Consider the following 144,179-nt stretch of genomic DNA (forward strand, 5'->3'; position numbering starts at 1 on the left):
AGTTAGAGTAGTCGAGACGGGAAGTAATAAATGCATGGACAACTGAATGGAGATGACGCCTTTTTAAAATGGGCTTAACTTTAGAGAGACGCCTCAGGTGGTAATAACAGGTCTTAACTACCTGGTTGACATGAATGTCCATTTTTAGTTTAGCATCCATCACAACCCCTAAGTTTGTGACACGGTTTTTCAACCCACTTGTGATAAATGGAAGGGTCAGTTGGGGACTTTGAGAAGTACCAGGGCTGAAAATGATGGCCTCTGTCTTAGCGTCGTTCAGCAAAAGAAAGTTTTCTGACAGCCAGCTCTTCACATCATTGCAGCATTCAACAAGGGGCAGTAAGGAGTCATTAGGCTTCACAGAGGCATATAATTGGCAATCGTCTGCATAAAAATGGTAATCAATGTGGTGTTTTTTAAAAATGTCACCCAGGGGCAAAATATATAAATTAAATAAAAGGGGTCCAAGAATAGAGCCCTGAGGAACACCACAAGTCAAAGCTGCAGAGGGGGAGGCAGCACTACCCATCATAACATTAAAGGTGCGGTCACAGAAGTAGGACCTAAACCAGTCTAAGGCAGTCCCCTGGATGCCGACCAGCTGGTTCAGCCGAGTTAGCAGAATAGCGTGATCAACCGTATCAAAAGCAGCCGACAGATCCAACAAAACCAGCAATACATTAGAACCAGAGTCAAGGGTTAATAAAATGTCATTAAAAACACGAAGATGAGCTGACTCCGTGCTATGGAGGGATCGGAAGCCTGACTGGAAGGGATCCATTAAACCATGATCCTCTAGATGAGACATAATTTGGTTAAAAACAGCACGCTCTAACAGTTTTGATAAAAATGGAAGCTTGGAGATCGGGCGAAAATTACTCATAACAGAGGTGTCAAGGCCAGGCTTCTTCAGAACGGGTTGAACTACTGCATGTTTAAAAGCACGGGGTACAACACCAGTGGATAAGCTGTTGTTAATAATGCTCAGCATAAGGGGGCCAGTGACAGAATATGTCTCTTTAAGGAGGTGTGGAGGGACAGGGTCAACCGGAGAACCTGACGGCTTCAAGGCAGACAGGAGGTTCTCAAGAGAGGACAAAGAAAGCAAGTCAAAGTTATCCAGAGACCGATGCAGAATGGGTTCAGGACAACTAGAGACATAGGGAGAACTAATCTGAGCCCGGATACTAGCAATTTTTCCAAGAAAAAATTTCAAAAATTGAGTGCATTGAGCATCCGAGGTAGTAAGAGAGTGGTGGTCACTGGCTGAAAGAACAGCATTGAGGGTCTGATACAGGACACGCTGGTTGCCAAAGGATGCAGTAATAATATTTGAAAAGAATTTATTACGGGCATCTTTAAATACTTTCTGGTAATGAGCCCAGGTATCTATCATTATTTGGTATGAAATCTGAAGCTTATCCTTTTTCCATCTACGCTCGGCTCTTCTGCACTCACGCCTGACAGATCTGGTAGTTCCACTGATCCAGGGATCCGACCGAACTTTAGAGCGTCTAGTTCTCATAGGGGCTATTTGATCCAGCACAGTAAGGCAGGAAGATTGAATAAAGTGCAACAAATCATCAGTGCTGGAAAACACCGGCAAAGTAGAAACAAGATCAGTGAATAAAGTACAGAATTCTGTTGCAGTAGATGGAGTAAAAGATCGGGCTCTGCAAGCAGGCATTAAATTAATTAAAGAGGCATTGGATCTATGAAGGCAAAACAAAACCGGGAAATGATCTGAAATATGGACAGCATCAACAAACAGGTCAGTGATCTTCAAGCCATGAGTGAGAACCAAGTCCAAAATATGAGAGCGTTCATGTGTTGGCATATTAACCAACTGGGCCAGGCCAAAAGAGTCAATAACATTTAAAAATTCTCCCACAAGAGGCTTCTCAGGGCAGCAAACATGAATATTAAAATCACCTAAGATAAGAACACGGTCATAGTGTGAACAGATATCAGATAAAATATCAGAAAACTGGGTTATAAAGTCTTTGCTGTATTTTGGAGGACGGTACAGCAAGGCACAGAGAACAGGAGGTGAAGAACACAGTTCAAAGGCAGTTAACTCAAAGCTGGTAAAATCAGGGAAGGTGATGGGTTTACAAGCAATAGTCTGTTTGAAGATGGTCAAAAGACCACCACCACGACCAGTTGTTCTTGGATTATTAAAATATGCGCAGTCAGCAGGTAAAGTTTCAGAAATAGTGGCTTAATCATCAGGAGCAATCCAAGATTCCGTTATGAGAAGGAAATCCAGGTTATTGTCAATAAAATAATCCTTAATAATGAATGATTTATTGCCAAGAGAGCGAGTGTTCATCAGGGCAAACCTGTACGGCGGTACTGGATCCAACCTGGGTGTATGAGAAGAGATGTGCTTCAGAACCCGAATGTTTGAGAAATCCACACCACGGTGGCACCAGCAGGGAGACGGAGCAGGATGAGACGAGGACGCAGCGCAGAGGCCAGAGGCAGAGCCGGGAGCGGAGAAGAGCCGCCGGTCCACAGACTCCAGGTAACACCTCACAGAGCGGCATCGAGCCGGCACACCCATTCGAGACTGCATGAACCCCGAGGAGCGTGCCAGCTCAGCTCGCACACGGACCAGAGAGCCAACACGCTTACCGCGCCGACGGCGCCGCTTCCTGAACCACAACGGACCGGGGATTCTCCACAGAGAGGCTGGAATAGTAGAGCACAGCATTTGCAGGGTCTCGCGATTATAGTGGTGGTAATCCTGGCCAGGGAGCCAAGGCGAACGAAGATCCAGGAGGTTGGCATGGTCATAAGTCAGGATAGCAGTCCCAACATTAACCACAAAACACAAGAACAGCGAAAAAATTAAAAAAACAGAGAACAGCAGACGGCTTGCCGGACACGCTGGCGCCATCTTGCGCCATGAAATGAAAACCTTTAGTGATCAACAGCTTTGACAATATGTTCATAACTTAATCTGTGAGTCAGACAGCTATGTTAATTTAGTACCAGTCAAAGACACAGAAAAATCACTTTGCTTATCCGTTCAGGAAAGATCAAGGACATTTAGCTGCAGAGCCCTGAAGCACTGGCTCTTGCAGAGAACCACAAACAAAGACCCGATTTAACAACTCCTGATTGCAAACCGACAGAAAAGGATTAGGCTGAAAAAGCTAATTCTTAAACCAATATGATTTCCTCAAATTAGAAACACCAGTGATGGTACAATGAAATTGCCATATGACCAGTCAGCTAACTTCAGAAATCATAATAGTGAGCAGAAATAGAAAAAATATGTAAATAATGACAGTAGATTACTTCTTTAACTATAATGTATTATTTTATTTTATTTTTTAAACCGTGTCCTGTCCGGCTGTGATGCAATCAGAATTGATGTCTGAATGCTGAAGACAAGCCTTGCAGTTTTATTCTTACAGGTTGAGCATTATAGCTTCTGCTATAATGCCACTCCTGATACCAAAACCCTTTTAGAAATATTTTTGGTTGTTTAAAATACCAACGGACATGGGGACAGGGGTAGAGAGAAGGAAGAGGTGGGGAGGGGGTTCACATTCATCCTGTGCCACCCTCATGGGGTGACGGTGGCACAGGAGTTAAGTGCTCGCCCCGTAATCGGAAGGTTGCAGGTTCGAGCCCCGCTCAGTCTGTCGCTGTCGTTGTGTCCTTCGGCAAGACACTTAATCCACATTGCCTGCTGGTGGTGGTCGGAGGGACCGGTGGCGCCAGTGTTCGGCAGCCTCGCCTCTGTCAGTGTGCCCCAGGGCAGCTGTGGCTACATTGTAGCTCAACAATGTAGTGTGTGTGAATGTGTGTGTGAATGGGTGAATTACTGATTGTGTTGTAAAGTGCCTTGAGGGGTTCCAGGACTCTAGAAGGTGCTATATCAAATACAGGCCATTTACCATTTATCCATTCATCCATTCATCCATCCATCCATTTTCAGCCGCTTTTCTAGGTCGGGTTGCAGGGGCAGTTGCCTTAGCAGGGAGGCTCAGTGGTCCATCTCCCCAGCCACTTGCACCAGCTCCTATGGGAAATCTTAAGGCGTTCCCTGGCCAGACATTGGACATAGTCTCTCCAGTGTGTTCTGAGTCTTTCTTTAGGTCTCCTCCCGGTTGGACATGCCTGGAAAACCTCACCAGGGAGGCGTCCAGGAGGCATCCTGACCAGATGCTCGAGCCACCTCAACTGGCTCCTCTCGATGTGGAGGAGCAGCGAGTCTACTCCGAGCCCCTCCCAGATGACCAAGCTTCTCGCTGTATCTCTAGGGGAGAGCCCAGCCACCCTGCAGAGAAAACTTGTACCCGTGATGTCATTTTTTCGGTCATTACCCAAAGCTCATGACAATAGGTGAGGGTAGGAATGTAGATCAACCAATAAATCGAGAGCTTTGCCTTCTGGCTCAGCTCTCTCTTCACCACGACAACTCCCGCAGTACTACAGATCCAGCACCAATCCGTCTGTCGACCTCACACTCTACCTAACCTGGAGAAGGCATTCTACCCTTTTCTGACTCAAGACCATGGTCTCGGATTTAGAGGAGCTGATACTCATCCCAGCTGCTTCACAATTGGCTGCGAACCACTGACAAAAGGCAGCCTTGGTGGAGTCCAACTCTCACTGGAAACGAGCTCGACTTACTGCTGGCAATGCGGACCAAGCTCTGACACCGGACATACAGGGACCTAACAGTGCAAAGGACGTGGTCAAATGCCTTCTCCAAATCCACAAAACACATGTAGATTGGTTGGGCAAACTCCCACTCACCCTCCAGGACCCTCTTATGGGTATAGAGCTGGTCCAGGGTTCCATGGCCAGGAAAAAACCACATTGCTCTTCCTGAATCAGAGGTCCGACAATCCGCCGGACCCTCCTCTCCAGAACCCTGGAATACACTTTACCTGGGAGGCTCAGAAGTGTGATCCCCCTGTATTGCGCGTGTGGAACACACTTTGCGGCCCCCTTTTGAAATAGAGGAACCACCAACCCGGTGCAGGAACCCCAGGGAGAAGCCCCAACCCCCCTCACTAGAGGCGCTGAGGATAACCCCAGGGGTCTTAACTAGCAGCTTCCAGAGGCCAGGGAGATAACAACAAGTCCCCAGGCCCACCGCCCTTGAGATGGCTGGGCTCAGGGCACAAGCGGCTCGGGACCCAAGAGCAACCAACCCCGCCAGGGAGCCGACAGAGCCCAGGGATCTAGACCCCACCAGGCAGCCACCGGGAGCCATCCGATAGATAAAAAAAAACTTCCCACCCCGGACACAGGAGCTGCGGATATGCAGGCAGAATGAGGCACAACTCACCGGCAGAAAAAGTGGCAGGGGGAGGGTAGGCGAAGATGTTGTAGCACCAAAAGATGTTCCAGGAGAGGGAAAGAGTCCAAGACCCCACCTGACATTAACAATCACACACAAACACAGCCACAGCCACACCAGTCAACCAATTTCAGTAATCACAGGCAGAAATCATAATAGTGGGAAGAAATAGAAAAAAGGTGTAGATAATTACTCTAGATTACTTTTTTGACTATAACGTTTTGATGAAGCTATGTTTATTCACAGAGGTGAAACAACATCATGCTGTAGTTCTTTCTTAAAACACAGAACAGTTTTGTTACCTGTTTTCCTGCTACGTTTCGTTTGCGGCTGCAAACTTCCTCAGGCTGACGCTGATGGTGGCGTCACTTCTTTCTCCGTTTATCTGCAGGCAGCAGAGGACATTGTCGCCCTCTGCTGCCCACTCTCCCCTCTCCGACGATGCAGTCCCATGCACGGTCCAGCGTGTAAACTCCGTCGTCCCTGTTCATGGTCCCACATCCTCGTCTCCGTATCTCAATTGCTTCTTTTATCCATCTTTAGTATTTTTGTTGTTCGCCGTTTATGATCCTTGTGTTGTCCCTGTCCATTACATGGTTTTCTCTTATGCAGTGATCTGTTACGGCTGACTTCTTTATTATGCTTTCTGCTTCTTCTTTTGCTGCTCTTGTGTGTTTTCCACTTGCCTCTTTCTCACACTCCTTTCTATGTTCTATTGTTCGTGTGTTGAGTTGCCGTCCGGTTTGTCCTATGTATGTTTTATTGCAGAGTTTGAATGGGATTTCGTAAACGACTCCACATTTAAGTCCAGCTGATATTTTGTCTTTTGGGTGCACTAGTCTGTTTCTAACTGTTATGTTGTGTTTTTTCATCGTTGCTCTTATTTTTTCTGTTATGCCTTTGATGTATGGTAAAGTTATAACTGGTTTTGGTTCTTGTCTTTCTGGGTTTCTGGTTCTTTGCTTTGGTTGTTCTTTTCTTTCTGTTGTTGATTGTTGTTTTCCTTTGTTCCGCAGGTCTTTAAAGCATGTTGTATGTGTTTGTCCTCTTGTTTACAGTCTCTTTCTTCTGTTATTATGTTTGCTTGGTGATATAATGTTCTGATTACTGACATTTTGTGTATGGTAGGGTGTTCTGATGTCCATAATAGATATTGGTCTGTGTGTGTAGGTTTCCAGTAGTTATGGACAAAGAAAAATATAAACAACAGATGAACCAGATGCTAGAGGACAAAAATACATACAAAATACTTAAAAAAGACCCAACAGAAAACATTAAGAAAAACTTGAAAAAATTACTGAAGCCACTACAAGAAAAAGGCAAAATAACTGAAAAAAAAATGTACAAACACTGGATTCCTACAGCAAACATAACACCAAGAATATATGGAACGCCAAAAATACACAAACAAAACACTCCACTTAGACCAATAGTTGACAGCATAGGTACACCAACATACAACATGGCAAGAGATATCGGCAAAATCATCAGCCCGTTATTAGGAAACACAGATCAACACTGCAAAAATAGCATAGAACTGGCAAAATAACTAAAGGAGATTACAATAGAAGACAACGACATACTCATCTCACATGACGTCACATCCCTGTTCACAAACACACCAACCCAAAAAACCATAAACATAGTAGTTAACAGAATCAGACAGGACAAGACTTTACACAAAAGAACAAACCTCACAGCAGACGACATAACACAACTGGTAGGACTGGTAGCTAACTCCACTTACTTCACATACGACAACACAATATACAAACAACTGGAAGGCTTCGCCATGGGTAACCCGTTATCAGCCACCCTGTGCGAGTTTTTGATGGAAGCCCTGGAACAAAAAGCCATAGCCACTGCCCCCCCAAACTGCAAAATAAAACTATGGAAACACTACGTAGACGACATACTGGAAATCATACCAAAAGGACAAACAAAAACACTAACACAACACTTAAATAACAGTGACGACACAGGCAGCATAAAGTTCACTTATGAGTCAGAAACAGAAGGCAGCATAGCATTTATGGATATGAAAATAACCAGGCAGACTGACGGGACCCTGAACATAAACACATACAGGAAACCAACACTTACAGACCAATATCTATTATGGACATCAGAACACCCCACCATACACTGACTGTCTTCGCCCAGTGTCCGGCCTGTACCAGTATGTGGCCGCAGAGATCCTCAGACTCCGGTCCTCCCACGCTGGTCCTCCACCTCCTGGGCTGCTCCTACATCCCGACATCGTTCTCCCTCCTCGGCGGAGATACGTACACCGGGGGACCCGGAGAAGCTACAACATCAACGGAAATAAACCTCCATATTCCATCTGGTCTGCTACTCGTCGCCCTTCCAGGAGGCCTCCACGCTCCGTCAACCACTCTGCACTAGCTTACCCAGCTAGGACGGCTAACGCTCCGGCTGGCCAACAGCCCTCCGTCGCCAACTTCGGCCTCCTCAATACCCGCTCCCTGACGAACAAGGGCCACCATATTCTCGACCTCCTCTCCGATAATAACCTGGACTTTCTCTGCCTGGTTGAAACATGGCAACATCCCAATGACTTCTCCTCGCTCAACGACGCTACTCCTCAGGGCTATGTTTACACATCTAAATCCCGCGGCTCGCGGGGAGGCGGTCTCGCTGTAATTCATCGCGAGAGTTGGAAAGTCCTCTCCGTGCCTGTCCCTCCGCTCAGCTCTATGGAGTGCCTGGCGCTTCAGCTCCCTGGACCCACTCCCACCATCATTGCTGTTATTTACCGTCCCCCTAAACCGCATCCTGACTTTCTATCCCAGTTTGCTTCACTCCTAGCCCATTTATCCACTCTGTCATCCAAAATAATGCTGCTGGGTGACTTCAATATTCACATGGACAATAACACGCTCCCCATCACTAAGGACTTTTCTTCATGTCTCCACAGTCATGGATTTCACCAACACATCAATATTCCGACCCACAACAAAGGACACATCCTAGACTTAATCTGCTGCTCCGGTCTCACTCCTCTCAACTGCTTAGCTACTGATCTCCACATATCCGACCACTTCTTTCTTTCATTTTCTCTCCAACTACCTGTTAGCCGTGCTAAGACACCACGTCTCATTCATTTTAGGAAAATCAACAACATCAATCTAGACACTCTCTCTTCACACCTTTCAACTATTAACTTCACTGACAAACTCATCTCCCGATGAACTGACTAACCACTACAATTCCAGCCTACAAAACATCCTTGACACCTTGGCTCCATTAAAAACCCGTAATGTCTGTTTTTCCACTTCTGCCCCCTGGTTCACATCTAACCTCAGAACATTAAAAGCTGAAGGACGCCGGCTGGAGCGCCTCTACAAGAGAACTGGCCTCTCTATACACAAAGACCTGTACATCGCCCACCTAGCCCATTATAAGGATTCTATTTCTCACACCAAATCAGATTACTACTCCAATATCATTAACTATAACAACGGAAACTCCAAAACTCTTTTCTCAGTCCTCCGTAAAATTTTCAATTCTCCCTCTATACTACCCCCTCACTTCTACTCCACTGACACCTGTAATAGATTCCTTTCTTTTTTTAACCATAAAATCACCCAAATCCACCAGAGTCTTAACCCGGCTGACCCCCACACACTTCCCCCTGATGATCTCACGTTCTCTGAATCCTTCTGAGACTTCTCAGTTCCTGATGCCTCTTATATCTCGGATTTAATATGCAAATCCAAGCCCACCACCTGTCAGCTTGACCCACTCCCATCTTCCCTGGTTAAATCCTGTCTCTCATCCCTGTTACCCTTCATTTGCTCCATCATCCATGCCTCCCTCCAGACTGGAATCGTTCCCTCAGCCTTTAAAACTGCAGCCCTAACCCCGTTTCTCAAAAAGCCCGGCTCAGACCCAAACAATTTTAATAACCTTCGCCCCATCTCCAACTTACCATTTATCTCTAAGATACTTGAAAAAGTTGTTGCTAACCAACTACACTCTCATCTATCCAGCAACTCCCTCTACGAAGTCTTCCAGTCTGGTTTCCACCCCCACCACAGCACAGAAACGGCTCTGATCAAAATCACAAATGACCTCCTTCTTGCAGCAGACTCAGGCCAGATTTCCATTCTCATCCTACTCTATCTCAGTGCAGCATTTGACACCATCTCACACACAGTTCTACTCCATAGACTATCCACCATCGGCATTTCAAAAACTCCTCTAAATTGGCTCAAATCATATCTATCTAATCGCACTCAATTTGTCCAACTGCACACCTTCCACTCTAACCCCAAGCCAGTTACCTCTGGAGTTCCTCAGGGCTCAGTCTTAGGTCCCCTTCTTTTCATAATCTACTTACTCCCACTTGGCAATATCTTCAGGAAATTTAATATTCATTTTCACTGCTACGCCGATGACACCCAGCTCTACTTCTCTACCCAACCAAACCCCCCACTCCCTTCATCCTCCCTTCTCAGTTGCCTCACCGAAGTCAAATCCTGGTTTGCTTCTAACTTTCTACAGCTCAACAGTAATAAGACTGAGATCCTCCTCACTGGCACCAAGTCATCTCTATCCAAGACCAGTTCATTCTCACTCAGCTTCGACAACACCACACTTCTCCCCACCGCCAAAGCTAAGAGCTTGGGTGTCATCTTAGACAACACCTTATCTTTCATTCCTCATATTAACAACACAATAAAAACTGCTTATTTTCATCTTCGCAATATCAATCGGCTCCGCCCCTCCCTCAGTCAGCACTCCGCTGCTATTTTGGTCCACAGCCTGGTCACCAGTCGCATTGATTACTGTAATGCCCTCCTCTCTGGTCTCCCTTTAAAATCACTCAACAAGTTACAGTTAGTCCAAAATTCAGCTGCCCGGATAATCACAAAGTCCTCCACTTTTGATCACATCACCCCTGTCCTGCAACAACTTCACTGGCTCCCTGTCAAATACAGAATTGACTACAAGATACTTCTTCATGCCTTTAAATCCATCCATAATCTCGCTCCCCCATATCTTTCTAATCTCCTCCACATTGTCACTCCCACTCGCTCTCTCCGATCATCATCTTCACCTTCCCTGTCCATTCCTCGCACTCGACTTAGTACTATGGGAGCCAGAGCTTTCAGTCACTCAGCTCCAAAACTCTGGAACACTCTACCGCCCCACCTCCGCAATATAAACTCCATCTCAACCTTCAAGTCTCAACTCAAAACTCACATGTTCCGCCTGGCTTACTCACTGTAACTGTCCTCCATCCATCTACTCTTTTTAGTCTATTATCCATCGCACTGCTCCGACTCCACCTTTGGGAATTACTTTTAGCATTTATTTCTTGTTGTTTGTATTGCTTGCTTGTTATATTTTGTCCTGTACAGTGACCTTGAGAGCTTTGAAAGGCGCTTGAAATAAAATGTATTATTATTATTATTATTATTATTGCACAAAATGTCAGTAATCAGAACATTATATCACAGAGCAAATATGATAACAGAAGAAAGAGACCGTAAACAAGAGGACAAACACATACAACACGCTTTAAAGACCTGCGGATACCCGACATGGGCAATAAACAAAGGAAAACAACAATCAACAACAGAAAGAAAAGAACAACCTAAGCAAAGAACCAGAAACCCAGAAAGACAAGAACCAAAACCAGTGATAACCCTACCATACATCAGAGGCAGAAAAAATAAGAGCAACGATGAAAAAACACAACATAAACACACCAACAAAACCATACACAACAGTTAGAAACAGACTAGTACACCCAAAAGACAAAATATCAGCTGGACTTAAATGTGGAGTCGTTTACGAAATCCCATGCAAACTCTGCAATAAAACACACATAGGAGAAACCGGACGCCAACTCAACACACGAACAATAGAACATAGAAAGGAGTGTGAGAAAGAGGCAAGTGGAAAACACACAAGAGCAGCAAAAGAAGAAGCAGAAAGCACAATAAAGAAGTCAGCCGTAACAGATCACTGCATAAGAGAAAACCATGTAATGGACTGGGACAACACAAGGATCATAAACACAGAACAACAGAAATACAAAAGATGGATAAAAGAAGCTATAGAGATAAGGAGACGTGGATGTTGGACCATGAACAGGGACGATGGAGTTTACACGTTGGACCGCGCATGGGACTGCATCGTAGGAGAGGGGAGAGCGGGCAGCAGAGGGCGACAACGTCCTCTGCTGCCCGCAGGTAAACGGAGAAGGAAGTGACGCCACCATCAGCGTCAGCCTGAGGAAGTCTGCAGCCGCAAACGAAACGTAGCGACAAAACAGGTAACAAAACTGTTCTGTGTTTTAAGAAAGAACTACAGCATGGTTAGAAATACGACACAGCAAGAACACACCTAAGATGGTGAAACAACATATTTATCAGTTTGCAGGATAAATTTATGAGTCATATCAGTGAAGATAAAACTTGTTTAATGTTATGAAAATAAAACTCCAAAGTGCTCAAGCACCAAAAGGTAACTGGAGCCTGAAGACTACAAAAGACTTCAAAACCCCAAAGACTACAAACACTACAAAAGATGGTGCTGCAATCTCTGCCTCGGCAACACAACTCTATGCGTAAGTTGCGTTGTGAACACGGCCATCTGCTTGTTTTCTGTACATGTCGACCTTTAAAACCTCAATTTCACTCCGAGTGAGTTGCTCAGTTTTTAAGTCGCTTGGCCTGACAGTGGGCTCTAACTGTAGCTCATTTAATCCTACAAGGTAACTCTTTCACATCTATTTTATCTTTTTCCTGGTCAGATGCTACACATACATCTTGTACTGTTTCCTAGCAGTACTACACCCATTCCTCACCTCATCTCTCTCAAGTGTCAACTCACATCTCACAATGTTCTCACCACATTGCTACACACAACACACCACTGTACCAGCTTCCTGTTTAAAACGTTAATAATGGAGTGTCCTAAGGGCTCATTCCACACAATCAGTCTGTCAGCAACTACTTTTGTTTCAAACAAGGCTTTCTGTGTAAATTTTGTTTGTGGCTGCAAATTGGTTGAGAAAGGTCCCTAGTCGCAAAAATCTCCATCCAGTCCATCACTTGTTTACCTGGGAACTGGGCTTTACAGCACCATTGTTGCTGGTTTTAGATCCACAGGGTCCAGTCTGCCGCTGTTTGCAGACCGGTAGGACTCCCAATCCAGTCTGGTTCTTTTATCCCCAGTGGAGGGTTGTATGGAAAAACACTTTCAAATCTTATAGCTTTTACACAGAAAATAAGATGGAAAAAAGACTATGAATTGGTAGCTTTAAATTCAAATTGATTTTTAAAGAAAAAAAGGAAAATGTTACAAGAAACAGATATGGCCTCTTTGAATGCTAGTCAAAGATTAACTGAGATAATCTTATATAGTTGTGGATCAGTACATAGAAATGTGTCAACATTCATGTTTGTCATGAATCTTATCCTAAATGAACAAGATGTAAGAATCATGGGTGTTGCTGTATCTGGTGGACTAAGTGGACTCCTTTAAAATGCAGCTGAAAACTCACCTATTCAGGCTGGCTTTTGTGTGACCTTCATCACCCTCTCCTTGTTCTGCTCTCCCTACCTATTCCACCTTCCTCAGGATCCACGAATTCCCCTCTTTCCTATCCACTCTCTCTCTTTCTTTACATTTTTTATCACAATTGTCTATTTTTTTGCTCATTTTAAATATATTTTAATCATTTTCTAAATTATTTTTTGTATTTTTACATTTTTGTTTTTGTGAAGCACCTCGTGATTTTTATCTTGAGAGATGCTATAGATGAGATATTTTCTTCTTCTTCTTCTTCTTCTTCTAGTGTGATTGTGTGAAGCACAAACACACCGGACATTTCTACAGGACAGATAAATGTCATGTCCCAGATCAAATAAAATGGAGCAATTTGCTCATGATGGTCAAAGGACCTGCTGAAAGGTGCAGAAGTCTCAATTGACAGTTACAGGAATCATTTGATTGCAGTAATTGCGTCAAAAGGTTGTGAAACTGAATATTATGTTAGGAGTACCACCATTTTTGTCCAGGCCTGTCTCATGAGTTTATTTTTTTAATAAGTCAGTTGAAGCATGGTTAAAAAGCAATGTCTGAATTTCATTGGTTACATCTTATAGAATTGTATTTATTTTTAATTTTTTGAGATTTAAGTTATTTCTATGACCCCTTCCATTGACGAAAGGGTACTGTAGTGAACCTGATTAGGCTCTTTTAATTATGTAGAGTAATGGTTTATGCTCTTTTATGAAAGAGGAACCATCCTGCATATTTTATAGTTTTAAGAAGACTCAAAGGTTGTTTTCATCGATAAACTGTCGATAATATCCGTGGGTCTGTGTTTCAGTTCAATGAAGAGACAAGTTGAAAGTTAAAAGATTTAATTCTTCAAATTAAACTAATGATTTTGAAATGACAAGCATATGAAACAACAATCAACATTGGCAACTTTGTTGAACAATCTTTAACAGTTGATATTGTAAGCTTGCTCAAATAGACCTGTTGTGGGATGTGCTGAAGGTTGAGTGTGATGTGATGTGATTATGGATGCGTGTGTGTGAAATGTAGTGAAAATTGAGAATAAGGTGAGATGAATGCGTGTGTGCATCTGATTTTGCTTCAGGAAAAAACAGGTGTCTGAGTGAAAAGTGATGGTTTGAATAAACTTAGGTCTTATTGGAAAAGATGCATCAAACGTTATCTATGTGTACTGCCTCACCGAAGTCGGACACTCTTTTAGATCCGGGATGCCAGAGGATGGTGATGTTTCATCCAGGTGACACCAGCGGCTGGCAGAGGAGACGTAGATGTCCGCGACCCGGTCCAGAGATGCCCGCGGTACACGTTGATGGAAAACGTTTGCAGATGCGTTTTCTTAAGCTTAGTTCACTCAGAAATCAAAAGACTAGGCGAGTCTGCGTTAGCGGTTGTAATTCAGCTATCCTGTCTGGCTTAACAGGAATAGCGTGAGAGGAGGGGGGGGGGGGGGGAGGAGCCGGTGGGCTCCGTTCCCCCGTTAGCGGTTGTTCACACGTCCTCTTTCTCCCGTTGTCAAACACGAACTGAATCATAAGACTGAAACTTACCAAAAGCCTTTCTCTTCTCAAAGCAAAACTTGTGCGTCAGAGCAAATGTGTTTTGGAGTTTACTGTGAGACAGTGTGTGTGTGAGTGTTTGAGTGTGTGAAGGTCACCACTAAAACATCTTCAAACATTATTTAATTAAGTATGGATTCATTATAGTTATGATTACCCAAAGCATAATAATCATTCATTTGATTAAAACACATTTATAATGAGCAAAGTGATAATACTGATCATTTAACAACTTAAAATAAAGGGAAGGAAGTTTGTTATGTTATGACTACTTTTCCATGAGAACACATCTTCTGGCGCTGCAGGTGTTCAGATGTTATGGTTTCTCCCAGACTCGCTGGCGTTCAGGTCTTAATCTGTGGGTGAAAGTTCTCAGCGACCCAGCTCTTGACCCAGCCGAGTCAAATGACCTTTGGCACAGAAAACCCATATTTCCTCACTTTACAGTACCAACAATTTAGTCCACGTCTGTAGCAAACACATTGTTTTGCTGTTGTTTGGATAAAGTCATCTGACATTGATGGTTGAGTTTAGTATGAATTAAGTTTAGATGTACTGATGTTATGATTACTTCATTGAAGATTGACCATTTACATTAGTTAAAATTACTTGGCATGTAATAATAATAATAATAATAATAATAATAATAATAATAATAATAATAACAATAATAATAATGACCACTTATTAAGTAAGATTTACTAATATTAATAACTTGTTCATCAAAGCTCACTGCTATGATCTACTTAAAAGGTATGGAACAGAACAGATCTTATGTTTATGTTTATGTGCTTAGCAGACGCTTTTACCCAAAGCGACTTACATCCACAGTAGAGGTTACTGAAATGTGTGTGTGTCAAAGTTAGGTTATCACTCAGGCTGTCCCAGGCACCATCATGGAAACAAGAAAGGAGTTAGTTTAGATACCTTAGAATGGAAGCAGAAGGTTGAAGAGAGAACTGTGTGATCAAAGCAAATTAGAAGTGAATATACGTGTGTGTGTGTGTGTGTGTGTGTGTGTGTGTGTGTGTGTGTGTGTGTGTGTGTGTGTGTGTCTGTAAAGTTGTTTCAGAAACTTCAGGTACTTCTGAGCTCATGATAATAAAGATCTGAGACTGAGAACTCCCTAGGTCATATTTCTCCCTCCAGCCCATGCCAAATCAAAAAAAGAATCTGAGGTGCAACAAGAGTGATGACAGTGTGTTAAATATTTTAAAAAAGGTAAGCTAAATAATTAAAAAAACTGCCTGCTAAATAATTTGCACGAACAACTTACACAGTGTAAATAAATAAATATAAACAGTTTATAATAAAGTAGTTAAAGAAGTTAAAAAGTCATAGTTTTTATATCCAGGTTTTATGGTTTTCCTCCTGGTTTTTCTGCTCAGATTAAGGAGATTCCATGCAGCGCCTTGCTGTAAAATTTGTTCACCAACCAACTGGTGTTATGTTTTCTCTCCAGCAAGACAGTAAACCCAAACATGAATCAGAGTTATTTAAAGTTAAAGAAAAGCAGCAAGTGTTGCAGCCCGCATGGCTTTCCGTCAGCAGTCACAAGATCTCCTCCCCCTCTCAAGATATTTGGGGAAAATGTGAAGACAGGAAAAAAAAGTCAAATAACATCACAAGACACAGGCTGGGATGCTCTGCAACAAAACTGGGATGTGTTTTTGATGTTCTTTTTTCATCTTATGAGGTCCCAGAAAGAATATGGCAGTTTTATTCAAAACAAATAATGTGGAAAGTTTTTAAGGAGCCAGAGTGATTACTGTAGAGGGAAATAGGCGGAGGAAAATGTAATAGTAATCAACTAGTGTTGGGATCGGGAGAGATTAATTAACTAAATGGGAAAGGAACACATTGTTACAGGAAAAGACTGACTGGAAAAAATAACTATACAGAGAACTAAAGATAAGAGAATTAAAAAAAACCTGAAAACTAGACACCAGAAAACACACTAAATCTTCTGCTTGGGGAATTAGACAGGGACCAAAGAGAGGGGATCTATGGGGGGGACTAGACTAACTTGGGTGGAATAACTAAGTATAAAGTGACCGGGGGAAACATGAGGGAAACCTGGAAGGGGCTGGGGACCACAAGGAGCACAGGACCTGAGGGGACACCTGGAGGGAGAACCTGGAGAGGGCTGCAGACAAGGAGACACATGAGGGCATCCTGGAGGGGGATAAAGAACACAAGGAGACACATGCGGGAGACGCAGAACGCAGACCATGACAAGAGTAAAGTGTTATTATCAGGAGAGGGGGAATGTTTAAGTGGTTAGCAGCAGTGTTCAAGTCGATGGCCCCCTCCAAGAGGCTACCACCAGCATTGCCAACTCAGCAACTTTGTTGCTGTTCCTAACGACTTTTTGACCCCCTCAACAAATTTTTTTCCAAAAAGCGCCTAGCGACAAACTTAGCGACATTTCTCAGGACCCTTTGTTACTTTCTGTAGAACTTTCTTGTAGACATTCCCTACAGATTAGCAACAAAGAAACCATTTGCACTCTGAACCGTTCTTCCAGGAGTAAGGAAAGAGAACAATAATCTGCACATGTGCACGAGAGTTGACCACTCATAAACCGTTTTTGTCTGGGAGAAGACAAAGGTACAGCTGTTGACCTGGAGACCGCTGACTTACGTCTACTGCTGCTGCAAGCTGACGCTTCTACTAGAGACGGCGCGGGCGTCAACCTGCCATCTCTGGTTCTGCAGCCATCAGACACTTTGGTTTTTCCTGCATTTGGCAAATAAAGTCAACGGGAGTTTCAACTACCATCCCGTTTACACACGCAGCTCTGTGGCTGATCTGAATTTCCTTCAGTGACACAGGGATGGTTATACCATGAGACACCCGCTCCCTTTTGCTCGGTGCGCCGTTATTATCATGATGGAGAGAATACACAACAGAGAAGTTGAGAAACTATGAGGTGTAAAAAAACCCCAGATTTTTAGGAAAAAGTCTGTGAGAATGAGGAGAGCAGGTCTGAGTTATATCCTACAACAGAACTGTTTGGATCACCACACCATATCTGTCTTAATGCCACTTTATTGATACTTTTGGAATTTATTTTAAATATCAAAGCAATTTGGGCCATTTTAATCATACTAATTAATGGCATTAACACATACAATAGTTTTTTATTTTATTTTCCTCCCTTTTAGTCCTAAAAAGACCAACATGTTTTTAAAATCGAAAGCCAATCTGGCATGATGACATCATAAATATGTAAATTAGCATTTGACATCATCTGGCGACATCTGGGTGACTTTCTGGGTCAACTTCAGCTACTTTCTATCTGGGGAGTTGGCAACTCTGGCTACCACAGCTCAGCAGAACACCTAACCCTTTCCTTTACTGCATGGTGGTGCAGTTAGCACAGTTTTTTTTTTTTCCGTGTCCTGTCTGGCTGTGAAGCAAACAGAATTGATGTCTGAATGCTGGTAACAAGCCTAACAGATTTACTCTCAGGTGGAGCATCAAAGCGTCTGCTTTTAATGTCACGCCTGATACTTAAAACTTTATTGTTATTGTTTTTGAATGCTTTGTAATTCCGACCAGACACGGAGATAGAGGTGAAAGAGAAAGGAAAAGACAACAGGTGTGCGCGTGTGTGTGTGTGTGGGGTGGGGGGGTGGGGTGGGGGGGTTCCCACAAAAATAAACAATAATGACCAAGAATCTGCTTCTAGACCTGCAGAAAGAGAGGAGATGAAAAAATAATAATAAAAATAAAATGGGACACACAACAATACAACAAGATTGTCATCACTGCGTCAACTTGATGAAGAAAAATATAATCAACATTGTTTAACTGAACAATCACAATAAATCACAGTGCATTAAGTGCCAACTGTAGCCTTAAGACCTGTGTTGAACGTGCCCAAGTCCATACTTATAAGAGCACCATGTGAGCACCTGTGCACACGCTTGTTTTTTGTAAGGTTTATCTAAAGGAACGCCCAATAGAGAGTGTGAGGGACCATAGATCTGCCCCCTAAAGATGTGCAGGAGACGGAGGGAGCTCCAAGTCCCAGAGATCCAGGAGCTGCCCTAGAGCACAGGAACCCCAAGGAGACTGCAACCAGAAAAGCCCCCGCCCCCCCCTCGAGAGGCACAGAGGATCGCCCCAGGGGGCCACAACCAGCAGCCGGCAGAGTCCCGGGAGATATTGGCGGCAAGCCCACAGGCCCGCCTGCAGCCTTCCACCCCCAAGCCGGCCGAGCCCAAAACCAAGGGGCAACCACCCCCGCTGGGGATCCAGCAGAGCCCAGGGACCCAGGGACCCAGACTCCACCAGGCAGCCACCGAGATTAGTCAGGCAGATGCCAAAAATCTTGAAATCTCTGACCCGGGAGCCACAACCCAGGCAGACCAAGGAATAAATACCCAGAATAAATTACTTATTTTCAATGATCCCAAATAAACCACCAGCTGAGTGGTTTAGATCTCTGGACTCCTCAATTACCAAATTCCTTTGGCAGGATAAACCTCCACGAATTTGCTTAAAAACGCTTCAGAAGACCAAAGACAGAGGAGGACTGGATCTACCCAACTTTTATTATTATTTCTTAGCCAACAAGCTGCAATATATACCAAGATGGTTGCAAGATAGCCCACTAGATGAGCCCTGGTTAGACATAGAACAGACACTTTGCAATACGATAGAGCTTTCAGACTTACCATTTATTAGCTCAAGCATAAGAAAACATGAAAGGTTCAAAAGTATTAGTATCAGCACCTCTCTGACAGCATGGTGGGAGTATCTAAAAATGACAGTCTTCACTAGTACCATGCAGACCAGGGGTGTCAAACTCAAACTCACACGGGGCCGAAATGAAACTCTGGGACGGAGTCGAGGGCCAAACTTAATAGTTTTTGAAAAAATGACGGCAAATTTGCACATTTTCTTTATCAACATATATGCAATTTTGAACCTTTAAATTTGGAAACAAACTTATGTCTGCATTAACACTGAATGTGGAATAACAAAATTACACACGAGCAAGTCAGTTTTAAATAAAAGGCATCGGTGGTATTCATTACTTGTGGTATAATCAGCATTTTATAAATCTATTCAGGATTTATTTTTTCTTGTTTATTCATTTTTCTTATTTTTTATTCTCCGTTTTTTCTCCTGTAATAAGTGTCATCGCTGCTGTGACATCTAGCTTTCCCCACTGAGGAACAATAAAGGGATTTTCTATTCATCTATCTGCAGCCTTTCCACTTCCTGTTTACTGTAGGTTAAATCTTTTCTCACGGGCCAACTACAAAATAAAAATATCATTTTATCTTAAATGAAAATGCAACATCTCACCTGTTAACTTTCATGTTTTGGAGCAGAAAAAGAGCATAAAACCAACATATTTAAAGCTCAGTTTGCTCCACTGGTTTACTGTGATGCTCACCTGTTCCAGCCAGATACCTGCATCATGGGGTTGATCTGAGCTGAGGAGGAGACTCCTGTTGTTTTGTTCATCTTCATCATAATAATGACAACATTAGATGACAACAGCTGCTCACATAGGTTTGTGCTGATGAACATGTCTGAGCAGCTTGACCACGTTGTTGTGTGTCGGGGAGGAAACACAATGACAGCAGCCACAGAGCCGTGCTGGTTTGAGGGTGTCGCTGTTTGCTGGAGTTATATCAGCTCTGTCTGGACGTGAGTTGGAAAACTTTCTCTTTCAGTCGTGAACACATTACTGAGCGGCTAGAATCTCCGTTTCTGGGCTTCAACATCAGAAAATAGCTGAGTGAACTCGGCGCTGAGTGAGAAGAGTGTAGTTTGTCCGAGACAGCGGAGCTGCTGACACCGGCAGCAGGCGCTGAAAAAACACAAAGGAGGGGGCGCGTTGGCTCCGCGCTGATGCCGCAAAGCATCATGGGAGTTGAAGTCTTTGTGGTAAAATCGGCCAGCGGGCCAGTTTTAATATATTTTAATATATTTTTGATATTTATCTCGCGGGCCACATAAAAATGCTCTTGACTCTGACATATGTGATGCAGACGCACACCTATCTGGAATAATCCTGATATTTTGCAAAATAATAAAATAGTGAATTTTCCGGACAGGAAAAATAAAGGAATCCTATACCTGGAACACATACATGAAGGACTGGACTTCATTCCATTTAATAGAATAGTCTCCCAATTTGGAATAGAAGAGAATAGCTTTTTAGAATACCACCAAATTAAATATGTAGTCAAACAAAAATTTAAGCTCAATAAAATAAAATTACAAACACCACCAAGGGTATTTGACTTCTATAATCTCAAACCCCCCAAACTACTGTCTAAAGTATATAAGACACTGTCCAAAATAGACGATAGAATAAAAATCCCTTTGAACATCTTAGGTGTGTTCTTGCTGTGTCTTTGTAAATCCATGCTTTCGTTCTTTTTTAAACATAGAAACAGTTTTGTTTACCTGTTTGTAGCTACGGTTTCGCCGACAGCTGCCGGCTTCTTCAGGCTGACGCTGATGGTGGCGCGTCACTTCCTTCTCCGTTTATCTGCGGGCAGCAGAGGACGTTGTCGCCCTCTACTGCCCGCTCTCCCCTCTCTGACGATGTAGTCCCATGCGTGGTCCAGCGTGTAAACTCCGTCGTCCCTGTTTATGGTCCCACATCCACGTCTCCTTATCTCTATTGCTTCCTTGATCCATCTTTTGTATTTTTGTTGTTCAGTGGTTATGATCCGTGTGCTGTCCCAGTCCATTATATGGTTTTCTCTTAAGCAATGATCTGTTACGGCTGACTTTTTTATTGTACTTTCTGCTTCTTCTTTTGCTGCTCTTGTGTGTTTACGATTTGCCTCTTCTCGCACTCCTTTCTGTGTTCTATTGTCCGTGTATTGAGTTGGCGTCCGGTTTCTCCTATGTATGTTTTATTGCATATTTTGCATGGGATTTCGTAGATGACTCCACATTTTTGTCCAGCTGATATTTTGTCTTTTGGGTGTACTAATCTGTTTCTAACTGTTGTGTATGGCTTTGTTGGTGTGTTTATGTTGTGTTTTTTCATTGTTGCTCTTATTTTTTCCGTTATGCCTCTGATGTATGGTAGGGTTATCACTGGATTTGGTTCTTGTCTTTCTGGGTTTCTGGTTCTTTTTTGGGGTTGTTCTTTGCTTTCTGTTTTTGTTTGTTGTTTTCCTTTGTTTATTGCCCATGTCGGGTATCTGCAGGTCTTTAAAGCGTGTTGTATGTGTTTGTCCTCTTGTTTACGGTCTCTCTCTTCTGTTATTATGTTTGCTCGGTGATATAATGTTCTGATTACTGACATTTTGTGTATGGTGGGGTGTTCTGATGTCCATAATAAATATTGGTCTGTGTGTGTTGGTTTCCTGTATGTGTTTATGTTTAGGGTCCCGTCGGTCTGCCTGGTGATTTTCATGTCCATAAATGCTATGCTGCCTTCTGTTTCTAACTCATAAGTGAATTTTATGTTGCCCGTGTCGTCAATATTGTTTAAGTGTTGTGTTAGTGTTTCTGTTTGACCTTTTGGTATGATTTCCAGTATGTCGTCTACGTAGCGTTTCCATAGTTTTATTTTGCAGTTTGGGGGGGCGGTGGCTATGGCTTTTTGTTCCAGGTCTTCCATGAAAAACTCGCACAGGGTGGCTGATAACGGGTTACCCATGGCGAAGCCTTCCAGTTGTTTGTATATTGTGTTGTCGTATGTGAAGTAAGTGGAGTTAGCTACCAGTCCTATCAGTTGTGCTATGTCATCTGCTGTGAGGTTTGTCCTTTTATGTAAAGTTTTGTCTTGTCTGATTCTGTTAACTACTATGTCTATGGTTTTTTGGGTTGGTGTTTTTGTGAACAGAGATGTGACGTCATGTGAGATGAGTATGTCGTTGTCTTCTATTGTAATTTCCTTTAGTTCTTTTGCCAATTCTATGCTATTTTTGCAGTGTTGGTCTGTATTTCCTAATAACGGGCTGATGATTCTGCTGATATATTTTGCCATGTTGTATGTTGGTGTACCTATGCTGTCAACTATTGGTCTAAGTGGGGTGTTTTGTTTATGTATTTTTGGTGTTCCATATATTCTTGGTGTTATGTTTGCTGTGGGAATCCAGTGTTTGTACATTTTTTCTGTTATTTTGCCTTTTTCGTGCAGTGGCTTCAGTAATCTTTTCATGTTTTTCTTAATGTTTTCTGTTGGATCTTTTTTAAGTATTTCATATGTATTTTTGTCTTCTAGCATCTGTTTCATCTGTTGTTTATATTTTTCTCTGTCCATAACTACTGTGGTTCTTCCTTTATCTGCCGGTAGAATAATTATCTGTTCATTTGTGGATAAAGCTGTCATGGCTGATTGTTCTTCTTTTGTAATATTGATGTGTTGAATTTGGCTGTTTTTTAATATCCCAACTACGTTATTTCGGAGTTCTGCTTTCTTTCCCTCATCTGTGATCTGTTGGCATGCTAGTTCTGTTGCTACAATAAATTCATCATATGGTATTTCTTTTGGTGTGACTGCAAAGTTTAAACCTTTCTTTAATATGCTCTCTTCTGCTTCTGTTAGTTTGTATTGTGAAATGTTACATACCCATGAGTTTGGTGTGGAGTTGCCTTGTATTTCTCCCCTCTTTTTCTTGTTTATGAGTCTATTTAACTTCTTTATGTGTCTTTCTTTCACTTTTATGAACTCTTGTTCCTGTTTTTCCATCGTGTCCTTTAATTAGTTCCTCCATTTGTTTATCAAGTTTGTAATTCCTTTTCAAGTCCAGGTGTCCTCTTTCCAGTTCGTCCTCCACACGCCTCTGTTTGGTTATGACGTTCCTTATCCTCTCCTTGAGCAGTGCTCTCTGTGCTCTTTCTATTATATTTTGTGCTGTCTTTGTCCGGATCGATGTTTTCAGCTGTAGGCTTGTGGGTGTGATGTTTTCGTCCCGGCATCTTAAACAGAAGCGAAGGTGGTTTCTTAGACGTGCGCGTTTCTGGTGTAATCGTTCCAAACGGCGGAAGTCCTTCGTTCCTTGTTGTCCGTATTTCTCTTTGAACATCTTAGGTGTGTTCTTGCTGTGTCTTTGTAAATCCATGCTTTCGTTCTTTTTTAAACACAGAAACAGTTTTGTTTACCTGTTTGTAGCTACGTATCCCCGTCGGAGAGGGGAGAGCGGGCAGTAGAGGGCGACAACGTCCTCTGCTGCCCGCAGATAAACGGAGAAGGAAGTGACGCGCCACCATCAGCGTCAGCCTGAAGAAGCCGGCAGCTGTCGGCGAAACCGTAGCTACAAAACAGGTAAACAAAACTGTTTCTGTGTTTAAAAAAGAACGAAAGCATGAATAAAAATCCCTATTGAAAAATGGGAGGTGGATCTATCAGTCAGCTTTGACCAGAACTTCTGGTCCCAAACTTGTTTAAAAACTTTTAAAATGATCAGACACTCCAATTTACAATTAATTCAGTACAAAATTCTACACAGAGTACACTATACAGGTCACTGGATGTTCAAGATGGGGTTTGTGTCGTCTGAAATCTGTACACACGGCACAAACAACATTCCTGACAATTACATTCACGCACTGTGGTCCTGTCCACCTGTCCAGAAATTTTGGGGTAGAGTATGTGAAGACCTGTCAAAGTGTCTGAAATGTCATATCCCAACCCATCTCTTTGTTTACTGGGAAACTTGGACGATGTCCTGATTGAAACATCTTTGGCTCACGTGGTTCTGACTGCCATATGCATTGCTAAGAATACTATCCTCTTGAATTGGAAAAATAGAGAAACTCTCTGCATCAACCAGTATAGAAATCTGTTGTTAGATCATATTACACTTGATATAGCCTCTGCTTCCACTTCAAATCAATCTCTCTGGGCTCCTTTGATCAGTTCCATCGCATAGCGAGGGTGGGGGACCATTGATATTGTTCTGCGGGACGATGTGGGTGAGGGGGTGGAGGGTCTGAGTTTAGAGTATCTGGACATTCCTTGGAGGTGGGTTCACTGGGGGTGTCTGGGACTGGGGGGCCGTTGTCCCCCTCTGGAGGTGCTTGGGTTGCTTTGGGGGGTGGACTACTGGCAGTTGTGAGTGGGGCCCCTTGGAGGTCTTGGCGGTGGCCATGGGTTACTGCCCGGCGGCTGCATTGCCCCTGGGCGGGTCTGGGTGCTCGGGGTGTTGGGGTGGCCAGCCCCTTGGGGGGATCTGGGCGGGGCCTTGGGGGTCGGGTCCTGAGATGTATGCTGCTGGGGAGAAGGGAGGAACATGCAGCAGTGCCTGACTCAGGTTCAGGGGCCTCGGGTAGACCTTGGCTCCTCTGCTGTCCCATCACAGGGGAGGGGGAAGTCCAGGAGGGGGAGGACCCAACCTTACCTGGATGTCTTATGTCTTTTATAGTCCGGAAGTTGTACAAATGCAGGGATGTGCGTAGATATTCTGCTGGGGTGGGGCTGGGTTGGTGCCCTCGGACTCCATGAGGCTCTGTGATGCTGCTGCTTTGGGCCCTGTCAGGATGGGCTGGGGTCTCCATGCTCTGGGAGGCATTTTGACAACAGAGGTTCCATAGGCGTCATTTTAACCGGGGACGCCGGGGACATGTCCCCGGCAAAATTCGTGATTGGCAGCTGTGTCCCCCCCTCTTTCAAAAAAGCCTGCTGATGAGGATTTTTGTTTTACCAGCTCAGATCTTATACCAGGGGTCGGTAACCTGTTCCCATCAAAGAGCCATTATTACCCATTTCCCACGGTAAAGAAAACACCGCAGCAGCCGCAGCGTTGCGGGCGGGGCCTACCCTCAGACAGCAGAGCGCTGCTCACAACAGGTGACAGCAGCCGGGGGCATCGCACCCGTGGGGGATTCAACACCCTCACTTTTCCAGCTGTTTTGCTCACCTCCACACCAGTCTGGTTTCTTTACGTCGCACTCACTCTGTTTGCCTCATCTCCTTCTTCACCTCCCTCTTCTGACACCCGATGTCGGGTTTCCAGGAGAGCAGGAGAGGGAGGGACAGAAGAGCTCGACTGAATTCATAATTTTACATCTTGACATTAGCTGTACAAAGTCTGAGTTTGATAAAGTGAAGAACAACAATTTGCAGAGGTTTATAACAGGCGCGGCGCCAGGTTTTCATTTTTGGGTGGGCCACGGTAATTCTGGACGGACCTTAATAAGCAGTGCCTTAAGTGAAGCAGGCAGGTCGCGCTGGAAAATTTAGTTTAAAAAGACGTCATAAATGTGTTCCCCCATCATTTTTATTTCTAAAATATGAAGTAAAAACTCACAATTTAATTTTCATTCATTTGTCATTCATATGTAGTCTACAACCGTGCATTAAGTGGACCAACTTCCAGTAAACGCAAAGCATCCAGTCCACCTCTCCAAATGCGTAAAATGTGCATCAGCCGCTAGTTAGGCGTGCCGCGCGCACCATCAGCTGATCAGCCCAGACAAAAGCAGAGCAAATAGAGACAGAATAGAGGATAATTGTGTCTGGATGTGGATGGAGATTACATTTTACAGCAGCCTGATCATCATTTAAATACGTAAACCATCACCTGTCTTCTAGTCCATGCTATCAGCATTATTTTAATTGGTGTGTGTGTGTGTGTGTGTGTGTGTGTGTGTGTGTGTGTGTGTGTGTGTGTTTTCCACTTCAAACACTGGTCTAACCAACTAGACCAGCGTGTCCAGTAACACATTAATGTTACAATTAAACTTGATTAACCCCAGAGCCGTGCGCACTGCACTGTACTGACTGTAAATGAGGGGGAAACTATTTAATCGGATCCTTTACTTTTCAACATGGTTTAATGTAAAGTTTCATTCAGTACAAACTTTAGTTACACCAATCTAACGAGACAGAGCCTAGATTTGTATTCTGAACAGTTTAAACATGTTTGAAACGGAGACGTGCGTGACGCGTCTAAAATTCGCACCTGCTCCGCTATTATGGAAATTAAACTAACAAGATGAATAACATGAAATTATTTTAGGCACAGACAACATCCCCCACACTTTTGAAAAGCTTGCAACGCGCCTGGTCGCTCATGTACGTCTTAATTATCTTTCATTAGACAATAATCAATAAAACGATTTATATAAAATGGATCCAGAAGTTGTAGCCCATCTCTGCCTTGAATTTTTGGTATTTTTCACCCTGTTGATGGTTTTACTGAGCAGGTGCCACTTTTGTCCTACGTTTCTTTTTAAAACATGTTTAGACTGTTCAGAATACAAATCCAGGCTCTGTCACGTTTGATTGTTGTAATTAAACTTTGTAGGTGGGGAAGGTCAGATAGCAGCTCAGAAGCGCCGATATGATTATGCACAAGCGTGACGCGTCAACCCGATCTCACAGTAAGACCGGGTTGGAACTGTTCAGGTTTACGCAGACAATCTTTACATTTAGAATTAGCTTACAGATGTAAAATTAATGCAGTAAAATATAAAGCTTTTTATTTAAATATCCATTCATTATTTCACAAGCACAGAGAGCCGCATCAGATGGATGGAAGAGCCGCATGCGGTTCCAGAGCCGACGACCCCTGTGCTAGCCTACTTTATTGTCCCCAGCAATTTTTAAACCCCACTCAAGTGTATGGTTATTGTCCCCAGCAATTCTGAAAACAAACTGACGCCCTTGAGAGGTTCCTATGGGGCCAGTGGGGGAGCTGGCTCCCTGGAGGGCTAAACCCAACCAGCCATTCCTCCCCATCCCCACACATTTTTCTCCTCCTGCTCCCTCACATCATCACACAAACATGCACATAGGACCTTGGGGGGTGGACAAGTCAGGGAGTGCTGGTATGGACCCCATTTCTGCATTCCTGTGTTAACCTGCCCCCCAATTTTATCTGCACCTTAAACACTTCCACCAACGACTTTCCATGCAAACACACACTTAGGGCCTTGGGAGTGAGCACATCCAACGGCATTTGACAGGGGGATTTCTCAGCCTCATCCCATGTGCCGGTGCCCACTTCCAATTTTAAACTGCACTTAGGTTTAAGTGGGGTAGTGTGGTGGCATCAGATGGCATAGGTCAGATGATGCCCGTACTGCCCGTTCACTAACACCATATTGGAGCAGGCGGAGGGAGACTAGGGGTCTTTGCACACCTCTGTTGTCACTTGGCTTCCTGGGGCTGGAGGCAAGGAGGGAGATCCGGCCGTCCGGTTGGGGTCTGGGGTGGTGGATTGCTGTGCTCAGCTTTGGACAGGGGAGCCTGCTCATCATCACCCCAGCAGAAAGGGTCGAATTCTTGGAACCGGTAATGGTTGTAGCGGGACCAGAGTGAATAGGGTGTGTATGGGGAGCAGGAGTGGGTGTCCGGCGTCCATTTTTGTAAGTCTTTGAATGTATGTGTATGTGTGTGAGCAAGAGGGAGGGAGTGTGTGAATGTGTTTGTGTATGACTGTATATGTCAGGTGGGGCCTTTGACTCTTCTCTTCTCCTGGGACTTCTTTTGATGATATAGATCTTTGTCTCCCCTCTTCCTGCCATACCTGGTGTGCAGTGCGGTGCCTTGGCAGTTAGCAGTGTTGCCTCGCAGCACGAAGGTCGCAGGTTTGAAACTCAGCTGCAACCTTTCTGTGTGGAGTTGCGTGTTCTCCACATGCATGCGTGGGTTTCCTCCTGGTACTCCGGTATCCCCCACAGATCACAACATGCCCTATAGGTTATAGATTTTAAGTCACTTTGGATAAAAACGTCTGCCAAATAAATAAACATAAAACATAACATACTATATATATATATATATATATATATATATATATATATATATATATATATATATATATATATATATATATATATAGTAAAAAGAATTTAACCAAACCCTGTGGTACTCCACAAGTAACTCTGGAGTATGAGGACGATTTGTCATGTAAGTTTACAAAATTAAATCTATCAGACAGGTAGGATTTAAACCAGCCTAGCGCTGTTCCTTTGATCCCTACAACATGTTCAAGTCTTTCTACAAGAACATTGTGATCAACTGTGTCAAAGCAGCACTGAGATCTAACAAGACTAGAACAGACACAACATTCTTATCTGAGGCTATGAGAATATAATTTGTAACTTTCACTAATGCAGTTTCAGTGCTGTGATACTCTCTAAAACTAGACTGAAATTCCTCAAACAGATAACATACCATACCATACCAACTTTATTTATAAAGCACATTTAAAAATGGCATGGCAGCCGACCAAAGTGCTGTACAGAATAAAAAGTAAAAACACAATATAAAACAATACACAGTCAACAATAAAATGCACAACAAGGCAGATAATCACAGTCAATAAAAAGACACATAATAAAATAATAAAAGTCAGGGATTTAAAAATGCCTGGTCGTAAAAGTGAGCCTTCAGCAGCGACTTGAACCGGCGGAGGGATGATGCCAGCCTCACTGAAAGAGGAAGAGCATTCCAGAGTGTCGGAGCAGCATAGACAAAAGCACGCTGCCCCCACATTTTGTATTTCATCGATGGAACACGAAGCAGCAGGCAATCAGCAGACCTCAACGCCCGGTTTGGCACATACCGAGTGACAAGATCCGACAGGTAATCCGGAGCCAGACCGTTCAGGGCCTTAAAAACAAAAGTCAGGATTTTAAACTTGACTCTAAAGTTTACGGGTAGCCAGTGGAGCTGCACCAGTACAGGTGTGATATGGTCTCTTCTAGGGGTGTTTGTTAAAAACCTGGATGCCACGTTCTGTACGACCTGAAGCCTGTTAAGAGCAGAGGCAGGTAAGCCAATTAAAATGGAATTTGCATAATCCAGTCGGGAGATGATAAAAGCATAAATTACAGATTCCAGGTGTGCTCGTTTCAGGATCGGTGTAAAGCAGACTAGTCTGCACAGCTGATAAAAACACGATCTGACCACTGCATTAATCTGAGGGCCCATGGAAAAGTGTGTATACAGTTTCACCCCCAGGTTGGTAACACACAGCTTGAGGTCAAAAGGGAGAGTGGCCAAATGAGAAGATACATGTGTGGTTTTGTTAGGGGTCATCAAGAGTGCCTCAGACTTAGAATCATTTAGCTTAAGGAAATTGTTGGCAAGCCAAACCCTCACTTCAGCCAAACATTGGTCCAGAAGAGAGAGGGAGCCTGGTTTGTTCAAAGCCAGGTAGCTCTGGCAATCATCTGCATAAATATGATAGCCCAGGCCATATTTCCTCAGGATGAAACCCAGGGGGAGGATGTAAATTGAAAACAGGAGAGGCCCAAGCACAGATCCCTGCAGGACTCCACATGGAAGTGGAAGGAATGTAGAGGAACTATTACCCAACTGAACCTTGAAAACTCTGTTTGACAGATATGAGCAGAACCACTGAAGTGAGGTACCCCTTAGCCGTACCCATGACTCAAGTCTATCCAGCAAAATACCGTGGTCAACGGAATCAAATGCTGCAGAAAGATCTAATAGTAAGAGCAAAACAGGCGACCCAGAGTCAGAAGCCACCAGGATGTCATTGGTCACGCGAAGAAGAGCTGATTCGGTACTGTGAAGTGGCCTAAACCCAGACTGTGCCAGAGCGTCGGTACTGACACCCGCCGTAAAACGGACATCTAACCAAATTGTGACGTTTACCCTCTTGCAATTTAACATTCCCCTCACCCCATCCTAACCTTAACCAGCTTGCTCATGCAAAGCTCTGATTGTTGACGCGCTCCAGACATCTGCGTCCTGAGCACGGCCACAGTAACATTATCTAATCAGGTGTCGCCACCTCAAAAACTAATTTAACACGCGATCGTTCATGTCGGCTCATTTCCTTTTATGTTTTCTGTCTTTTATTTGTGCCTGATGCGTTTCGCTGCTGTGGAGCGGGGCGCATCACCTTGTCCTCCGGTGACAAACTGATCACTGATGCGGCCGCCAAGCAGCGAGCACTCCGCTGTTTTTGCGGTCGGTAGATCTTTTAGAACTGCAATTCAAAGGTAACTCATAAGGTGAATATACAGTATATGAACCCAGGTAGCAGTTTTTCTTTAGGATTGAGAGGAGATGCAGGAAGATAATAAACAGGCAGGACAGAAAAATAGTCAAATAAAAACAAGTTAGTTTTTGTACCTGGTGGTTGCAACAAACAGACACCATTGAAGGTAATCAGAAGTGAGGAACAGAAAATGAAATAATTATTTTAATGTTTAGAGCAGCAGGAACTCCGAGAGGCTGCAGGCGCATCAGTGAGTTTGCGGCTGCTGCGCAGGGGGAGGGGGGAGAGGGCTGAAGCAGAAACTACCGTTGTTAAAAGAAATGTGTTTAACTTTGAAAATGTGGGCGCAATTTTAATTGTCAAAAACTCCAGCGAACCATTAGTTCATTTTGCTCAAATAGAAATAGAGGCCTGCCTCTAATTCTGGTCCTCCTTCCAATAAAGGCCTGGAGCTTGATGAGCTTGAGTCAAATACAGACCCGGGCCTGTATTAGAGGATTTACGGTATTGCCCTTTGCTATGTTCCTTTGAGATAATGAAGACAGTAAAGATGGAACAGTTGATTTGAAAAATGCAACAGCATTGTCAGATAGAGGTCAACTATAGTGAGAAATCAGTTATAAAAAATTCAAACGTTATCAAAAAGTGGTCCGAGAGGACTGGATTGTGTGGAAATATTGTTATTTCCTCACACTCTATGCCATTGGTCAGTACAAGGTCTAATGTATGTTGGCAGGAGTGGGAGGAGCTATATATTGTTTGGGTAAAACCAATTGAGTCTATGATATTACTAAAGGCTACATTAAGGCTATCATTTTCAATGTCCACATGAATATTAAAACCCCCCACTACAATGACCTCATCAGTATTTAGCACCAAATCAGATAAAAAAATCAGTAAAAAGTAAGGGCCTGGTGGATGATATAAAACTACAAACGAGTGGTTTTACAGTTTTGCAATCTGAATTAGGAAAACTAAGAATAAGATGTACAAAAGAACTGTAACTATTAATCGGTAAGAGATTGATTAATAGGTCTGAATGAAAAATGGTTGCTACTCCTGGACCCTGGGTTGTCATGGAGGACTAATAAAATTGGCCATGTTCCTAGAAAGAAGAGCTGCTCCATCCAAAGAGGGATGGATGCCGTCTCTTTGCATCAGAGCAGGTTTTCCCCAAAAAGTTTTCCAATTATCAATGTAGCCTACATTGTTTTCAAGGTCAAGGTCAAGAAATATTCTCCTGTTCTTCACGCTGCCATATGACCCGATGAGTTAACAAAAGCAGGAGGCTGAAGCTAACATGATAAAAATGAACACAATAAAATAAGATGGACCAGAAGGATGCTAAGGGAAAAACAAACACCACAAAAGCCTGAATTCAATTAAACTGAAAAACAAAAACCACTGAGCAACAAACTGGAAGGCTGGGGAATAAGTCTAAGAAAACTAAAAATAAGTCAACTACTTAGTACAGGAAAGTTGAGCGCTTGTGAAAGAAAACTCTTCTAAACGTCCATCTGCTGCATCTAAAGGATCTTCTGACATTCTTTAACTCCGCAGTCAGAGACGCAAGGGTTTCCTATTTCTCCAACCTGGTGTCCCAGAGCAAAGGGAACCCCAAGGTGCTGTTTAACACCATCAGCAGCATCGTCTCTCCTGCCTCTCCTACAGCCTCCATCCACTCTGTTGCAGACTGTGAGAACGTTCTGTCTTTCTTTGTGGACAAAGTCAATAAGGTTAGATCTAGCATCTCTCCTTCAGCCTTATCGCTGCCTCTCCCGACTCCAACCCGACCCATCATCCTAGATAGCTTTGCTCCTGTTTTTTGCCTGAGCTAACCAAACTAGTTAACTCTATGAAGACCTCTGCATGCCCCCTCAACATCCCTGCTTACTTTTTGAACGCTGTAATCCACCCGCTTCTTAAAAAGCAGAGTCTTGACCTCTCTCTCTATAGCAGCTTCAGACCCATCTCTAAACTTCCGTTCATCTCCAAGATCTTGGAAAAGGTTGTGGCTAAACAACTCACAGCTGCTTTGGATAAACATAACATCTATTATAGTTTCCAGTCGGGTTTTCGTAGAGCTCAATCCACTGAAACAACTCTTTTTAGGGTCTCTAATGACCTTCTGACTCACAGTGATGCAGGGGACTGTTATGTTCTGGTCCTGCTGGACCTGACTTTGACACTGTTGACCATCACCTGCTACTGGAGAGGCTGAGAGACTGGGCAGGCCTATCAGCAGGCCTCTGGAGTGGTTCTCCTCTTATCTGTCTGAGCGGTCCTTCTCTGTGGATGTCTCCAAGTTTAGGTCCTTTACCACATCCCACTCTCATGGTGTCCCACAAGGTTCTGTGCTGGGGCCTCTGCTCTTCCTCCTCTATCTGCTTCCTCTTCAGCACGTCCTGAGCTCATTCAAAGGAATCTCCTACCATCTTTATGCAGATGACATTCAACTGTACATCTCCTTTAAGCCCCATGAGATGTCTAAGCTGCAGCTGTTACACACCTGCTTAGACTCTATCAAAACCTGGATGGTGGGACCTTTCTATACAGCTGAATGAAGATTAAACTGAGACAAGCTGGTTCCCAAAGTCAGAGACTCTATTGGCCAGCTTTCTTCTCACACCAAACCCTCTGTCAGGAGTCTTGGTGTGACCTTTGATCCAGCCCTCACCCTGGATTCTCATGTCAGTTCTCTTGTTTACTCTTCCTTCTTCCATCTCAGAAGTCTAACTCTGTCCCGCTCTGAACTTGAGACTGTTATCCACACCTTCATCTCCTCACGCTTAGACTACTGCAACTCTCTTTTCACGTGTCTGAGCAGAACCTCCCTGAACCGTCTACAGGTGGTTCAGAATGCCTGTGCTCGGCTTCTGACCAAGTCCTCCAAACACTAGAGCTGAGGAAAATAATCAAATAATCGATGCATCGGGATGCGGACATAAACGATTCTGCATCGTAGAAGAGTACGCCATAATCGATTATAGTGGAATGTAGTTTTGTTTTTTTAACGGCGGCACAAGCGCTGCATCCAAATCTGTCAGAGTGAGTGTCCTCCACATTTACCAAGTGGTTCCGCCTTAATGTGGTACTGCAGGGCTGAGCGCTTGAGTTGTAACCTGATACCGAACTGGAACCGAATCAGCCCGACCCGTTCTGTTGGATTTGGGCCGTGAATTATGTCAATTGAGCGGGTTGTCATGCGGCGCGCTCCGCTCGCTCGCACAGCAACTGAGAGGGGGGGACTGCTCACGAGAGGATCGGAGGACGCCCCTCCAAACCGATGCTCCAAACATGCATTATTATTTTCATAATTTAATTATTATTTCTCCTGGAAGCGCTCAGTCAGACTGAGTGTTGTAATGTAGGGAGATCCGGTCTTGGGGAGGGGGCGGGGTGAGTGATGGCGGCTGCAGCATGATCATCTGTCTCTTTTATTTAGGGACACGGAGAAATTAAAAGGAGAGAGAAATAGAAGAAAGAAGTTCTTGTTCCACTTTATTCTTTTGTTTCATGATGATAAACTGATGTTAAATTCTATTTTAAAAAACTGGGAGGAAGCTTTGGTTCATTTTAAATTACAGGAGGTCTTGTCTCCTATGCTCCTCCAAAGACAGCATGGACATGAGGGTTACATGGTGAGGGTCACACAGGACAGGTTAGTGGAAAGGTTTGTAGTTAGCAGAAAGAATAAAACACACATCTTAAATATTATTGGAAGTGTAGAATTTGTTTTATGTTTTATTTTCTGCATCAAACAGAACTTGATTCATTCTCCAACATTTCAGAAACGAACCACTGGGTTCAAATAAAATAACAAACTAAGTCAAACATTTCATTTGGTGTTATTTCTGACACCCTTCAACTGCGGCATAAATATCTGACTCTAGAGCTGCTCAGAGACATTAAATACTCATATATGAACCCATTATTGTATCTGATTATTACATTATGTTGTGTCCTGTGGGTTTTCAGTACTTTTTTAGATTTTGTGAGTTTTTGCAAAGCGTGTTTTTCTCAGCCTGAGGCGTGGTGTTGAAAGAGGAAACAGATGTTTTGCTTTGTTAAATCTTCTTAAATGTTTAAAATGTTTTGTCCTAACCTGTTGTGAATGGAGAGCTTTTGAGGGCTGGCAGGTTGTATCAAAAGCAATTATCTGACATGTTCTATTTATCGATGAAAACAAATCAATATGAAATAATCGTGATGCATCGTGATGCATCGGGATATCGAATCGAATTGAATCGTTGACCCAATAATCGTAATCGAATCGAATCGGGAGACAAGTGAAGATTCACACCTCTACCAAACACACCCACATCACCCCGCTTCTCCTCCAGTTTCACTGGCTGTCAGTCAACTTCAGGGTTCATTTCAAGAAACTGGTTATGGTCTATAGGGCCTTACATGGACAAGCACCATCATACATTGGCGATCTTCTTAGTCCCTACACCCCCAGCAGGTCCCTGAGCTCCAGTGATCAAGGCCTACTGGTTGTAAGCCTACTGGTTGTGCAGCGCAACAGGCTAAAACACAAAGGTGACAGATCATCTGCTGCTGTGGCCCCCAGACTCTGGAACTCTCTCCAACTGAGCCTGAGATCAGTGGACTCAGTAGTCTCCTTTAAAAAGCAGCTGAAAACTCACCTGTTCAGGCATTTGAGTGACCTTCATCACCCTCTCCTTATTCTGTTCTTATTCTGCCTTTCCTGGAATCCATTTATTTCATTTTCTCTCCTGTCCCTTACATTTTATTCTTTTCCCCTTTTAAACATATTTTAATGATTTTTTAAATCTTTTCATCTTTTTTTTTTGTGAAGCACCTCGTGATTTTTTATCTTGAGAGGCCCTATATAAAAGATTTTTTTTTAATCAAGAACAGTTTTTGGAAAACCTCAAAGGTTTACTTGGGCTTTCTTGGATAATGAAGATTCAGTTCATAGATGAAGTTGAGGAGGATAGAGTGGTCTCTGAGAACACTTGTAAGCCCTCTGATGACTTCCTGGACAAGTGGGGGAGTAGAGGGAGGTGGAGTGTACAGTCGGTAAAGATGACTCTCTCTTGCCCTGCCTCCAACATGCCTCCATCTAAAAGGCTAGGTTATCCAGAGTTGTCTCTGTAGTTATGCTGCTATATGCTTACACTGCTGGAGAATACACTGACCATTTTCCACACTCGACTACTTTCTTTTACAATTTGCTCTTTAACTGTATTATTTCCTGCTATTTCAGCTGTAAATCTCAAAATAAATAATAAACCTAAAAGACTAAGGGCACAGGAGAACCAAAGAATAAATAACTATGACCTGAGGAGTACGGGAGACTAATTAACAAGTGGGGAAGGAAACACACACTAAAGGAAACTAATCAAATGAAAAGCTGAACCTAAAGAAAATATACAGAGGGGTGACTAGGGGAGACCTGAGAGAGACCGGGAGGGAGCTGGGGACAAAAAGGGGCACAGGATGCTTGGGTACACATGAGGGGGATCCTAGAGGGACACCCGGAGGGGTTGGGGAACACAAGGAGCACATGAGGGGTGTTGGGGTTATTAGGAGCTAATAATTGGTAAGTTTTACTTACTTTTTGGATTCTTCAGTAAATTCTGTAAATATGGGAATATTTACCGATGTATTAATTAATTAAGATACTCTTTAGGAATCTTCGGGGCACCACCCCATTAACCGGGGAAAAATTTAATCCAAAACTCTTATCAGTCTTTCTTGAAGTCGTGGAATCCGTCAGGAGCAAAGACTTTACACCGACACAACAAATCTACTGGAGACAAATCTGAATTTTATAACATTTTATTAAACAAGGAGATTAATAATGCAAAACAATTTTATATAATTGGAGATGTGTGTGTGTCAAATCAGACCATGTGTGTGTGTGTGTGTGTGTGTGTGTGAAAGGCGTATGAATGGAGTTCTTTGTTATCAGACCAGGTGTGCGCGTGCATGTGAGTGTGTGTGTGTGTGTCTGATAAGGCTGGAGGAATGAGCTGTGAGTGTGGGTGCAGGAATTAAATCTTAGTGGCTTTAAGATCACAGCAGAACTTAACTTCAACACTTCAAAAGTTTAGACTCTTAAACCCGCTTCACACAGCTCAAGGAAAAACCAGATCAATCATGAAGTCAGATGAAAATATCTCCCCAGTCTGCCAGCCTGGCCACAGCGTGACAAACTTAGATATTAACAATAACAAACAAACAAAACGGCTTACTTCAAGATAGTCTGTATGCGTATTTGGTACAGAAGATAGAGAAAAACCGTCTGATAATTTGAAGCAATCCGCGGTTTGATCACTTGTTTTGAACTATAAAGGAACGGGATAAGATAGAGAGAGAAAAGGAGAGGAGTTGGTTATCACCAGAACAGCGAGGCGTCACCCCCTGTTTAATCTGACAGTCCTCCGTTGCTTTAATCGGCAGCTCGGCGTCGCCCCTCCGACAGCCAGGTTCTGTGTTTGATCTGCTCCAGCAGCCAGCCTCCCGCTGGCTCACGTTGATCAGAGGAGCAGCAACAGCGTGTCCTTTTACAGCCAGTGAACTGGGCATAAGAACAGTTAAGTTTCGTTTTTCGCTGAAACTTATAGTTTTTGAGCTGGTTGTTGTGGTGACGTCATCACCTTGCTTCCCTATGCAAAGCATCATGGGAAATGAAGTGTCTCTTGGCACTGATGTTATTATCTGCTTTTTCAGAGCAATTTAAGCACAGTCTTTTTGGAGAAAATTACTGCAGCAATTTCTCACGAGGGCATACCCTCAAAAGGGGGGATGCAGACAAGGAGACACATGAGGAACACAAGGAGACACATAAGGGGACCTAGAGAGGAATGGAGAACACAAGGAGACACATGAGGGAGAAGCAGAAAGCAGACCATGACTAGGAGAAGAGATACACACACTTTGCACTTTTTATTACAATTTTACAGCCATAAGAAAAAAATAACAGGCGGCCCTGTTATTATTATGGTCATAAGAGGGTTATTAAGACGGCGATGCACAAACAGGAAGTGATTGGTAGTCATTCCACTCCAATCCAGTTGGTGGTGGTAATGCACCAAATTGTTGTTTGCCAAGTGCCGTAAGATAAGAAGAAGAAGAGGCGGGAGCGTTCGTAACAAACTCAAAGCGATAGTCAAAACATTAAACATGACATGGAGTTATCCCAGTGCAGTTACCATTCCTGTATATTTAAATTATGTTAAAAAAAACTTCCCTGTTATGCCAGTATCTGGTGTGGACAGCTGTGTACTAGAACACCTCTAGTTTATAAAACCAAAGTTTCATCCGAATCTGATGTGGAATTTCAAAATTAAATCTCTTTGAATCTGGTTATCTATCGTTCGTTCCTCTACTTTGAAAAAATGTTTTAAAAAAAGCGTCCCTGTTATGCCATTATCTAGTGTAGACAGATGAGTACTAGACCACCTCCCCTTCATAGAAAAAAAAAGGTTTCATCCAAATCTGATGTGGAATTTCAAAATTAAAGCTCTTTGAAAATGGTTAGAAATCATTCATTCCTGTACATTTAAATTATGTAAAAAAAACTTCCCTGTTATGCCAGTATCTGGTGTGGACAGCTGTGTACTAGAACACCTCTAGTTTATAAAACCAAAGTTTCATCCAAATCTGATGTGGAATTTCAAAATTAAAGCTCTTTGAATCTGGTTATCTATCATTCATTCCTCTACTTTGAAAAAAATGTTTAAAAAAACCTTCCCTGTTATGCCATCACCTGGTGTGGATGGATGAGTACTAGACCACCTCTAGTTTATAAAACCAAGGTTTCATCCAAATTTGATGTGGAATTTCAAAATTAAAGCTCTTTGAATATGGTTATAAATTGTTCATTCCTGTACATTTAAATGTTTAAAAAAACTCCCCTGTTATGCCAGTATATGGTGTGGACAGCTGTGTACTAGAACACCTCTAGTTTGTAAAACCAAAGTTTCATCCAAATTTGATGTGGAATTTCAAAATAAAACCTCTTTGAAAATGGTTATCAATCGTTTATACCTCTACTTTGAAAAAATGTTTAAAAAAAACTTCCCTGTTATGCCAGCAACTAGTGTAGATGGATACGTACCAGAACACCTCCCCTTCATAAAGACAAAGTTTCATCCAAATCTGATGTGGAATTTCAAAATTAAAGCTCTTTGAATCTGGTTATCTATCGTTCATTCCTCTACTTTGAAATTAAAAAAAAAAAAACTTCCCTGTTATGCCATCACCTGGTGTGGATGGATGAGTACTAGACCACCTCTAGTTTATAAAACCAAGGTTTCATCCAAATCTGATGTGGAATTTCAAAATTAAAGCTCTTTGAATATGGTTATAAATTGTTCATTCCTGTACATTTAAATGTTTAAAAAAACCTTCCCTGTTATGCCAGTATCTGGTGTGGACAGCTGTGTACTAGAACACCTCTAGTTTGTAAAACCAAAGTTTCATCCAAATTTGATGTGGAATTTCAAAATAAAACCTCTTTGAAAATGGTTATTAATCGTTCATACCTCTACTTTGAAAAAATGTTTAAAAAAAACTTCCCTGTTATGCCAGCAACTGGTGTGGATGGATGAGTACCAGAACACCTCCCCTTCATAAAGACAAAGTTTCATCCAAATATGATGTGGAATTTCAAAATAAAACCTCTTTGAAAATGGTTATAAATCATTGATACCTCTACTTAGAAAAATGTGTAAGAAAAACATTCATGTTACGCCAGTATCTGTTGCAGACAGTTAGTTAAGTTTTAGACCACCTTTTCTTCATATATAAAAAGTTTCATCCAGATCTCACGATTTTCCAAATTATTACTGAGTCCTCCAATTAACCAAAAAAAACCTTTATTGTAAACATTACAAGCTGATTCATCTGTTGTTTTCTACCTTCTCCTCACCCTCCTACCTGAGTCACCAGAGTGAATGCAACATCCCCGTTATTGCTTTTGGTGTAAATAAAATCACTTCTGAATTTGGATGAATGAAAGTTACTGTCAAGCTCCACACTAGTTTTACTCCAAAGGGACACTTTGGGACAACTCCTTCACTTTCCAACAATCTTTATTATTTCAGTTCAGTGATTATCAGGGTGATAACCTTCAAAGAACAGAGACAAGTGTTAAATATCACATAATTTATATAAAATATAATAAACAAAGAACTTTCTAAACTAAATCTTCCTACACTAAAGTGTAAGTAAATAAATTAAAACATGACTGAATCACTAAAATTCAATCAATAAATCAAGTTTTCATTAATTTAAAAGGGATATTATAGCATCAAGTGTCACAATGACAATGACAAAAAATGTCTACATGCTTGAAAACACATGTATTGAATCAAACTCAAACAACATGACTTTAGTGGTCAACCTAAACAATTTCATATCATAAACAAAACAATATTCACCAATCATTGGTGTCTTTAGAGTCAACTCATGAGTAAAGCTTGCTGTGCTGTTCCTGTTTGAGGACTGAGAGCCACCATCCTGCATAGGTGTTTTTTTTTATCAGAAATCAGTCGCCTTTTTTGTTGGTGCATTCTGGGAGATGTAATTCTCAGTGGTGGTGGACCAATTAGACCTCCATTTACTCAGCTTTAACCCAACACCTCCCACTTGAGCTCATGGTTTCCCAAACCCACTGAGGTCACACAAGTACTTTGTTTTGTTCTTCAACGGGAATTAGAATGACAAGGCGTCTAACATCTCTATGAAGGATAGTGGTTGGGATTTTTTTTTAAGCCTAATGGATTCTGCGACCACCTTCTTTCCAGCTGCCTTTCTGATGGGAACCAAATAGCTAGGAAAGGTCCTCACAAGCACGTCTCTTACAATGCCTTTCCTTTCAGTGTTGAAACTAACAACTCTGGCCAGCCTGTATTGTCCTCTCAGGGCATTTTGGTCAGCCAACCAGACCACGTCTCCAACAGTGACATTTCGCTCTTTGGTGTGCCATTTATTCCGTACAAAGAGGTTTGGTCCAGGCAATTGGCTCCACTTTTTCCAGAATGTACTGAACTCTGTTTGAATACTCTCGTCTTTTGTGTGGCTAGCCATCAAACTGGAAGTCTCCAGGGTCTCCCTTAAGGTTTGCACGCCCCAGAAGCAGAGACTTTGGGGTGATATATCCCACACAGTCTTCCCTGCTTTGAGTTTTGGCTTCTGTCCCATGTTTGGCAGCTAGGTCTTCAACTTCAGACTTGTTCAGTTGGTCAAGGAATTTGTACAGCTTTTCCAGAGCAGGCGTGGCTCCTACAAAGTTAGTGCCAGGATCTGACTAGAGCTTCCTGGGGTGCCCTCTCAGTGAAGTGAACCTTTGGTAGGCCAGCAGGAAACCTTCGGATGACTGGTCACTTACCACATCTGTGTGTAGGGCACGGGAGGCCATGCAGCAGAAGACAATTCCCCATACTTTGATTTTGGTTCCTTTCTTGACTTCATATGGGCCGAACAGGTCTATGGTAGTGAATTCAAAAGGGGCCTGTTCTCTCTGGAGGTAAGTTTGCCATTATTTGTTGACACAGCCTTGCTCTGTTCTTCCTGCAGCGCACACAACTGTCAACCACAGCCTTGCTCTGTTCTTCCTGCAGCGCACACAACTGTCAACCACTTTCTTGGCGATTCTCCGGCCTTTTATTATCCAAGCTGTCTTCCTCATCCGAAGAAGGATTCCTGCTACCCCCTCATGGTTAGCTTCATGGGATTATCGTGCCAGCAGAGTAGACACCCAGGATTCATATGGCAAAACAGGTACAGCAGTTTTCTCTTCATTGAACACCTGGATTCTACCTACACAAAGTAGGAGTCCAGTGTTCACTTCTTTGTATACTGCCAATCTGCTGAGAGTTGTATCTGGAAATGCCACACCCACTTGAGCTGAGAGAAAGATGTCATCACATGCATCCTGAAGTTCTTTGTTTCTCAATCCAGCCTGCTTAGGTGTTGTTGCAATCCATTTTTGCTGTTTTGGGTTTGAGGTCCGCTCTAGCCACTGCTCAGCAGCTCGACGGATCCAGGCAATAACTCTTCAGTTTGGTTAGACTACTGAATCGTGTTATTTCCACGAGTTGTTTAACCCAGCCAGTGGGAAACCTTTTTGGTAGAGTGGATTTTTCTTCTTTACAAATGTAGCAGTACGAAATACCTGCCTATTGGTCTAGAGCAGTACGTCCTCCGTACGTAGGAGGGCGCTGCTGCTATAAAAGGGGAGCTCCTCCGGCGAGGAAGTAGGTTCAGGAAACAGCTGGTCTCAGTATACCGCTACGTCTTGGTTTTGCCAGCCCGTGTCCTCAGGCTGCGTTTTTGGTGTGATTGGCTCTGCTCCAGCTGTGCTTGGGCATTTGTGTCAGTGTTGGGTGTGACGTCATCGCTCACCTTTGGTAGACGAAGCATTGGTAAACGGGATAGATTGAATCCCCGTTGCTGCTGGGCCGGGAGTTCCCTTCTGCTCAGGCGTCATCAGTAGGAGGACCGATTCCTCCGTGGTCCGGCCGGAGGTGCTGCTGTTTTGTTTCGCTTCCTTTACTTCGTTTTAAATTAGCTGGTTGGAGGAAGTTCCCCTGGCTCGTGGCTGGAGTCCAGGAGGAAGAACAGCTAATTCCTATTGTACAAATTTTATACAGTTTTTAATCTTGTTTTCTTTGTGCAGGCTGAGGCAGGAGGTGTGGAGTGTGGCCTCCGAGGTGGCGGTCCCGTGTGCGAGTGTGGTGGTGCTGGGTTCTCACGTTGGTATGAATGCTCACTGCCGGGGGTGAATTCTTTATATTTTCTCTATTATTTTTGCTGGTTGGGTCTTCTCTGCCCCGAGTCACCTGCCTCCATCACTAGCCTCCGTCCTGCTGGTAAGACTCTCTTGTCTGGTAAATACACTTTTGTTTGGTTAATGGTTTTTCGAAATAATTGCTCTCGAGTAGGTACAATTGCCATACTTGGCGTCAACAGGTCATAAACCACTCCTGTATTGCCACACAAAGATCTTTTTTCTGACCCATCTTGGCTTGAGCTCTTGTCAATGCAGTTGAAAATGCCTTTCTTCGCAGCTTATTTACACTCTCTCTGGCCTGCTACTTCTCCAGCTGATTGAATATGCCACTCGTCCACTGGCCACTTCAGGAACTCTGGTCCATTTTGCCATGTGGAATTCTCCTTCAAATCGTCAGGTCTCGTCAGGCCTCTGGTTAAGATATCAGCTATGTTTAGATCTCCACGGATCCACCACCAGTCTTGCACTGGCCCGGCCTTCTGTATTTCACCCACTCTATTTGCAAAGAAGGTTTGAAATCCACAATTGTCTCGTTGAATAGCTCCTAGGACTGTCTGACTGTCCAGTAAGTGGAACCACCTCTCAATCTTCACTCGAGCATACTTTTCCACGTACTTCCTGATCCTGGTTGCAAAGACTGCGCCACAGATTTCTGCCTTAACGGCATCTCCCTTTTGATTTAAGGGTGTCAGCTTGGCTTTGGCTTCCACAAACCTGACTACAATGCCTTGACTTGTCTCCCATCTTAAGTACATCACAGCTCCATAGGATGTATCTCTTCCATCAGAGAATGTGATACCCCAAGGTTTTCCTTTCCAGTCAGATGGTGTGAGGCTTCTGTGGAATTTTACTTGACTAAGCTGCACATATTTTTCAAAAAGCTGTATGGCTTCTTCTCCGAGACTGTTTGAGAGAGGTTGGTCCCAGGTTTCTTGGGTCAGCTTGCCACCCCCTCCTTCTTGGAATGCTTTACGAACAAGAATCGCTCCTTTCTGCTTGACTGGTACAACTAGGCCAATTGGGTCGTATAGTGCAGCAACTTGGCTTAAGAGCACTCTCCTAGTCAGCGGGTTAGGAGTTTTTGTTCTCACCTCCTCTTCAAGAAGATTTTTTCCAACTCGCATCTTCTTCTTCCTTTTAGAAAAGTTTACTGCAGTCAGCATGTAGACCTTGTCCTCATCTACTTGGTAGTCGATGCCAGGGACTTTGTTGATTCCCTCTCTCATCTGGTTTGGAAGAATTAAGGTTTTCCTTTGATCTGCTTCGGCTCCTTTCCTCCCACTTTGCCCTGACCAGACCCAGGGTTTAAGTAAGAAACCCCCACCTTTTAAAATCTCTTCAACTTTTGCTGGAATATTGTCAAGCCTGTGCAAATCATTGTGGGAGGTCAAGAGGTTATCCTCACAACTGTCCTCGTCAATAACTCTTCGTTCATCCTCCAAGTGAGCGAAGTTAGGTAGATTTGCGGTCTCCCTCATAGCCAACTGCGCAATGCAACCTGCAGGTTTGTCACCGTCTTTGACTCTGGTTATTGCGTATTCACAAATCTCCTCTGCAGGGCTGTCTCTCCACAGGAATCTGTGTAGAAGCATTTCTTGCTCCTCCAACCAGACAGAATTATACATTTTCTTTATATCTCTCAGAGCTGCATGTACTCCTCGTCTGAATCTTAGCAGGACAGCTCTTATGGGATTAAGGACATCTGGTCCCTTCAGGAGAAGATCGTTCATGCTCGCACCTTTGTATTTCTGGCTGCCATTCCATCCAATGTGGACTGGTGTTGTCACCGAATGAGGATTTGGCGCCACCAGGTGACTAACATACCACACTGGTCCTGTCCATTTGTCCAGGACTTTACTGGTGAGTTTCATAGATGCACCTCTTTCAACCATGTCATGGATCTGGGTTGCATAAGCGATTTTCCATTCTGGCTCTTTGCTCAGCTGCTTTTCCAACCTTAAGAAACAAGCCTGGACTGCCCTTTTGTTTTTGGCGGAGGGAGGTCGGGATCTTCAGTCCAAGGATACTTTGCATCCCAATGTGGTGATGGTGTGTGAGCATCTTTCTCCCTGTACGTGAGGCCTCCTTTAATGATCTCATACTCCCTCTCCTCAGCCAAGGTCATGTCTCTTCCTCCTGGTGGACAATTTCCGCATCGACAACCTCCACATGCGGCTCCGATGCTGTCCCAGTGCCACCAGTCAAGGAACTCATGGTTACTGGCAGATGTAAATCTGGACAGAGGTGCATCTTCCTGCAGTTGCCAAGCTGGCTTGGTTGCTGGAACTGTAATTTCCTGATATTTGACAGCAGCGGTTCGCATAGACCGAGCAAAGAGGGTTTTTGACTCATATGCTGCTGCCTCTACTTCTTCAAACAAATCAGGATGGGCTCAACCCACCTTTTTTCCCAATGGGCCTTCCCACAAAACAAGGTCTCCAACGATTTTAGCTCTTAGGGGTGCACGTCTTCCCTCTCGATGGCTTATGAAAAGCTCAACTTCGGCTGGTCTTTTCAGATCTTCGAGCTGGACGTCTGGGAAGAATCTTTTCAACTTTTCAGGCTGAATTGCTTGATAAACCTTTGCAATTTCATCCAAACCATAGCAGACTGGTTGATGTGCTCTTTCAGTCCCCTTTGGAGTCTCGACTCTGACTTTTAGGAGGTACCTCCTTGTGATAACTTCCATGGTCATTCCACCAACCCCATGTACAACCAGGGTTATTTATTCACTCCTGAGGCCCAATCTTTCAGCAGCTCTGTGAGTTAAGTAATTGGTGTCTGATGCTAGGTCAATGAGGGTGCCGATCTTCTGACCTGCACTGGCAGTCACCTGCATCAGCATCATGATCACCGGAAGTTCAACCAGCTCATTCCTCTTCAGTAATTCAGACTGGCCTGCAGCTTTGAGTGTAACTGGAGATTTGTTTGTGAATGCCTTTCTGCACTGATCTGCTAGTTCAGGGAAAAGTAGTGATAAAAATTCTTCCTGTTCTTCTGTGAACTTTCCTTTTCCTCCTCCGTCTTTTCCAACTGTGCCCCCTTGTCTTCTGGTTTCAGCTTTTGGGCACAGGAAATAATGGTGGTCTGGACCAGTTTCTCCCATTTTGCAGTACGTGTTCTTGCATAGGATATTGTCTTTGTAGTATCTGTCATCATCATGGTATCCTAAGCATTTATTGCATGCTCCCAGCTTCTTCAAAACAGACTTCTTTTCAGATAGTTTCAAAGCTTTAAATTTCTTGCAGAAGAAGATTTTGTTGCTGTGCCCATAATCACCACAGACACCACAACCCTTTTCAACTTCTTTTGCTGTAGTTCTGGCTGATGTAGACTTTCTTTCATGCCTTTTCTCTGGCTTGTCCACAATTCTCAGATGTTCAAGTCTTTCCAATATCTCTTCTTGGTTCTTGAGGAACTTCAAGAGCGTGTCAAAGTGAGTATCTGCTGTGACATTGTTTTTAGGGTTAACTAGAAATGTTAGCCGGTCTCTTTTTATGAAGTCAGGTAACTTGCTTTCAGTGGACTTAATGACTAACGGATTTTTTATGACTCCAACGTTCCTCAGCTCTGTCAGATCTGCCAGGGCTTTTTCTACAGATTGAATCAGGTCAATGACTCGCCTCGGCTGGTTCCCCTTCACCTGCGGCATTTTGTCTAATTCTTCAAGGATTTCAACTGTAATGGTAGACTTGTTGCCGTATATATTCTCCAGGACTCTGAACAGATCAGCTGCAGTTGTATACGTTGACAGTCTCAGCTTCTTCACAATGGTCTCACTCACACTCTCCAGGAGCTGAATCTTGAGTACTTCAGGTGAGCCAGTGGGCTCTCCCTGCCTTTGCAGGCTCTCCCAGTCTTTTTTCCACCTGTAGAACTCTCTCATATTTCCCTGGAAGACGGGAAGAGTAGTTGGTTTTATCTTCACAACAGGTGGTAATGGTTGGATAGGTTTGCTGTTCGTGTCTTGATCAGCTAGCCTCCTTTATATGGCAAATTCAGCTTTTCTCAGTTTTAGCCTGCTGTGGGCCGCTCTCAGTCCTTCCAGTCTCCCATTCACTGCATCTCTCGATGATTCAGGAATCCACCTCTCCCATGCAGACATAGCTGAGATGGCTGCACTAACCTTCTCATCTAATAACGTGAGCTGAACCTCATAGCCCTCCAAATTGTCACTTTTGACTTGCATATTTTCAGCTTCATCAACTACTTCCTCTGCTTCATGAATTGATGTTTTAAGTTCCTTTTCTACATATCTTCCCCACAGGTTAGTTTGTACAATGGCAGTAACCTTCTTCATTTTTTTCTCTGCATCGTTTATAGTCATTCTAATGTCGGTCTGTTGCTGCTCATCAAGTTCTGCTTCTTCATCTGCTGCCTTGACATCAGCCTCCAGTCCAAACCTATAGTCATCATTAGAGTCAAGAACTGACTTGAACCGGTCTGAAAGTTTTCCAAATTCCTCTTCTAATTCGGTCTTCAGCATGATGTCTGCTCCTCTTGAAATGAAGTTGGCTAGTCTGGTGAAGGTGCTTTTAGCACTGGTCCTCTCCTGCTTCAGCAGTTTGACCGTCTTCCCCAAGACCTCTTCTGCCATCTTTATTTCCTCTTGCGTCCACAGCTTTTCTGGTTTGAAGCCCTTTATCTTCTTTTCCAGGGTGCTCTGTGGTTATCAACTGTCAAGCTCCACACTAGTTTTACTCCAAAGGGACACTTTGGGACAACTCCTTCACTTTCCAACAATTTTTATTATGCCAGTTCAGTGAACATTAGGTTGATAACCTTCAAAGAACAGAGACAAGTGTTAAATATCACATAATTTATATAAAATACAATAAATAAAGAACTTTCTAAACTAAATCTTCCTACACTAAAGTGTAAGTGAATAAATTAAAACATGACGGAATCACTAAAATTCAATCAATAAATCAAGTTTTCAATCATTTAAAAGGGATATTAAAGCATCAAGTGTCACGTTATTGCTCCCCTGTGCCTTGAGTTTTTCCTTAATTGTGTCCACCTGCCTCTTGTTACTTGATTACCCATCCCAGTGTGTATATAAGCCTTGTGTGTTGCTTGTGGTTTTGTCGGTTCGTACTCGTTACATGTCAGTTTATGTTCATCTGTCTACCCTGTCGTGTCTGCACTCCTGACCATTAAAAAGGAACCAAATGTCTGCTGCTGTCTGGCCTGGGTTGATTTACCTGCCTGAAGGATCCGCTCTTCCTCCCTCACCTTCCCTCCACATCGTGACATCAAGTGTAACAATGACAATGACAAAAAATGTCTACATGCTTGAAAACACCTGCATTGAATCAAACTCAAACAACATGACTTTAGTGGTCAACCTAAACAACTTCATATCATAAACAAAACAATATTCACCAACCATTGGCGTCTTTAGAGTCAACTCATGTGTAGAGCTTGCTGTGCTGTTCCTGTTTGACTGAGAACTGAGAGCCACCATCCTGCATAGGTGTTTTTTTATATCAGCAATCAGTTGCCTTTTTGTTGGTGCATTCTGGGAGATGTAGTTCTCAGTGGTGGTGGACCAATTAGACCTCCATTTACTAAGCTTTAACCCAACAGTTACACCACTGATATTTGTTAGTACTGTATATTCCCAAAATGTTTTATTTTAATCAAAAACAAAAATTTGAAATACAAATAAAATAAATAGATCAGACACAATACATTGTAAGTGGAATATATATCACTTTGTTACTTTTCTACATTTTTTGTAGGAAACATTTTACCTAACTTTTTCATAAAGTATAAAAAATGTTTATATTAATGCTTTATGTCCTTTGATTAAATCAATAATACATATTGGATATTTTGTGTAGGATTTATGTTTCATGTAATTTAAAACTTTTTTTTGGATGTCAACTTCTATCAAACAATTTATGAACTCTTAGTAGTGAAACGTCTGTAATTAAATGTATCGAACTAAAACTTTATTAAATTATATTTTATTTTGATATTTTGTTATGTTAACTGTCATACATTTCTGGGAGAATGCTTTGCCCCCACATTACTGACTTTCACAATTTATCATCGTCGGATGAAAATACGTCATCAATAACATACATTTTAATGCATGTTGTTTGTATTTCATGTGTTGCAGATCAACACCTACCTCATGGTCAAAATAATATTGTCTAATCTTTTTTTGATTTATTATTAGGTATATGTTGTGCTGTGCATGCATTAGCCCACAAGCCATTGCTAGCTGTCACATTTTCATCTGCTTGCAAGCCACTACATATCTGCTCCTCTACCACAGCAACAATGTCCTTAATGAAAAGTATTTTGGATTTGTTCTGTACAGAGAAATGAAAATTACAAATTACAGAGCAATTTCATACAAAGTTTATAAAATATAAAAAGACTATCACATGTAGTCCACTTAAGAATGAAATCATACTCACCCCAAACAATCTGAATAAGTGAACTCTGTAAGAGACATACATTTAATTCGTCTATTAACTGATGTTAAAATGTATTTGAAACGTAATCTTTTTCATTGACATATACATTAACCTTGATTGTGTATATGTTTTCATAGAAACACATTGCAATCATATCAAACAGCATATTTAAACTAGCGTTAGGAGCAGAAATCGTTATTGTTAAAAAAATGTTTTAACTACTTACCCATGCTCTCGCCGTGGCATTGTGGTGCTTACCGGTAATTACAAATTGTATTTGGGGGGAGCGTTAGCCCACTAAGCATTTTTCGGAATAACTTATAACGTACAAAGAAGCAAATTCCAAAATCCGACATTTGAAGCTGCATAAGTGTGTTTTCTTCTAAATGGTTAAGAACTGAATTACATTCCTATATTGCTCGACCGAACAATGAGAAATGTTGGCCGGTGGAGTTTTTATGTTTATTTTTAACTGGTTCACCAAACAGGTAGATCGGCCCATATGACAGAATTGGTAGTGGGATAGACCAATTACAGCCTTTTTAAAAGAAGGAACCCCCCATTTTGGCCTCAGCTGTCAATTAACCACATAAACAAAAGAGATAGTAAGTGTTAAAAAAATACATGCTTAAAAACTTATGGAAAAAATCTCCAGGCAGATGCTACAAAAATATGTAAACCACAGTATTTGGCGTTCGCAATGTGCGACCTTCTTCCATCATGCAGATGTAAGGTGAAGTGTGGGTGGATGCAGGATGATAGATCCATAGATAACGGCACCATAGGCTTTCTATTGGAGCTGGTGTAACCGCAGGACGCCATCTTGGATGGGTCATTATTAAACGCTATTTTACAAAAAGGAATTTATAACTTTGAAAGAATTTCTAAGACCTTTAATTTAAAAATTCCACATCAGATTTGGATGAAACTTTGTTTATATAAACTTGAGGTTTTCTAGTACCCATCCAGCCACACCAGATGCTGGCATAACAGGGGAGTTTTTTGAAAACATTTTTTCAAAGTAGAGGTATGAACGATTTTTAACCATTTTCAAAGAGGTTTTATTTTGAAATTTCACATCAGATTTGGACGAAACTTTGTTTCTATGAAGGGGTGTTCTGGTACTCATCCATCCACACCAGATGCTGGCATAACAGGGACGCTTTTTTTAAACAATTTTTCAAAGTAGAGGTATGAACGATTTATAACCATTTTCAAAGAGGTATTATTTTGAAATTCCAAATTAGATTTAGATTTAACTTTTCTTTATAAGAACTAGAGGCATTCTAGTGCTCATCTGTCCACATCAGATGCTGGCGTAACAGTCGGATTAATATATATATATATATATATATATATATATATATATATATATATATATATATATATATATTTATTCAAAGTAGAGGAATGATTTATGCCATTTTTCAAAGAAGTATTTTTTTTATTCCACATCAGATATTGATGACACTTCCCCTGGTAGAACTTATGGTGTTTGATTCTTCACAGTTTCACACCAGAAGATTCTGGAAAAAGATTTTTTTTTCTATGTAATATGTATAGGTTTTTGGAAGCATAATATCTAAATAAAAATAAGCTGTTCTATGAAGTTTCACAGGAAAAATGAGAGGTCATCAAATTGTAATATAGTATCAAATGACTAAGGACTAATAGAGAAACGTGTTTAAAAAAGCATTGTCATAAGTCGACTTTTATGCATTTCCACCATTTGTAATATCTGTTAAAATGGCGATATAACTATGATGTGGTAACTTTGAATTCCATTTTTTAATTCTGTTTTCAAATAATCAGTCAGAAAATAGGTTTCTGATAAGGGCTTTCATTTTTAAAAACTGATTAAAATGATGATATAACTATAATATGGTAACATTTGATTCCATTTTTAAAGTTTGAAAAAATAATCAGTCAGAAAATATGTTTCTGAGATGGTCTTTTATTTTGAAAAACTTGTTAAAATGGCAAAATAAATACAATTTATGCGGCCTGCGGAGCATTTTTAAGTGGCCCGCGAGATAAATATCAAAAATATATAAAAACTTGCCCGCTGGCCGATTTTACCGCAAAGACTTCCACTCCCATGATGCTTTGCAGCGTCAGCGCGGAGCCGACGCGCCCCCTCCTTTGTGTTTTTTCCAGCATCTGCTGCCGGTGTCTGCAGCTCCGCTGTCTCGGACAAACTAAACACTCCTCTCACTCAGCGCCGAGTTCACTCAACTATTTTCTGACGTTGAAGCCCAGAAACTGAGATTTTAACCGCTCAGTAATGTGTTCATGACTGAAAGAGAAAGTTTTCCAACTAACTTCCATACAGAGCTGATATAACTTCAGCGAGCAGCGACACGCTCAAACCAGCATGACTCTGTCGTTGTGTTTCCTCCCCGACACACAACAACATGGTCAAGCTGCTCAGACATGTTCATCAGCACAAACCTATGTGAGCACCTGTTGTCATCTAATGTTGTCATTATTATGATGAAGAGGAACAAAACAACAGGAGTCTCCTCCTCAGCTCAGATCAACCCCATGATGCAGGTATCTGGCTGGAGCAGGTGAACATCACAGTAAACCAGTGGAGCAAACTGAGTTTTAAATATTTAGGTTTTATGTTCTTTTTCTGCTCCAAAACATGAAAGTTAACGGGTGAGATGTTGCATTTTCATTTAAGATAAAATGATATTTTTATTTTGTTGTTGGCCCGTGAGAAAAGATTTAACCTACAGTAAACAGGAAGTGGAAAGGCTGCAGATAGATGAATAGAATAGAAAATCCCTTTATTGTTCCTCAGTGGGGAAAGCTAGATGTCACAGCAGCAATGACACTTATTACAGGAGAAAAACAGGAGAATAAAAAATAAACAACAAGAAAACATAAATCCTGAATAGATTTTAAGAATGCTGATTATACCACAAGTAATGAATACCACTGATGCCTTTTATTTAAAACTGACTTGCTCGTGTGTAATTTGGTTATTCCATATTCAGTGTTAATGCAGAAATATGTTTGTTTCCAAATTTAAAGGTTCAAAATTGCATTTATGTTGATAAAGAAAATGTGCAAATTTGCCCTCACCTTTTCAAAAAATATTAAGTTTGGCCCTCGACTCCGTCCCAGAGTTTCATTTCGGCCCCGTGTGAGTTTGAGTTTGACACCCCTGCCGTAAGCAGTCAGAAAATACTTTTCTGAGATGGGCTTCTATTTTGAAAAACAGCGGCCCAAGCTTTTACCGTAAAGCTGTGAACGCATGCGCCTAGCAAAATCAAGTGCTCATTTTACCGTGAATCGGCGAGTGGAGGCTGGCTTTACCCCGGTATTCAACTCTCTCTTTTTTGTTGACTGGTTTTAATAGATAATCAGTAACCGGAGGGCTCACGTGTCGTTCTAGCAAACTTTCGCGTGAGCAGACGGCTGAAAAAAAGTTTGAAGAGCTCGAGAGCGCATTAGTGAGCACTTCTATACAAACCACACCGGAGCAACTTTTACCAGGACCTTAAGATGAACGACACGGATATAATCTGCGAAAACAACAAGACCTACAACTTTTCTCATCAGGCATGTGAAACCTCCACTTCTCCGCCCCACAGTCCCATGGACATCACCACTTTCATGCACATTCTGCCCACCATTTATGGCATCCTATGTTCGGTTGGAGTCATTGCCAACGGACTTGTGATTTACGCGGTGGCAGCGTGCAAGAAAAAGATGGTTTCTGACATCTACGTGCTGAACCTGGCGATAGCAGATATGCTGTTCCTGCTTGTAATGCCCTTCAACATCCACCAGCTGGTCAGAGACCGACAATGGGTGTTCGGAAATTTCATGTGCAAGTCAGTGGTGGTGGTGGATGTCAGCAACCAGTTCACCACGGTGGGGATCGTCACAGTGCTTTGCATTGATAGGTAAACTGCACTCATCTGCTCCCAGACACTTAACGAAAAGTAACAACAAAAAAAAAAAACGAATTTAAGAAAAGAACAATTACGTAAATGAAAGCCATTTGCTTTTTGAGTTGTAATCTGCATGATTTTTACAGAAATCTAGAGATCACTTAGCATTAAAAAGGCACAATGTTCCCTGTGTGCAGGGGGGCTGCCAGATATTTTGGGCCCCATGAAAAAATATCTAGCTGGGCTCCCTGGGGGCTCGTCCATAGCTGGAGCTGGGGTTCCACACTCCCAGATTCGAAGGGAGAAAAAAAAAGATATATACTTTGTATTAATGTTTCAGTTTTGCTTAATTATGTAGGTCTACATGCATTCTTACTTATTTACATATCATTTTCACCAGCTGTCTCTCAATAAACAGTGAATTTCCTTCAACAGAATTAGCAATATCACTGCTGGAAAAAGCAGGAAATGCACATGCTGAAAGGTGTTAATCTCCTTTTCCCTATCACTCCCTTAAAGGCAGGGTACATAAGTTTTAAATGTGAAATAACTTTAAAAACGTTTAATTTTGACCATCTGACCCACTTTTATTAAAAAAGGTAAATCATCTTTAATGTTTCAATTTTCTCCTAAGTCCCTTCCCTGCCCTGTAGAGCTCAGCCAATATTTTTGCAAGCCTAACGCGTTGACCAATAGCGCTGCATTACCACCAGGGGTAGCTGCCAATCATCGAGAACGAGCATTAGATCTAAGCGTGCACAACAGTGTCACTCGGCTTAGAGAGGACTGCAGAAACATGGAGCAACAAACCCCCAAATTACAAATTCCTCGACTGCCTTCCACATCTCAAAAAACATTTAAAAAGTTTAAAAGGTCTTTTTCAAAAGTGGCTGTAAGACGTTTAAGACAGTTGAGTCGAATTTACATTGGAGATTGTTTACACGATGGAGAGATTTTCGTGATCTACGCGGCATGAAAACGGATGAAGAGTTGGCAAAGTATCTTTTGGACAGGTAAGTTATTTATTGTTTTTCGGATAAAATGACTTAAAATCTTTCTTTCACTGAAAGAAGTAATAGAGCAATCAAGCTTTGTATGCTTGGTGTCCAATTGGCTAATGTAGCATTAGCTTGAATAATAAGTCGACATGAATCGATGTTAGTTGTTGAACTATTTATGCTATATTTGGAAGAAGTTTGAGTAACGAAAGGGGATTTTAGTTTTATTTGTATGGGAGCTAATGATTAGTGTGGAGTAGGGCTGCAACAAACGATTATTTGGATAATCGATTAATCGGATGGGGTCTCGACACGATTAATCGATTAATCGGATTACATGGGGAAATTTTTAAAAACTGCTAGGGAAACGTTATTTCTCTCCTTCCTTCACTTTATTTAACACAACATTATTAGAAAACAGTTCAATAGCAGAAAAACAACATGCCATCACCTAAATTGTCTTATAAGGTGTATAGACAGAGACCCTAAGCTACATCTATCTGTGACCTAAAATGCTTGGTCCAAGTTAAACAGCTTAAGGGCAATTCTCATCTGTTTTGTTTGATCTCATCTGTTGACATTTATTTTAAATGTAATTAAACATAGGCCGTGAATTAATCAAAATTGATCACTATTTCCAAAAATGACTGAAAAAATACCAAATAAAACAAAAGTAAATGAATGCCATCCTCCTTGCGATGATGCCCTGGGCAACTGCCATAAAGTCACATCAAGAAATGCTGCTGATCATTCCAATGATCCCAAATAGACTCACATTAGGCCACATGAAAGCAACTGAACCCAAAAATATATTAACCAGTATATAACTGCACTCTCACACAACACGCCTGCTGCAACAGTTAGGACTCCTCCCTCCCTTTTAAAAGCGTTTTTGCTTCTGAGGACATTGTGGTTGTAAAACCACATGCTAGTCTGGCCCCGGTGTGATCAACCAGTTTCTGCGGGAATGTGACGGCGGAACCAGGGCCAGATTAACACTTTGTTGTACCCTGGGCAACAATATTCAAGGGCTCCATCATCACGACCCAAGGATCACCATAATGTGGTCACATACAGAATATTTTACTGTAATATGCAGTAAATATACTCAATACTTGAATGCCTGACAACACGTAACCCGCCCAGAGTAACCTTTGACCCACCTCGTGTGGACTGACCAATGAGGAAAGGGTCTTAACTTGAGGCCCTCTCTTCATTGGTCATTCTGCATGAGACTGACTCTCAACTGACGTTCAGTCGTAGGCAGCGAAGCGTCTCTGTGCAGCGCAAAAGCCCGGGTGGACAGTTTGTTTAATGTAGGGTGACCATATTTCCATTTCCAAACAAGAGGACAGGGATCTGTGCCTATGACGTCACACTATGGCAACGCCACACAAACCATGTTGGGACCCATTTTTTGTAAGAACTAAATTAATATCAGATTCTGCCAATTAAAGGGCTCTAAAACAATTCATATGTAAATATTTTGCATATTTAATGCAAAATCTAATTTTTCTGCTTTAGTGCTGCAACAAGGTTTTATTAATAATAAATTATTATACCTTTTGTTTTACTACAGCATCGGTAAGCTTCCTGTGCACAGATTATTAAGGATGCTTGTTTCAGCTGTGAGATTAGACGATAGGATCAATGAAAAAATAAGTTGTCACACACTCCATGGAAACTTTCAGAGAATCCACAAATAGTGGCTTTCAAATGGTTTTGTTACTTTTTGCAAGTTTATAAAAGAAGCAGATGAGACAGCATGTCTGATAATTTAGTTTTTTATCTGATAATATTAGAACATGTCAGTAATGTCTGAGGGGCTTTTATAAACACTGTATAACTAACACTACTGGAGAGGGCATGAATTACACAGAGGCTTCTGGGGAGCCCAGTTATTGGGGGGGGGGGGGGGGGGGGCATTTTGCCTTGGCCCCCAAAATGTCTTGAAACGGCCCTGGGTGTGTGACTGAGTTTTGAAGGTGATCTGAATTGTATCAGATGTATAAATATTACATGTGTATAACTTATTGTTTTTTACTGGTAAAAACGTGTAGTGGAGATAAATCTACCTACATTTTACTTTTCAACACTTTGTTTTGTTTTCTTGTTTTTATTGAACTATTTTCCTGTCCTGTCTGTCTCTCATCTTCCTGCATCTCCTCTTAATTCTCCAGAAAAACTGCTGCCTGGATTCTTACCTTTTCACCTCATCAGTTACTTTTGAGCAGGTCAAAGGGATCTCCTGACCATAAAGCGGAGAGCGCGTTTTCGATGCTGCGTGAGGTGAAATCACCGCAGCACAGGTGATGAGCTCCGCAGTAGCGCGCTTCAGGCACAAATAAGACAGAAAATAGAGAACATGTGCGGACATGAACGATCGTGTACTAATTATAGTTTTTTGGTTGCGCCACTTTGAGAATGGACCGTGCACTGGAAGCAGCTGCCTGGATCGCTGTGCAACAATGCGGAACCGGTTCGCAGCAGCGCAAGTCTGCCGGCTCTCCCTCGCGCTGATCTGCCGCTACCGGCTCTCCCTCACGCTGATCTGCGGCTCTCCCTCGCGCTGATCTGCCGGCTCTCCCTTGCGCTGATCTGCCGGCTCTCCCTCGCGCTGATCTGCGGCTCTCCCTCCCGCTGATCTGCGGCTCTCCCTCGCGCTGATCTGCCGGCTCTCCCTCCCGCTGATCTGCGGCTCTCCCTCGCGCTGATCTGACTTGCTCTGGTCTGCGCGCAACGGCGGGCGGGAAGGGGGGGTGGGGGGGGGGGGCGCTTTTGGAAGAGTTGTGCGACACAACGAATCGATGACGCAATTCGTTGCCAACGCTTTTAGTAATCGATTTTCATCGAATTTATCGATTCGTTGTTGCAGCCCTAGTGTGGAGTTTAACTATAGGCCATATCAGTGTATTGTTTTAAGCTCTTGTATATGACTTCAGCGTTAGCGGGGTTCAGTTAGCATCTTGAACCAGGGTCCGAAATTAACACTCGCCAAATGCGAGCAAATTGCTCCATTTGGCGAGTACATTTTTGAGCTCTACCTGCCACCTGGCGCCTGGCGAGTAAATGTTTGCACCAAATTAGTTATGTTTATCAGTCATCTTCCATGGATTTCTGATACTCCTCCCGCCTGCATGCAACGTACGGAAACCTGAGCGCCGCATCCAATGTCATTTCCACCTATCCCATTCAATCAGTTTATCAAGTTAGCAGTTAGCTTCGTGTTAAAACTAGCGGTGAAATGTGGCGGTTTTTAACTGGAGTAAGCCAGCCTTCCAAAAGAAAACTCGTCGAACTGGAAGAAAAACCACCAGGACCAGTGGCAACCAGAAGATTTTGTGAAAAGTGGCGAACTGGAGATGGCGGAGTTGTGAGACAATGGCTACATTATGATGGCCACGTAGCGTTGCTGCCTTTCACAGACAATTGTCCCTCGGCATTCTTCAAATATCCAATAAATGCCCATACTTCCGACTTTGTCTTCTTTGAGGGATAATAAATGTCCCGAGTGCTGCCGTCTCCTCTGGCCATTATTTCAGCTTTAGCTTAAAGAAAGTTTTGGTCGTAAACAACAAAGGGCGCATGTGCCGCCGGCATACGGTGGCTGGTAAGGGTCATCGAGCCTACACCGCAGCCACGGTAATCCACTGAGATAATTTTTTTTTTAAACAAGACGGTTATTATTGTTGTCAACTTTTTTACTGGGGTTTACTGCTACAACGGTTACCGTGACAACCCTAGCCCTGACACACTTTCAGATATTCTCATGGTGCAGCTGTGTTCTCCTGAGTTCAAGGACTATGACCCAAATGAGGCTGTAATGCTTTGGCACAAAGACGGTGTCAGAAGCAGGAGGCCAGACTTCATGGACAGAGAAAACAAGGAGTCTGACTAGATTTCAATGAAAGAGTTCATAAAAACATCTCTAAAAATAAATAAATAAATAGTAAAAATGACAAAAGAGTTGTTTTTGTTATTAATTGAAGTTTTAATTATTTTGTCACTCTGTTTGGAATCAACATAATATAGAATAACATGCTTTAGGTAGATCTAAATCATTTAGAATTTTGGCCGGTAAAAAATATGCTTGGCCGGTAGATTTTCATCATCTACCAGCCAACTTGGCCGGTGAGTAAAAAATTTAATTTCGGACCCTGTCTTGAATGCTGTATTAGATGTTTACTCATTTTAATCAAACACGCAGCTCAGGAAAGTGTAATCAGCAGCTCATGTAGTACTTGTTGAAGTCTGAGGAGATGATTCAGCAGTTAGAATTAGGTGTGATTGATCAGGAACGTATCCAAAACCTTACGTTTCCATTAGCACTGAAAGACTTATTGTGCTGACCTGGGTGGGCTACATGTACAGATTACTGTCTGGTTTTGTGGTTATACCTACGTGAAAACTCCGTATTAAAATAAAAGGAATGATAATCAGCTCATGCAGAAATCTGTGAAGGCTGGGGAGAAACATTAGCTGTTGGAAAAAGACGTATCTGACCACAAACCTATCCAAAACACGGTCACACTGGCTGTCAGTTAGTCATTCAAAAGTTTCAAAGAAAGATGCCGCCACGGTGCTCGGCCTGCCATCTGCTCTCTCTACTTCTCCTGTTTTTCCTGTTTTTTAGTATTCTAGTGAATGGTGTCAACTCCATCCTGGTGTATGACAGACTCACCCTTTTAAAGCTTCCTTTACCTGTGGATCATGCAGTAACCAAAGCCACTGAACATCAGAAACTGTTTCATCCACTGCTATCAGGTATTCCTGCTTACCTGTGGAGGCTGCCACGCCCATCCTGGCTTCGGAAAAGACGCCGCGGTAAGCGCGGGGGCCGCTGTGTCCGGGTGCGAGCTGCCATGGCGATTTCCCGGGGGTCTATCCAGACCTTGCCGGCTGCCCTGCTCCATTCTCCCCTCGCTGATTCTCCGTCTGTGCCTTGGTTCATCTGTACAGAGGAGGCAGCTCCAGCGCGTCGCCCCTTTTACCCGCATCTATAGAGACGCGGAGTCAACCACGCAAACCTGCGCGCTTTCGCTGGACACTAGGGCTGCAACAACGAATCGATAAATTCGATGAAAATCGATTACTAAAAGCGTTGGCAACGAATTGCGTCATCGATTCGTTGTGTCGCACAACTCTTCCAAAAGCGCCCCGCCTTCCCGCCCGCCGTTGCGCGCAGACCAGAGCAAGTCTGATCAGCGCGAGGGAGAGCCGCAGATCAGCGCGAGGGAGAGCCGCAGATCAGCGCGAGGGGGAGCCGGCAGATCAGGGCAAGGGAGAGCCGGCAGATCAGCTCGAGGGAGAGCCGCAGATCAGCGTGAGGGAGAGCCGGTACCGGCAGATCAGCGCGAGGGAGAGCCGGCAGACTTGCGCTGCTGCGAACCGGTTCCACATTGTTGCACAGCGATCCAGGCAGCTGCTTCCAGCGCACGGTCCATTCTCAAAGTGGCGCAACCAAAAAACTATAATTAGCATACGATCGTTCATGTCCGCACATGTTCTCTATTTTCTGTCTTATTTGTGCCTGAAGCTCGCTACTGCGGAGCTCATCACCTGTGCTGTGGTGATGTCACCTCACTGACGCAGCATCGAAAACGCGCTCTGCGCTTTTCGGTCAGGAGATCCCTTTGATCTGCTCAAAAGTAACTGATGAGGTGAAAAGGTAAGAATCCAGGCAACAGATTTTCTGGAGAATTAAGAGGAGATGCAGGAAGATGAGAGACAGACAGGACAGGAAAATAGTTAAAAAAAACAAGAAAACAAAACAAAGTGTTGAAAAGTAAAATGTAGGTAGATTTATCTCCACTACACGTTTTTACCAGTAAAAAACAATAAGTTCTACACATGTCATATTTATACATCTGATACAATTCAGATCACCTTCAAAACTCAGTCACACACCCAGGGCCGTTTCAAGACATTTTGGGGGCCAAGGCAAAATGCCCCCCCCCCCCCCCCCCAAATAACTGGGCTCCCCAGAAGCCTCTGTGTAATTCATGCCCTCTCCAGTAGTGTTAGTTATATGGTGTTTATAAAAGCCCCTCAGACATTACTGACATGTTCTAATATTATCAGATGAAAAACTAAATTATCAGACATGCTGTCTCATCTGCTTCTTTTATAAACTTGCAAAAAGTAACAAAACCATTTGAAAGCCACTATTTGTGGATTCTCTGAAAGTTTCCATGGAGTGTGTGACAACTTATTTTTTCATTGATCCTATCGTCTAATCTCACAGCTGAAACAAGCATCCTTAATAATCTGTGCACAGGAAGCTTACCGATGCTGTAGTAAAACAAAAGGTATAATAATTTATTATTAATAAAACCTTGTTGCAGCACTAAAGCAGAAAAATTAGATTTTGCATTAAATATGCAAAATATTTACATATGAGTTGTTTTAGAGCCCTTTTATTGGCAGAATCTGATATTAATTTAGTTCTTACAAAAAATGGGTCCCAACATGGTTTGTGTGGCGTTGCCATAGTGTGATGTCATAGGCACAGATCACCTGTCCTCTTGTTTGGAAATGGAAATATGGTCACCCTACATTAAACAAACTGTCCAACCGGGCTTTTGCACTGCACAGAGACGCTTCGCTGCCTACGACTGAACGTCAGTTGAGAGTCAGTCTCATGCAGACTGACCAATGAAGAGAGGGCCTCAAGTTAAGACCCTCTCCTCATTGGTCAGTCCACACGAGGTGGGTCAAAGGTTACTCTGGGCGGGTTACGTGTTGTCAGGCATTAAAGTATTGAGTATATTTACTGCATATTACAGTAAAATATTCTGTATGTGACCACATTATGGTGATCCTTGGGTCGTGATGATGGAGCCCTTGAATATTGTTGCCCAGGGTACAACAAAGTGTTAATCTGGCCCTGGTTCCGCCGTCACATTCCCGCAGAAACTGGTTGATCACACCGGGGCCAGACTACTAGCATGTGGCTTTACAGCCACAATGTCCTCAGAAGCAAAAAACGCTTTTCAAAGGGAGGGAGGAGTCCTAACTGTTGCTGCAGGTGTGTTGTGTGAGAGTGCAGTTATATACTGGTTAATATATTTTTGGGTTCAGTTGCTTTCATGTGGCCTAATGTGAGTCTATTTGGGATCATTGGAATGATCAGCAGCATTTCTTGATGTGACTTTATGGCAGTTGCCCAGGGCATCATCGCAAGGAGGATGGCATTCATTTACTTTTGTTTTATTTGGTATTTTTTCAGTCATTTTTGGAAATAGTGATCAATTTTGATTAATTCACAGCCTATGTTTAATTACATTTAAAATAAATGTCAACAGATGAGATCAAACAAAACAGATGAAAATTGCCCTTAAGCTGTTTAACTTGGACCAAGCATTTTAGGTCACAGATAGATGTAGCTTAGGGTCTCTGTCTATACACCTTATAAGACAATTTAGGTGATGGCATGTTGTTTTTCTGCTATTGAACTGTTTTCTAATAATGTTGTGTTAAATAAAGTGAAGGAAGGAGAGAAATAACATTTCCCTAGCAGTTTTTAAAAATTTCCCCATGTAATCCGATTAATCGATTAATCGTGTCGAGACCCCATCCGATTAATCGATTATCCAAATAATCTTTTGTTGCAGCCCTACTGGACACCTTTCTGCCTCCACTTTGGATCTGCAGCTCTCTCCTGCTCTGACTCGCGTTAAGCTTGCTCTGCTTAACGCCTGCTCCATTGGAAATAAAACTGCTATCCTGAAGGATTATTTCTCTGATAAAGACCTTGACATTTTTTGTATTACGGAGTCCTGGATCCCCCCCGGTGAGTCCGCTCTACTAACTGAACTTCTTCCTCCTGGGTGCTTCGTGCTGAACTCTCCCAGGCTTTCGGGCCACGGGGGAGGATTTTTAAAGCGAATATCCCCTGCAAGATGGTATCCTTCCCCACCATCATTAATAGTTTTGAACTGATTACTTTCGAACTGAGTAATACCCATCCAGTCCTATGTGTGCTTGTTTATCGCCCCCCTAAATTCAATAAGGACTTCATTGAAGAATGGTCAGAACTTTTGGCAGAAATAACAACAAAATACGAACGAGTCCTGATTATGGGTGATTTTAATGTTCATGTTTGCTGTCCTGCCAAGCCCCTTGTGAAAGATTTTACTGATACACTTGATTCTTTTGGTCTTAAGCAGGTTGTGTTGGTTCCTACCCATAACCAGTCTCATATTTTAGATTTAGTGATGTTTTATGGGATAAATGTTAATAATTTGTCTGTTGACGAAATTGTCATTTCTGATCATTTTCCAGTTTTGTTTGATTTAGATTGTCCGGTGAGCTTAGGTAAAAGGCCTGTAGTGCTGCGCCAGACACGGGTTATTACCCCGGCTACAGCTGATAGATTTTGTGCTTCTTTCTCTGAACTGCCGGCCTCCACCCTATTTTACACCAATCCAGATGATGCTTTGCGTGTTTTTCACTCAGCCTGTCTCATGGTGATGGATACCGTTGCTCCTTTAAAGGTTAGACGCCCTAAGCCAAAATCTGACCCTTGGTTAAACTCTCACACACATGAACTCAGAAGATTATGCAGAAGGTGTGAACGCAGATAGAAGAAGGATAAACTATCCATTTCCCATGAGCTTTTTAGAAATGCACTAGATGAATATCAGAAAGCAGTCAGGAATTCTAGAAATAAATACTTCGCCAGCATTATTACTACCCATTCTGGGAACCAGAGGGTTTTATATAAAACGCTAAATGCAGTTTTGTCCACTGATTACTCTCCTACGGTTGCAATCACAGATGATCTCTGCTCCCAATTTTTAAGTTTTTTCCTAGACAAAGTCTCCAATATTAGGAGTTTAATCATCTCCCCTGGAGATGTTCTGTTACCCGTATCTGTTTGTACCGGATGCTTTGACCATTTTGAGCTGATCACACTGCCTGCCTTGGAGAGATTAATATTTTCCATGAAGCCATCAGGATGTCCTGATGACATTGTACCAGCCAGACTCTTCCAGGAGGTTCTTCCAGTGGTAGCCCCTCATGTGCTCAACATTATTAACTCCAGCCTTGTTTCGGGAATTATACCCTCTGTTTTTAAACATGCCATGCTTCAACCACTACTGAAAAAATCTGGCCTAGACCCAACTGACCTCGGGAACTTTCGCCCCATTTCAAAGCTCCCCTTCTTGTCAAAAGTATTGGAAAATGCTGTTTATAATCAAATTATGTCACATCTGAACAATTTTGGGGTCTTGGATAAATTTCAGTCTGGTTTTAGACAATACACACACAATCCACTCACATCAGGGTTTTTAAAGATATTATTTTAGCCACTGATTCCGGTTCCCATTATCTTGCCTTCAGCTGATACAAAATGCAACAGCAAGTTCTATTTCGTCTAGTCTTAGCCCTTAAGCGAACTGCTATTGGAAGGGTGATCTCAGCATCAGCCAATTATGAAGAGCTTAAATGTATGCCCACCACGTGGGCACCCCTTGTGGGTTATATAAGTGGAGCGACTCCACTGTTCGCCTCCGTTTTCTCTTCACGCCAAGCTCAAGAGCTTCCTTTAAGAGCAATTATACAAGAAAATCTACTCACCGACCATGTCCAGCGACGCCAGGACCTCCCGGCCTGCCAGATGGGCTCCATCTCCAGCGGCGACTTGCACGCCAAGTGTAAGGTCTGTCTCGGGGCTCACCACGCTGGCCTGGCCTTGACCCCCAGGCCTCGTGCCCATTTTGTACTGCTCTGCCCGTGGCTGAAAAGGTCCGCCGGGTCGAGTACTTCACCCCCACCACCGACGAGGAAATTCCGGTGGCTGGCACATACTCGCTGGACAAGGCGTTACAGTTCTTCAACGTCGGCCAGGAGCCGGCTGGCTCCTACCGACTGGACGACGTCATCGACAGCGAGGAGTACGACGAAGCTGGCTGCCATAGCCCTTTTTACCTCTGGTACAACACGGAGGTCGACCACGAGGCTGGCTGCCATAGCCCTTCTTCCCTCCTGTACAACACGGAGGTCAACCACGAGGCTGGCTGCCATAGCCCTTCTTCCCTCCTGTACAACACAGAGGTCGACCACGAGGCTGGCTGCCATAGCCCTTCTTCCCTCCTGTACAACACGGAGGTCGACCACGAGGCTGGCTGCCATAGCCCTTCTTCCCTCTTGTACAACACGGAGGTCGACGAGCCTCGCTCAGCGAGTCCTTCTGCCCCAGTGGCTTCTCGCTCCTCCCTGCCAGCAGTTAGAACACTGCTCCAGGAGCTGCCCGCCATCATCTTCGCAGCTGCGGCCCGCAAAGGGCAAGCCGTTCCAGAACCGGCTCCGCCTGAGGCAGATGAATTGGCGGGAATTTTCGGGGCAACACAGACGCGCTGTCCAGACCCCGTCTGGCCGCGCTTCCCGGCTGCCATGAGCTGCTGGTCCGCCGCCTTCTCCGAGTCTGCCGGGTTCAAGGCGCCAATTTCCACATATGCGCCCATTACCAAGGTCGAGGGCTTCTCCGACCTGGGCTGGCCATCCGTTCCCCCACTGGAGCTGGACTTGGCCTCGCTGTGTGGCGTCAAGAACCACCTCGCTGGACCGCGAGCAGTTCCCGCTTCTAAGCATGACCAGCTGCTGAGGCGGCTCGCCGATCGCGCACACCAGTGCGCCTTCCAGACCGGCGCTGCAGGAAACAACATCGCCTTCTCGCCTTTGGCGTTTCCAAAATGGTGGAGGAGCTTGACGTTCCTGTCGAGTCAGAAACCATCATTACTAAAACTGCTGATGCCATCCTCAATCTGTGCGTGGCTGTACTCACCGGTTCTGCTCGCATTGCTTCCTGGCAGACCCTTATCCAGCGGGCCTTGTGGCTCAAGGCCCTGCGGCTCAAGGCCCTGCCCTCCATTCCTGAACAACTGCACAGGGAGATGCTGGAAGGCCCCATCACCTCTGACGTTCTGTTTGGTCCCCATCTTACGAGCGTCATCGAAGGCTCAGACGGCGGCTGAACTTTCAGCCACGGTGCGAGGCCTGGTCCGCTCTTGGTCAGCCTCGCACTCCGGCCGTTCCCCCAGAGGATGGGATGAACGGCGCGGAAACTCCAGGCGCCCAGCTGCACGGCCCGCCCCGCGGAGCCGGCCTCCCGCTGAGGCGGGACCAGGGAGTTGGCGGCCACCGGTTCCGAATGAGCCAGCAGACACAGCCTTGGCAGTCACAGGGACCTCGCCGAAAACAACCACGAAAACGACTCGTTGGGGGGAATGTGTGTGCTTATGACTGTAATGTTAACTCTGTGAATGATTTTGGTTTTCAAATAAAACTCAAAAAACGTCACATCGAGAGCACAGTCCTCTGCAGAACCCTCTGCCGAATCCTCACACATGATGTTCCCCGCACCAAGCACTGCAGCACATCTGCATGTTCACACAGTCGGACTTGGTCATGTTACACGGCTAGCTGTAAGGGTGTGCTCCATTTGTGCACTGCCCCCAGCCTACGGCCAGGCCCGACTCATCCCGCTTCCCCCACAACGTTGGGTGCGACGGGATGTCATGGTGCTGTCGCGACCACGCGCAAAGCGCACACGTTGCGCGGCTCCATCCGCTGGCACTTTGTTGTTCCCGTGCACGGGCCCGGCTCCCACTCGTGCCTCATCCTTGGACTCCATGCTCTGCTGTGCGGATCAGCCTCTTCCAGCTGTTTCACACTCGCCCCTTCGAGCACAGCCCTCCATGGGTCGCTCCCAGTTCTCTGGTTCGAGCGACGGCAGTAAGGGTGCGAACCCAATCCTCACGTGACCTTGAGCACACGTCCGCTGTCGGAACGCGCGCACGAATGCCTCCCTTTCGGCTACTTGCTAGCCCAGCGCACTTTCTCCAAATGTCTGGAGACCGCGCTGCAGCCACTGCGCACGGCGGGAATGAGGGTTTTATTTGACCGGGACGATCTGCTCCGATGCGCCCGGTCGGAGGACGAGGCGTCAGAGCAAAGAGCATCTGTCAACCCTGAGGTTTTCTATAAACTGGGGGAAGAACTCCATCCTTCCATCCCAGTCGATTGTGTTTCTCGGGGTGCAGCTGAACGCCTCCCTAATGAGAGCACGTTTGTCGCCGGTGAGAGCGGCAGATCTCACCACGGTGATCTCCCGTGTGCAACCCCGCAAGATTGTGAGAGCCCTGTTAGTCAAGAGACTTCTGGGCATGATGGCTGCAGCCCACTTGGCGGTGCTGCTAGGGTTGTTGCACTCGAGGCGCCTGCAACGGTTCATCCGCCTCCGGGTACGCCCGATACATCAGAAGAGACGTATGTTGAGGGTTCCCCCCTCAGTGGGCGGGGACCTCGCTCACTGGGGGAATCCCTGCATCCTCTCACATGGGATTCCCATCGGACGTCCTGCATCACACGTATCTGTGTTTACGGATGCGTCACTGTCTGGGGTGGAGGGCACGTGCTTGTCCCATACGGCGGCAGATCGCTGGCCCTCCCACATGCACGAGCACATAAATGTGTTGGAGCTTATGACAGTGAGGAATGCGTTCAGACATTTCGCTGCCCTTCTCGATGGCCGTCATGTCGAAGTTCACACAGACAGCCAGGTGGCGGCAGCCTACATAAATCGCCAAGGGGGAGTTCGATCCCTCCCACTATTGCGCGTAGCCACAGGTTTACTGTGTTGGGCACATGTCCACCTGCTGTGCCACCTACATTCCGGGGATCCTGAATGTAGCGGCAGACATCCTGTCGAGAGGGGGTCCCCGCGACTCTGACTTGCGTCTGCATTCCGCACATCTGGATAAGGTTCGGGGAACCGTCTGTGGAGCTGTTCACGGCTCGCGAAAACGCTCAGTGTCGCCTGTGGTTTTCCCTGAGTCCCCGGGACCAAACCCCGCTCGGGGCGGACGCCTTCTCACACCTGCCCTGGCCTCGAACGCTCCTTTATGCGTTTCCACCAGTCCCTCTGATTCCCAGTCTCCTGGACTGAGTTCGGTCAGAACAGCTCTCGGTAATTCTGGTGGCTCCCAGACGCCTGGCCGCGTCATGGTTTCCGGACCTGCAAGCGCTACTGCCCGGCTCCCCGTGGAGGCTCCCGTGGAGGGCGGATGCCCTTCTCCAGGCGGATGGGATAATCAAACATCCTCCAGAAATAGGCCAACGGCTGTGGGTCTGGCCGCTGAGCGGTCAGGCTTAGGGGTTTCTGGGCTGCCGCATGATGTGGTCACCATGATTCAGAGTGCGCAGGCGCCTTCTACCATCACATCTTATGCTGCTAAATGGGCAGCTTTCCAGAAATGTTGCACAGAGCGGAATGTTCAAGCGCTCTCCTGCCAGCTGGCGGATGTCCTATCGTTTCTGCAGATACGGACGGACAGGGGCCTCGCATTCAGCACTATTAAAACATATGCTGCAGCTATCTCATCCTGTCACCAGGATTTTGGTGATAGGTCTGTTTTCAGTCATCCCCTCACAAAACGTTTTCTAAAAGGTTTCAGAAGGAACAGACCTGTGTCCCGCCCGCTAGTTCCCCAGTTGGACCTAACGGTGGTTTTGCGCGGCTTATTTGAAGCCCCATTTGAGCCCTTGGACCAGGTCTCACTCAAGTTCCTGTCACTTACAACTGCCTTGCTGCTGGCTCTGGCATCAGTCAAGAGAGTGAGCGACCTAACTCGCCCTCTCAGTGGCTCCCGCATGCCTCAGGATCCGGGAAGATGGCGGGTCTGCTGTTTTATGCCCCAACCCAGCCTTTGTGCCCAAAAACATTAATACTTCCTTCAAATCCAGGTCAATTTTCATTGGCTGGACTTTTTCCTCCTCCCCATAATTCTGTTGAGGAGGCGACTTCCCATCTTCTTTGCCCAGTGTGCGCGCTCGCACGATATGTGTCACGCACTTCAGGGATTCGCCGCTCACAAAGCATGTTTGTGCACTACAGAGACTCTTCCCTTGGGCAAGCTCTGTTGGCCCAGCGCCTTTGACTCTGGCTATGTGACGCTGTTTCACTCGCTTACACATCATCAGGGCGGGATCCCCCTGAGACACTCAGGGCTCACTCAGCCAGAGGGATTTCCTCTTCTGTGGCGCCCTACAGTGGTGTGTCAATGGAAGTCATTTGTCAGGCTGCTTCATGGGCTTCACCCTGTTCCTTTACTCGTTATTATTTACGAGATGTGTCTTCAGGATCCATCACTCGTTCAGTGCTTGGACCTCAGCAGGCTGAGTGAAAGCATTATGGCACCACATCAGCCTTACTTGAATGAATTTCATCCTCTTGTGGATGTTATTATTTAGTGGGGGCCTCACTCTTATCTCTGGCTACCTCAGCCTTTTAAGCCCTGGGCTGAGGCCGAGCGACCCTCACTAAAAGGAGACTTGTTGGGTGTGTCCATTGGTTGAGCTAACCAGTGTGGCGTAAACCCATCCAGCTGCGCATTATTCCAATAGCAGCTCGCTTAAGTCTAAGACTAGACGAAATAGAACGTTGGTTAAGTATTGTAACCCCAGATTCTATGAGTCTAGTCGCAGCCCTTAAGCCACTGGCCCCACTGGTTCTGTTAGGACTAAGAGCCATCGGAGGCGAACAGTGGAGTCACTCCACTTATATAACCCACAAGGGGTGCCCACGTGGTGGGCGTACATTTAAGCTCTTCATGATTGGCTGATGCTGAGATCACCCTTTCAATAGCAGCTCGCTTAAGGGCTGTGACTAGACTCATAGAATCTGGGGTTACAATACGTAACCAACGATTTCTGACCAATACTGGCCGTCGGCAGCACATCACTCCAATTTTAGCAAGACTTCACTAGCTTCCTGTGCACTACCATATACGTTTTAAAATTTTATTGTTTGTTTTTAAGGTGCTGAATGGCTTAGCACCACCTTACATATCCGAGTTACTCACTCCTTATGTGCCAGGCAGGACTCTCCGTTCAGGTGACCTACACCTACTACAGATTCCCCGTCAATGCTGCAAAACCCGTGGTGAACAAGCTTTTTCTGTCTGCGCCCCGAAACTCTGGAATGATCTCCCGCCGAATATCAGACTCTCCTCCTCCATTGGGGTTTTTAAGTCTCACTTAAAGACTTACTTTTATTCCCTTGCTTTTACTGCCTAGATATTTTATCGATGGTTTATTTACACTGTTCTTTTACTGATTTTATTGACTTCTCTTGGTTGGTTCTTTGTGCTATGCTCTAGTTGTTTTATTCTTTTATATTATTCGTTTAACCTTTTATGTTTTTACCCCTGTACAGCACTTAGGTCAGCTCAAGTGCTGTTTTTAAATGTGCTTTATCAAATAAATGGAATGATATCACACTATTTAGCCTGTTGCAGTCATAGCAATAATCGAGTGCCAAATTCAAGTATTTTATTAGGTTTCCCTGTTTTGAAAAAGCAAATCATATTAAAATGAGTGATTCACAGCTCATGTTGAACTCAGTTGGCTGAGGAGATACTTTATCAATTACAATCAGATTTGTTTGAGCAGGAAAATGTAAAAATATAATGTGATTTGCATGCTCTTCATGCTACAGTCAATTATTTAGTAGTTTCTCTGACCTTCAGTTCATTATATCTTACAATAACATAGATGTGTAAACTAAGAGATGGCTATATAATATAATAGTGTGTGTTTCTTTTACTTGTTTAGCCTGTGATCACTAAATTTAATTTAATATGGGCTTGTTTTTACAGTCATCAGTCCAAATATGAAGCATCAGCATCAACACCATTGAAACGCCAACTGTTTATTTCTCCAACACCAGTGCCAGCTCTGTCTAGCATTCATGGAGAATCATCTGAAAGGTAAATAGCTGCCTAAAAACCTCTTCCAGGAATATTACAATTTTGCCTCTGTTTGTTTTAAGTTAGTGGCGGATTTTTTTAAAGAAATTCTGGAAATGGGATAATGAATGACTATAAAAATGTATAGAAATAAATAAATAAAACTACAGCAAATTTGGAGGCGTTTCACAACCATCTCCTAATGTATGCAAGCAAAAGATTCAGTTACATCCCACCTGTTTACAAGGCACGGATACTGCTTGCTGCGTTGGACTACAATCACCACTCACATAGAGAAGTGAAGAGGAGACCAGATGGGTCGATACAGTATGCATTTATTTATTTATTTATTTTATTAAAACATATATGTAACACTCCTGTGTAGGTGATTACAGGGGAAATAATTATTTGAACTAAGGGTTGGACCAGTATGGATCAGGTAGGTTTGACTACTGGAGCAAATTTAGGATTTGAGTAAAATTAAAAGAAGAAAGAGACCACAGACCAGAATTAAACTGCCGGCTTATTATTTATAGTAGTAAATAGACAATAAACGAACAATAAACACACAACACAAATTTCCAATTGGTAACCCCTTGTTAAGATTTTTGGGATTAAATGGGTTAAGTGGTTTTTTTTTAATCCGTATTTTGGGATTTAACACTTAATTCTAATTTGGGATAGGTTGCAACCTTTCAACAGACTCTAGTTTACGTTATCTGGGTTTTTCTATTTGTCCCCTTTTTAAGTTTACTCAATTAGAATAAATCGTCAAATTCAGCTCTATGGTTCCAGCAAAATCTGAGTTCTCTTTGACCCACGTTAATAATTTTTCTTCGCAGGTATAACCCTTTCATGGAAATAACCTTGCATAGAAAAAAATTTACCCATTTACCCGTATTCAAGTTCCCACAATCAAGTAAAACCAACAAAAAACATTACACAACGAAAATAATCCAGCAAAAGGCTGAACACATATGCAGTTCACAGTCTCTAGTCTCCTGTTCGGTGGTTCTGAAGAACAGTTCGGCTCTTATTGAGTTCAGTGCCTTCCTGAAACAAGAAATAAAGCAACTCCCACCAGTGTTTGGAAGACCTATCCAATGTTGGTGAAATCCAGGGCTGATTCAGCAGAGGGAGGTCTGCTGGCGACTACGGCTCAGCTCACGAATCAATGGGTGGCTCGCCATCTTAGCTCTTCATGTGGTTCCCGCGGTCGGGTTTCGGGGGTTGTCTTCCGACCCACACTAAAAGGCCTAGCATAACAAAATATGCGTACATGAATAAAATGAGGCACCAGGTAGTGCTGAAATAAAACCCAGCTTCTGTCTCATTTGTGCCGACGAATATGCAGCTCCTTCAAGACGGACAGAAAACGGCAACCGCCGGCCATTACATTAACAGCCCTTCTCCCTCCAGCACTCACCATAACATGCTTCCCCATTTCACCCAGTCAATACTTTAGCGCCACATTTACATGAAATAATAATTACATTACACATCTTTGCTTAACTAAAATTATACATTTCTTTTAACTCACCAAGTCCTTTCCACAACTTTACAAAACGTCTCCAATTGGAACATATTGGAACATCAAAAAAGTTTCTTGCTGTATTTTCGGTCAACAAAAGGAAAATTCGCCTTAGGCAATTTCTTTTAAATCTTCAGCTCTCCTTCTCTCTTTCGCTGCGGTAGCTCTGCGTGCTGCTGCTCATCTCTCTCGCTTAGCTGCGACTAAGCAACCGAGCGATCCGGTTGGCTGTTGCCAATCACATGGCTCGCACATCATCCGTTTACAAAAATAAAAGTCTGATGTCTTAAAAGTCTGATCAATAAAAGTAACATTTCTGTAATATATATATTTTTTGTTTAATTTATTTGTAAACAACTACAAACTATATTAATATAATTAAAACTATTCTAAAACCTGGGTTACACATACACTCATGAATTCATAATTCACTGGTCCAGTTTTAGTCAGTTTTTATTAACAACTTCCTCAGATGAACAACCACAACGCTTCTAACTGCTACATATTGGTTTAACAACATGCTGTCAAGTGGCCAACTGTAGAATAACAGAAACCCCACGTTTTCAATAATAGCGCCTCCAGGTGGGGCTTACCTTATTTACTTTTAATTTAAAACACTTTTTCAGCTAATCTGTTGGATACTACAAGTTATGGCATGTGTCATTTCAGATACCATAAAATATTCAACAAAAAATGTAGATGCTGGAGGCTGTATTCTGAGAAGGTGGCAATAGACTACTCCTACATCCCAGAGATCCAAACCGTGATCGTCAACCAAGCAAGAAAGGTCTTCCTCGACGCTACAAGCTAAGGCCTGAGGATCCAAGGTGTTACGGTTTGCTATCCGGAGTCCCTGCACCATCAACAGAGGAACTTCTACAACACCTACGGACTCGCGGTGATGGTAAAATAAAACATCTGCCTTACATCTTCCACACAATAATCCACTGCTAATTGAGTTTATTTTTTATTTACAGGTAAAACTATGCCACAGACTTAGGTGTTGGGGGAGGCAAGAGAAAGCCCAAAACCTTCTTTATTTTTGTTTCCTGTGTTTTTTTTTGTTTTGTTTGAAAATAAAGATATATTTTGGGGAAATGAGGACTAATAATTTTAAAATGTATGTAAAATGCTGGAGGTAGACTTAAGTTTTTGTTGTTGTGCAGGAGTTTTAAAATGTATGGTATTTTTACAAATGCAACACAGAGTTATGCTTTGAACACTTTATTAGAGCATCAAACAAAAATATATAAAAAAAACGTATGTAAAATATCAAATATATACATTTATTTACAATCGTCTTGGAATAAAACCAGTGTAGTTACCATTGGGGTCAGGGAATTTTTCCCTTATCCTCCAGACAGCACAGCTTGGGATTACTACCCTGTGCCCTCCACAGAGTTTTCCATGCTGCCATGCTACAAACTGTCTGTAAGCGGCATGGCGGAACTGTCTGTTGTCCTCACCAGGGTCCAGGTCATCATAAACCGCTCGAAACTCATTCTACAATGTTCTGGCCAGGCGAAGAACACCATTTTGCAGAATAAACTCCTCCATGTGCGGGGACTGTTGAAATACATGTCTGGGGAGGTTGTTGGCAGCATTTCCTTTCCAAATCAGTTGGCATCTCTCTGCAGTGGGAGCATACACACCATGAAGGTTGGTTGGATGTTGGAGTTGTTGTGGCAGGTGGACCAGAGAGGGCAAGTACATCAAAGAGAGCACCAGGGTCTCTGTCCAGCACCATGGTAAGGACGTCAATAGCCTGCTGAGGGTTCAGGTTCTGTATGTGTTGCTACAAAAGTGGAAAGAGATGCTACAGCAAGTTTTTACCATGCCATACCACTTTATTTATATAGCGCTTTCAACACGGCATTACAACCATACAAAGCGCTGCACAAAAAACAAGCAAGAAAACCCAAGTTAAAATAGTCAGGTAGATGGAAAATGTAAAATGGAGCAAAAGAAATAAAAACAACAGACTATTAACAGTAAAAGCAAATAAAACCAGAATATAAAAACACAAAATTAAAATTGAATTGACTAGGTGGGACAATGGATGAGCTAAGGAGTTATGGAATTAGGGATCGAATGCGTAAGTGAAGTAGAGGATCTTCAGACGAGATTTAAAAACGGCGATAGAGGAAGCTTGCCTAACCTGCAGTGGTAATGAGTTCCATAACTTTGGGGCACAGACTGAAAAAGCCCTTTCCCCACGAGTCTTCAAACGTGCCTTAGGGACAGTTAAGAGGAGTTGATCTTCAGACCTAAGAGCACGAGGAGGGTGGTAGTAATGAAGAAGATCACACAGATAGGGAGGCGCTTGACTGTTCAAGGATTTGAACGTGAGAAGTAAAATTTTATAATTGATCCTGAATTTAACGGGCAACCAGTGAAGCGTTTTAAGAATAGGTGAGATGTGGTGTCTTCTTTCAGCTCCAGTCAAGAACCTTGCTGCAGAATTCTGAACAAGCTGAAGCCTAGACAAAGCCGCCTCACTGATACCGTACAAACAGGAGTTTGAATAATCCAACCGAGAAGTGATGAATGCGTGAATCACAGATTGTAGAAGACGGAAACTCAGGATGGACTTTAATTTTGAAATACGTCTAAGATGGTAAAAGCAGGACCTGACCGTGCTATTGACCTGAGCATCCATCTTCAGAGCAGAATCTATTCTTATTCCAAGGTTGGAAACAACAGAAGTGACATTAGGCGACAGATAGTTGAGGTCTGGTTGCTGGGCTGCTCTAACACTAGTTGGACTAAAAACGATTACCTCTGTTTTGGAGTCGTTCAGATGTAGGAAGTTGTCAGCTTGACTTTGTGAAGACAATCGAACAGAGGTTTAGTGGAGTCTTTGGGTTTCAGTGAAAAATAAATTTGACAATCATCTGCATATAGATGGTAAGACACTGCATGCTGTTTTAGAACAGCTCCCAAGGGCAGAATATAAATACAGAACAGTAACGGGCCGAGGATGGAACCTTGAGGAACCCCCCAGGGAAGGGAGAGTGTTTCGGATGAATAATCATCCAGCATGACCCTAAGGGACCTGTCATGGAAGTAAGACCTAAACCAGTCCAGGGCCGAACCTGAGATGCCAGCCCAAGTCCGTAGTGTAGAGATCAAGATGTTGTGATCAACCGTATCGAAGGCTGCAGATAGATCCAGAAGCACCATAACACATGGAACCCCGAATCTAATGCCAGAAAGATGTCATTAAACATCCGAAACAAGAGCAGTTTCAGTGCTGTGCTGTTTTCTGAACCCAGACTGAAACATGTCCATTACCTGATGGTCATTAAGATGTATAAGTAACTGTTCGTACACTACTTTCTCAAGTACTTTAGATAAACATGGTAACTTAGAGATTGGACGGAGATTAAAGAATATGGCAGGATCCAGACCAGGTTTTTTCAGGATTGGCTGCACAACAGCTTGTTTAAAGTCACGAGGAACCACAGCCGAGGTCAAGCTACCATTAATAATATTCAGCACATATTGTCCAATCAACTGAAATACCTCCTTCAGGAGACAAGGTGGAACAACATCGTCTGGAGAGCCCGATAGCTTCATAGTAGAAATAGCTTTTTCCAGACAAGACAGAGAAATGGGTTGAAAACTATTAAATAAGCCATGAGTGGGAATGACAGTAACAGGAACATTGGAAGTAGGAGGAATCTGAGCTCTGATTTTATCAACCTTATCTAAAAAAAACCTGAAGGATTTGGTCGCACAAGCCAGCAGAAACTGAGAAAAATAGTGTTTTAACAGGTGAGAGTATAGCATTCACGGTTTTATACAAAACAGCTTGATTATTAGAATTAGCAGAAACAATCCCAGCAAAGAAACGATTTCTAGCGCCTCTAACAGCTTTTTGATACTGCGACCACGCTTCTCTCATGGCTTCAAAGGAGACCACAAGCCCGTCTTTACTCCATTTACGGTCCAGTCTTCTGCAGTTTTGCCTGATTGAACGAGTGCGCTCGTTCAGCCAAGGGTCAGGCTTAAGCTTGGTCAGTCTGGATTTTAATGGAGCTACAGAATCCATAGCAGCTAGACAGGATGAATTAAGAAGATGCAAATAACTATCAACATCAGTAAAATCGCAGGGGGCTGATATCAGAGCAAAATCATTTACAAAATCTCCAGCAGTAGAGGGAGTAATAACTCGAGAGAGACGAGTGTGGACATGGTCAGTACGAGAAGCAGAAGCTACGTCCAGGTTAAACAGAACTGGTGAATGATCAGAGAAAGTAGCAGGGAGAATAACCAAGTCACTGTTTCTCAGCCCATGAGACTGAACCAGGTCCAGTGTGTGAACATGGCCACGCATGGGCCCATTCACGAGTTGGGACAGGCCAAACGAATCGACAAGATCCAAAAAGTCCTTCACCATAGGTCTGTCGGGAAAACAGACATGAATATTAAAATCCCCCAAGAGGAGGAGACGGTCATATTTACAGAAGATTTGAGCCAGAAACGCCGCAAATTCATCAAAAAAGTCCTTATTATATTGTGGAGGACGGTAAATAAGTGCGCACAGCATGGGAGGCGATTGACCCAGTTCAAAGGCGCTTATCTCAAAAGTTAGTGGAGTTGAAGAGGGGACTGTGAGGTTACAGATAAGACCCAATTTAAATAAAGTCAACAGACCGCCGCCACGGCGCTGTACTCTTGGAGTGTTAATGTAGGAGCAGCCAGGTGGAAGGACCTCCGCGAGTGTGGAGGACTCACCCGGGTGGATCCAAGATTCAGTGGCGCATAAAACGTCCAAGCTGTTGTAGTTGAAGAAATCTTTCAGGATAAAAGTTTTTTTCCCAATGGATCTAGCGTTGATCAGCGTGAAGCGAGTCAGCGGCAGAACCGGCGGTGGGGAAGCACCCGCCCCAGCAAACCTCATCACATGCCGCAGATTGCCGGGGTTTACTCCGTGCTGGCGCCGATGGCAAAATGAGGAGCGGGGAGGCAATCTGAAGAAGGTCTCAGGGACAACAGGAACCAGGCACCTCTCTCTAGCATCCGATGAACTCAGAAAGCGCCGCTCAATTCCCCAAGCGCAGAACTTGGACCTGACCAGGCGACCTCCACGTTTCCCACGCCGGCGATGCCGCTTCCGTATTCGTGGAGGATGAGGTAAGCGACACAGACAGGCTGGTATGTCAGTCAGAAATGAGTGGGTTGAGCCACTTTGTTCCAGAGCAAACAGAGATATGCTCACAGTTGATCGGATTTGTAAAAGAGTAAGTCTATCATACACCAGGAGTGAGTTTATGTTAAAACATAAAAAGAGCAGAATCATAAAAAAAATCATAATAACAAGAGGAGACGGACGGCGTGCGTGACATGCTGGCGATCTTTTTAGGATTATTTAGTGTAATATTGTTATGCTTACACATTCAAAGTCTATTCGCTCGGAACGAAGATTCCAAACTCGAGTGATATCTTCATCTCCAAGGTCCACAGCTGAGTGTCTCGCACTTCTTTGGCCTCTGGATGCACCACGGCTTTGAGATGATGGTGGGCATCTCCTTTTTGCACCACGTCTTGAGGATGCAATGGGAGGTTCAAACTCTTCCTCAGAGGATTCCTCAATCACTGAACTCTAATTTGTATTAGAATAAAAAAATATACTAATATAAAAAGTACTCTTGCATATTAATCAATTTTGACACAGATCAGGTTTACATCTAGTCCAAATTTGGGCTAAACCAACAACAAACTATGAAAACAGCCATGATTACAGGAGGACTACACAGAATGCAGTGTTTATTCATGATTTCCACATAAATTATTTATATGCTTTGATATATTCATCCCATCTTGAATGGCAAAGCAATTAAAAATAAGCTAATTACTCGTAATAAAATGCTAACAATTTGATAGGATTAATTTTATTTACAATATAGATTGTCAATTGTTACTGGTATTTTAAAATATATATATATATATATATATATTTATAGATATTCTTTATAAAATGCCTTTTGTAAACAGTAAGTGTTTAATGTGCTGGTTTAAAACATCTGTCTTACCTCATAACTCCATTGCTAACACTACCTCAGCTCCTCTATTACGAAGAAGCAATGCTTCGATGTTGACTCGGCTTTTCCTGCGCGTGCACATTAGGAGGTGTGGCTTTCGGCTCTTTCAGGAAGGGCGGTGGAGTGAGCAACAGCCGTTCGGTGTCATCTTACGGACCTTGCCTTTAAAATGTGTTTATTTATTCTAAGATTTTATTTGATGATAAAATTCAAATTTGGATATCTAACCCTCTGATGCATGAATTAGGAAATCTTCAACCATGATTTTTTAAACAATTTTTTTCATTCATCTTTAGGTGTGAATGAAACAAATTTCAACAAATATTTTTTGTAACATTTTGTTAATTTACAAATACTTTATTACATGTCCATCTCAGTGGACAGCGTGCATTCTGAACATGAAATATGTTGGCTTGCCTTACTGAAGTCCAAATGGAGGGGCTCACATGCAATAAAGTCTTCAACAGCTGTGCTTAGTAGCAAAAATAAATAAATAACAATTTTGAGTACCTGTCCACTGTAGTGACCATTATGCATCAAAGGGCTAAATAAATTTCCATGTTGTGTCAAAGCTTTACATAACTTCATTTTCACCTGTCTTTCCTCTTGAAATCAAGTATGACTGACAAAAATTAAGGATTCACTTCTCACAAGGTGACTTCTTTATTAAGTCTCCATGGCTTCAGACACGAAATGAATTAAAGCTGCAAGCAGCGTCGTTCGGCCCTCACAGCTCCGCGCCGCTTCGGCCTGGCCGGCAGCCCGGGCCACCAGGGCATGTCCGCGGAACAGAAACGTCGACCACCCCGACACCAGAAACCGCTAACTGTCACCTCTTCCGCACCTCACCCTGACTCAGCATCCCCTCTGAGCCCACCATTATATTACACGTCTCACCACTAGGGCATCTCTATCTTTACCATACTGGTGGTGTGATGACACAGACCAACTTTAATGCTTTTCTGATCACGTTTTTTGAAGTTATTGTAGGTTAAATTTATCTAGAGGGCGTTTTGACCAACCACAGAAAAATCCCATTGAGGTCAGCTTTGGCTGACAAAGATGGTTTTCTGTTATTTTGACATCAATCAGACATTGTGTGTTCTTTCTAGAGTCAGTGAGCTTAAAGGGGCGGAGTTACAGGGATTTGAACCAACAACCACATCAAGGTGTTTGGTGCAGTCACGTGATGTCACAAGCCAAGTATAATGCCATTCTGATCTTGTCTTTAGAAGTTAATAAAGTTTGAACCCATCCAGGGGGTGCTGTGACCATTTACAACTAAATCCCATAGAAGTCATCTTTGGTCATCAAAAATGTTTTTTTGTTAATTTGGCATCAATCAAACGTTGCATGGGTCATCTAGAGACAAAAGGCTGTAAGTGGGCGGACTTAAAGTGATTTGAACAAGTGAGCACATACATGTGTTGATTGCAGTTGTGTGATGACTCCCAGTTTGTAGCTTTTTTGCAGGAGTTACAAAGGTTTTATTGTATCTAGGGGAGCTGTCCCAAATTTAGGGAATATTCCATGAAGAACTTTGTAGGTTGATAACAGTCATTTGTGTGCAGTTTGGTGTGAATTGCATCATGCATGTGTTATTCAGGGCCTAATATCTGTCAGGGGGCGGAGCTAAAGCGATATCAACCAATTACCACAGAATTTTGTTGGGTGCCTTTGTGTGATGACACATAGCAAGTTTGGTGCAGTTACGACCTCGTCTGAAGGAGGTATTACAATCTTAAAGGTATGTAGGGGGCGCTGTGGTGACATTATATAACGTTCACCAACCGTTTGTGTCTCGTTGGCTAAAGGGCATGATTGTCGATTGCCATGTTCAGTCTCGGGCAGATCGGAGGCCGTTTGTGGAAGTTACAGTCAAACTTAAGGTCACGGCGTCACGCCAGAATTCGCCATGGCATCAAAGCCCCTCCCTATCTGGAAAGCTATCAGATCTGAATGGTCTTTACAGCATCATGAAGACAGTGCATGACCTTAGTGTCTTGTTGACTAAATTAGAGGGGACAAATATGGGCATTTCACCATAAAACAATAGACTTCCTGTAGTCAGGGGCGGGGCTTAGGTGATGTCAGCTGTCCACATTGTCATTGTCTTGAGAAGTGGTCAGTGATCACACAGACAAAGTTTGATATAGATCTGATCATGCACATGAGAGTTATTAAGTCAAGTAATGTAATGGCGAAAGGTCAAAGTTTGAAGCTTAGCCACGCCCACACCTTTCAACTTTTGAAAAATCCGACAGTTGGATTTTCCCCCTATGTCTTAAGAGTATATAGCAGAAGGTTGAAGGCAATTGGTGAAAAGACGACAGGGCATCACTCTCCAAACAACGTGTGCGAAAACCACTAAATCGAGTACTTGGACCAAAATGGCCGACCTCCTGTGCGACTTTGGGCTTGGCTCCAAGAGACTTTTTTGTAGGTCCTGAGACACTACATTATGGGCCATTCCCATCTGTACCGGGTCGGCCCGGGCCGGGTAGCCCCAGTCGGCCCCAGCCTGGCCGGGTTGATTCCACACATCCTTGCCTTAAGCCCATGTGGGCTGATTCTACCCACCAATCAGAGGCTTGCTCTAATGGAAGGTGTGAATTCGCTGTCAGCAGTGGGTGTGTTGGCCCTGGTCAGCCTGAAGCAGACCCCCTCGAGAAGAGGGCTGAGAATGAGCCTTGGTTGGCCCGGTAAAATACCAGGCCACCCAGATATGTAAACAACCTACGCTACCCGGCCCGGGCCGACCCGGTACAGATGGGAATGGCCCATTAGTGTACCGAATTTCGTAATCCTCAGTCAAAGCATGGCTTGGGGCTGACAGTTTTAGTGGCTCTAGGGGGCGCTATTTCAGAAAATAGGCCACGCCCACAACCTTCAGCTGTCTATTTCTATTGGGGGTCAGACTAGGATCACTCACCAGAAGTTTCGTAGCGATTTTATGATAACTGAAGAAACGAGAGGCAAACGTGTTTCCATGGCGTGATGGCGATTTTCGCCATGCTCCCAAAACCCCGCCTTTTTTCGAAACCTGCCAGTACTGGAGACCAAGTGACCTCAAGTTGTCTACTACAATTTGCCAGAGGTTCCTGGTGATTGCTTAAAAGGAGTCCAATAGGGAGTTGTGAAAAAAAGAGTGGCATGGTGACAGGTCAAAGTTTGAGGCTTAGCCACGCCCACACCTTTCAACGTTTGAAAAATCCGACGGTTGAATTTTTTCCCCTATATGTCTTAAGAGTATATAGCAGACGTTTGAAGGCGATTGGTGAAAAGGGCGATGGAGCATCACTCTCCAAACAACGTGTGCGATAACCACTAAATTGAGTACTTGGACCAAAATGGCCGACTTCCTGTGCCACTTTGCACTTGGCTCCAAGAGACTTTCTTGTAGGTCCTAAGACACCACATTAGTTTACCAAATTTCGTGATCCTCAGTCAAAGCATGGCTTGGGGCTGACAGTTTTAATGGTCGTGGGGGCGCTATTTTAGAAAATAGGCCACGCCCACCAGATGTTCACATCAGATATTTTGGGGGGCTGGACTAGGATCACTCACAAGAAGTTTCGTGGCGATATGTTAAGAATTGACGAAATGGGAGGCAAATGTAAGGCCACGGCGGTACGCCTGATTTCACCGCGCCGCCACAGCCCCGCCCTCTGCATAAAACTCCCATAAAGTGACGCCTAGTAACCCCCACTTGTCTTGAGTTACCCAGGGCCTGAAATTCACTGCGGGATTGCGGGTATTGCACGTTATATAGTCGCTTCTCGCAAATCTAGTTTTATAATGCGGGAAAGTCCCGCACAGCCTTTAGCAAATGTGGATGTTTGTATCTGAGCCATTAAAATCCCACAACATCGAACCCGTTCTTCATCTTGGTGATTGGCGGCGCGCTGGATTATTATTTTTTTCTCCACTTATCAAAATACGAGCTCAGTCCCTTGCTAGCAGCAAAGCAGTGCTTCGGTTGTCGGATTTAACGCCTGCACGCACACATGGACCGCTGGTTAAAACGGAAATCTAACAACGAAAGGGAACCTGCTCCCAAAAAAACTTTACAAGAAATCCCCAGCGCAGAAGGCAGCGAGGGAGGAGGCGCTGGAGGCAGGGCGGGAGGCAGTGCTGATTCCAGCAATGCTGTGAATGAAACAGGAGACAGATCCTCCGGACTTTCAAAAAGGTAGCGTCACTGAAAGTAACGTTAGCGAGCAGCCTAAGATAAGTTGCAGGCTAACTGGCTCAGACTGTATCCCTGGCTTGAAAATAATAATGGTGAAATGAACTGCTCCATTTGTAAAATGGCCCTCCGCAAGAGCAGTTTGATTTCAACAGAGCTTTTATCAAATGGAAAGAGATGAAGCAGAGGAGACAGAAGACAGAGAGGACAGAGGACCAAGCGGAGCGTGGGAGAACCCCGCTCCAAAACTAATTAGTACTGTGAGCTAACAGATACAATAATGTACATAGTTGCAATCGTGTTTGATGCCACATCAACGAAACTGTGTGTTAAAAGTTGGGTTAATGAAAATTTATCAGTTTGAGATAGAATAATTCTGAGAAAGAAATCAGAGTAAGAAGCGAAGATGGAGACAACAGATAAAGAAGCACAAACAAGAGCAAAGATGCAGCCCAGAGAGTTGGACAACAAACTTCAGCAATGAAAACTGTTCAGATAATTTCTAATACCAGTGCAGCAAAAAGGAGCATTTTTATTTGATTTTTATACTTCAAAGTTATTACAATGGAGAAAGATGCAGTGTTAGAGGCCAAGAAAAAGACAACATTCAGACAAAAGAAAAGATGACCACAGATGCAGCTATGAGGACCACTAAGGAAGATTAAAAAAGTTAATGAATGCCTAAATCTGAGGTAAGAATACAACAATGTTAAGGCCTATTGTTAATCCCACAAGTAGTTCCTGGAAAGTTTATATTTCTTTTTTTAACTTCTGTGTGAGGAAAGAAATCAGGCAGAGGAGATGAAACAAAGAAAGGGACAAGAGCAACGAAGATGAGAATGCTACAGGAGTCCAATGAAAGCTGCTTATAAACGCGATGTAAGGTATGATTAGAACAACATAAGACTGCACATTCGGTAACCCACCCCCACCCCACCCCATATATATAAATTCCCCCTGTACAGACATATGTGAGGGGGGAATTCCCCCCTATTTTTAGAAGTGAATTTCAGGCCCTGGTTACCAACTACAAAATTGTGGTGATCAAGTGAAATGGGGCGATTTGGGACCTATCACAGTAAAACTTGACCTTTTTGATCCTGAGGGGGCAGGGCTTGTGTGATGTCTTCATCCGACCATTCATTTTAGTTTGTGGGTGGATGACAAATGACCACAGAAATTTTTGTAACTATTCCATTCAGTTATGAAGTTATAGCAATTAAATTTTTTTTGTCGAGTAGTCAAACTTCGAGGCCTGGCCTCGCCCCTTCAACATATACGAAAACTCAGAATCCTTGTCTCATTTTGTTCGCCCGCCCCTTCTGAGCTATTTTACACCATTTTTGAGATGATCGTGCGAAAAGTGATTGAGCAATCCAATCAGAAACGGACCCTAAAAACGGCAAAAACAGCAAAAAAATCGCCATTTCAACCCAAAATTTCCGACTTCCTGTTTGATATTAACCATGGTTGCAAGAGACTTTTCTGTGCGGACTGTTGAGTACTACAAGTGTAAAAAATTTCATAACTGTACACTAAACTAAGCTTTATGGAGAGGGGTATTTTTCACTTTGTAGGGGGCGCTGTTCAGCCATTTTCTTTGCGATTTTTTCGGGACCTTTAAAATATAGACATTTTCACCAGGCCTGACAAGTTTGCAAAATATTGTGTTTTGGGGTATGTTAAGGTCCCCAAAAAAACATTCAAAGGGGCACCGGAATAATAAATGATAATAATAAACAGAGCAAAAACAAGAGGCCTTCGCAGCACTTTCGCTGCTCGGGCCTAATAAGCACACAGTTCAAACCGGAGTCAGTTAGGGTTACATAAAATTTTAAAGTTGGACAACTTTGCATGAATACGTATATAAGTCTCTAGAAACCCATTTATCTCAACAACAAAAAAAAAAAACAGCTAAAAAATATATTCAGCCTTGATTGTACACAGCAAGATTTATTAGCGCTTTGGGCTTCCTGACAGGGTTGCGGAAGGCGCTTTATAAATAAAGCTTTGATTGATTGATTGATTGATTGATTATTATTTACAGTGATATAATTAATAATGCTCGATAACGATCAAGACTAGATTTCATATTTTATTGTGTTCAATGTTATATTAAGTTTATTTATTACAATTAATAATAGCTTTTGTTTCATTTTTGCTCTCTGATGAATTATTTGGAAATTACTGATTTTTGGTTTGTGTTCTAAAAGCTACATAAACAAATTACATCTTGTAAAACCTCCCATAATTCTGTATGTGTTGCTACAAAAGTAATTAATTGGCTAGCAAAAAAATTACCTGATTTATTACTATGTTCAAAGTTTTCTATTCGTAGTCTTTGTGCTAAAAATTTTGTCTTTTTGTCAATAATTCCATGAAGTTCTAATTTAGCTTTACGTAATTTGCTCATTAAGTCTTCTTCTGTGGATGCCTCTAAAGACTAAATGATTTCCTCTAACTCCTGAATACGTTTGTTTTGTTTTTTTCTTAAGTGATGAGAAAGAGATTCTTTTACCTCTCATCACTGCCTTTCCTGCCTCCCAGAGAACAGATGCTGATGTTCCAGGCAGGTCATTATGTTCTAAATATAAAGCCCACTCCTTTTTAAAAAAATCTATAAAACCTTCGTCTTTGAGCAGTGATGTATTAAACCTCCAGTTTTTGCTTGGTGGGATTGTCTTCTTGTTTACCAGAGTTAAAGAAACCGGAGCATGGTCGCTGACAACTATGGGGTGTATCTCAGTGTCTAAAATGTCAGCCAACAATGAGCTGCTGACTACAAAATAATCCAAACGTAAATGAGAGTGATGGACGTGTGAAAAAAAGTATATTCTCTATGTTTAGGATGAAGAGATTGCCATGCATCACAAAGCCAATAATCACTCATGTACTGTTTAACTATATTAGTGGATTGTCAATTGCGCTGAGTCCCAGCTGTACTGAGCCTGTCTGTTAAAGAGTTCATCCAAAAATTAAAATTGCCTCCAAGTATAAGTGGACAGTCCAAGTCTTCGGAGAGTACAGAGAAAAAATTATGAAAGAATGAAGGGTCATCAATATTTGGACAGTATACATACATAAGCTTTGATTCTGTACAGATAATTTTAACATTATAAATCTACCCTCTGGATAGAGGACTGTGTCCAATACTGTGAAATTGATGTTTTTGTGGATTAAAATAGCTACACCTCTTTGCCTAGAGTTATAGCATGCTGGGAAACTCAGGTGTTTAAGTTCATCTGCGGATGTGGCAGATCTATGAGTCTCTTGTAATAATATTACGTCTGCTTGCACTCTCTTTAGCTGATCAAAAATCTTTATTCTTTTCTCTATGGAGCCAGCTCCATGTACGTTCCATGAGACAAACCTTAGTGCACCCATAGATGTGTGTGTGTGTGAGTAGCTAAAATATGACACCTTCATGTGAATAAGATGGAATAAGTATCTAAACGTATAAAATAGTATGTTAATAAATAACAGAAAAGTAAATAATAATAATAAAGATCCAACAGTGTTTGTATTATTTGATGCATAAATTATGATATTGTGCTGTGGATTTAATATATATATTTGTGTGTGTGTGCTGAGTATGACGCAGTGTTGGAAAGTTGTGTGGTTGTGCCATACAGGTGTAAAGGTACAGCAGCAGGTAAAGAGAGGAAAGGAAGACACAGATACAGGTTAAAAAAGAACAAAGAACTAAAAAGAAAAGATGATAGGGGTGTGAGGTGGTGATGAACAGGTCATCTCATCATCTAGAAAATGGATTTAGCAGCTGTTTAATCCTGACATGATCAAACCCAGTGAATCCTGATAAGAATAATAACTTAAATAAACATAACATAAATAAAAAAAAAAAACTAAACCCACTTCCGGGTTAGGTCACGCCCACTCCGAGTACAGATACAGATAATTTAGATGGTTGAACAGATACAGATAGTGGTGTACTCGCTCATCCCTATTAGATACCATTGTCTGTGGGAAAGGGGTATGTGGTACCAGCAGTGTGTCTGATTCTGCACAAAAATTTTGCAACACTAATAAGTAAACAATAGAATAAACAATACCATCACCAATACCATCTGCATAAACATTTTAATTTTGTTTGATATACGTTTTTATCATATCATGCATTCTTATTTAGCTCCCACCTTGAATTACCAATAATTGTTAATCAGATATACAGGTCCTTCTCAAAAAATTGCATATTGTGAAAAAGTTCATTATTGTCTGTAATGTAACATTAGACTTTCATATATATTATAGTCATTAAACTTTCATATATATTAGTCATTACACACAACTGAAGTAGTTCAAGCCTTTTATTGTTTCTAATATTGATATTTTGGCATACAGCTCATGAAAACCCAAAATTCCTATCTCAAAAAATTAGCATATTTCATCCGACCAATAAAAGAAAAGTGTTTTTAATACAAAAAAAGTCAACCTTCAAATAATTATGTTCAGTTATGCACTCAATACTTGGTCGAGAATCCTTTTGCAGAAATGACTGCTTCAATGTGGCGTGGCATGGAGTCAATCAGCCTGTGGCACTGCTGAGGTGTTATGGAGGCCCAGGATGCTTCGATAGCGGCCTTAAGCTCATCCAGAGTGTTGGGTCTTGCGTCTCTCAACTTTCTCTTCACTTTCTCTATGGGGTTCAGGTCAGCAGAGTTGGCAGGCCAATTGAGCACAGTAATACCATGGTGAGTAAACCATTTACCAGTGGTTTTGGCACTGTGAGCAGGTGCCAGGTCCTGCTGAAAAAATGAAATCTTCATCTCCATAAAGCTTTTCAGCAGATGGAAGCATGAAGTGCTCCAAAATCTCCTGAGTGCTAGCTGCATTGACTCTGCCCTTGATAAAACACAGTGGTCCAACACCAGCAGCTGACATGGCACCCCAGACCATCACTGATGCTGGGTACTTGACACTGGACTTCAGGCATTCTGGCATTTCCCTCTGCCCAGTCTTCCTCCAGACTCTGGCACCTTGATTTCCGAATGACATGCAAAATTTGCTTTCATCCGAAAAAAGTACTTTGGACCACTGAGCAACAGTCCAGTGCTGCTTCTCTGTAGCCCAGGTCAGGCGCTTCTGCCGCTGTTTCTGGTTCAGAAGTGGAATTGGTCCTTCTCCACAATCCTCCTCAGGGTCCGGTCACCTCTTCTCGTTGTGCAGCGTTTACTGCCACACTTTTTCCTTCCCACAGACGTCCCACTGAGGTGCCTTGATACAGCACTCTGGGAACAGCCTATTCGTTCAGAAACTTCTTTCTGTGTCTTACCGTCTTGCTTGAGGGTGTCAATGATGGCCTTCTGGACAGCAGTCAGGTTGGCAGTCTTACGCATTATTGAGGTTTTGAGTAATGAACCAGGCTGGGAGTTTTTAAAAGCCTCAGGAATATTTTGCAGGTGTTTAGAGTTAATTAGTTGATTCAGATGATTAGGTTAGCTCATTTAGAGAACCTTTTCATGATATGCTAATTTTTTTAGAAAGGAATTTGGGGTTTTCATGAGCTGTATGCCAAAATCATCAATATTAGAAACAATAAAAGGCTTGAAACACTTCAGTTGTGTGTAATGAATCTAATATATATGAAAGTCTAATGTTTGTCAGTACATTAAAGACAATAATGAACTTTATCACAATATGCTAATTTTTTTAGAAGGTTCTGTACTTATTAAAACAAAATTTCTTCAATAGTGCATGTGACATTTTGCTTACAGTAAAGTCATTGGTTGGACCTGTAATCTCTGGTTTGATTATAATAATTACAGCAACTTTTATAAAATTGCTTGAATACAACTGCTGTAGGCAATCGATATTTTGCATTGAGAAGATAAATTGAAATAAAATGTTATTAGGATGTTCTGGAAAATTGCAATAATGTCAGTTACAAACACAAGAGAAAGGAAACATAATGCTAGTAAATAGCATATATGAGGGGAATGTGCGACATTAAAATGTATACATCCTGTCTAAATGATAGTTATTCATCGTAGTAGTCTGAGAAGCTGAGCATTTCAAAATGTGTCGTTTCTATTTCACTAGGTCTCATCATCACAGCTTCTCAGTTGTTTCAAACCCAGAGGTGAAAATGACTATTTTTCTGAATGAAACCAGTGCTCAATGTTGCTGTTAATTTTCTCCTAGGTACATAGCTATTGTTCATCCGAGTTCTGAGAAGAGGACCGTACAATGGACCATCATCATCAATCTGCTGGTGTGGATGGGCAGCTTCCTCCTCACCGTACCAGTCATGATTTATGCCAAGGTTGTCCGCAGGCAACACCTGGAGGTCTGCATGATGTACCTAGACGGGCCTGAGGACATGTACTGGTACACTCTCTACCAGTCCGTCCTGGGCTTCATCATCCCCCTCATCATCATCAGCACCTTCTACTCACTCACCCTCTACCATGTCTTCAGCTCTATTCGACAGGTAAAACGGAAGCAGTCCATGTGGGCGAAAAGAGCCACTAAGATGGTCCTAATGGTGATCGCCGTGTTCGTGATCTGCTGGTCACCCTACCACATCATTCAGGTGATCAACCTGGGCAACAACAAGCCGACAATTGCTTTTGTATATGTCTACAACATCAGCATCTGCCTCAGCTACTCACACAGCTGCATCAACCCGCTCATGTTACTCATCTTTGCCCACAATTATCTTGAGCGTCTGTGCCGCCGTAACACGCAGGACAGCTCTCAGCATTCGTCAAAGGCCACGGTAGTCAGAAAAGATGGCTCCAGTATGACAAACGATCCCAACTGCCGCATAACTGCCATCTAATCAGAGAGAGAACATTTTTGTAAATAGAAGACAGATGTAAAAGTTTTGCTTTTGCACGGTGTTACTTGTAAGGTCATGTTCTGCAGCTCTTTCATTTATGTGAACCTGACATTGCACAAATATTCACCTCACACAGGAGCTTCAAACCAGCAGCTTTTTGAATAATACCATATATTGTCATAATGGTCAGTGACAGCTTTGTAGTGCAGATGTGTCATTGCTTATCGTGGTTTCTTATGTCTGAGCACATGTGATCTGTAATCAACTAAAAAAACTCCATATAGGGATTTGTGATTTCTAACCACTAGCGTAAGTAAAGGATACATTTCTGATATAAAAAAAAACAGCGCTATGAAAAACAGTTTGCTACCTTTTTTTTTCATTTTTGTATTGTTACCACACTTTATTTCAGATTGGCTAGCAAATTTTAGTATGAGACTACAGTCATTCTCCTGACTCGGCTGTACTCTTTTTGCTTTAGCTTAGCATAAAACACAGTAAGTGAACTAGCATAGTGAGAAAAAACATCCTAAAAAAATTCTCAGTAGTGACCCCAATACTGCTTTGTGACCTAAATAATCTTACTGATTGCAAGTTGCAGGTGCCATTTTGCAACTACTTTTGGACAAAGTACAGCTGTAAGCCTCTGCTGAAAGGTGCAAGGCAGCCCCAAAGACACCTGCTTCAGTAAACACTAAGTTTTGCTGATTTGCCACCGCATCTATACAAAATCTAATATCCAATATGCAATCCAGAAGAGGGTGAATTGAAGTTGTTCTGTGTCTCATGGGTAAATAAATGGCAAATTAATGGCAAACAAGCCAATCAGACTGGTAAATACTCCAATATGGCTGAATAAAATGATTACGTAAACAAGTGGGACAAAGTTCCTTCACAGTGATAATTTTGGTGTGTTACTAATAATTGTTGCAACCAGTTTGTACTTTTTCATAGGTTGGTTTGGGTATGTTCATTCACTTTAAAGGTGCTAGTTTATTAATCAGTTAATTTGTAGTGGTCTTAAGTATGAAAAATTTGCCTTGTAAGTGTTTCTAGGGGGAAACAGTATAGACAATTGTACTATATTATTTGCCAAATTGTGGCAAGCAATTTGTGGAGGTTGCATCTTGCGATGCAGCCATTGCTGCGATGGCACACATCAGTGATTCATTCATTGTGCTGATTGTAAACAACCTCCCTCAGTGACATAATGATGAATATCTGGATTATTGATGTTAAGACAGTGGCCTCCAGTAACAGATGAAAGGTATATTAAATAAATACCAACATTGATTCATGAAGTCATCCAGGGCCACACCTGGCCAAAATGGGAGCCCTAAGCAGAATTTTATTTAGCCACACCACTGTTTGAGGAGAATTGTGGTGAGAGAAGAATAGCCAACATCTGGAGCTTGATTTGGACAGAAAAGCCTAAAGTTCTCAGGGACAGCTCTGCACACCAATGTCTCAACACAACATGGACTACAGATCTCAGTTCAGTTTAAACAGACTAGTCTTATAGTGTTTCATTGTTTATATCTTTTCGACCTGCGATGTTTGGAGATATGGTTCATTGATAATTCGTCATTTGTGAATTGCTACAGTTCGTAGCCAAGTGGGAAGCAGCTGGGATGAGAATCAGCTCCTCTAAATCCGAAACCACTGTCTTAAGTCAAAAAAGGGTAGAATGCCTTCTCCGGGTAAGGCATGAGGTCCTACCCCAGGTGAAAGAATTTAACTCATTCACTGCCATTGATGACTGAAGTCGTCATTTGCATTTTTTTTACTGTGTGGGCATCGGAACGAGCCCCCGCACCATGAGAACAAACATCTCAGCTCTAAAGCTTTTCTTCATCCGCATACGTCACACATCTTGTGATCAGGAAGCAGAAAATCCATGTGTTAGGAGATTGTTTAGGGCCGCTGCTGTAAAAAAAAGTGAGGCGTGAACCGGAAACAACAGATCATAAAAGAACGGATAAAGCTCGAAATGCGTGGATTCTTCCTGATGTAAGAGGTGAGTCTCCGCTTTGTTTTGGTTGTTGTGGCGTCGACATCATCCTAGCACGCAACGTTAGGTGACTCTTAAAAAACACTAAAAATGGTGAGAAACGCTGGCAGCGAAGGGCTTTACTGATCAGGAAGCGGCTGGCAGCGAATTAGTTAAGTATCTCATGGCCTTGTTCATGCATCAGGGAAAAATGGGGCATGAGATCAATCGGTGGATTAGTGCTGCGTCTGCAGTGTTGCGGGCATTGCACTGGTATGTCTTGGTGAAAAGAGCGATGATCTGGAAGGTAAAGCTCTTGATTTACTGGCCGATCAATGTTCCCTACCATCACCTATGGTCACAAGCTTTGGGTAGTGACCGAAAGATTGAGATCGCGGATACAAGCGGCCGAAATGAGTTTTCTCCACAGTGTGACTGGGCTCTCCCTTAGAGGTAAGGTGAGATGCTCAGTCACCAAGGAGGGACTCAGAGTAGATCTGCTCCTCTACAATAAAAGGAGCCAGTTGGGGTGGCTCAGGCATCTGATTAGGATGCCTCCGGGATGCCTCCATAGTGAGGTTTTTTGGGCATGTCCAACCAGGAAGACGCAGGACACGCTGGAGGGACTGTCTTTGTGGGCCAGGGAATGCCTTGGTATTCCCCTGGAGCTGGCCCAAGTGGCTGGTGAGAGGGAAGTCTGGGCCTCTCGGCTTAGGCTGCTGCCCCATGACCCAACTGAATAAGCAGAAGAAAATGGATGGATGAATTGCTGAAGCAGGTGTGACAAATTTCCTTGTGTGTGTTTTTCTGATTAGGATGGAACATTATTTCTAAATTATGAAGAAGACAGAGAAAAATGTCATTACAAAATGTGCTTGTATGTCATTAGTATGTCACTTGCATAATATTTTTGGGCAAAAAATGTAAAAGAATACTAATTTTACTTTTCAATTCAAAAGGTCTAAATAAGTTTCAAGAAATTAGGGAATAACTGATAATGATGTGCATTTTCATTAAGTGGCTCTGTAAAACCAAAACAGGAGACCAAGTTGTTTTTGTAGCATAGGAGAAGGCCATGTAATGCAAAGGTTATGACATTTGTCAACAACCTGCCCTACCAGGGGCAGAGGTCATCAGACATTAAGTGTCCAGCCGGTTTCATATGCCTGGAATAGTAACAAAACAGTCCCATTTTGTTTCGCTCCTACCCTGGTCATCTGGATATGCCGTCATAACAATCTCTCCCTGCTTCAGTATCTGCACTCACAAGGTCCCTCCAGGAGATGAGACATAACTCTAATAAAATATTCTTATATTTGTGCCATTAAATTATTTATTTCACCTACAGGTTGATTGCAACCATATTCTGTTTTATCTACAATGAATGTTTTAGCTAAAGTGATTTACTAATGTCTTGACTGCTTTACAGTAATGAATGAATCAGCATAAATGTTTTTCATTTCATTTCAAGACTTTATTAAACAGGAAAAGATTAAAAACAATCTGTCCTGACTCCGTTTAAAACAGTTTTTCAGCAGGTTCCGCAGAGCATCAAACAAAGTGATCATACAAACATCTGCCATCTAAAAAAAAAAAAGGCAGCAAGAAAATTGTACCGCCACGTGCAGTGTTTACAGGTAAAACTGTCCAACAGAGGAGAGAAGGATTTTCTTTTGAATCGAGGTAATGTTGGCGCTATCCTTGTCATGTGGAGTTACATTCCAAACTTTAGTCAGCGTATAAAAGAACAACCTCTGGCCGTAAGAATTCCTAAAGGCAGGTAAAGGCAAAGCATACTAGAGGCGAACTTAGTAACTCACACAAAATTTAAACTGTGCTTGGGAATCATTGCCTTTAGGTCTGAATGTATTTTTTTCTTGAAATGTCTTATTTCATATCTTAAATACACCAAACAACTACTTGATGATTTAATAATGATTTATTATCAGTCAAATTTAATATCAGTATCAATAAATGACCTTTTAACATATTCCCTTCACCTAATAAGATTTTCTAAGTGTCTGAGAAACGGAAGGTCTGCGGACTTTTTGAAAAGGCCTATAAAAATTTCTCAAACCTGGTTGGTCCAAAACTTATAAACGACCAATCCTTAAGAGGAAACACTTTCTCTATTCGGCAGTTCAGCAAGGTGTCCATCCTTCATGCTAAATTATCCTCTTGTTGGGAGATCAAACAAAACCGTTTCACCAGAATATAATTTTAGCAGCATAAAGAACCCTCCTTTTTCAGAATCAACCAATTATTTGTTTAATCTGCTAAATAACTCACCAGACGTGAAACAGTCCACCAGAAGCTCCACAGGAAGTATCTCTTCAACCAGTGGTGCGTATTCTGAGGGCCTATGACCCTTGGATACATCAGAAGCCCACTCACTTGCATTGCTGAGATGGCTTTGCTTGCCAACCCTATCCCTGAGAACTTCCTCTACACTGGTACGTAGGCTCTGCACTGGCATTGGATGGGTTAAGATTAACTTGATAACCAATTAAATCCAAATAAAATTCAACCAGCTGTATTTTATAAACCCAGTCACCACCTTTTTCTGAGTCACTTTATTGAGCTCTTATTAACATATAAGGTCATATATCATCAGAGTTCATTCATTGTTTCAGTTGATCTTACCTTGACTCACCATTTATAATCATTTGTCCTGCATCATCATTAGTAGTAGAAATATAGTAATAAATTGATTTTTATAAACTATATTTTTGCAGCCAAGTGCTAATTTAGCTGACATAACCAAGTGCTAATTTAGCTGATGCTAAATTAGCACTTTTGCTAACTGCCATCAATAAACAACAGAATAAATACCCTGATGGTATCCATATAGTGGCTGGAGATTTTAACCATGCTAATCTTAAGACTATGTTACCAAGATTTGACCAACATGTTAAATGCCCAACAAGAGGAGGTAACATACTAGACTGTGTTTACTCAAATATTCCCAAAGAGTATAGAGTATACCCTCTCCCACATCTCGGCCAATCTGATCATCTGTCACTACTGCTAACCCCGGTGTACAAATCCATCACTAAAAATCACAGCCAGTTACTAAAACTGTTGTGACATGGCCTGAAGACTCATCTCTGCAGCTACAGGACTGTTTTCATCGTACAAACTGAGATGTCGTTTGTGATCCAGATGTGGAAATTTACACCTTAGCTGTCCTCGGCTACATCAAGACCTGCATTGAAAATATTACAATCACCAGGAGCATCAGGGTTTTCCCAAACAGGAAACCCTGGATGATGAAAGAGGTTCAGGTTCTCCTGAAAGAACGCAATACAGCTTTCAGATCAGGCAACCAAATGAGGTACAGCACTGCCAGACAATTTCAATAGGTCCTACACTGTAAAATCTGTTGACAAAAAAATCATGCATGCAGGCCAATACTTAGCTCCTCTACATACTACAACCTGAAGTTTTAGGAAAACGTACTTCTGATTTTTTATTCATTTTTAAATTTTTCTAATTTCAATAACTCTTACACTCAGGGCCGTTTCTAGCATTGTGGGGGCCCTCTGCGAGATAATGTTCTGGGCCCCCCTATTTTGACAAACTGAAATTGATGATCTATAAACACACCATGAATTGTCACAAATAGCAAGCAAAACATGGTACAGTTTTAAAATTAAACACTCACTCAGGAAATATAACTAACTAATAAAAGCTAGAAAGCAGAGTGCAGACCTCCACCCTGGGAGGGGTGTTCACATCACACTTTTTTTAGCTGTTGTGGAATTCTGCAGAGCAGTTCTTGTCCTGCTGCAGACTAAACTATTTCTTGCACTCTTTGCCAACACATTCTCACACCCAAGGCGTCAAAATATGACGCGTGTGCCCAAGCCTCAATATATGACGATTCGGGACACCCCAGCGCGTCAGGAGACGACGATCAGGGACAGACTGCTAACGCCGGTGGTGAGACGGACATTAGAACTACTTAACCATCCCCTCACCCCAATCCTAACCTTAAGGTCACGGTTTATGGACCTTAAGGTTAGGATTGGGGTGAGGGGACGGTTTAATAGTCAAATAATGTACGTGTGACCACGCGCGTCGTCAAACAGTGACGCCAGCGGAGCCAAGTGATCCAGCATGTCCCTGATCGTTGTCTCCTGACGCGCTGGGGCTTCCCGAATTGTCATTGAGGCTTGGTCACACGCGTCATATTTTGATGCCTTGGGTGTGAGAATGTGTTGTCTTTGCACATCCAGGGAGGTTTTTTTTTTTTTCACAGAGTGGACCCGTTTCACCCCTGACTTGCCCTCTGTGCTTCGTCCATTCCTTCTCCACTGGTCCAGGGGACAGTGATGTGACCTTGAGCAGAGATCACTGGAGGGTTTTCAACCTGTGCAGACTGCTGCTCCTGAAATTGTTGATGTTTCATGGCCTCCTTCAGCTACTTGTTGCTGATTTGTTTGTGGAGCTGGTGGCGAGAGGCAGTTGATAGCCAGGGAATCTTCTGGGGATAAATCTGGGTGTCGTGGGTCGGCGGCTCCTGGATCTGACTTTGTTGTCCAGGAGTCCAGAAGATGTGGAGCATCTCCAGCAGCATCCTGTCTCTGAAATTGCCTGTTGCTGGTGATGGCACTTCATCAGAAGAATCTCTAAAATTATAAATACATCAGATTTTATAAAAAGATACTCAAGTGGTAAATAGTAGAAATTAAAACTGTAAAAATTAAAAATACATAAGAAAAGCTTGAAATAATGTTTGAACTGTAGATTAACTTACTGCAGCTGTGATGGCAAATCATCTTCATCCACACCTGAATCCTCAACCACAGATGTACATGGAGGTTTTGTTTTCCTTGAAGTAGCAGTAATAGTGTTGCCAGTCCCCACATGCCAAAGACGGTGGCAAGCTGAAACACACTGAACTGGCTTGTGCGAGCAAAATCAGCCAGACGACAGGAGCTGGGCTGCAGGTCAAAAAACTGTGGTCAGAAACAAGGGTCACAGGAGGGTCAAGAGGACAAGAGTTCAGAACTTGCTGTCGGGGACAGAACTAGGCAAAAGGTCAGGCAGGCTGGCTGGCCCCACCCCTGGATCCACCCCTGGCTTGGAAAGATGGGATTGGAGGACAACAGAGTGAAGACAAGCCCATCAGATCCAGAAGCCCTCTCAGGAACATTGGAGGGAAACTGAAGAATACTGCAAAAGATGTAATGACCTGTGTTAAGAAGAATGCTGCATGTAACAATTTGTGCCCTCATGTGAATGCTGCATGTGGTGAAAATGATACCAAATGTCTTGTGTTGAGTTACAAAGTGTGTATCTGGTAAATGACCCCATGACCTCACCGTCATGAGGTAATGATACATGTGACTTTTTACCTTGTCTAAGCTGGCCCAGGGAGGGTATATAAAGAGCAGCTCTGCGAAAGATTGAGAGATTCGACAAGCAGCTGGGGCAGACGACAAGAGACAGAGCAGATTTGGATGGGTCATCCCCCGTCCTGCTGGATGGGGGATGACAGGCAGTTTTTTGGAGTGGAGCTGGGAGTAGTTTGGGGAATTCGGGAAGAGATTCCACAGGAGTTTTTTGGGGCGATTCTCAGAAGACCGAGCTGGTGTAAACCAACTCTTATTTAATCATTTTGAACTAATCCCTCCTTGGGGGATAGCGGTTGTTTTTTTATATTTACCCATTTTTGTATTCTTTGATTTTGTAATAAACTTTTTGGAAAAAGAAACATAATCCTGATTCTTTCAGGTTTTCTCTAAAGATTCACGAGTGAGAGCCCTGACCATTAATTGCACATTAATTATGGGTTCTTGAATTATCAGGACTTAGTTTACGGTTTGTGACGAATTAATATAAAGAAACCTTAAGATAAGGGGAGCTTGACTCCTCCCTCACCCGCGAGTGACTAGTTGTCTTAAGGATGATAAAACCAGAACATTAGTGGTTAATTTTGGCTCTGATTCGCAAGTTGAAAAAGTCTCTATCAGCTGGAGGGTTGGATTAATTAAATAAATTGATAAATTTATGTTAGCCTGATCAACTAACAAAAATCATTTATAGTTACCAACCACCCACATAAGCTGTTAGAGGCGCAATTAATCCAAATAACCCAAATAATTGCTGGAAGGATTGGCCTTTCTCCAGGCTTCGCCCTAGTATCTTCACCAAAAGATAACGGGATTGATTAAAAGGAAGTGAGCTACTACAGAAGGAAAATTCTTGCATATTATTTCACCTTTAAAATAAAAGATATGATTCTAACTTAGGACGCCCAAACCAGGGTCTAATACGATAAAACTCACCGAAATCCCCACCGAACCCTGGAAGATGCACAGTCTCATAAGTTCTGACGGAACTGGGTTTTAACGGAACCGGCAAATGGGACGTGCACGCGACAATAGTTTATAATTGTATAGTAATAGTATTAGAAATACTAGACAAAAGAAACTGGAACGGGTTTAGTGCAGAGATACTTACTGCATTTGGGATGGAAAACCAATGTGGGCACATTTTGCTCCTCATCAACAACTTTTGAGGGAAGTTTCCTCTTTCTAGAAGGTTTCCTGGTTTCTGGTTTAGTTACAAAAACAAATCTAACATATAAAATAAAAAGCCTCAGTGAAAAATGCAGCTGAAAATAAGACAAAACCACGGGTGACCGAACGAATACAAAAAAAACGGCAAAGTGATGTCAATTATGACTAAATATAATAAAGGAAATTGACTGAAAATAATTATTTACACCAGTAGAAGAGATAGAAGTTGAAAATAAGTGTCCAAAACAATTCCTCCTCTCCTCTAAGCATGGCACATGGTAGACTGTTTATTTCCTGGTTCTAGGGCAGGGACTTGCATAACATTACCGTAATGTATTGTATACCATGTCATGTTTGGGGGAAGGAGACTAACCCAAGACATGCAGAACACACAGACCAAGGATGGGGGTAAAAAATTAAATAGTTTATTTACAAAGAAGGAAAACTGAGGATGCACTGAACTGTCAGTGGCTGGAACTGATACGGGAGCTCTGCGTCTGGAGGAGGGAGAACACTGGTGAGCATGTGTTTAGTTCCAGAGGTCCCTTTTGTCACGAGCTTAGTTCAATAGAACTTACTGTACGATGAGAGTTGCTGGCTGGAGGAGGGAGCAGGTTGAGAGCCGGGGGGAGCGCAGGAGAGGGAGCACAGGTGGAGATAAGCAGGGCGTCCTGGTGGATGGGAGACAATGGAGAACGGTGAGTGGGTCCAGTCGGGTCTGAGTATCCAAATCCTGGAGTCCAGAGGTAAATATCCTAGAGCTCAGTGGCCAGAGGGAAACACTGGAATCCTGGAGGTGAGAGAAATCCTGAGTCAGCTCCAGGAGGTAAGTAAAATCCAAAAATCTAAAACCTAGAGCAAAAACACAACTAGCTAAATTTATCCTAGAGCTCCTAGAGTAAACACGAGTGGCTTGGTACTACCAAGCTGAGGCAATCTTCCAGCGTTGAATTGTGCCCTCCATCCACCTTAAGTAGGAACCACCCCGCTAATTGCTGATCAGGAACAGCTGGGCACTCCCTCTCCTGGCAAGAGACTCAAAGATGTTAAGGTGAATGAGGAGTACTCACCCCGGCTTATGACAACCACTGGAAAGTACATCCTCTCAGCTTTCAGAATCTGTTGATTGCGCAAACTGTTGAAGAGTTACGGTAAAGAATGAAAGCCAGTTTGTGCTGCTATTGACACAACCACAGCAGCTTTGCAACAGCATAGGTTGCCTGCTCTGTCTTCTCGATCCCCAGTGTGTCGTGGAGGATGGCTGCTTGTACTGAGCCAGGATTCTCTGGAGGTTTCTTCCTGTTAAAAGGGAGTTTTCCTCTCCACTGTCACTTTATGCTTGCTTAGTATGAGGATTGCTGTATAGTCACTGACACTAGTCAGTGACTTGATGCAATTTGCTGGGTTCCTTATATAGGAAACATTATTTCTGATTGGCTTAATGAACTGTCCTGAATTGGAATGTTTATTATGTGAAGTGCCTTGAAACGACTCTTGTCGTGATTTGGCGCTATATAAATAAACTTGAATTGAATTGAATAGGTTGCACATAGGAAGAAACGGCCATGCTTACACTGTAAACTCTGTTGACAAAATCATGCATGCAGGTCAATACTTAGATGATCTACATACTACAAACTTTACTTTTGTGGGAAAAGACTTATGATTTTTTAAAACTTTCTAATTTCAGTAGGTCCACACTGTAAGTATTTGAGATAAATTAGCAGGCTAAATACATTTCATATATTTCTAAAACGTAATACCTGTTTGTATCTTGTACAGCCAAGTAGCCTTTATTCTGGACTCAGTACAATTCACCAAAAGTAAAGAGACATTATACAGATGAAGTAAGCACAAGATAACTTACTGGAAGAAACATAATTATCATGAGAACCAGAACAAGAGAGCCTGATAACAGTCATGTGAAAATAACAGTTAAAAAGTATGCATGTATAATAGAAATAAAAATATATTAGAATTAGTGTAACTCACTGTGATCCAAACAATAAATCAGCCATAGCTGATTAGCAATCATGAAATGAGGTCTGGGAGTTTTTAAGTTTCATTCTTTTATTACATTTTTTTCTTAGATCTGTTAAAAGGTCACCATGGCAGCCTGTGTCTCCAACATCAGCTACGCAACGCAGCAAGTGGACTGAGATGGAAAGACCTCCTCTTCTTTTTCAACTCCATGCATGGAAGAGCAGCTCCTGATCTGCAGTGTGAATCTGGTGAACATGAAGGAGGACCTGCACCGGCTTCACCTTCTACACCCTCATATCACACTGTTGAGAACTGTTCTTCCTTCTCAACCCAATGTTCCACTCACTCTGCAGCTCTCTGGGCCCCTTTTATTATTTAAATTTATTTTTAAATGTCCCGACACTTTGTGTCCTGTTATTTTATAAAATGTGACGTAAAAAAATAAATGTTTTTGCTCAATTACTGGAATTTCTTTGGTTAAGACAAAAAAGGAAGAATCGTTTATGCCAAGTTGTTTCTACAACAGGCCTGTTTTAAGTCCAACAGTTTCTTAGCAGCCAATAGAAATGTGTTCTTTACTAACTTTACTTGGTTTAAAAATCTTACTAAAACAAACAGAGTGCCGTATCGCTAAACCCAATCATACTTGTTATGTAAATATTAGCTTTGTAGATATTTTTAACAGATATTTGTGTGCTAAAAAAACCATAAACTTAAATAATTTGTCATTCTTTATTGAAAAACAATAAAATCCCGGTATACAGAAAGTGTGGGAAAATTGATAATGTTAAAGTATTGCTCTTTAAATGTAATACTATTTATCTTTAAAAAGAAAAATTCCTGTACAGCAACATGACAGAAGAAAGGTGGTCTGTCTGTCAGAATGTGCTGAACAGATTTGCTCTATCAAGAGGAGCGTTTTGTGTAAGAGTTTATGTTATTGTAATGTTGGTTTGGGTTGTGTATCTGTGACACGATCCAAGTGGAATGGAAGGTGCCACTAATATTAAAAAGATTAAAATAGGTTCTAAAAAAACAAGGCAAGCAGTGCAACAGCCAAAGCAAATAAAAAAGGCACATTACAAAACCCTGATGATGACCCCAAGGGAAAAAAAGCGTTCAATCGAGTGTGCGCAGGGCCCCAAGGGACAAGGCGGTCCAGTCTGGCCCTGCTGAGCTCTCGACTAAGGAATCTCCAAGGCCGGCGTTGTCGTCTGGGAACCACAGGATCGCCGCACGGTGGATCCAATCTGCCTCCTCCTCGGCCCGGCCCCTGTGGCACACAACAACTCCGGCAGTAAATAGGTCTCCGGCACCAGACCACTCACAGAGAGAGAGCAACTAACACTGCCAGGCACTGATCAATTACTTACGCGCGGGGGCAGAGTAACTCTGCCCACCTGCCGTGCGCTGGCGGGCAGCTGGCATCTCCGGCGCTGGCGTCTCCAGCCGCAGATCTCTCTCTCCGCTGTTGCTGCTGCTTCTCCTGCCGCTGCTGCTGCTGTCCGTGCCGCCGGTGGATCTCCTTCCAGTTCTTGCGGAGCTCGTGGTGTGTCTGGCTCCAGCCAAGTATTTTCCTTTCCCCTCACATTTCCACATCTCCATGTCCGCTCCCTTAAATAAACAAAACCCTCCGCCCGTTCACCTCCCGCCCTGCCTCTGTTCATTGTTTGCCATTCCAGTCCACACCCCGTTCCCAGGTGTGGGTAATTGGGGAGGATTAACACAGATGGGATGAAATGTTGCAACAATCACTAAAAACACCCAAACAGTTAAAAATCAACCTAAAAGCACCTAATCAATTAGAAAACATGCAATATAAAACATAACATAAGAACATTAAACATAAGAACAACATTACCACCATGAGACATATCGCCACATTAGCATGTAAATGCTGAACCAATCTGGAATAAAGAGGGATGCTGACCAGTAGCGGTAGTTCACCACACTTTGCTTCCACATTCTCACATCCTGGGTCTTCTTTCTCTTCCCCAGCTCTTCGAATTTCTTACCAATTCATGGAGAGCCAAATAGACCCGCTGTTTCAGACCTCTCTGGTAAAGGTCGTCCCTTGTCACATTAATGTTAAAGGTTTTAGTGTTGTCAACTCTTTCTTGTAGGAACTTCAGGATGTCTGATAAGCTATTGACAACAACATTGTGTTTATTATTATTTATTTTAAAACCTAAACATTAACACAAAAATTCAAACCAGCTTAAGTGCTTGGAGGAGTCATCCACATCCAGTATGATGCTGTTCAGATGTGGAAACAAAAAAAATTAAGCTCTCATAACATATTGTGTACAACGTGCATGGGTAAAAACATGTACCTGTCCTCTTCCTCTTCACCACAAAAGCTGGCATGCAATTGTATAGACTCCTGAGTAAATTCTTTATCACACAATGGACAGGAAACCTATTAAAGACATTTTTTTAAATCAGTGACCAACAATCAGCATTAAGTAAACAATAACGATTAACATGAAATGTAATTAAAATATTCTGTATATTGCTTACGTGCATGTTTTAAGTTTGATTTAAAGGGATATTCCACCCTAAGTGGCTGTTGTGGCAGGCCACACAATCGAGGCTGCAATTTACAGACAGACTGGACAAATGTTCTATAACCACAGACGTAGCCGAGGAAACAAGTTTGTCATGAAACAATGGACAGAGACCGGTACACAACTACCAGCAGGTGTCAGGATGACAATAACTCGAGATCAAACTCAGGTTTTGGATAAAATACTAAATGGATGGAGGAAATTTGGGATGGGATTAGCTGTGTTTGGAGCATGGAAAAAGAGGAGGGACCCACCCCCAGACCTCCTGTTAAGGCTGGTTGGGAAAGTCTTGACCTCAGGGATCAAGGAAACAATTAATTTTATCACTCGAGGAGCAATGAGAGCTGCTTCCTTGAGGATCTCCATGGCAATATGGCATGGGTTTATGGCAATATGCTAAAAAAAAACAGTATTGGTGGTGAGAGGAACTTCATTTCATTTGCTGTTGCAAAACTCATTACCTCTCTGAGATGTCTTCCCAGATGCAACAGGAAACCCTACCTCCTGCCTTGAGAGGAAGGGGAGGAGTGTTCAAACTGAAAACTGCTACAGAGACCAGCGAGAAGGTGGACCTTCTCTCCCAAGGGGGGAGGAACCCTTGAAGTGAAGGAATGGAGACAAGAATGGGCATACTCAAGAGAATCACCAGATCAGAACTCATTCAACACTTTGATTGTGTGTCACATCAAATAATGCCTGGGGAACATAGGCTTCCCTTTGTAATGATTTAAATTACATGTTATTTAAAAAGCCATAAGGCGTAGGATTCCATAGGAAATATGAAATCAACCTTATGGGTCTGTGAGGTTATTTTAAACCAGAAGATTGGAACTTTTTAATGCAGTGATTGGATAACAGCTTCGTATTCACTCAGAGACAACAGAAGAGAGAGAGTCAAGTTTAAAAGTTTAAAAATTTATTACTAAACAAATTAAACTAGACTAAATTTAAACACTAAATGTATGAGGTGTAATGTTGCTCAGAACCAGCAAATCCGAAAGTGATTAGTTCTGATGGGAACTGAAGGTGATGTCTTCACGTTAAGCTTTAGTTAGGAGATTCATTAACACATTCGACACCATTTGCTGGTCTACATACCCTGAGCGGAAGTCCCCGTCTAGATCAGGAGGTGTAAAGGTCCAGCTTGACCTTTATGGAGCCGGAGCTCGTAGAGCATCCACGGCAGCCGACCAACCGTCTTGAGATACTCCCGGGTCACGAAAATTTTGTTGGCGTCTGGTGAGATCCAAACCTGGGTCTTGATAGTTCAGCTTTTATCCTGAAAGGAACCGTTGCAGCAGTTGGAATGGCAACAGATCTTATCCAGCTTGTCGTTGGTTCTTTCAGTTGAAGAGGAAAGTTATGGATTGACCACTCCAACACTTCTCTAGAACGCTTTGAACTGGTGTTAGAGATGACGTGGGCCTAGTTTTATACTTCGGATGTTTTGGTTTATGGTCGAATGAAAAGTTGACAGATTTTACCAAACACCATCAAAACCACGCCTCCGTCAGATCTGGCAGATTCTGATTGGATCAATTCAATTCAATTCAAGTTTATTTATATAGCGCCAAATCACGACAAGAGTCGTCTCAAGGCACTTCACATAATAAACATTCCAATTCACAGTTCATTAAGCCAATCAGAAATAATGTGTCCTATATAAGGAACCAGCAAATTGCATCAAGTCACTGACTAGTGTCAGTGACTACACAGCAATCCTCATACTAAGCAAGCATGCAGCGACAGTGGAGAGGAAAACTCCCTTTTAACAGGAAGAAACCTCCAGAGAATCCTGGCTCAGTGTAAGCAGCCATCCTCCACGACTCACTGGGGATCGAGAAGACAGAGCACACACACACACACACACACACACACACACACACACACACACACACACACACACACACACACACACACACACACACACACACACACACAATAATGTGTCTATAGTTCTATTGTGATGTCTTAGTAAATATTCTATTTGGTGAGATAAACTTTATTGTATTTATCCTAGTGGATCTCTAATTAAATGGGTAAACTAGCAGTAACACGTCCAATGTCAAGGAAAGCAAAAAGCTACTATCAGGAGAGGGAGAATGTTTAAGTGGTTAGCAGCAGTGTGCTAGTCGATGGCCCTCTCCATGGGGCCACCACAGCTCAGCAGAACATCGTTGTTGCTTCTTCTGGGGAGAAAAACACTTAGAGAGAAAATAAAGTTAACAGCTGAAATAGCAGGAAATAGTACAGTTAAAGAGCAGATTGTAGAAGAAAGCAGTAGAGCACATATGTCAGAGTCAAGGCCCGCGGGCCAGATGTGGCCCGCGGAGCATTTTTATGTGGCCCGCGAGATAAATTTCAAAAATATATTAAAACTGGCCCGCTGGCCGATTTTACCGCAAAGACTACAACTCCCATGATGCTTTGCGGCGCCAGCGTGGAGCAGACGCGCCCCCTCCTTTGTGTTTTTTCAGCGCCGAGGCAGTCAGAGGTAGTTGGGTCTCTGCAGCTCCGCTCAGTGTTGCCAACTCAGCGACTTTGTCACTGTTCCTAACGACTTTTTGACCCCCCTCAACGACTTTTTTTCCAAAAAGCGCCTAGCGACAAACTTAGCGACATTTCTCAGGACCCGTTGCTACTTTCTGTAGAACTTTCTTGTAGATATTCCCTACAGATTAGCAACAAAGAAACCGTTTGCACTCTGAACCGTTCTTCCGGGAGTAAGGAAAGAGAACGATAATCTGCGCATGTGCACGAGGACTGACCAATCATAAACCGTTTTCGGCCGGTCTGATTCGCTGAAGACAGAGTACAGCTGCAGAGCTGGAGACCGCTGATTTACGTCTGCTGCTTTCATATTGCTGCAGGCTCACGCTTCTACTAGAGACGGCGCGGGCGTCAACCTGCCATCTCTGGTTCTGCAGCCGTCAGACACTTTGGTTTTTCCTGCATTTGGCAAATACAGTCATCGGGAGTTTCAACTACCGTCCCGTTTACACACGCAGCTCTGTGGCTCATCTGAATTTCCTTCAGTGACACAGGGATGGTTATACTTTGAGACACCCGCTCCCTTTTGCTCGGTGCGCTGTTATTATCACGATGGAGAGAATACACAACAGAGAAGTTGAGAAACTATGAGGTGTAAAAAAACAGCTTTTTAGGAAAATGTCTGTGAGAATGAGGAGAGCAGGAGGTCTGAGTTATATCCTACAACAGAACTGTTTGGATCACCACACCGTATCTGTCTTCATGCCACTTTATTGGTAGTTTTGGAATTTATTGTACATATCAAAGCAATTTGTGCCATTTTAATCATACTAATTAATAACTTTAACGTATAACATAGTTTTTATTTTCCTCCCTTTTAGTCCTACTATATATATATATTTTAGATGCTATGGGGAAAACGAACGCTAATGTGGCGTGATGACGTCATCAATATGTAAATTAGCACGTGACGTCATCTGGCGACATCTAGTGACTTTTGGGGGGGAACTTCAGCTACTTTCAGTCAAAAACAGTTGGCAACACTGGCTCCGCTGTCTCGGACAAACTACACTCCTCTCACTCAGCGCTGAGTTCACTCAGCTGTTTTCTGACGTTGAAGCCCAGAAACGGAGATTCTAGCCGCTCAGTAATGTGTTCACGACTGAAAGAAAAAGTTTTCAAACTAACTTCCAGACGGAGCCGATATAACTCCAGCGAACAGCGACACGCTCAAACCAGCAAGGCTCTGTGGCTGCTGTCGTGTTTCCCCCCGACACACAACAATGTGGTCAAGCTGCTCAGACATGTTCATCAGCACAAACCTATGTGAGCAGCTGTTGTCATCTAATGTTGTCATTATTATGATGAAGATGAACAAAACAACAGGAGTCTCCTCCTCAGCTCAGATCAACCCCACGATGCAGGTATCTGGCTGGAACAGGTGAGCTTCACAGTAAACCAGTGTAGCAAACTGAGCTTTAAATTTGTTGGTTTTATGCTCTTTTTCTGCTCCAAAACATGAAAGTTAACAGGTGAGATGTTGCATTTTCATTTAAGATAAAATGATATCTTTATTTTGTTGTTGGCCTGTGAGAAAGGATTTTACCTACAGTAAAACAGGAAGTGGAAAGGCTGCAGATAGATGAATAGAATAGAAAATCCCTTTATTGTTCCTCAGTGGGGAAAGTTAGATGTCACAGCAGCGATGACACTTATTACAGGAGGAAAAAAAGGAGAATAAAAATTAAAGCTGCAAGCAGCGTCGTTCGGCCCTCGCAGCTCCGCACCGCTCCGGCCTGGCCGGCAGCCCGGGGCACTAGGGCACGTCCGCGGAACAGAAACGTCGACCACCCCGACACCAGAAACCGCAAACGATCACCTCGTCCGCACCTCACCCTGACTCAGCATCCCCTCTGAGGACACCATTATATTACACGTCTCACAACTAGGGCATACTCTACCTTTACGACTCTCGTGGATCTGATGACACAGACCAACTGTAATGCTTTTCTGACCACGTTGTTTGAAGTTATTGTAGGTTAAACTTATCTAGGGCCGCTGGAAAGCTTTCAGATCATGACAAATATGGGCATTTCACCATAAAACAATAGACTTCCTGTAGTAGAGGGCGGGACTTAGGGGATGTCAGCTGTCCACATTGGCATTGTCTTCAGATGTGGTCAGTGATCACACAGACAAAGTTTGATATAGATTAGATCATGCACATGGGAGTTATTAAGCCAAGAAATGTAATGGCGAAAGGTCAAAGTTTGAGGGTTAGCCACGCCCACACCTTTCAACTTTTGAAAAATCCGACGGTTGAATTTTTTCCCCTATGTCTTAAGAGGATATAGCAGGAGTTTGAAGGCAATTGGTGAAAAGGACGATGGGGCATAATACTCCAAACAATGTCTGCGAAAACCACTAAATTGAGTACTTGGACCAAAATGGCCGACTTCCTGTACGACTTTGCACTTGTCTCCAAGAGACTTTTTTTCCTGAGACAACACATTAGTGTACCAAATTTCGTAATCCTCAGTCAAAGCATGGCTTGGGGCTATTAGTTTAAAAGGTCCTAGGGGGCGCTATTTACGGAAATAGGCCACGCCCACAAACTTCAGCTGTCTATTTCTCTTGGGGTCAGACTAGGATCACTCACCAGACGTTTCGTAGTGATATCACGATAACTGAAGAAATGAGAGGCAAACGTATTTCCATGGCGTGATGGCGATTTTCGCCATGCTCCCAAAGCCCCGCCTTTTTTTGAAACCTGCCAGTACTGGAGACCAAGTGACCTCACGTTGTCCACTGCTATTTGCCAGAGATTCCTGCTGATTGGGTAAAAGGAGTCCAGTAGGGAGCTGTGAAAAAAAGAGTGGCGTGGCGACAGGTCAAAGTTTGAGGCTTAGCCACGCCCACACCTTTCAACTTTTGAAAAATCCGACGGTTGAATTTTTTCCCTACGTCTTAAGAGTATATAGCAGAAGTGTGAAAGCGATTGGTGAAAAGAGCAACGGAGCATCACTCTCCAAACAACGTGTACCAAAACAACTAAATCGCGTACTTGGACCAAAATGGCCGACTTCCTGTGCGACTTTGGACTTGGCTCCAAGAGACTTTTTTGTAGGTCCTGAGACTCCACATTAGTGTACCAAATTTCGTAATCCTCAGTCAAAGCATGGCTAGGGGCTGGTGTTTTAATGGTCCTAGAGGGCGCTATTTCAGAAAATTGGCCACGCCCACAAATTTTAGCTGTCCATTTCTATTGGGGGTCAGACTAGGATCACTCACAACAAATTTCGAGGTGATATCTCGATAACTTAAGGAATGAGAGGCAAACGTATTTCCATGGCGTGATGGTGATTTTCGCCATGCTCCCAAAGCCCCGCCTTTTTTCAAAACCTGCCAGTACTGGAGACCAAGTAACCTCAAGTTGTCTACTGCTGTTTGCCACAGAATCCTGGTGTTTGGGTAAAAGGAGTCAAGTAGGGAGCTGTGAAAAAGAGTGGCGTGGCGACAGTTCAAAGTTTGAGGCTTAGCCACGCCCACACCTTTCAACTTTTGAAAAATCCGACGGTTGAATTTTTTCCCCTATGTCTTAAGAGTATATAGCAGAAGTTTGAAGGAGATTGGTGAAAAGGGCGACGGAGCATCACTCTCCAAACAACGTGTGCGAAAACAACTAAATCGCGCACTTGGACCAAAATGGCCGACTTCCTGTGTGACTTTGCACTTGGCTCCAAGAGACTTTTTTGTAGGTCCTGAGACACCACATTAGTGTACCAAATTTCGTAATCCTCAGTCAAAGCATGGCTTGGGGCTGACAGTTTTAATGTTCCTAGGGGGCGCTATTTCAGAAAATTGGCCACGCCCACAAATTTTAGCTGTCCATTTCTATTGAGGGTCAGACTAGGATCACTCACAACAAATTTCGAGGTGATATCTCGATAACTTAAGAAATGAGAGGCAAACGTATTTCCATGGCGTGATGGCGATTTTCGCCATACTCCCAAAGCTCCGCCTTTTTTCGAAACCTGCCAGTACTGGAGACGAAGTAACCTCAAGTTGTCTACTGCTGTTTGCCACAGAATCCTGGTGTTTGGGTAAAAGGAGTCCAGTAGGGAGCTGTGAAAAAAAGAGTGGCGTGGCGACAGGTCAAAGTTTGAGGCTTAGCCACGCCCACACCTTTCAACTTTTGAAAAATCCGACGGTTGAATTTTTTTCTCTATGTCTTAAGAGCAGATGGCAGAAGTTTGAAGGAGATTGGTGAAAAGGGCGACGGAGCATCACTCTCCAAACAACGTGTGCGAAAACCACTAAATCGCGTACTTGGACCAAAATGGCCGACTTCCTGTGCAATTTTGTGCTTGGCTCCAAGAGACTTTTTTGTAGGTCCTGGGACACCACATTAGTGTACCAAATTTCGTAATCCTCAGTGAAAGCATGGCTTGGGGCTAATAGTTTAAATGGTCCTAGGGGGCACTATTTCAGAAATTAGGCCACGCCCACATATTTCAGCTGTCTATGTCTCTTTGGGGTCAGACTAGGATCACTCACCAGAAGTTTCATAACAATATCACGATAAATGAAGAAATGAGAGGCAAACGTATTTCCATGGCGTGATGGCGATTTTCGCCATGCTCCCAAAGCCCCGCCTTTTTTTGAAACCTTCCAGTACTGGATACCAAGTGACCTCAAGTTGTCTACTGCTATTTGCCAGAGACTCCTGCTGATTGGGTAAAAGGAGTCCAGTAGGGAGCTGTGAAAAAAAGAGTGGCGCGGCGACAGGTCAAAGTTTGAGGCTTAGCCACGCCCACACCTTTCAACTTTTGAAAAATCCGACGGTTGAATTTTTTCCCCTATGCCTTAAGAGTATATAGCAGAAGTTTGAAGGCGATTGGTGAAAAGGGCGACGGAGCATCACTCTCCAAACAACGTGTGCGAAAACCACTAAATCGCGTACTTGGACCAAAATGGCCGACTTCCTGTGCAATTTTGTGCTTGGCTCCAAGAGACTTTTTTGTAGGCCCTGGGACACCACATTAGTGTACCAAATTTCGTAATCCTCAGTCAAAGCATGGCTTGGGGCTATTAGTTTAAATGGTCCTAGGGGGCGCTATTTCAGAAATTAGGCCACGCCCACATATTTCAGCTGTCTATGTCTCTTTGGGGTCAGACTAGGATCACTCACCAGAAGTTTCGTAATGATATCACGATAAATGAAGAAATGAGAGGCAAACGTATTTCCATGGCGTGATGGCGATTTTCGCCATGCTCCCAAAGCCCTGCCTTTTTTTGAAACCTTCCAGTACTGGAGACCAAGTGACCTCAAGTTGTCTACTGCTATTTGCCAGAGACTCCTGCTGATTGGGTAAAAGGAGTCCAGTAGGGAGCTGTGAAAAAAAGAGTGGCGCGGCGACAGGTCAAAGTTTGAGGCTTAGCCACGCCCACACCTTTCAACTTTTGAAAAATCCGACGGTTGAATTTTTTCCTCTATGTCTTAAGAGCAGATGGCAGAAGTTTGAAGGAGATTGGTGAAAATGGCGACGGAGCATCACTCTCCAAACAACGTGTGCGAAAACCACTAAATTGCGTACTTGGACCAAAATGGCCGACTTCCTGTGCAACTTTGCACTTGGCTCCAAGAGACTTTTTTGTAGGTCCTGAGACACCACATTAGTGTACCAAATTTCGTACTCCTCAGTCAAAGCATGGCTTGGGGCTGACAGTTTTAATGGTCCTAGGGGGCGCTATTTCAGAAAATAGGCCACGCCCACCGGATGTTCACATCAGATCTTTTGAGGGGCCGGACTAGGATCACTCACAACAAGTTTCGTGACGATATCTTTAGAAATGACGAAATGGAAGGCAAACGTAAGGCCATGGCGGTACGCCTGACTTCGCCGCGCCGCCACAGCCCCACCTTCTGCCGAAAACTCCCATAAAGTGACGCCAAGCAACCTCCACTTGTCTTGAGTTAACAGCTACAAGTTTGTGGTGATTAAGTGAAATGGGGCAATTTGGGACCTTTCACAGTAAAACTTGACCTTTTTGGTCCTGAGGGGGCGGGGCTTGTGTGATGTCATCATCCGACCATTCAATTTACTTTGTGGCTGGATGACGAATGACCACAGAAAGTTTGGTAATTCTATTCCTTTCAGTTATGAAGTTATAGCAATTTAAAATTTTTTGGCGAGTAGTCAAACTTCGAGGCCTGGCCCCGCCCCTTCAACATGTACGAAAAGTCAGAATCTTTGTCTCATTTTGTTCGCCCATCCCTTCTGAGCAATTTTACACAATTTTTGAGACGATCGTGCAAAAAATGATCGAGCAATCCAATCAGAAACGGACCCTAAAAAGGGCCAAAACGGCAAAAAATCGCCATTTCAACCCAAAATGGCCGACTTCCTGTTTGATATTGACCATGCATGCAAGAGACTTTTCTGTGCGGACTGTTTAGTACTATAAATGTACCAAATTTCATAACTGTACGATAAACTAAGCTTTATGGAGAGGGGTTTTTTTCACTTTGTAGGGGGCGCTGTTCAGCCATTTTCTTTGCGATTTTTTTGTGACCTTTAAAATATCAAATTTTTCACCAGGCCTGACAAGTTTGCAAAATATTGTGAGTTTTGGGGTATGTTAAGGTCCCCAAAAAGCTGTTCAAAGGGGGCACGGAATAACAAAAAATAATCAGAGCAAAAACAAGAGGCCTTCGCAGCGCTTTCGCTGCTCGGGCCTAATAAGAAAAATGAATAAACAAGAAAACATAAATCCTGAATAGATTTTAAAATGCTGATTATACCACAAGTAATGAATACCACTGATGCCTTTTATTTGTAACTGACTTGCTCGTGTGTAATTTGGTTATTCCACATTCAGTGTTAATGCAGAAATAAGTTTGTTTCCAAATTCAAAGGTTCAAAATTGCATATATGTTGATAAAGAAAATGTGCAAATTTGCCGTCATTTTTTCAAAAAATATTAAGTTTGGCCCTCGACTCCGTCCCAGAGTTTCATTTCGGCCCCGTGTGAGTTTGAGTTTGACACCCCTGCAGTAGAGTGTGAAAAGTGGTCAGTGTATCCTCCAGCAGTCTAACCCCCAAATTCCACTACCTCCGCTCCGCTCCGACACGAACGCCGAGGCAAAATCGGTCCCGTTGTAGTCAATCAGAGCTATTCCACTACTGCGGCCGTGCTCCGGCAGTGCGGCGCCGTGCGCCGCCCTCTGTTCCGGCGTCCGGCAAAAATAGAATCGATCCTATTTTTGCCGGACGCCGGAGCACCTCCGCAGTAAATGGACAGAAATCACAACGGCCCAACAGGAAAAGGAGCAAGCACAACTTCTGTTTTTCACAATAAATCGATAAACAAAAGGCGTTTTTTGTTTCATATGCACAGGTTTAACAACTTTTAACAACTATCAATGGCGGCTGAACTTTAAATGCACAAAAGTAAGCCATAAATACAGTTTCCGCTATCAAAGTAGTCACACTTTGTTGATCCAAACACTGCTGATCTCTACACAAATGATGGGCAGATTAAACAGCTCATGCCGATGCTTCTCCCACACAATGGGTGTTTGGATCTAACTTCCGCGTTTATTGCTCGGACTGTATCGCAAGATCTTGAAAATCTCGCGCATGCTTGTTTGCCCACCTCAGGTCTCCGCACCGGAGCGGAGCCGTTGTAGAGCGCGTACCAGTAAAAATTGAGTTCGGAAGCGAGCGGCTGCGGAAGGCGGGGGCGGACCGCAGCGGAGCGGAGGTAGTGGAATTTGGGGGTAAGCCTATAGCAGCATAACTACAGAGAAAACTCTGGATAATCTATCCTATTTAGATGTAGGCATGTTGGAGTCAGGGCAAGGGAGAGTCGTCTTTACCGACCTTACACTCCACCTCCCTCTACTCCCCCACTTGCCCTGATTTAGGCTAACATCAGATTTTAACCATAGGCCCTATCAAATAAAAATGTTTTAAGCCTATTCTTAAATGTAGACAAAGTGTCTGCCTCATGGACTAGGCTGGGAGCTGGTTCCACAGGAGAGGAGCCTGATAACTAAAATATCTGCCTCCCATCCTATTTTTAGATATTCTGGGAACCACCAGTAAACCTGCAGTCTGAGAGCGAAGTGCTCGGTTAGAAACGTATGGAACAATCAGATCACTGATGTATGATGGAGCTTGATTATTAAGAGTTTTTTATGTGAGAAGGAGGATATTAAAATCTATTCTGAATTTAACAGGTAGCCAATGTAGGGAAGCCAAGACAGGAGAGATATGATATCCAGTGGCGGCTGGTGAAAAATATTTTTGGTGGGGCTGTGCTATTTTTTATTTTTAAACAAACTTGTGCTTTCTGAGCTTTGTGCACAACTTCACTATTTCCTGAATTAAGCACAGCTCTTTTATTTCCTGTCTTACATCATTGGACAAACTGATTAATCCAGGTGTGTCTGACTATTGGCACGCTGCCTTGCGGACCAAGGTTGAAAAATACTGCATTACTGTAAATTGCACATAAAATAACATGACCATAAATGGTAAATAGGCAATTCAAGAGGCAAGTAACAAAAACATTTTGTTTAATTTCAACATTTGAATGAACACGAAAAATTATGAGCAGGTCACTGTTACAGTAATGGTAGTAAACACCACTTAGACAAAATGCCAGAAATTTACACTGTTAAATATTTCTGGAGTGTTGTGCTAAGGTCAACTTTATACAAAGATCAAGTGGATGCATTTGTGTGTGTGTGTGTGTGTGTGATACCTCATTTGTACAGAAATTTTGCCCTTCTGTCCTTCTGAGTGGCAAAGCTCTCGATGAGCTTTTTATTGAAGTCAGGAATGTTTGTGACAAGCTTTTTTCCCATGGAGAGCATGGCAAGAGCATTCAGCCGATCCTGTGTCATGGTGTTCCTCAGGAAAGTCTTAATCCTCTTTAAAGTAGATAAATAAAAAAACAACAGATAAGTACATAGGAAACACTTTCATAGGAAATAATGCCATCAGTATCCTCTTACAAATGTCATATTTCTCAGTTTTTGGGACAATAAAACATTTCTGATTCTCAATCAGATGTTTTTACATTTGAGGTAAAAACATCTAATTGAGAATCAGAAATGTTTTATTGTCCCAAAAGCTGGGAAATGTGTTTGCTGCAGCAGATGTGTAACAAGTAAAATGGAATCAGATTGATGTATGTACAAATTTACATGAAATACACATTTACGTGATTAAATATGTATAATAAGTATGCATGTTGAAATGAGTTTTTACAGTTATTGCACATTAAACAATGTACATGTTATTAAACAAATGTCCCGGTTTGTGGGACAACCAAGGATTTCTGATTCTGATTGTCTTGTTCACAGAAAGGTAATGTACAGCTTACCTCTGCACCCAGCTGCTGTTGTTCTCCCTGTCCAAACGTCCTCTGTTTCTTCCGTTTCCCTCGTCGAGCTGCATGGCAATGTTAGCTCTGCCTAGCATGGCTAGCTTCACCGTGTTGTTGTCCATGTGTGCCCGGGATGACTCGTGCTTCTTCACCTTCTCAGAAAAATGTTTCATGTCCGTAACTCCTGACTCAATCCATGCCTTATCTCTCCCATCAGTTTTGAATAACAAACACAGAAAGCAAAATAACGCATTAGCGTGATTGCATCCAGCTAGCCAAGCCTTCCTGGTGTACCAATTTCGGGAGAAGCCTCGTGTGTACAGTTTACCTCTCTCCTTGTCCTGCTGGCTTATCTTTACGTCGGGCTGATCTGGTCCAAGCTCTTTGACATTACGTTTTTCCACCATAGTTCTCCTCTCGAACGGATACTGGAGAAGAGACCGAACTGAATTCAGTGGCTGCTGAGATCCGGTATCCATGCTGGTTGTAGTCACTGGCGGCGTCCATGTTACATCTGCGTCACGACCAAAAACGACTCTGCCAGTTCTGCCGAGTTCTACCGAACACCAACGAAAGCCTTTGGCGGTAGCTCTATCGCCCATCATGCTTCTGAAACAACGTCGACACTGATTGGATACATTCCCATTCCTACCGTTTGATTTTCCTGTCAGCAACTGGTCGGCTGGTGCCGTGCAGTTTGGGCGATTCAAAAACAGCCTGCAGCCTTTCTGTCGCCTCCACCGCTCGGCAGAGAGCTTCTCATCAATATAGATATATAAATATATGATTTGTTTTTGTTACAAAACACACAATTAACTTAGAATATGTGATTATTGTTAATTTTATTTATTTTATTTTTTTAATAAAAATTAAAAACACTGGGGAAAACTGGAAGGGAGGCACCCTATCGCCCTCTCCTGGCCAGCCACCACTGATGATATCTCTTTAATTCTCATCAGAACTCTAGCTGCAGCATTTTGGACAAGCTGAAGACTTTTAACTACATTCTGTGGACTTCCTGAGAGTAATGAATTACAGTAATCCAGTCTTGATGTAATAAATGCATGAACTAGTTTTTCAGCATCACTCCTGGAAAGGATGCTTCTAATCTTAGCAATATTCCGAAGGTGGAAAAAGGAAATCCTACAAACTTGTGAAACCTGGGATTTCAATGACATGTCCTGGTCAAAGATAACACCAAGGTTCCTTACTTTGTTCTCAGAGATTAATGTAATGCCATTCAGGTCAGGCGACTGGCTAAGCAATTTCCTTTTCTGGATTTTTGGTCCAAAGATGAGAACTTCTGTCTTGTCTTGATTTAAAAGCAAAAAGTTTAGAGTCAATCAAAGTTTTATGTCCTCAAGACAAGCCTGTAATCTACCCAACCGATTAGGTTCATCGGGGTTAATGGATGAATATAGCTGAGTATCGTCAGCATAACAGTTGAAGTTTATCCCATGCTGTCAAATGATTTCACCAATTGGGAGCATATATATAGTAAAAATAATTGCAAGCACTGAACCCTATGGTACTCCGTAAGTAACCCTGGAGTATGAAGACGATTTGTCATGTACATTTACAGAATGAAATCTGTCAGACAGGTAGGATTTAAACCAGCCTAACGCTGCTCCTTTGATCCCTACAACATGTTCAAGTCTTTCTAAAAGAACATTGTGATCAACTGTGTCAAAGGCAGCACTGAGATCTAACAATACTAGAACAGACACAAGATTCTTATCTGAGGCCATAAGAATATCATTTGTAACTCTCACTAATGCAGTTTCAGTGCTGTGATACTCTCTAAAACCAGACTGAAATTCCTCAAACAGAGCATTAGTGTTTAAATGCTCACATACTTGGATGGCCACTAGTTTCTCCAGGACTTTGGATAAAAATGGAAGGTTAGATATTGGTCTATAATTCATTGAGTCATCTGGATCCAGAGAAGGCTTCTTAAGTGAAGGTTTGATTACAGCAACCTTAACATCCTGTGGTACATATCCATTCACTAAGGATAGATTGATTATATCTAGAATGGGGGCAGTAACCAAAGGAAATGCTTCTTTAAATAATTTGGTTGGGATTGGATCCAAAATGCAAGTTGAAGGTTTAGATGAAGCTAATATTTTTGATAACTCTGAAAGCTCAACTGGATCAAAACGGTTCAAGCACAGATGAGGTTCTACAGTCACCTCTGATGCTGCCTCACTTACTGAGGAAGAAGAAATCGCATTAGGGAGGATGCAAAAGATTTTGTTTCTAATAGAATTAATTTTACTTGTAAAAAATCCCATGAAGTCGTTGCTGCTGAGGGCTAAGGGAATAGATGGCTCAGAGCTATGATTCTGTGTAAGTTTAGCAACTGTACTGAAAAGAAATTTAGGATTATGCTTATTCTCCTCAATTAATGCTGAGAAATAAGCAGTTCTGGTTTGTCGAAGCTTATTTTTATAAAGCACAAGACTATTTTTCCAGGATAGGTAGGCCTCCTCATGGTGTGTAGAGCGCCATGTTCTCTCCAATTTCCTAGAGTTTTGCTTTAAGGCTCGTAAATGAGAATTAAACCAGGGAGCCAACTTCCTGTCCCTAATTACCTTCTTTTTTAAAGAGGCAACATCATCTAATGCCACACGTAAAGAGGAATTAACATTATGAACTAAGGCATCAATTTGTGAGGGGTTAGAACTGAAAATATTGCCCTCTGCTATGTTCCTCTGAGATGCTGAGGACAGTAAAGATGGAACAGTTGATTTAAAAGATGCAACTGCATTGTCAGATAGAGACCGATGTAGCGTTGTGGTTTTATGCTCTTTTGTGAAAGAGGAACCATGCTACGTATTAATTCGGAATATTAATTTTTAATAAATCAATAACCACATTTTATATTGTTCAGAAGACTCAAAGGTTGTTTTCATCGATAAACTGCCGATAATATCTGAGTGTCTGTGTTTCAGTTCAATGAGGAAACCAGTTTGAAGGATTAAAAGTTTTAATTCTTCAAATTAAACTAATGATTTTGAAAATTGACAAACAGGAAATAACAATCACATTGGCAACTTTGTGGGACAATCTTTTAACAGTTTATATGCTGTTCTTGCTCAAATAGACCTTCTGGTGAATTTATGAAGATTGAGAATGTTGTGAGTTGTGAGAGTGATATGAGGTGAGATGGATGCGGGTGTGCATCTTATTTTGCTTCAGGAAGAAACAGGTGTCTGAGTGAAAAGTGATGGTTTGAATAAACTTAGGTTTGGTTGAAAAGATGCATCCAAACGCTAAACACCATGTTCTGTCTCACCGAATTCTTGTGGACCCTCTTTCGGATCCGGGCCGTGGAGGATGTTGTGATTCATCCAGATGACACTCAACGGCTGACAGGGAAGACGTAGGTGTCGAACGGAACCGGTCCAGAGTTGCCCTCGGTACACGTTGATGGTAAAGCGTTTTGTCGACGCGCTTTCTTAAGTTAATTCACTCAGAAATCAAAAGACTCGGTAATGAGTCTGCGTTAGAAGTTGCGATTCAGCTATTCTGTCTGGCTGACAGAAACAGCGTGAGGGGGGGGGGGGGGGTGTTTGAGCCAATGGGCTCCGTGCCCCGTTAGCGGTCGTTCACACGTCCTCTCTCTTTCGTTGTCAAGCACGAACTGAAATCAAAAGACTGAAACTTACCAAAAACCTTTCTCTTCTCAAAGCAAACGTGCGTCATCAAATGTGTCTGGAGTTTACTGTGAGCAGGTGTGTGCGGATGTGTGTGAATGTTTGTGCTTGAGTGTGTGTGAAGGTCAGTAACAAACATTCTCAACATTATTTAAGAATGGATTCATTAAACCATTATAATTACCCCAAAGCATAATAGTCATTCATTTGATTAAACACATTTATAATGAGCAAAATGATAATGGTTACTTTAACATTAAAATCAAGAAACAGAAGTTTAAACTTTATGTTTTGACTTGGTCTGGGTACAACTCATGTAAACACATCTTCTGGTAGACTGCAGGTGGCTGATGTTATGGTTTCCTCCCAGACTCGCTGGCGTTCAGGTCTTAATCTGTGGGTGAAAGTTCTCAATGACCCAGCTTTGACCTAGCTGAGTCCAGCACCACCTTTGTGACAGAAAACCCATATTTCCTCACGTTACACCGACTATAATGAAATTTACTTTTATGTCTAGAGAACTCAGTTATAAAATACTCAAAGGTTATCAGAAAGTGGTCCGAGAGGACTGGATTATGTGGAAAGATCGTTATTTCCTCACACTCTATGCCATAAGTCAGCACAAGGTCTAATGTATGATGGCAGGAGTGGGTGGAGCTATGTATTCTTTGAGTAAAACCAATTGAAAATAAGATATTACTAAAGGCTACATTGAGGCTATCATTTTCAATGTCCACATGAATATTAAAATCCCCCACTACAATGATCTTATCAGTATTTAGCACCAAATCAGATAAAAAATCAGAGATCTGATCCAAAATCTCAGAGTAAGGGCCTGGTGGATGATATAAAACTACAAACAAGGGTGGTTTTACAGTTTTGCAATCTGGATTAGGAAAACTAAGAATAAGATGTTCGAACGAACTGTAGCTATTAATTGGTTAGGGACTGATTAATAAGTCCAAATGAAAAATGGTTGCTACTCCTCCTCCTCACCCTGTACTTCGAGCAATATGATGATTTAAATAATTTGAAGGAGTCGACTTGTTTAAGCTAACATAGTCCTCTTGCTGCAGCCAGGATTCTGTGAGAGAGAGCAAAGAGATCTGATTATCACAAATCAAGTCATTAACTAACAAAGTCTTAGAAAAAATGGATCTAATGTTCAACAACCCACACTTAACTTTTTCTAGTTTTCTGCTCAGTTGAAGCCTGATATTTAATCTGTGTGGTTTTGGCTGTGGGCAGGACACTGTCTCTATGGGGTAGTGGGTGGGTAACAGTACAGAAGCTGCAGAGGGGTGGGTTAAACTACGACTCTGCTTCCTGGTCTGGACCCTGGGTTATCATGGAGGACTAATAAAACTGGCCATATTCCTAGAAAGAAGAGCTGCTCCATCCAAAGAGGGATGGATGCCGTCTGTAAATCCAGTTAAAGCAACTTTTTTGTTCAAAGTTTCACCACAAGATGGCACTGTGATTTTGTGAATGCCCTAGAAAGTTTATTTAACATGTTTATTGAAAGTATTATTTTTTCATGTTTTTCAATACATTTTGTAGCATTTACAGGTGCACAGAATTAATACTTTTTGATATTTGAGTAATTTTGAATTGGTTTATTTTGATAAGGCGTGTTTAAGAGCGCTGTGACATCACTTCCTGTATCTCGAAGCTTCGGAGATTTTATTGCTGCGCACGGACAAATGTGTGCCAGTTAAGAACATTTGACAAGAAGGTAAAGTGTTTTCAAGTCTACCGGTTTGTCTACTAGCAGGCCAAAGTGGTATGTTTATTCTTTATTTATAAACTCTGTACGTTAGCCAACTTAAGGCAACTAACTTGTTAATTTTTACATGATTTATGCTTTTTCATTAGTTCTACGGTGTTCATGTGGTGTAAAGATTAAGAAGATGCAAGACCGCATTAAACATCAGTAAAAGGAATGCTCGTGTCTCTGGTGTATGTGAACAAGCCGGCACAGTAGAACACTACACTGCCTCAGAGGAGACGGTTGGAAGCAAGCTATTAGCAAGGGATGCTACCGACGTGCTAAGGGAAGTATCACGTGTTTGGACAAACACATGAAACAAGCTAACAAGCAGAAGCTAAATAAGCAAGCACTCAAGTTTGTGTCTTGGAAGTAGCGCAAGCGCTTGTGGATTGTTGTTAAATCCATAATTGCACTGAATGTGGCTTCTCCATCAAAAGAAATAGCAGTTTGCATCAATTAAGATTAAAGGTACATGGCCAAAATTGAAATAAGTTCATAAAAGTGATAACAAGACAAAATGGCAGATGAAAGTAAGCCCATTGTAAGTTGTGCTGAGCTTAAAACACAAGATGATGAAAGGAAAGTGGATACAGAAGAACAGCCAAATGGAGAGGAAGCTCAACAGTCCTCAATATCTATTAATTCACAATCAGAGAACCCACGCAGAAGCCAGCGCACACGCACACTCACTGAAAAGGGAAAATCTTTGGAAGATGCAAAGTTACATGGTTTGACCAAGGATTTTCAGCGATTCTACAAGAAATGGAAATATCACATAAACTCTTTTAAGAGAATGGTGAAAAATGAAGATATTGATTTAATACCTGAAGCTGTGAGTGCTATAGACACCATTATGACTGATATCTGCAACACATATGATGATATTAGAAGGATTGAAAGTCCTGATGTAGAAATACGGAGAAGATGTGATGTTTGTTGTGCTGTCAGTGAAGCTGCCAGAGCAAAGGCAAAGTGCCTTTTGGAGGAAAATGGGGATCCAGATATTATTCCTTGGCCAGATTCTGAACCTGTGTTTGAAAGCAGTACATCCAGCATCAGCTCAAGGATCACATATAAGTCAAAATCCATTTCTGAGATGTCCAAGCAGTCATCTCTAGTTTCACTGCAACAAAGACAGGAAGCTGCAGCTGAAGTGGCAGCAACAGAAGAGGTAATTAAAATAATGAAAACACAACATCAATGTGAGGAAGAAATCAGAGAACTTGAAGTTGAGGATGCAAAGAAAAGAGCCCAATTTCTAACAGAGAGCACTACAATAAAGACAAAATTGGAAGAGAAGAGAAAAGAAGTGGAACTATTGAAAGAGCTGCAAAAGCACAATGCAGCACAAGCAAGATTAAAAGTGTACGCTGTAAGCATAAAAAGTGAGGGTGAAGAACCGCCTACTAGTGTACATTTACAAGTCAAACAAGATAGCTCCCTTCTACCATCACGCTTTCTGAATGTTCACTCAAAGTCATTCATTCCTTCTGTCACGGTGTGTGGCTGGAGATGGTGGACCATGTGTGGTGGTGGGTTCCGGAGGCAGAAGAGCAGGCACGGAGAACGTAAAAATGAATTTAATCACAGAACGGGAACGGCAGGAACAAACACAACGGTGACAACAAACAACAATGATCTGACGAAGGAACAGGAGCAAAACATGTGGTATAAATACACGAGGCTGATTGGGAACACATGGGCAGGTTAACGAGGGACAGGTGAAAACAATCTGGACTAATCGGGGCAGGAGAGAGACACAGTCAAGAGGGAAAGGGCAGATCGTGACAGTACCCCCCCCCCCCCCCTCAAGGGGCGGATACCAGACGCCCAGAAGGCCACACAACACTCGGGACTCGAAGACTTGACTGGGGACTCGAAGACTTGACTGGGGACTCGAAGACTTGACTGGGGACTCGAATACACTCGGACTCGGTATACTTGGACTCGGAGGACTCGGGGAACTGGGACACGTGGAATCGGGACACAGGAACACTTGACTTGGGACTGACTGGAACACGGGGCACAGGAACACTTGACTCGGGGCTGACTGGAACACGGGGCACAGGAACACTTGACTCGGGGCTGACTGGAACACGGGGCACAGGAACACTTGACTCGGGGCTGACTGGAACACGGGGCACAGGAACACTTGACTCGGGACACGTAGACTCAGGAACTCGGACACTCGGATACTGGAAACTCGAGCACTAGGTCGGCAGAGCAGGGGCCTCTGATATAGGCGGCACAACTCTGGCTTCTGCGGGCTCTTTGAGTTCAGTCCTGGATGGCAGAGCAGGGGCCTCTGAATTAGGCGGCACAACTCTGGTCCTTGTGAGTTCATGAGCTCTGGTTTGGGCTGCAGTAGCAGGATGCAGAAAAGGCTGCAGCCAGAAGGACCTGCAGGCGTAGGCCCCGCAGGCGTGGACCAGGAAGTGGGTGGGACTGCAGGAGCGACGTGAGGAAGCCCAGCTCGGCGGCAGGTACTCGACATCTGGTCGGAGCAGGTGCACTTCCCGATTTGCTGGGTCATCGGCGGAGGCTCGGGTGAAGGGAAGCAGGAAAGGAGCAGGAAGACCAGCCCTACCACTCCGAAGAACGCTGGCGTGCGCAGGGGTGTTTGTCTCACCAAAACTCCAGGATCCGCAGCTTCTGTGGGAAAAAACAGGATGGGGCGAAACAGCAGGAGAGGAGAAATGATTCTGACCACCCCGAAACAGCTAGGATGCGCCAGAATCACCCAGAGGGCTCGACCACCCCGAGAACAGGTAGGATGCGCCGAGATACACAACTCCAGGCCGGAATCTCCCTCCGCTGAAAAAAGAGAAAAAAGAAATAATAATCCTCCAAAAAACAGACAGTAGCTCACCACAGGTCCAGGTTGGTCAGATCATTCTGTCACGGTGTGTGGCTGGAGATGGTGGACCATGTGTGGTGGTGGGTTCCGGAGGCAGAAGAGCAGGCACGGAGAACGTAAAAACGAATTTAATCACAGAACGGGAACGGCAGGAACAAACACAACGGTGACAACAAACAACAATGATCTGACGAAGGAACAGGAGCAAAACATGTGGTATAAATACACGAGGTTGATTGGGAACACATGGGCAGGTTAACGAGGGACAGGTGAAAACAATCTGGACTAATCGGGGCAGGAGAGAGACACAGTCAAGAGGGAAAGGGCAGATCGTGACACCTTCTCAAGTTAAAGATCCTGCAAATCAACGATTTGTCCAGAAAACAGAAATTCCAACTGCAAGTGAAGCAGCCTCCATTGATCTTGTAAAGACACTTGCTGAAGCAATCACAGCCAATAGACTTCCAGTGCCTGAACCTGCAGTCTTCACAGGTGACCCGCTGCAGTATAATGACTGGAAGCTGTCTTTTCAAACATTGGTTGATCGCAAAAATCTGCCAACACAAGAAAAGCTTTTCTTCTTGAGAAAGTACATTGGAGGTTCAGCTAAGAAGGCTATCGAAGGTCACTTTCTAGCTGGAACAGATACAGCATATTGTGCTGCTTGGGAAATGCTCAACGACAGATTTGGAGATCCTATTGTGACTGGCAAGTCTTATCGTGACAAGATTCAATCATGGCCTAAAATCACAGCCAAGGACAGTAAAGATTTGCGTAAGTTTGCTGATTTCTTAACACGTGTTGAATCAGCCATTCCATATGTCCAAGGTTTACAAGTTTTAAATGACTGTGTGGAAAATCAGAGAATAGCAGCAAAGTTACCTGATTGGTTAAGTGCACGTTGGAACAGGAAAGTTACAGAGTTCCAAGATGAACACAAAATGTTTCCTGACTTCAGTCATTTTGTTAAATTTTTAAATAAAGAAGCAAGAATTGCATGCAACCCGATTACCTCACTGCAGGCAATAAAGCCAACTGAATTAGATAACAAGCATCCATACCAAGACAAATCAAGAAGAAGTGGTACCCTGAGTGCTAAAACCCTTAACACAAGCTCAAATGAAAAGACATTTGTTACATGTCTCTTTTGTAAGAAACCTGGTCACACACTACATAAATGTCGAAAGATGATGTTAGTTGGATGGAAATGTTAGTTGAAGAAAGAGTTAAGTTTGTGAAGGCTGAAAACCTGTGCTTCAGTTGCCTCAAGTATGGTCATAACTCTAAGAACTGTAAGTCTAGAAGTGTGTGCGACAGATGTCAGAAACCTCACCCAAGTTGTCTACATCAAGACAGGGAAAAGGGGGATAAAGAGAAAAGAGCAAAGAATAATCAACAACCAACAAACCACAATCAGGAGACAGAAAAGGTGTCTGAAGCACAAGAGCAAGAATCTCAGCAAGTCACATCCAACAGAGTATTACAACAAAAATCAAAGGGTTGTACTTCCTCAGTTATCCCAGTTTATGTATCGACCGTGGATGAACCAGAGAAAGAAAGGCTTGTGTATGCTTTGCTCGACACTCAAAGTGATACAACTTTCATCCTGAAGAACACAGCTGAATCACTGAATACAAAATTTGAACCTGTCCAACTCAAGATTTCCACTATGACCTCCAAAACAAGGATTGTGTCAAGTCACAAGTTAAAGGACTTACAAGTAAGAGGAATGAACTCTGAAGTCAGAATCAAGCTGCCAACAGCTTACACCAGAAGCTATATTCCTGCCAATAGGTCACACATTCCCACAAACACTACCGCAGAGAGTTGGCCCCATCTTTCACATCTATCAGAAGAAATGGCTCCTAAGCTCGACTGTGAAGTCGGATTGCTGATTGGATATAACTGTCCTCAAGCTTAACTCCCTCTGGAGGTGATTAGTGGCAAAAGAGACCAGCCATTTGCACAGAAATCCCTGCTTGGTTGGAGCATCATTGGTTATAGTAACTCTGAGAATGATTATGAAGATTAAATACGAGTAAGTCATCATGTTATTGTTAAACAAGTCCTGCCAGCAGTAGAACCCACTCATAAGCTCAAAACTGAAGCCCACTTTGTAAGCAGTTTCTTATGGGATAAGGAACTACCAAAACAAGAAATCGATGTGAACGAGATCAGTACTGAAGACCCAGAACTCAAGGTTGCACAAGTTTTCACAGTGAAGACAAAAGAAGATAAACCTTTCTCAAAGTGACTGCACAAGTTTTCAGATTGGACAAGAGCTGCCAAAGCAATAGCTAGACTACGGCGGCATGTAAAGTATGCAAAAAACTTAAATGAAATGCCCAAGGAAAGCACAACGCTAGATGAAAGAAAGGATGCAGAGGAGTTCATTTTACGCACCATCCAAAGTGAATCATTTGGCACAGAAATCAAGTCGCTCAAAGAAAAGGAAGAAGTCAAGGCATCAAGTTCCAAGTTACACCAGTTAAGTCCATTCCTTGACAAACACAATATCCTGAGGGTGGGAGGAAGACTAACACAAGCGTCACTCCATCCTAACATCAAACATCCAGCTATCCTGCCAAAAGAGCATTGTCATGTTTGGAGGAAGGTACTTAACCCAAGACATGCAGAATACAACACTGACCAAAAATGGATGAAAAAATGATTTATTTATAAGGAGGAACTTAAGATGCACAGATAAGTCTGTGGTTGGAACTGCAACAACAGCTCAGCGTCTGGAGGAGGGAGAACACAGGTGAGCATAGGTTCTGGTTTCAAAAATCCATTGTAGGCAGGCAGAGGTGTTCAGCAGACTTACTGTGGGGGGTGTATGTGTTGGCTGGAGGAGGGAGAGGTAGAGAGCCGGGGGAAGCGCAGGAGAGGGAGCAGAGGTGGAGAGAAGTGGGGCGTTCTGGTGGAAGGGGCACTGGGTGAGATGAGAGGTGGGTTATGGAGGGTGGTGATATGGTCCGTGTGCTGAATATCCAAGTCCTGGTCCGTGTGCTGAATATCCGAATCCTGGAGTAGAGGTCAGTATCCAATGAGGTCGACAGGAATCCTGAGGAAGGGTAGATCCAATATAAGAGCAAAAAAACACTACGAATAACATTTATCCTAAGAACACTAGAGGTAACACGAGTGGCTGGTTACTACCAAAACTGAGGCAATCTTCCGGCGTCGAAGTGTGTCCACCATCCACCTTAAATAGGAAGGCACCCCGCTGAATGCTGATCAGGAACAGCTGGGCCACTCCCTCTCCTGGCAAGAGACTCACAGATGGTTATGAGAACAGGAGGACTCACCCCGGCTCATGACAGTACCCCCCCCCCCCCTCAACGGACGCCCCCCGGCGTCCTAACAGATTCTTCATACTCCCGGATGAGGGAAGGGTCTTCAATGAAGGAGCGAGGAACCCACGAACGTTCCTCCGGTCCATATCCCTCCCAGTCAACCAGATACTGCATGCCCCTCCCACGGGGCCGACAGTCCAGAATCCGGTTGACCGTGTACACCAAACCTCCCTTGAAGAGCCTAGCCGGCGGGGGAGGTGCAGGAACCGGGCACAGCGGACTGGAGCCTAGAGGTTTCACCAACGAAACATGGAATACTGGATGTACCTTTAGAGTCCGTGGAAGGTCCAGGCGCACGGTGGAAGGGGTTGGTACATCCAGTATCTCAAATGGTCCCAGAAACCGAGGGGTGAGCTTGCGGTTGGCTGCCTTCAGGGGAATGTCTTTGGAGGACAGCCAAACCCATTGACCTGGGGAGTAAGCAGGTGCTGGTCGTCGCCGGCGATCAGCCAGCTGCTTATTCCTGCTAGCCGTCCGTCCCAGCGCTGCCCAGGTAGAAACCCATGCACGTCTGGCACCCCTGAGGAACTGCGGCACTGAAATGGCTGTGGAAGACTGCAGAGGAAACAGAGAGGGCTGGTACCCTAAAGATGCTTCAAATGGTGACTGACCTGTGGCTGTGGATGTGTGGCTGTTATGCGCGTACTCCACCCAGGCGAGATGAGAGCTCCATGTAGCAGGATGGGTGGAGCACACACAGCGAAGCATTGCCCCCAGTTCTTGGTTCATGCGCTCACACTGGCCGTTAGTCTGTGGATGGTGGCTAGATGAGATCGCGACACGAGCCCCCAGAGTCTCAGCAAAGTCTTTCCAGACCCGTGCCACAAACTGGGGACCTCGGTCTGACAAAATCTCCTCCGGAATGCCGTGGAGGCGAAACACATGTTTTATCAGTAACTGTGCGGTAACAGCAGCAGAGGGAAGAGACTTTAAAGCAACGAGGTGACATGCTTTTGAAAACCTATCTACAACAGTGAGAACAGTGTTAAAACCATGAGATACAGGTAAACCACAAACAAAGTCCAGTGCTATGTGAGACCACGGCCGTGAGGGCGTGGGTAGGGGATTTAAAAGACCTGCAGGCGTTCTGTTATCCCCCTTCTGTTGGGCACAAATGTGACAAGCAGACACATAACTTTTAACGTACTGGTACAATGTAGGCCACCAAAAAGTTCTCCGCAGGAGCGCCACTGTGCGTCCTACTCCGGGATGGATGGCGAACCGCCCCGTATGACCCCAATGGATCACCTTGCCCCGCATGCCCTGCGGCACAAACAGTCTGTTCGGGGGTCCATTTCCAGGGTCTGGGTCAGTTCGTTGGGCCTGAAGCACTTGGTCCCTGATCTCCCAAGTCACTCCACCAACGACACACTCAGGAGGCAGGATGGTGGCGGGTTCAGGCTCCTGATCGGGGGCGAACTGCCGAGAAAGGGCATCGGGTTTAGAGTTCTTGTGCCCTGGTCGAAAAGAAATCACAAAGTTAAACCAAGAGAAAAAGAGGGACCACCGATACTGTCGGGGGTTGAGTCTCTTTGCCTCCCGCAGGTACACAAGGTTCTTGTGGTCAGTCCAAATGACAAACGGCTTTTCCGCTCCCTCCAGCCAGTGTCTCCACTCTTCGATAGCCAACTTGACCGGCAGTAACTCCCGGTCTCCAACATCATATCTGCTCTCAGCTGGCGTGAGAAGAATGCACAGGGATGCAAGCAGTGGTCAGATGGCGCAACCTGAGACAGGACTGCCCCCACCCCAGTGTCAGAAGCATCCACCTCAAGGGTGAATTGGAGTTGGGGATCTGGTCTGTGGAGCACTGGAGCTTCAGTGAAGCGTCTCTTTAGCGCCTGAAAAGCGGCATCCGCTTCGGAGGACCAAACAAAAGTTCTCTTAACAGAGGTGAGTGAGGTGAGAGGAGCAGCAGTCTGACTATAGTTCCTTATGAACCTTCGGTAAAAGTTAGCAAAGCCTAAAAACCTCTGCAACTGTTTTCTGGAAGTGGGTGTGGGCCACTCCAGAACTGCCTGCACCTTCTCTGGGTCTGCCTTGAGTTTTCCATACTCAATCACAAAACCCAGGAGCTTTACCGTTGGAACATGGAACTCACACTTCTCCGCCTTCACGTACAAACGGTTCTCCAGCAGCCATTGCAGAACCGCTCTAACATGCTGAACGTGCTCAGTCTCAGTCCTGGAAAAAATAAGGATGTCGTCTAGGTAGACAGTGACAAACTTATTTAAAGAATCACCCAAAACAGTGTTTACAAGAGTCTGGAAAACAGCGGGTGCATTGGTCAGTCCAAATGGCATTACTAAATACTCAAAATGACCCATGGGTGTCTTAAAAGCTGTTTTCCACTCATCACCCTGACGGATACGCACCAGATGGTATGCGTTTCTGAGGTCTAACCTGGTAAAAATCACAAAGTCCTGTATGGGCTCGAAGGCTGATGACAGCAGGGGTAAAGGATACTTGTTTTTCACAGAAATCTGATTCAGTCCTCTGTAATCGATGCAGGGCCTTAAAGTTCCATCTTTCTTGGGCACAAAGAAAAACCCAGCTCCCAGAGGTGACGTAGAAGGACGGATTGTGCTAGCAGACAAGGCATCCTGGATATAAGTCTCCATGCTCTCCCTCTCGGGCTTCGAAAGCTGGTACAGCCGGCTAGAGGGTAAAGGAGCTCCGGGCAAAAGGTCAATCGAACAGTCAAACGGACGGTGAGGTGGCAGAGCCGAAGCTCGAGTCTTACTGAACACTTGCCTGAGATCGTGATATGCTGGGGGAATGACAGACAGATCAATCTCCTCCTCCAAGGGCGTTGGGTGGCAGCGAGGAGAAGGGGATACAGAACGCAGACAGTTCTGCGAGCAGTTGGGGCTCCAGCCCGTGATTTGGTCCCTGCTCCAGTCCAGTTGGGGGTTATGTAGTTCTAGCCAGGAATGACCGAGAACCACAAGAGACTGGGGAGAAGGAAACACAAAAAACTCAATTTGCTCGGTATGGTTTCCTGATACCTGGAGATGAAGAGGAAGCGTCTTGTGGGTGATTGAGGACAGATAACGTTCATCCAGAGATGTGACAGAGAGCGGAGGGTTCAGCCGGATGGTGGGTATGTTCCACCTCTTCACCAACCCAGCATCAAGCAGGGAGCGCTCACATCCAGAGTCCACAAGAGCCTCCAGCTGGATCTGTTTAGAATCGACCATGACAGTACAAGGAAGGGTAAAACGGGGAACTGCAGAACTAGAATTACCGCCCACCAGTAGCCCCCTGTTTACGGGTGGACTCTGCCTTTTAACTGCGGACAGCTTCTAGCAAAATGTCCTGGCTCACCACAGTACATGCAGAGACCTGACCTTAACCGGTGTTGCCGCTCCTCTTGTGTCAGTCTGTTCCTTCCCATCTGCATTAGCTCCTCGGGGGCGTGGCTCTCAGGAGGCGATCGCTGAGCAGCCTGTCTGGAGCGGTCAGAAAACTGGGATTCATTGTAACGGGCACTGGGTCGTCTTAATTCCTGGTGACGGCGGTCTATAGAAATGGCCAGACGTATCAGCTCATCTAGGGAGCGAGGCTCGGGACAAAGAGCAAGTTGATCGCGGACACGATCATTCAAGGCCTCTGTAAAAGCCGCAATTAAAGCGTCCTCGTTCCAGGAAGTTCTGGCTGCAAGGGTTCAGAACTCAACTGACATCTCAGCTACAGATCTGCGCCCCTGAGAGAAGGACCAGAGCTGCTTCCTGGTGTCCGCTAAAGATTCAGTAACACCAAAAGTCAGGGTAAACTCGGATAAAAAATCAGCATATGAGCCGGTAAGGAAAGAGTCATTGTGGCTCTTGGCCTCAGCCCATCTTAAAGCTCTGCCTCTTAGAAGTCCGATTACATAAGAGATCTTAACGGAGTCCAACGTAAAAGCTCCTGGTGAGCACTCAAACGCCAAACGGCATTGTAACAGAAAACTCCGACAGTCCTCGAACTCACCACTATACGTGACTGCAGGTGGAGAGGAAGCCAGGCGGAAATGATTCATCTCCATATGCGCGGATCCAGGTGCAGCGGAGGCAAGCGGAATGGAAGGTTGGGATTCTGCTGGAGAAGGCTGGATCGGCTGTTGGGGAAGCCGATCATGGATTTGTTGTACTAAACTCTCCAAATGCAGATAGCGGGCATTGGCTGCGGTGAGTTGTTCCATGAGTTGAGGTATGACTTGTTCCTGCTGTGAAAGTCTGTGGGAGAAATTGGTCAGTGCTGCGTCTGCGGGGTTAATGCTTTGGCCGGAAGATTCTGTCATGTTTGGAGGAAGGTACTTAACCCAAGACATGCAGAATACAACACTGACCAAAAATGGATGAAAAAATGATTTATTTATAAGGAGGAACTTAAGATGCACAGATAAGTCTGTGGTTGGAACTGCAACAACAGCTCAGCGTCTGGAGGAGGGAGAACACAGGTGAGCATAGGTTCTGGTTTCAAAAATCCATTGTAGGCAGGCAGAGGTGTTCAGCAGACTTACTGTGGGGGGTGTATGTGTTGGCTGGAGGAGGGAGAGGTAGAGAGCCGGGGGAAGCGCAGAAGAGGGAGCAGAGGTGGAGAGAAGCGGGGCGTCCTGGTGGATGGGGCACTGGGTGAGATGAGAGGTGGGTTATGGAGGGTGGTGATATGGTCCGTGTGCTGAATATCCAAGTCCTGGTCCGTGTGCTGAATATCCGAATCCTGGAGTAGAGGTCAGTATCCAATGAGGTCGACAGGAATCCTGAGGAAGGGTAGATCCAATATAAGAGCAAAAAAACACTACGAATAACATTTATCCTAAGAACACTAGAGGTAACACGAGTGGCTGGTTACTACCAAAACTGAGGCAATCTTCCGGCGTCGAAGTGTGTCCACCATCCTAAATAGGAAGGCACCCCGCTGATTGCTGATCAGGAACAGCTGGGCCACTCCCTCTCCTGGCAAGAGACTCACAGATGGTTATGAGAACAGGAGTACTCACCCCGGCTCATGACAAGCATCATGTTTCACAGCTTCTCATCAAACACTTTCATGAGAAGATACATCATCAAGGTCGAGGGATGACAGTCAATGAAATACGTGCTAATGGCATATGGATTTTTGGCTGCAGTACAGAAGTGTCATCATTCATATACAAATGTGTTAAATGCAGGAAATACAGGAAATGCAATCAAGATCAACGGATGAACGATTTGCCATCGGAAAGACTGGAAGCCACCCCTCCATTTACATACAGCGGTATGGACTGCTTCGGCCCATTCTGTGTAAATGAAGGGATGAAAGAAGTAAAGAGATATGGACTGTTGTTTACATGCATGTGCTCAAGAGCTATCCTGGATGACCTCAGTACAGACTGTTTTCTCAATGCACTTCGTTGTTTCATCGCAATACGTGGCAAGATCAGTCAATTACATTGCGATCAAGGCACTAATTTCGTTGGTGAAAGAAACGAACTGTTCCCGCAAGCAACTCAAGAGAAGGTTAAAGAGCTGGGCATTACTTTTGTTTTCAACCCACCTACTGCTAGTCATATGGGCGGAGTCTGGGAGAGACAGATCCGTACTATAAGGAATGTTCTAAGATCCATTCTCGACCAGTCTGCCTCAAGATTAGACACTTCATCATTAAGAACTTTTATGTATGAAGCCATGGCAATTGTAAATAGTCGACCATTAACTGTGGAGTGTATCAACGACCCTGTAGGGCCAGAGCCGCTGACGCCAAACCATATTTTGACCATGAAGTCAGAAGTGATCTCACCACCATCTGGCGAATTTGTCAAAGAAGATCTTTATCTGCAGAAAAGGTGGAAAAGAGTGCAGTATTTGGCTAATGTATTTTGGACCAGATGGAGAAAGGAGTACCTGTTAAACCTGCAGCAGAGAAGAAAGTGGAATAAGAACCGCAGAAACACACAGATAAATGGCATTGTTCTGCTACAAGAGGATTGTGTTCCAAGGAACCAATGGAAACTTGCCAGAGTAGTAGAAGTCACCCCAGGAGCTGACGGCAGAGTCAGAAAGGTGAAACTTCTCATCGGTGACACTACTCGGAACAACAAAGGAAAACATTTAGCTAAGACCATTTTAGAAAGACCTATACACAAGACTACCTTTGCTTGATGCAGAGTAAGGACTCATAAGTAATGTCTATTTTGTAATGGTACTAAGTTCATTATCTTGTTTCTTCATATTTAGAATCACCCATGCTAGTTGCAGTGTGATGGTGGGAGTGTAAATGCAGTTTAAGCAACTTTTTTGTTCAAAGTTTCACCACAAGATGGCACTGTGATTTTGTGAATGCCCTAGAAAGTTTATTTAACATGTTTATTGAAAGTATTATTTTTTCATGTTTTTCAATACATTTTGTAGCATTTACAGGTGCACAGAATTAATACTTTTTGATATTTGAGTAATTTTGAATTGGTTTATTTTGATAAGGTGTGTTTAAGAGTGCTGTGACGTCACTTCCTGTATCTCGAAGCTTCGGAGATTTTATTGCTGCGCACGGACAAATGTGTGCCAGTTAAGAACATTTGAGAAGAAGGTAAAGTGTTTTCAAGTCTACCGGTTTGTCTACTAGCAGGCCAAAGTGGTATATTTATTCTGTATTTATAAACTCTGTATGTTAGCCAACTTAAGGCAACTAACTTGTTAATTTGTACATGATTTATGCATTTTCATTAGTTCTACGGTGTTCATGTGGTGTAAAGATTAAGAAGATGCAAGACCGCATTAAACATCAGTAAAAGGAACGCTCGTGTCTCTCGTGTATGTGAACAAGCCGGCACACCGTCTCTCCACATCAGACCAGGTTTTCCCCAAAAAGTTTTTCAGTTATCAATGTAGCCCACGTTGTTTTCAGGACACCACCTAGACAACCAGCGCTTGAAGGACATCATGCGGCTAAACATGTTGTCACTGGTCCGATCAGGCAGGGGGCCAGAGAAAATTACGGAGTCCGACATTGTTTTGGCAAACTTGCACACCGAAGCAACATTAATTTTAGTGACCTCCGATTGGCGTATCCGGGTGTCGTTACCACCTGCGTGAATAACAATCCTACTGTATTTACGCTTATCCTTAGCCAGCAGTTTCAGATAAGATTGAATGTCGCCCACTCTGGCCTCAGGTAAACATTTAACTATGGTTGCTGGAGTCTCTAATGCCACGTTTCTGACTATGGAGCTGCCAATGAACAGTCGGCTTATCAGTGGGTGCGTCACTGAGCGGGGAAAATCTATTAGAAACGTGGACGGGTTGGTGGTGGCCCACGGGCTGGGTTCTATGCTTCCTGCGTACCGTCACCCAGCCGGCCTGAGGTCCCGGCTGCTCGGGTTCTACTGGAGGAACGCTACGGGGTGGTTCTGAGCTGTTAGCCCCGCGCTAGCTAAGTAGCTACGGCTGTTTACGGGTTTTTCAACAGCGCGGAGCCAGGACTCCAATTCTGACACCCTCGCCTCCAAAGCTACAAAAATGCTACATTTATTACAGGTACCATTATCACTAAAGGAGGCAGAGGAGTAACTAAACATCTGACACAGAGAGCAAGCGATAGGAGACGGAGAAGCAGAGACAGAAGTAGCCATAGCCGTGCTGAGGCTAAGCTAACTGGACGAGCAAACTGTTCCAACACCAAATAAACTGCGTGCAAACTCAAATGGTTCCCTAAAAGCTAGGTGGAACAACAGAAAATGTGTGTTTTAGCGTGCTTATGTGCTACGATAATTCAGAGATATCCTGTTACAGAGGAATTAAATCGGTTTTAGCGAGCCCCAAACACCAAACAGCTTCATGGAGTGAAACACTGAAAACAGGAAACGCCTTACTGCCAGGTGCAGCCCACTCATTGATTTGTAAACTTTGCCCCCTCCTAAAGGATCCTCCAGGGGAGGGAAGGTTGTACCAGAGGAACGCTTTTATGAGCTGATGATGTTTTCACTTTAGCTAAATCTGAACTTAGGCAGTGAAAGTAATGTGTCATGTCTTTTAACGCTACGTGAGATCAGTCTTATTGGAACATTTAAAGTCATAGTATTGGGTTAGGGTTAGTATTCTATAGCAGAGATTCCCTAAGTGTGGTGCGCGCACCCTTGAGGGTGCGTGAGCTGCTGCTAGGGGGTGTGCGAGGTGAAAAGTGTAATGGCTGCAGAGCTCAGAGGTCTGTCATATGTCACCATTAGCGTAGCCAGAAACTCATTTGGGCCTAAGAAAAAGTAAGTGGGCCCAATAAATGCAATTGAAAACAAGTATATTTTGCGTGTGTGTGTGTGTCCTCCGCATGTGCCCTAGCTTCATAATAATAATGCGCTCCGAGCTTCAGCACTCTGGCCTGCGCACACTGTTAATAGCAAGATATGTTCAATATTTGATCATTTTTATCGGTGTTGGCGAAATCTGAAGGTGGTGAGTCATTCTGGCAGATTGTAATTAACACCCTGTCTCATGCAGGTGTTCTGACATTGTAAACCTCACACACAGAACTTTGTGGATGTAACAAAATAAATCAAGAAATGATTCCCATCTGAGTGTTTTAGCATTATTATATTATTATATTAGCATACTGACTGTGGGGCAGCATTCTAAATGCGTCAGGCTATTAACAGCGCGCTGAAGATCTGAAGTTCAGAGTGCGTCTGTCAGAGGTCAGACGCATTCCAGCGGAACCACGGCTCACGGGTACACATGTGAGCACATCTGGGCTGGGCAGAAGTAATTTTACAACATTGATTTAAATAGCGCCAATAACGAGACGCGGTGACTGGAGCGGCTCATGGAGCTGTGCCGCACACACACACACACACACACACACACACTGATTCAACAAGCGCACGCTGCACCGCGCCGTCAGACTGAAGGCAGAAATGAGCGCTGCCTCCTCCGTGATAAAAACTTTGAAGAGGTTTTATAACAACATTTTTCATTCAAGGTCATATTAAGATATTAGCTTCTATTTTGGGATAACGTATTAAATTCGAGTCCGCTCATGAACCTGACTACAACTCATGTTAATGCAGCATTTGTCATTCCAGTCCGCGTGGCAGCGGATCGCAGATTCAGCCACACCATAAAACAGCAATAAGTCTGTCTGAGGCAAAGTGAACCTCATGGCTATAGCTTTTCCATCTTTTCCCCTATAGACATTTGATTACGCACAAGTAGGTAGCCAGTTCAGGTTTACGCAGAGCAGAAGGAAGGAGAGAGCTCTGGTTAAACGTTCCTGCTTTAAGAAAACCATTAAATTGCAGTGTTTATGTGCTACCTGGGCACAGTTCAGAATGTGAGGCCTTCTGATCATAATAAGCCTTCCTGCCCTCAGCTGATTTCTCCAGATTTGTCTGTGCAAACAAGAACGCTGCAGGAAGATGGTTCTTCATGTCCTGCAAATATTGTTCGCTCGTGTAAGTGGCCTAAGACTGAACAGGCTGGTACAGCAGGTGAAGTGGCAGGGTCATTTGTCTACCCGTCATCATTTCTAATGGGGAGACACCAGTAGACTCATGAGGGGTGGCCCGTATGGCCACGAGGACCAACGGAAGCTTCACATCCCAGTCTCGGTGGTTAGAAGACACGTACTTCCTCAACATGCCGACAACCGTCCGGTTCATCCTTTCGACCTGGCCAGAAGACTGGGGACGATGGCTAATGTGGAAATTGGCCTTTACACCCAACAGTTTCCAAAGATGAGCCAGCACTTCAGAGGTGAAGTGAGTACCCGTCCGAGTCAACCCGAGGGGAAAGACCGAACCGGGCGAAGATGTGATTCATCAAGAGAATAGCTGTTGTTTGTGCAGTGTCATTAGGTGCTGGTAGATATTCAACCCACTTGGTGAATGCACAGGTCACGGTCAAGATGTATTTATTGACCCTGCTGGACCTGGTCAGAGGCCCCACTCAATCGAATTGCAAGTCCGACCATGGTGTGGACGGTCCCTTTTTCTGTAGGGGAGCTCTGTGTGCGGGGATGGATGGCTGAAACTGACAACAAACCAAACAACGCTGGACATGATCTGAGACATCGCTACGCATCCCCTGCCTATAAGCTACCCGGCTCAGGGCACCGAACGTGGCCTTGACATCTTTGTGTCCGGCGGAGGGAGAGTCATGAGCTTGCGTGATCATGCCCCCCTCCCCACCCCTCCCCCACCCCTCCCCCACCCCCGTGACTGTGGCACCACGAGGAAAGGCGGCAAAGGAGGCTTGGAGGTGTGCATCAGCAACCCTTCAACCATTCTCAGTGTGACCCGAACACGAAAGAGAGCACGGAGCTCAGGAACGGAGTCAAGCTCGGTTGAAGAAGGCAGATGAGTTGTAGGATCTGAAAGGTACAGGATCATCCTGCTTATAGCAGGGTCCTGGGACTGAAGACTGACAAGATCGTTACCAGACAAGACAGGTTGAACTCAGGCCCGGCCCAAACAAAAATGGAGCCCTAGGCAAGATTATAGGTGGCGCCCCCTTACGCTGCAGTAAATTCCACTGCGACTGTACATACTCACAAGAAACCACATAGCTTCGTCTCAGACGTTCTTTTTATTTTAAAAAGCCATTTGCACATTCAGAATACGTACAAATGTAAACATTTTGAACTGAATATATAAAATGAACTAAACTAAAAGCATTAGATTTACATATTACAAAAATAAAAGTAAAAAATTATAAATACCATAAAAATAATGAACAACACAAAATAAAGCATTAAAGAAACCAGTATCCAGAAAGAATTACAAAACAAAACAAGTTAGGATTTCAATAAAAATTCACCCAAAAGATGATTAACAATGTCCTCTAGTGGTGTTTTTTGGTACTGTGCTATCAATGACCCTACACCACATGTCCTGAACCTAACATGACCTGCTACAGATTTACCCCAGGTTTTCACGGGAGCCGTCAGCAGCACGTTACTGCAGCAGCACGTCTTGATCGCGTAAGCTGCTGCTTGGCCCTTCCCACGAGACGCGAAGCAGCAGGGGAGCAGCTGTCACCAACAGAGCACGAAGTCACACGAGTGACTTCGTCAGTAAACACCACAACAAGCAGGAGAAAATTACAACATGGTTTGTGTTTTATGTTCTGTCCGTTTTATAATCGCCAATATGGACCTGAAAAACAAAGGAGACTGCTAGCTAGGTGATAACTTCTCACGGGGACGCACAGTTAGTAACCTTTTTTAAAAGTAAAGCAACCGGAAGGCAGTACGTTCTTTATTCTGAAAATCTCGGTAGCTTCTCTCCATTTCCGCGACCGATTTCCTGTCTTTCCTTCCCCAAAAATGTCAAACTTGACCCATTTCAGAGGTGTCGCGCGTAGAAAATAGAACCGGCGCGTAAAGGCCGCGACATGCTGCTCCTGAGACGCGGCCGACTCGCGCTGCTGACGGCTCCAGTGGAAAAGGTTCTGTTGACCACAGCGGTTCCTATCAGCAGCTATGACGTGCTGCTGCAGTAACGTGCTGCTGACGGCTCCGTGGAAAGCCGGGGTTACTCTCCTGGTTTTTTTTGCAGCAAAGTCACCAATAACATCCTCAAATGACAACTGATGTGAGACCACATTTATGCTTATAATGGCAAGTCCACTGAGACGTTCTTGCATCATAGTAGATCTCAAATAAGTTTTAATCATTTTGAGCTTAGAGAAGCTTCTTTCAGCTGCAGCCACTGTAACAGGACGGGTGGCAGAGATTCTCAAAGCCTTTAGTCCTTCCCTAGTCAGTTTCTACTCTCTTTTAGAAAAGATTTTACAGCAGAAGCAGTGCAAGCTATCATATTTTTTAGAATACATAAGCCAGCTTCTTCTGACTTTTTCTCCATTGACTAAGAGTCTGTTAAAAATGTCATGTTGACACCTTCGTCCATCTTTTTGTTTAGGGAATGTGAAGCTATTTTCAATTTGAAATGGACCTCTGTGAACCAGCTCTGTGCGTACCTTATCTGTTAGAGGAGATGGCCAGTCAGCAGGGTCTATTGGAGAAGCAGGAGATGTGTTTGATGTCGCTGCATCTCTGCTAAGGTGTGCTGCTGAGGTGGAGCCAACAGGAGGAGTGCATGATGCTGCTGCATCACTACTTAATTGTTCGGCTGAGGTAGAGGCGATAGGAGGATTTGCAGGGGTGGGACACAGAAACTTCAGCAGTGCATCTGAAGACAGAAGAGGAGTATATGACACCAAGCTAAATATCAATACATGATTTCAAGAATAAAATAAAATTCTGGAAAAAATAATAATAATACAGAAATGTATGCACAATGCAGTGTTTATGAAAACATTTGAGCTAAACTGGCAGCAGACATAGATGTGTCTCATGCAAGACATTTTTGAACCACGTAGGACAATGTTCTCACGTGCTGCTGATCTGTATCTGTTTAACAGTGGGTTTTCCATTGAACTCGGACATTGATATGCTATAACTTTTTTGCAACAATAATCTGTTGCAGTAATTTAAAGAAGAAAACCATCGATGAGAATTTTTGCATAATACAAATAATTTTCTACTATGAGGTTTAAAAAATCACTCATAAAAAATATAAAACAGACAGAATTGTGAAGAAACTATCAGACAGTTACCAAGGACCATCATATAACATTTAGGCGTTATTAAGAAACACTGAATTCTCAGAACACAAAACATCAGGAAATATTCCAAAGCACTTGTAATCCTAGGTTGCTGTAATGTTTTGCTGCTGCTCTGTTATTGACGCATTGCTTGTTTGACTGAATGTTTACAGTCTGGGAGCCAGATATGCAGCTTATACCAGCTGTTTAACAACTTTAATAAACCATTGTTAAGAGCTAACATATTTGTGTCTCATGCCTTAGTGTTGCACAAATGTTTCAATATTAAGAAAATAGCTTCGTTTGTCCTAAAGCATCCCCAGAGTGCTAACTAATAACGTCATGAAATCATCATTTAATTTCAATATTTTACACCTTACCTCTGTCTTTGTCGCGTTTTTCCTCCTCTTCTTTTCTTTTTTTCCTCCCCTGGGCTCCAGATAATTTAGGCCATTTAGACATGATGAACTACTAGCTGACTCATCAAAACAACCGTCCTCGTAGCAGGTAAAGACAAGGAGGGGGGCGAAGTGGGCACGACGCGCGGCGCCACATAGTGACGTATGATTAATCATTTTTAAATGCACACTGCGCTACTTAATAAACTTTGCTAAGAAGGTATTATGTTGGGGGCTTGATATTTTAATATTAAGACACATTAATATCAACTTGCTTTAAAAACATTACATAACCTTATTCATTCATTCATTTATTTATTTATTTTGTGGCGCCAGGGCGCCCCCTGGCTGGCTGGCGCCCCTAGCACTTGCCTATAATGCCTATAGGACGGGCCGGCCCTGGTTGAACGGACACCACACCCTCGGATTGTTTGGAGGTGGACTCTGTAGCGGCCTGAGCTCGAGTCATGGCACACACATGGGGTGGGTCAGACCGAGAAGACATCCTTAGGAAGCCACAAGGGGTTGAAGGCCCATAGAGTACCATCTGCCGCGCCTTGTTTGGCAAGAGAGTCTGCAAGGTAGTTCAGGTCCTTATCAGTTCCGGGTGCACGAGAATGTCCTTTGACTTTACTCCAATAAATGTGCATGTCATGTGACGTCACTAGGGCGTCACAAGCCATGAAGAGTTCCTGATGTTTACCAGGCTTCCGGTTAGAGGTTTGGAACCGGTTACTGTTCCAAGAAGGTAGATGACAAATGAAACTGAGACGTGCGTAGTCCAAGTCAGTGCAAATCACCAGCTCACGGACCCCACGGTCCACAGCAAGGTGTAGTACTATCAAAATCCCAGCCAGTTCTGCAAACTGTGAGGTCTGAGGACCCAACTGGTAACATCAGGAGTCCTTCTGGTCAGCGTTCAACCAGATGACAACCGAGCCTGCCCTAGGCGCAGCACCATGTCGAAAAGAACTGCCATCGACGTACACGGTCAGCAGGTCCACAAGGAGAGACTGATCAAAGTAGTGGTGGTTGGGGTTTAGAAGAGTCTGAGGAGGGCTAGCTGGCGGGACTGACATGACAGCGTCGTCCAAGCAGTGTTGGCACGCAGCCAACCCATGCCAAGATGGCTACGGCGGTTCTGGGCGTAGCATAATTCGATGTTGAAGCTTTGAAGAGCCAGCAGCCATGACGCCATTCGCGCATTGGTCACCACACCATCTTTGATGCGCTGACTGTTAAGGAAGGTCACTGGCTGGTGCTGACTCTCAATGATGATTTTCTGTCCAACGATGTAGCTAGAAAAGTGTTTCACCACCCACATGGTGGAAAGCAAAGCTTTTTCACAGCAAGAGTACTTCAACTCAGGACCGGACAAGAGCTTACTAGCATAGGCTACGACACGCCTGTCACAGACACATACTTGGTAGAGACCGGCACTCAAACAGTGAGATGAGAACCCGACCTCAAGGTGTAACTCCTTGTCGTAATCGGGGAGCGCCAAGCACGGAGCTGAGCATAACGCAGCCTTCAGGTCGTCCATGGCCTGTTGCTGCTGCTCAGCCCACTTGAAAGGCACATCCTTCTTCAGTTGATTAGTCAGAGGTCTCGCTCTCTCAGCCTAATGTTCTACAAACTGGCGCGAGTAGTTGCACACCCCTAGGAAGCTCCGAAGTTCTGAGACGTTCGTAGGAGGTGTGATGGTGGCCACACCTTGAATTCTGCCAAGTTGAGGCTGCACTCCCTGTGGTCCCACAAGGAGGCCAACAAACTGAACCTGTGAGCTGCACCACTGACCTTTGGCAAGAGAGATCTTTGCACCTGCAGCTGCGAGCTGACCCATGGCATGGTCCAGCTCGGACAGGTGGTCATCCAAGGTACACTTACGAACAAGAATGTCATCGACATAGATGAGGGTATCTCACTCTCGAGTATCAGGGCAGGCTTTGTCCAAGAAGATGTGGAACTCAGCTGGTGAGTTGGAATAACCAAAAGGACACCGAGTGAAGGTGTACTGGCGGTTGGCAAAGGAGAAGGCTAGATTGTGTTGGTCCGATTTGTGGACAGGAATTGCCCAGAATCCAGACGCAATGTCAAGGGTGGAGAAGTATTTAGCATCTTTCACTTTTGGAAGTTCTTGTTCCAGGCGCGCCATCGGCCACCTAGACAAGGGAACCTTTGCTGAGTTGCCTGTAGTCAATGGTTAGTCTCCACTTATGATTAGGCTTCTTTACTGGCCACAGTGGAGCTGAGTAGGTGCTGTTGCAGGGTTGGATGATCCCTTTAGCCAAGAGGCTTTCAATGATTTCCTGGACTGGTGCATGGGACACCAGGGGAATCTTGTATTGACGCACAAAAGTCGGAGCAGTGTGTGGCAGTGTTGGAATCCTGACCTCATGGATAGTGGTTAGACCACAGTCCAAGGAGTCGAGTGAAATAAAATCTTTGTATTTTAACAAAAGTTGTCGTAGTTTGTCTCACTCGACATCGTTGGTAAGAGCATCTGTTGGTCCACGACACCAGGGGGCGCCGGGCCAGTGTCCGTGGAGGTTTCACTTATGATCAATGTGGATGGAGCGATATGGGAGATGTTGTGCGTTTCCTGTAATTCAGAGCCAATTAGTGCATCCGATTGCAGCGTTCTCATCTTATCTGGAGGAAGATTGGCAGAACACAGGGTTACAGCCCCTCCCACCTGGAAATCCTTTCCAAAATCTTGGATTTTTGTGACTTCCTGTTGCAGATTGAAAAGCTGCATTTTGATGTTTGTCATTTCAGCAAGCTGGAGTTGAAAATCATTTCTCATTCGTAGAATGAGGAATGTCAGCTGGTTAATTTCCTCTTAACTCATTTTAATGATGTACAGATCCTTTAATTTGTTGTAAAATTAATGGAAGCTGAATGGAAGCTGAATAAGAAACAATGCTTACCGGCTGGTTGTAAATGAGCTTTGTTACAGGAAAAATTTTTGTGTTTTGAATGACATTCAGGGCCGAACAGTTCAGCAATGACCCAGAGATATGACTCAGCGGGCTGTAGTAAGATGGCGCAGCGACTGCTTGATCTTACCAGGCAAAATGGCGGCACGTGCGCATGTACCATGCATCCAACTGGAGGTTAGCACAAATGCTAAACGAAGTCCGTTTCTCACACCAAAAGTGTAAAAACGCTGCTAAATCAACTCGAATGAAGCAAAGTTTTATCCCTTTGTGGGTAGCGGATTTTAAAGACACAGGAGTGCTGTGTCGATCGATTTTCAGCCGCGGGTAGCTACTCCGTTTTTGCTGAATCGAGAGCTAAACTTAGCAGCTGGCGCTAACCTAGTGGGGCCTGTCAGCTGAAACAGTCAATGTGGTCCAATTCTGCAGTAGAACTGGCTGGCCAGAATAACCGAACGTTCGTGAGCATTCATATTAATATTCGGCCTAATAGCATATGCACTTTGTGGAGCAGAGACGCTCTTCCGTTTTAAAAGCTTATATTGTCAGCAGCTAGTGCTAAGCAGCTCAACGGGCTGATCATCGTGATCAGTCGGCAATCTGGAAGCGAACTTCCGGTGGAGATTTTTATCTCCGTACACAAGTTATTACAGTGTCGCGAATCCCTCAAAAAACATACAGTAAATCCTCTAATATTGGCCTGCATTCAATTAACGGCCGGGTATCATATTTTGGCCGGTGTCGGAGGTGAATAATGGCTGGTATTTTATTGTGACCGGGTGGAATGTGTTAATAAGCAAGTACCATGGGGGGGGGGGGGGGGTTGTGTTATCCGTCTCACTTTTGATTTGCCAGTGACAGACCGCGATTTAGCAGGTGCGGAGACGAAGAGGAGGCGAAAATTTGATATTGACTAGTCGCTGTCACGTGATAATGACCGGCAAGATGCAGTCCTCGGAAAAGACAGCAGCCTGCTGTCAGCAGGTAACAAGCTCCTGCGCGTCGGGTGGGGAGACAACGGGCTGTGCCAGAGCGTCTGTACTGACACCCGCCGTAAAACGGACATTTAACCAAATTGTGACCTTTTCCCTCTTGCAATTTAACCTTCCCCTCACCCCATCCTAACCTTAACCAGCTTGTGCATGCAAAGCTCTGATTGTTGACGCGCTCCAGACATCTGCATCCTGAGCACGGCCACATTAACATTATCAAATCAGGTGTCGCCACCTCAAAAACTAATTTAACACGCGATCGTTCATGTCGCCTCATTTCCTTTAATGTTTTGTCTTTTATTTGCGCCTGATGCGTTTCGCTGCTGTGGAGCGGGGCGCATCACCTTGTCCTCCGGTGACGCACTGCGGCCGGCGAGCAGTGCGCACTCTGCTGTTTTTGCGGTTGGTAGATCTTTTAGAACTGCAGTTCAAAGGTAACTCATAAGGTGAATATATATGAACCCAGGTAGCAGTTTTTCTTTAGGACTGAGAGGAGATGCAGGAAGATAATAAACAGGCAGGACAGAAAAACAGTCAAATAAAAACAAGTTAGTTTTTGTACCTGGTGGTTGCAACAAACAGACACCATTGAAGGTAATCAGAAGTGAGGAACAGAAAATGAAATAATTATTTTAATGTTTAGAGCAGCAGGAACTCCGAGAGGCTGCAGGCGCATCAGTGAGTTTGCGGCCGCTGCGCAGGGGGAGGGGGGAGAGGGCTGAAGCAGAAACTACCATTGTTAAAAGAAATGTGTTTAACTTTGAAAATGTGGGCACAATTTCAATTGTCAAAAACTCCAGCGAACCATTAGTTCATTTTGCTCAAATAGAAATAGAGGCCTTTCTCTAATTCTGGGCCTCCTTCCAATAAAGGCCTGGAGTTTGATGAGATTGAGTCAAATACAGGCCCGGGCCTGTATTAGAGGATTTACGATATATGAACATGTATTTACGTTCAAGATGACAGCAAGAAAAAAATCCGGGTTTTTTTGTGCTAGAAAACTCCATATAGCTTGAGGTGAAATCAAAATGGCTTTGATATGATGTTACCCTTAGATGAAGAGAGATGAATCAGTGCCTCTAGTGATTACAGATCTTTCCGTTTTCAACCAGAAACATCAGTTTTAGTGTTTTACTGTTTAAAAATGTCTCCGAATGAGCATGAAGTGTCCATAATGTACAAATATCAGGCTATGGCTCACCATTCTGTAATGATTTAAATTACATGTTATTTAATAAGCCATAAGGCATAAGATTCCATAGGAAATATGAAATCAACCTTATGGGTCTGTGAGGTTATTTTAAACCAGAAGATTGGAACTTTTTAATGCAGGGATTAGATAACAGCTTCATATTCACTCAGAGACAACAGAAGAGAGAGAGAGTCAAGTTTAAAAGTTTAAAAATTTATTACTAAACAACTTAAACTAGACTAACTTTAACACTAAATGTATGGTGTAATTAAGGTGGATGAGACGGTGAATGGGGTGAGGTGTAATGTTGCTCAGAACCAGCAAATCCGAAGAAGCGATTAGTTCTGGTGGGAACTGAAGGTGATGTATTTGCGTTAAGCTTTAGATAGGAGATTCATAAACACATTCAACACCATTTGCCGGTCTACATACCCTGAGCGGAAGTCCCCGTCTAGATCAGGAGGTGTAAAGGTCCAGCTTGACCTTTATGGAGCCGGAGCCCGTAGAGCAGCCACGGCAGCCGACCACCCGTCTTGAGATACTCCCAGGTCACAACATTTTTGTTGGCGTCTGGTGAGACCTAAACCTGGGTCTTGATGGTTCAGCTTTTATTCTGAAAGGAACCATTCCAGCTTGTCGTGGGTTCTTTTGGTTGAAGAGGAAAGTTATGGATTGGCCACTCCAACACTTCTCTAGAACGCTTTGAACTGGCGTTAGAGATGACGTGGGCATAGTTTTATACGTCGGATGTTTTGGTTTATGGTCGAATGAAAAGTTGACAGATTTACCAAACACCACCAAAATCACTCCTCCGTCAGATCTGGCAGATTCAAATTGGATCAGTGAAAGTAATGTGTCATGTCTTTTAACGCTACGTGAGATCAGTCCTAGTGGAACATTTAAAGTCATATTACTCATCATGTAGGAGCTAAAAGCAGTGTTTTGTGTACGTGCATGTTGACATGTTGCTTATCAATGCCAGCCGTTTATCAAGGCAGCCCAGCTGCTGAGTACATGCTCCAAAAACATGTTGATCTGTCCAGCTTATGTAAGTTTCAACTACTTTTGACCATATTAGGATGTGGAAGTAGCACCCCATCATTTCTCAGAATCAAAAGGGAGGTGGGGGTTGAATAGTATAACTGATGCTGCGTGGTGTAGGAGAGTGGGCTTTTGCAGAAGGATCTCCAGCCGAGGTGTTTAGATCGAAGCTGGACGCTGTCCCCTGTGAAGTGTTGGTGATGTATGGATGAGTTGTGTAAATAAATGCCCCCCGCTGAGTTTGGACAAAACCTGTCTCTTTCTTGTTTTTGATAAGGAAAAAGAACCACATTTGGCGACCACGAAGCGGGAAGTAGAGGTGTGCTCTCCGGATTCGGTTCACGATCTGCGGAAACTTGACTCCGGGCCCCCTTTATAGGTGAGAACAATTTTTGTTCAATTTTGGAGTTATTTCCGTGGATTGTGAGCTGGTCTGGGAGAAAAAAAACATGCCCTACTCATAATTTAGAATAACAACAAGAGAAGGCGCTTGTCCAGAGCAGCGGTGAAATTATTCACACATGTGTGAAGTCAGCTGAGTCATTTTGATGACGGACAAAGTTTGTGACAAATTAAAAGCTGGGACAGCGAGAATTGGAATAGAATTTGACAGCTGATTAAAGTCCAGGGAGGACAAGTGAACGAGGTCGACAATTGAGATCCAGTAGGGTGCCTCGGTGAAG

General features: G+C 43.5%; 1 protein-coding gene and 1 long non-coding RNA gene across 2 annotated transcripts; one reads left to right on the forward strand and one right to left on the reverse strand.

Annotated features, from left to right (window-relative positions):
• The first annotated feature begins 51,196 nt into the window (after positions 1 to 51,196).
• On the forward strand, positions 51,197 to 93,714 carry mchr2b (melanin concentrating hormone receptor 2b). The gene is made up of 2 exons (XM_070545765.1): positions 51,197 to 52,477; positions 87,142 to 93,714. The coding sequence occupies exons 1-2, from the start codon at positions 52,074 to 52,076 to the stop codon at positions 87,779 to 87,781; spliced, it is 1,044 nt and encodes a 347-aa protein (XP_070401866.1). The 5' UTR covers positions 51,197 to 52,073; the 3' UTR covers positions 87,782 to 93,714.
• A 2,993-nt stretch (positions 93,715 to 96,707) lies between these two features.
• LOC139063549 (uncharacterized) lies at positions 96,708 to 97,123 on the reverse strand. Its single transcript, XR_011516923.1, has 2 exons — positions 96,877 to 97,123; positions 96,708 to 96,795 (listed from the first exon to the last, which is right to left on the reverse strand). It is a non-coding gene; the product is annotated as an uncharacterized lncRNA (long non-coding RNA).
• Between the last annotated feature and the right edge of the window lie 47,056 nt (positions 97,124 to 144,179).

This window comes from Nothobranchius furzeri, chromosome 2, assembly GCF_043380555.1.
Source record: "Nothobranchius furzeri strain GRZ-AD chromosome 2, NfurGRZ-RIMD1, whole genome shotgun sequence".
In the NCBI taxonomy this organism is placed as follows: domain Eukaryota; kingdom Metazoa; phylum Chordata; class Actinopteri; order Cyprinodontiformes; family Nothobranchiidae; genus Nothobranchius; species Nothobranchius furzeri.

What these genes read in the sequence shown, in the direction of transcription:
- mchr2b (XM_070545765.1), top strand. Translation starts at nt 52,074, where the DNA reads ATGAACGACACGGATATAATCTGCGAAAACAACAAGACCTACAACTTT. An exon ending in ACAGTGCTTTGCATTGATAG is followed by an intron (nt 52,478 to 87,141) that starts GTAAACTGCACT and finishes ATTTTCTCCTAG; the next exon opens with GTACATAGCTATTGTTCATC.